This window comes from Podarcis vaucheri (genome assembly GCF_965113315.1).
Source record: "Podarcis vaucheri genome assembly, chromosome: 7".
NCBI classification, from domain to species: domain Eukaryota; kingdom Metazoa; phylum Chordata; class Lepidosauria; order Squamata; family Lacertidae; genus Podarcis; species Podarcis vaucheri.
The window spans coordinates 26,661,624-26,804,620 of NC_138765.1; the positions used below are offsets into that span (position 1 = coordinate 26,661,624).

General features: G+C 44.9%; 3 protein-coding genes and 1 long non-coding RNA gene across 13 annotated transcripts; 2 read left to right on the forward strand and 2 right to left on the reverse strand.

Moving 5' to 3' along the window:
- Positions 1 to 2,478: 2,478 nt before the first annotated feature.
- Positions 2,479 to 47,092, reverse strand: LOC309537108 (discoidin, CUB and LCCL domain-containing protein 1-like). Of its 2 annotated transcripts, none has more exons than XM_082231612.1 (15): positions 46,949 to 47,092; positions 39,260 to 39,481; positions 18,903 to 19,040; positions 16,079 to 16,130; positions 15,297 to 15,369; positions 13,768 to 13,901; positions 13,571 to 13,608; positions 13,095 to 13,289; positions 11,840 to 11,961; positions 11,550 to 11,730; positions 9,804 to 9,896; positions 9,116 to 9,206; positions 7,080 to 7,117; positions 5,853 to 5,975; positions 2,479 to 3,695 (listed from the first exon to the last, which is right to left on the reverse strand). In XM_082231612.1, the coding sequence occupies exons 1-15, from the start codon at positions 47,019 to 47,021 to the stop codon at positions 3,148 to 3,150; spliced, it is 2,121 nt and encodes a 706-aa protein (XP_082087738.1). In that variant the 5' UTR covers positions 47,022 to 47,092; the 3' UTR covers positions 2,479 to 3,147. The 2 variants fall into 2 exon arrangements, with proteins under 2 accessions (XP_082087738.1, XP_082087737.1); XM_082231611.1 differs by having other exon boundaries at positions 7,080 to 7,120.
- Positions 47,093 to 52,818: 5,726 nt separating this feature from the next.
- Positions 52,819 to 74,703, forward strand: GMEB1 (glucocorticoid modulatory element binding protein 1). 6 transcript variants are annotated; one of them, XM_082231668.1, is made up of 11 exons: positions 52,878 to 52,896; positions 53,579 to 53,652; positions 57,271 to 57,437; positions 57,942 to 58,027; positions 58,692 to 58,816; positions 61,289 to 61,392; positions 62,794 to 62,948; positions 65,616 to 65,744; positions 67,572 to 67,709; positions 70,053 to 70,211; positions 72,657 to 74,703. In XM_082231668.1, exons 3-11 carry the CDS (start codon positions 57,310 to 57,312, stop codon positions 73,361 to 73,363), a joined length of 1,731 nt encoding a protein of 576 aa, XP_082087794.1. In that variant the 5' UTR covers positions 52,878 to 52,896; positions 53,579 to 53,652; positions 57,271 to 57,309; the 3' UTR covers positions 73,364 to 74,703. The 6 variants fall into 6 exon arrangements, with proteins under 6 accessions (XP_082087793.1, XP_082087797.1, XP_082087796.1 ...); XM_082231667.1 differs by lacking the exon at positions 53,579 to 53,652 and having other exon boundaries at positions 52,819 to 52,896; XM_082231671.1 differs by lacking the exon at positions 53,579 to 53,652 and having other exon boundaries at positions 52,819 to 52,896; positions 70,089 to 70,211.
- Positions 74,704 to 79,730: 5,027 nt separating this feature from the next.
- Positions 79,731 to 102,930, forward strand: YTHDF2 (YTH N6-methyladenosine RNA binding protein F2). Of its 4 annotated transcripts, XM_082231643.1 has the most exons (7): positions 79,731 to 80,003; positions 80,397 to 80,421; positions 82,023 to 82,102; positions 83,435 to 83,563; positions 88,616 to 90,202; positions 98,168 to 98,200; positions 102,047 to 102,930. In XM_082231643.1, the coding sequence occupies exons 1-7, from the start codon at positions 79,977 to 79,979 to the stop codon at positions 102,068 to 102,070; spliced, it is 1,905 nt and encodes a 634-aa protein (XP_082087769.1). In that variant the 5' UTR covers positions 79,731 to 79,976; the 3' UTR covers positions 102,071 to 102,930. The 4 variants fall into 4 exon arrangements, with proteins under 4 accessions (XP_082087769.1, XP_082087770.1, XP_082087771.1 ...); XM_082231644.1 differs by lacking the exon at positions 98,168 to 98,200 and having other exon boundaries at positions 79,733 to 80,003; XM_082231645.1 differs by lacking the exon at positions 83,435 to 83,563 and having other exon boundaries at positions 79,733 to 80,003.
- Positions 98,226 to 100,698, reverse strand: LOC309537404. The gene is made up of 2 exons (XR_014221894.1): positions 100,334 to 100,698; positions 98,226 to 99,999 (listed from the first exon to the last, which is right to left on the reverse strand). It is a non-coding gene; the product is annotated as an uncharacterized lncRNA (long non-coding RNA).
- Positions 102,931 to 142,997: the final 40,067 nt, after the last annotated feature.

Genomic DNA, 142,997 nt, shown 5'->3' on the forward strand with positions numbered 1-142,997 from the left:
CCTCTTTCTGTGCGGAATCGCTATCAAGAGATTTCGGAAGCATAATTTTTGTGCTCGGGGCAGCTGGTAATCGCTTGTTCTGGCTCCCCAACTTAATGCGGTTGAAATGAAAGAAGAGTGAAGATTGGAGGTTACAGTGAGCTTAGGGTTTTTCCAACAGACATACAGTGTGCTGTTTGCTGATAATGAACTGCTTGTTTTAGGTAGAGAAGCAGCCAGTAAATTTTGACACAGGAGCCTGGTTAAGTGGAGGGTGGGTCCAGTTTGTAACAGTCCCCTCCCATAATAAATTGGTATCTGAAGAAGTGTGCATGCACACGAAAGCTCATACCAAGAACTAACTTAGTTGGTCTTTAAGGTGCTACTGGAAGGAATTTTTTTATAATAAATTATGTCACTCAATATGTCGCTTTCAGGCCAAGGGAGCTGGTGTTTGTCCGCAGGCAGCTTTCTGGGTCAGGTGGCCAGCATGACTAAACCGCTTCTGGCACAACAGAACACCATGACAGAAGCCAGAGCGCATGGAAATGCCATTTACCTTCCCACTGCAGCAGTACCTATTTGTCTACTTGCACTGTTATGCTTTTGAACTGCTAGGTTGTCAGGAGCTGGGACAGAGCAACGGGAGATCACCCCATCGCAGGGATTCGAACCGCCGACCTTTCCATCGGCAAGCCCAAGAAGCTCAGTAGTTTAGACCACAGCGCCACCTGCGTCCCTTGTCAAACACTTGCTATTCCACCACACTGGCTCATGTCTTGGCCCTTGACCAACAGTGATAGTGGAGGGCAGAGCTTCCCAGTCCCTGAAAGGCATGCTCTCCAGTTTGCATCTCAAACTAAGGTTTGTCTGCTGTTGCCTTGTGTGGTGAGTCACGAGAGTTACAGGCCCAGTAGTGAGAGTATCTTTTTTGTGGCTGCTCTCTATACTGTGGACTTGTTTTGTGGCCCCCTTGCCAAAAGCCTAGGCCCTTTGGTTCTTAACGAAGAGAATCCTTGTTTCGCCATCGTTTTTTGTCAGCGTTATATGCCTGTTTTGGCCCATGGGTACCATGATATCACAGCTCATGTCAATGGGCATTTTGATGTATGAACATCAGAAGAGCTGGCTGGATCAGGCCAGTGGTCAAGTTTCCTGTGCTGACAGTGGCTGACCAAATGCTTGTGGGAACCCTGTTCGCAGGACCCAAGCAGAAGAACATTCTCCCCCACCAGAGTTTCCAGCAACTACTATCCTGAATGTCCTGCTGTCTTGAACCCTGGCATACCTTGATGTAAGTCTTGCTGATGTACACAGTCACAAGGGCCATGTTAGAGAGTAAGGGTAAAGGGACCCCTGACCATTAGGTCCAGTCGTGACTGACTCTGGGGTTGCGGCGCTCATCTCGCTTTATTGGCTGACGGAGCCGGCGTACAGCTTCTGGGTCATGTGGCCAGCATGACTAAGCCGCTTCTGGAGAGCTAGAGCAGCACACGGAAATGCCGTTTACCTTCCCGCCGGAGCGGTACCTATTTATCTACTTGCACTTTGACGTGCTTTCGAACTGCTAGGTTGGCAGGAGCAGGGACCGAGCAACGGGAGCTCACCCCGTCGCGGGGATTCAAACTGCCAAACTTCTGATCGGCAAGTTCTAGTCAGTCCTAAAGGTAAAAAAACAACAACAGTCCAGTACCACAAGCAAACAGTAAGGCCAAGTTCCGTACCTCTGCAGCAGACCCAGAGTCAGAAAAAGTCCCTAAGTCACAGTCCAGTGGCGTTTGTGAAGCAGCCAAGCTGTGGTCCATCCACATCGAAAGCTGAGCAGAGTCTCTGCCTTGCTTCCCTTTCTCCTTACCATCTTGATGGACACATCTGGGTTTGCTCCACTTGATGAGGCAGATGAGATCCTCACCTGCTCTGAGCCTAATCCAACCGAGTGACCACAGACCTCCCAGAACTAACAAATCCTGTAATCTTCATCTGATCAGCTAATAAATTTGGCCTGTTCTGTTCCCTGTCTCAGTCTCCTGGAGCGCACTGTTCCCACTGTTCCCAAAGCCTCAGAGCCTGCTGTGTCTGTGGAGATGGGAGGGGGCACCTCTGATTTCTGGCAATGTGTCCCCCTCTCCTGACTCCCGTGACCTGTCAGCTGCCTCCTCGCTGTCCTCTGATGTCCCGCAAGTACCTCCTAAGCCCCCAACCACCCCTTCCCCATCTTCAGCTTGCCCTGGGGTGTTCCAGTCGTGGCTACACCCGTTCGCCCAGATTCCCCTCCCCTTCCTCGGTGTCCTACCATTTCATGACAACTGCCTCCCAGCTCATGGAATTAGTCGCCACTGATAGCTGGCAAACATTTTCTTTATGTATTAATGTTTTTGACCCTCCATGAAGTGGGGAAGGATATATCAGTGAGCAGCAAATGAATAGTTAAAGCAAGTAAAACAAAACATCTGGCGGATTTGTGGCGACTGCTGTTGGGAAGACGAAGAGAGCAAAGGATTTTGATTTGGTTTACGAAATGCCTTCAAGTTTTTAATAAGGGAATGTGATGGAGGATCAGGGAGCTACGGTGGCTCTGTTCTTCCTCCTAGGAACCTCATGTCACAACATGTATATATATTATATATCTGTTATTCACAAAAAAGTAATTGCAACCGCAGAGCAGTGATAATAAATGTTACCATATGAATGCAATTTTCCAACCCTCTGCCCAAATACATGTCTGGTTCCTTCAAGTCCTAATGAAGATAAGCCAGAGGCATTTGCTAAATTAAAGTAAGAGGGAACCCCAGTCAAGCCCCCTGGAACTGAAAGCTTGCCCAGGCTCCATAGGAGTTGAGCATGGAAAAAACCGAATTAATTTTCCTTTGCTGGTGGGAGGAAGAGTGCTATGTTTTTCCTACAAGAAGGACCACAGTTCAGGGGTGAAGCAAGCCCTTTGCACGTAGAAGGTCCCAGAACGTCAGTCAATTTTTTAAAGAAGGATCAGGTGTCAAGCATTAGGAAAGATCTCTGCTTCAGAGCTGCTGCCGGTCAGTGTAGACCATATTGGGCTAGATGGACAGAGAGCCTGATTAAGGCTTTCCTACGCCCTTGACCTGAAGATGCTCTGCAAAAATCCACCTCTTTCCTAGCAGCCTGGGCACCAGAAGATCCTTTCTGCGCTGCTCACAAGGGCTCGTGATAGACGTGTGTGAGCGGGGAGTCCGTGAGCTGGAAGCAGCGGCTCTGCGGAGAGGTAGCTGGCTGCGCCGGAGGGCGTTCGTCTCTCGGGCTCGGAGTCCGGTCGCCGTGAGGCTCTGTGTAGATGGTGCCGGTTTGGGCAGGTCCCTCCCGCAAGCCAGCCTCGCCCCCTTTGCCCTCTGGCTTCTCTGCCAGCCGTTGAGCAGGCGAGTCGTATTGCGCCAGGGCCTCTGGGCAGACGGGCGAGACCAGGGGTCCTGCCTGGCTTTGGGGAGAGGAGATGACTTTGATGACGCAGACGTTCTTCCTGAACGCGCCTCCTTCCGGCTCCGCAGGAGGAGACTGATCTAAGAAGGGGGTGGCATACTCTGGCTCGGGAGGCAAGGGTTCTGCGTACTCGTGGTGTTTTCCCGGCACATCGTAGTGATTCACCACCAGGGGGAGCGTGTAGCCTTCGCCAAGACCTGGCTTGAATGTGGACGGGATGGACTGGGTACTGGGGCTGACTTGGACCACATCTGGCTCGGCGTATTCTGTAAAGGGGGAAAACAGAAATCCTGGTGAAATTATGGATTCAGCCCTCTGAGACACATCACCTAAAATCAGCCTATGTATGTACATACGTACATACAAGTGATAGATTGGTTCTCGAACAGCTTGGCTCCCGAACAAATCGGCTCCCAAACGCCGCAAACCCAGAAGGAAGTGTTCCGGTTTGCGAACATTTCTTGGAAGCCAAACATCCGACGTGGCTTCCGTTTGAGTGCAGGAAGCTCCTGCAGCCAATCGGAAGCCGTGCCTTGGTTTTTGAACGGTTTTGGGAGTTGAATGGACTCCCGGAACAGGTTAAGTTTGAGAACCAAGGTACCACTGTATTCATTCATTCATTCATGCATTCATTTACAAATAATTGTATGCCACTAATTTATTCTATATATCAGAGTAGATCACCACAATTGCACATAAAATCCATGCAATCAAAGCCATATTAAAGAAGTTGATTTTTTGATTTTTAAAAAAATCATGTCACTGTTGTGGAAAGATGTATTTTGAATTGCCTGTATCACCCTGACGGAATAAAAAGAGTTTTTCAACAGGCATATTTAAAAGTTGAATCGGAAAATGCCTGCTGAACTTCCATTGGCAGAGTATTCCACAATACTCCCACACTAGAAACCTTATTTGTGTTTGACGTAATACCATCTCAGGATGTCTCTTGTCTGCATTCTTGTATTGGTGAACAAAGCCCTATGCGGCTCGGAACCTGAAGGACTGTCTCACCCTTTATAGTCCCAGTCGATCACTGTGCTCTGCAGCTGAGGGCCTTGTGAAGCTACCATCTTATCATGATGTCCCTTGCACCCAATGTAGGAATTGGGCCTTTAGTGTTGCGGCACCAGCCCATTGGAATGCTCTCCCCTCCCTTTGAATATTAGACAGGTCCCACCTCTGTTGTCTTTTCCCACCTACTGAAGACCTTCCTGTGTCGACAAACTGCCTAAATGGAGATCTTCATCCTAGTTTGCATCTGTATCACCCCCCCACCCCCAAACATGGATTCTGCCAGGACATATTTCCTTGGTCTTACTCCTGCAAGCACTGCTGACATCCTGCACTCACCCCTGAGAACTGTGCGGCAACAGGCCTTGTTCCAAGTGGCTTTGTATAGCAGGGACAAAGGGTTGGGCCATGGCAGGGCGCAAAGTGGAGATTCCCCCGAATTCCTCCCGCCTCCCTGCTTCCTTCCTTCCTGTGGGCCTGACCCCTTTGCACGAATGGCACTGCCACCAGCTGCTCCAGAATGCAGATGTTTGCTGATGGCCTCATGCCCAGTTCTCTTCTCCCCCCCCCCCTTATGCGTGCTAAGCATCATGGATGGAAATCGGGAGTCAATGGGCTGAGTGTTTGGTCCCATCTGTGTGGGGTGAATGGAGCGAATATGCTGAGCACGAGCTGGTAATAAGAGCTGTCCAAATTTGCCGGAGTTGTTTCTGCACAATGAGTTGCATTGGCTCGAAACTAATTTATGGGCACCCGAACCCGGTTCCTTAGAATTAACCCTGTGTTTTCTCCACCACAAAAGAACAAGACGGCCATTCAGAAAAGGCATTCTTTTCCCTCCCCGCATCCCCAGTGTTTGGGGGGGGGGAATGAAGGGCAGGGGAAGAAAAACAGGTGTCTGTAAGTTGTATTCGGGATGGTTTGCTTGTAAATATTGTTATGCTCTCCCTACTTCTCCTTCCAGGAAGTGATTCCTGGGTGGGTAGTACTTACCTGGGTCTGTGGAAGCTTACAGCATTTCATAATGATTCACAGATACAGTGGTGCCCCGCAAGACGAAATTAATTCGTTCCGCAATTTTTGCCGTCTAACGAATTTTTCTTCTTGCGAAGCACGGTTTAAACGGCTTAACAAAGTCGCAAGACGTTTTCGTCTTGCGAAGCAAGCGCATAGGGGAATTCGTCTTGCGAGGCAAATCGCGAATGAAAAAACCTTTCGTCTAGCGAGTTTTTTGTCTTGCGAGGCATTCGTCTTGCGGGGCACCACTGTATACAGATTGAATAGTGCTTGCACGTGGCCCCTGGAAGGCTATCCAGAAGGGAATGTGGCCCTTGGGCATAAAAAGGTTCCCCAGCCCTTGCTATGGGCAACAGTGGACCTTTCTCAAACCCAGAACAGACGCCACCTACCTGGAGACTGAGCTCTGCTGAGATCTGCTGGTGTTCCAGACCTAGGAAACGAGGCGATTTCCGAGGTGGACAACTGCAGGCTCCCTCTGGGACACACCTGGCTGGCTTCTGATGTCGGGAAACCTAAAAGGGAATCCTGAGGTCAGCAGGAGTAACAAATGAACAGCTTGAAGCCACTTTGCATGCCGCAATCAAACAGTCCATTTTTCATTTTGGATAAAACTACGGTAAATGGGCAGACAGCTCACCACCACCAGAAACACACAGATCCTGAATTGGGGCTTGGACTAGAGCAGGCATGGCCAAACTTGGCCCTCCAGATGTTTTGGGACTACAACTCCCATCATCCCTAGCTAACAGGACCAGTGGCCAGGGATGATGGGAATTATAGTCCCAAAAGAGCTGGAGGGCCAAGTTTGGCCATGCCTGGACTAGAAGATCTCTAAGGTCCCTCCCAGCTCTGTGATAAGAAATAAAGGAATGTTCCTTTCCAGATACAATTGAAGCAATTTTTTATAATAATGAGCAGGCCGCAAAAGGAAATGACATTCAGTTTTGGAAGTTAGCGAACATAAGCTGATGGGAGGCTGTTATTTGTCTGAATGGGGGTAGGCAACATACATGCCCCGTAGATGTTGCTGGACTCCAACTCCCACTGGCGCCAACCCACATGTCCTATGGTCAGGGATGATGGGAGTTGTAGTCCAGCAACAACTGCAGGGCACCACTTTGGCTAACTCTCTGGTTGAGGAAATGCACGTACAAGCCAGCCTTTAGAATTTCACTCCTTGAGTGAAAATACACAGTGAAAAAGTAACACCTCTCATTCTCCTCCAAAACCCAACAACAGAACAATTGGAAAATGTCCTCATCCATTCAGCAGACCAGGCGGGAGCATAATAGCTATGAAAACCAGCAATTCAAAGAGCTGGAATGCCTTGTATTACCTGGAGCAAAAATACAAATTAATGAGTGTTGGGCAGGTTTCTGTGGGGAGGGCATTCTAGATGCAAGGTGCTATGACTAAGATATTGGAATGATTTGTGGGTCGGCTCTAAAAAAAATTTTTTTTGGGGGGGAGAGCTATTTCAAAACAGGTGTGCAGAAGCACAAAATAATCTGTCTCCCTGCACCATAGACACTTGTACTGGAAAAGCAGGGCAATCTGCTCACCAGTTCCCAAACGTGACTACCTGTGCTAGTTCTGTATGCTGTTATGCTCCTTACCTTTTATGAGGTTGCAATCCTGATCTGCTGGTGTCTTTCTGCTGGGGAGAGAGAGGGAGAATACTTATCAAGCAGGTTCAGCCAGATTTTCCACCCCGACTCCAAGGTTCTGGATTTCCAGGAACACTCCCAATTCATGTACCTGCTCCTTCGGAGCAATTCAGGGCAGGCAACTGGAGCCAAGAACCACACATTCACAAAGCCTCTGTCTTCTCAGGATTCAGACTGAGCTTAACGGCCCTCTCAAGGCTGCTACAGACCTCTCAAACCTAGAGATCTCTCCCATCAGCATGGCCAGTACTTGGGGATGATGGGAATTGTAGTGCAGCAAGAGGTTTCTGGAGGGAGTCAATTTGTGTGAAGTGAGAGGGCGACAGCTGCCTATCCCTAGTGCAACATGATCTCAGAAGGCGCAATCTATTTGCAGACTCTTTGCGGTGGCTGGATGGGAGATTTCTTGTATGCATGTGTTCAACTTGTGTTTGTGGCTGTATGCGTATCGTACTGTTGAAGCAAACAGCTTTTCCCCAAGGAATCCTGAGAACCGTAGTTTATCTCTCACAGAGCCACAATCCACAGCACCCTTAATTAATGATGATGCTGATGATAATAATAATAATATTAATATTTTTTTATTTATACCCCGCCCATCTGGCTGGGCTTCCCCAGCCACTCTGGGCGGCTTCCAACAAAATATTAAAATAGTGGTCTGTTAAACATTAAAAGCTTCCCCTAAACAGGGTTGCCTTCAGATGTCTTCTAAAAGTCTGGTAGTTGTTTTCTCTCTGTGGGAGGGTGTTCCACAGGGCGGGTGCCACTACTGAGAAGGCCCTCTGCCTGGTTCCCTGTAACTTGGCTTCTCGCAGTAAGGGAACCGCCAGAAGGCCCTCGGCGCTGGACCTCAGTGTCCGGGCAGAAGGATGAGGGTGGAGACGCTCCTTCAGGTATACTGGACCGAGGCCATTTAGGGCTTTAAAGCAGTGTTTCCCAAACGTTTTTGGGCAACGGCACACCTGTTTACTGAAAAAAAATCTCGCGGCACACCACCATTAAAGCCCCGCCCCGTGACGTCAGCGCGCAGCATCACGCCGGGAGGGACGCACAAAAGTGAAAGTTTTTTCCCTCCCCCTTGCCGGGGAACCTCCAAGCTTTGGGCAGGCAGGCAGGCAGAGCTGGGAAGGGGGTTTCCAGGGGACATGGCAGCTCCTCGAAAGGCTTCTCTCAGCTGCACTCAATCCTCCTCGGAGAGGATTTCCCCTCCGGTCCCATGCCTTCGTTTGGGGCATCGCTCCGGCTGCTCCCTCTCCCGCCGCGCAGGAGCGATGCCTCTCTCTGGCTCTCCCTCCGCGCAGGCTGAGGGAGGGAGGGAGGTGCGCGTGTGACCCGTCTCTGCTGGGAGACCAAACCCAGCGATGCAGAGTCGTGCGGAGGCGCCCAGGCAGCGCTGCCGGCTGCGAGGAGGAGCGCCAGGCAGCAGCAGGAGGCGCGGCCTCTCCTCGCCGCCGCCGCCCCGCCTCTCGCCGCCCGACTCGCCCGCCTCCCTCCAGGCATCTCGCGGCACACGAGGCAACGTCTCACGGCACACTCGTGTGCCGCGGAACACCGGTTGGGAAACACTGCTTTAAAGGTCAGCACCAACACTTTGAATTGTGCTCGGAAATGTATTGGGAGCCAATGTAGATCTTTCAAGACCAGTGTTATGTGGTCTCGGCAGTCGCTCCCAGTCACTAGTCTAGCTGCCACATTCTGGATTAGTTGTAGTTTCCGGGTCACCTTCAAAGGTAGCCCCACATAGAGCGCATTGCAGTAATCCAGGTGATTACAGTTCCCAGGCTTCCTTGTGTATGTTTATTAAAGCCAAGTGTCTTGAAAGTATGGTGTGTATGCAGCCCATTGTCAAGGGGAGATTGCCGGAAAGCTAAAGCTCATGGACCTTGTGACTGTGACATCTCCCGGCCTTCCAGGATGGGTTTGAAAGTAGCCCCCACAAATTACAGGGCTGATTGGTGAGAAGTGGGGGGGGGGGCGCTACTCACCTCTTCTTACGACAGAGGAAAACCAGCAGCAAAAGGGCTGAGGAGATGAGCACAAAGCCTCCAATCAGCAGCATCACCAGCAATGGGGGCCCTGGAGAGAAAGGAAGGGAAATAGTTCAGTGCAGAAAAAAGGGGAGAAATTGGCAATGTGATGGAAGTGTACAAAATCAGGCAAGGTGTGAAGAAAGTGGAGACACAGAGAAGGCTTTCTCCCTCTATCATAATACCGGAATGTGGGGTCACCCAAATATGCTGAACGTTGAGAGATTCAGCACAGAAAAAAAAGCCCTTAGAAGCATGGAATCAGAAGGGATCCAAGGGTCATCTAGTCTAACCCCCCTGCAATGCAGGAATCTCAGGTAAAGCATCCCTGACAGATGGCCATCCAACTTCTGCTTAAAAACCTCCAATGAAAGAGTCCACCGCCTTCTGAGTGAGACTGTTCCACTGTTGAACAGCTCTTAACTTCAGAATAATTCTTTTGAATGTTTCGTTGGAATCTCCTTTCCTGCAATTTGAATTCACTGGTTTGGGTCCTAACCTCTGGAGCAGCAGAAAACAAGCTTGCTACACCATCAATGGAACAACCCTTCAGCCCATGGAACAACAGCCCATGGAACACCCCATCCTTTCTGCCTCTGCTCCAACAGCTAGGCCAAGCCACTCCTTGCCGCCAGCGAGCACTTACCTGTTTTTTCCGAATTGATCACTATTCCTGGGATTCGGGTGAAAACGGCTGGGCTGCTGGTCAGGAGAGGGGACTCCTTGGGGCCACTGCGAACTGCAAAGGGGTAGAGCTTCAGGGGACGTACTTAACACACCACACTTCAGGTGTTCCCTCCTAACTCTTACTCCAAAAGGGTCCAAACACAACCCACTGTCAACCTCCGGCTGCAACATGGGTTATAGGGGGCAGGTTGCTTTTCTCAAGTCAGGGCATTTCTCCATCTGGCCTAGTATTGTCAAGCTCTCCAAGGTCTTAGGCAGAGAAGAATTTTTCCCAGCAGCTGCTCAACGGATGCTTGACAATATGGGCAAACCTCAGCCTGTCCCTGCTGTCTACCTTTTAAAATAGGGTTACCAGACGTCCCCATTTCCCGGGGACAGTCCCCAGATTTGCAAATCTGTCCCTGGACAAATTCTGTCCCCAGACTGTCCCCAGATTTCCTAGGACCCTCGTACCTACGGGACCGCCTCTCCCAGTATGCCCCACGGAGGACCTTAAGGTCTATAAATAGCAACACCCTAGTAGTCCCAGGCCCTAAGGAAGTTAGATTAGCTTCAACTAGAGCCAGGGCTTTTTCAACACTGGCTCTGTCCTGGTGGAACGCTCTGTCTCATGAGACGAGGTCCCTGCAGGATCTGATTTCTTTTCGCAGGGCCTGTAAGACAGAGTTGTTCCGCCTGGCCTTTGGCTTGGAGCCAATTTGATTCCCTCCCCCTCTTACTTTTTCCTTTCTCCTCCTGTGATGAGGCTGCATTTTAATGTTTCAATATTTTAATGTTGTATTTAATCTTGGGACGCGGGTGGCACTGTGGGTTAAACCACAGAGCCTAGGACTTGCCAATCAGAAGGTCAGCAGTTCGAATCCCCGCGATGGGGTAAGCTCCTGTTGCTCAGCCCCTGCGCCTGCCAACCTAGCAGTTCGAAAACACGTCAAGTGCAAGTAGATAAATAGGTACCACTCTGGCGGGAAGGTAAACAACGTTTCCGTGTGCTGCTCTGGTTCGCCAGAAGCGGCTTAATCATGCTGGCCACATGACCCGGAAGCTGTCTGTGGACAAACTCCAGCTCCCTCAGCCTACAGAGCGAGATGAGCGCTGCAACCCCAGAGTCAGTCACGACTGGACCTAATGGTCAGGGGTCCCTTTACCTTTTATTTTAATCTTGTTTTTGTCGTATTCATTCAACTTGTTTTTATTATTGCTTGTTAGCCGCCCTGAGCCTGGCCTTGGCTGGGGAGGGCGGGGTATAAATAAAAAATATTATTATTATTATTATTATTATTATTATTATTATTATTATTATTATTAAATGTCCCCGGGAAATGTGGCAGCGGCAGTCTCAGCAGCCTGCAGCCAGGCTTCATGGGAAAAAAATCTGGTAACCATATCCTAGAACAAGTTCAGAGGGTGACACAGACTTGTCACATTCCACCTTCTCAGTCTCTGCGTTGCCTTTCTAGCCTCACCAGGGACAAAACTTGAACTAGCAGGCTCTGGCTGTCCTTGGCTCTGCCTCTTCCTGCCAGTAGCTCTGGCCTCACCTCCAAGCCGTGGCGGTGCCACCACCACCACCGGGGGCTGCCTGGTTGGCCTTGACTTGTGACGGCCTTATACAGTGTATAAAATGTTACAAACCCCATTAAAAGCCACAAATAAATAAATCGTCTTTCCAAGAACCAAACATACAGCCGGCCCCACCCCTCCTTACTTCCGCCGTCACTATAGGGGTGCTGGGACTTCAGGCGAGCCACTTGGCACCCCAGAAGCGCCACTTTCAGAGCCACCCTCTGGTTCCAGCTGTGGGGCACGATGCGCAGGTAGCGGGCCAGGATCGGGGGGATGAAGGCGTTGGAGACTTCTTCGTGGCTGTTTTTATTCCCTTCGAAGACCTGAGAGGGTGAAATGGAGGGTCAACTGCGGGGACCTTTCCAAAGCGAGCTTTTGCTACCCGTTTTCCATCCTGGCCTAAACCATTCACCGATGCTAATCCCTCCGCACCTTCTCCTCATGACCACCGTTGGATTTGTAGGCCTTCCAGTTCTTTCCATCCCTGCTGGAGAGGACTTGGTAGGACTTGACGTAGTAGTCGTGCTTGTGAGATGATCCCTTAGTTATGATTCCTGGAACAGAGATGGGTTAAACTGGTACCTCACATACGGCAACGGTGCTAATGTGTGAAATAGGCTCTTTTCATGGAAGAAGGAGCGGTTGTTAAAAACACTGAGAACTGCAGCTGTGCGAGGGGAAAAGAAACCTCCTAACATCTCCCAGCTCCCTTAAAAAAACTACACTTCTTGTGAATCGCCCTGACATCTTAGGATGAAATAAAATAAACACACTTCCCAGGATTCTACAGGGGAAGCCATACCTGTTTAAAGTGGTATGATCCTGCTTTAAAAGTGTGGTACAGATGGGGTCTATGTTTGCTCCATAATTTAAACTATGCCTTTCCTGAATCCTCTCACATTTAGCTTTATCGGATGGCCCCAAGTTCTGATATTGTGAGAGACTTGTTATATAGAACAGCAACAGCCACCGTCCCTCCTCTGTGGACCACTGGGACCTGATTCTTGAAGCTTTTTGAGACCAATCAGCTTGTATGTTTAACCCTATCCCCTTGCTCTGCCAAACACCAGCCGGAGAGGCAATCAGATAAGCCCCCTTTCCATTCATGCGTTCCCTTCCTGCATTCCACTCAGCCCCCAGCCACTGGCGTCACAATGCCTCTCTTCTTCCACACGCCAATTAACAGGCTAACGTTCTGGGTTTGCCACAGCAGAAAGGGCCCAGCTTGTCCTCAGGCCTTGCCAAACAATAAAGAATGACTCTGAAAGGACATAATATGAAATTTGTTCTGTGCAATGGTGGCCTGGGCCATATCCCTGAGGTAACGAGGGGCAGTGGAGGAAGGAATGGGGGAAAGGAAGCAGAGGAAGGCAAGAGGAAGGCCTCATCTGCACTGTGCATTTAAAGCAGGATCATACCACTTTAAACAGTCATGGCTTCCCACTGCTGACAGCCAGGGGCACCCCCCTGGACTGGATGCAATAAGTAAGAAGGTAGACTGAAGTTGGGAGGGCAACACCCCTTTATCCCTAATGGACCAGTCCCCACTGAAGTGATGGGAAGGATATCTGCTTAGGACTCTGGAAAGCTTCTCCCAGTCAGAGCATATTGGACAAGAGTCATTATCTATCTCCCTCCACTCCGCCTGTGGAAACAAACAAACAAAAAGATGCAGATACTTACTGACCTGTGATGTTCCTCTTTCCACCCAAGTCTATTTCCAACCACTCATCTGCAGAGCTCTGAAGTGCTGCCCAGGAGGTGCCGTCGGCAGCGAAAGAGGCGTGCTCTGCTATCCAGGCCTTGTTCTCCCCCATGACGTTCTGTTCGTGCCAGTAGGATGAAGCGTTGAAGCCAGATACTTCCAGGAAACTGGAGCAGGCTGCGGAAGGAAGGAAAGGGTGGCTTTTGGCTGAACGCTAGGAAAAAACATGTTTCCAGTAACAGAAGTTCAGCAACGGGACCAATTAACTACAGAGCTGGACGTATCTCTCAGTTTCGTTTCTCTTTAAGTGTCTTGGTTTTGCAATCTTAAATTGGATTCTCCACATTTTTGCGGCAATTTGTGGTTGTTGTTTTTAAGGCTGAAGATTCATCAGCATCGTAGCGGGAACAGAAATCCCTCTAAACAAATACACCAACAAATTAGTACGAGTGACATACCTTTGTGAAAGATGAGGCGTTTTTCAGATAAAGATCCCCTATTCAAAAGGAAACAGAAAGATGGATAAGATTAAGGATCTTGAGACTCAGGTTGCTTCCAGACGACCTCTTTATTGAGCATTCACCCTTATTTGTTTGCAGGGAGATTAGACAATGTTGGATATTTAATGAACATCCGCTCTGATTTGTCCCCTCACCTTTTTGAGTAAAGTCCATTGGCAAAGGTTGACTCGTAGAGAGTGATACCCTTCTCTCGAGACACAGTGACATGTCCCCCTTGCTCATCTAAGATTACGCCGGCATGGACAGCAGCTTTGCAAAGTACAGATGTCTGCAGGGAACATATATTATAAGACAGTGAAAGGAAGGAGATGGTGGTGACAAATCCTCAGGCAGCAGAAATCCAGCGGGAAGACACCACGGAATGGAGAACATTATTTTATGCATTTAAAGAAACCACACACACACACACACACACACCTCTAAGCGGTTTACAAAGTAGAATTGAAAATATTCCTTAAAAATACAAAAAAACAATTAAAAGTTGTAAATAAGCAATCTTAAAACCACTCTACATAATACTAAAATTACATTCTGAGCTTATCTGCTGATATTCCCATACACCAGATGTGTTGCAGGGATAACTTTACAGAAACAATGGTTGTATCAGCATTGAAGTTATATTTATTGTTCACTGCCTTGGTATCTTTGAAGAAAAGCAGCTTCTAAATATATTAATAAAGAGAAATAAATAGAGGCAAAAAAAAAAAAAAAGGAAATTGGGAAATAGATGTGTGTTTTGTCCATGGGAAGAACCATCTGTAAAGAATGTCACATTTCTTTTTAAATAACTATTTAAACCCTTCACTGATATCACAATTTGAAACATTTTAATCAGTGCGACTCCTGTCTTTATCACACAATATATCCTGTTTGAGGCTGGGGACTAGCAGGGTTTATTGGTTAGGACATGGGTAGGCAAACTAAGGCCCGGGGGCTGGATCCAGCCCAATCACCTTCTAAATCCGGCCTGTGGATGGTCCAGGAATCAGAGTGTTTTTACATGAGTAGAATGTGTGCTTTTATTCAAAATGCATCTCTGGGTTATTTGTGGGGCATAGGAATTCGTTCATCCCCCCCCCAAAAAATATAGTCTGCCCCCCCCAAGGTCTGAGGGACAGTGGACTGGCCCACGGCTGAAAAAGTTTGCTGACCCCTGGGTTAGGGGGCTCAGCAAGAGTTGAGGCACGGCTGCAGAAGGTCAAGACCACGGTCAGCTCACTGTGGGGCTGGTCAGCAGAGACCTTGGGGGTATTGCTCTGGCCACCATCAGTGGCCAACTGTGAGCTTAAAGGGGGACATTTCAAGCCTCACTCTTTCTGAGGGATACTTGAACCTTTCAAAAACAGTGCAGTGTTGTCTGCAGCCCCGCAGGAAAACATATTCAGTCAGGGACTTTCCACTGTAACAATTTCAAAGCAGGGTAGCTGTGTTTGCCTGTTGCAACTGAAAATAACCTCTGATGAGTCTTCTGGCTAATTAAAAGACAACAACAGCAAATTTGTTATGGCATAAGCTTTTGTGGATTATTTCATGCCCCTTCAGATGATATGGACTACAGCTCCCATCAGCCTCAGTCATCCTGGCCAAGGGTCAGGGATGATGGGTGTTGTGGTCCAAAACACCTATGCCTTTCTGAAAGCACGACTGATGCTGCAGGACTCACATCCCGGTAGCCTTGGTTCGTGTTGCCCCAGATGTCTCCCGTTACTCCTTTGCAGCCTGCAGGGCAGTAAACTCTGCAAGAAAATAAAAGACAACATAGTGTTGGGTCCTTCTCTCTATGTGGGAGCAGCTCTGTAAAGCGAGCCAGTTTTCATATATCCTCAGGTGGCATATGCAAGCTTTAGGGTTCCATTTCTACCATGCCATAACTACTCTGTGTCCTTGGGGCTCAAGGACACTAAGAAAGACTCCGTCCTAGTTGAACACAGATTCAAATCCCTACATTAGGGTAGCAGCAGAGAGAGCAGCAGCCCCACAAACCTGCTTAGAGGACAGGTTTATGCTGGCCTTGAGTTGTTGTAATTTTTTACCCTACGGTCCCAAGTTGGGTTACAACAATTAAAACACAGCATTCATATTAAAACACAATGTTACACTGTATGAAAAAAATTAAAAACTTAAAATCACAAGAATTGGTGGGTCCTAAATCTCAAGCGTCAGAGGTCAGGGTAAAGAGCTGTACCTTCAGCATTTTCCGAAAGCTGTATAATGAAGGTGCCAGAGGGATCTCTGTGGGAAGGGAGCTCCGCAACTTAGGAGCTGCTAGAGAGAAGGCTCTCTCCTGAGCCCTGGAGCTTCTGAGGGTAGAGGAACACCCCTGGGTGATCTTAGCACCCAAGAGAGTCTGTGGGGAAGGAGGTGGTCTTTCAGGTATTGGGGGCTCTTTAGGGCTGTAAGAAGAATCCCATCTATGCTTGGAGTCTCACGTAAGGGAACACTCACCTGATTTGTTCCTTCTCATAGTGGATTCCCTTCTGCAAACAGGAGATCAAATCTAAAAGAGAAGGGGAAGAGTTCAGAACTTAGGGCCTGGTTGATTACAACTCACAGTGACTCTGACCCCTTGATCTGGATACAGTGGGTTGTCTTCAAATAAGTCCTACTCAGAGTAGACCCATTGAAATTAATGAACCCAAGTCAGTCATGTCCATTAACTCCAATGGGCTATTCTGAGTAGGGATACAATCCAATGGCACCATCAAAGCAGGACATTTGGGCAGAAGTCTAGGACCAGCAGAATAGGCAGTAGGGTAGGCTTACCACATTTTAAAATAAATGTTGAAATTCACACTTCCAGCTAAAGTGTGTGTGGTCCAGAATGGGGTGGGGTGGGAGAGTAAGACCATTAAGTCTAAAGGGTCTAAAACAGGCTTCGTCAACCTGGTGCCCACCAAATGTTTTGGACTCCAGTTCCCATGAGCTTTACTCAGCATGGCCTATGGTCAGGGATGATGAGAACTGTAGTCTACCAACATCTGGATTGCACTAGGCTGGGTAAGACTAACCTAAAATTACCTAACTGCACCACTGTCTGGATCCAAATGTAGTCTGGGCTTATAGAAATCAATTCAGCTCTGCAGAACTCACTTTTTCCTCTGTATGTGAGGAAAACAGAGGCAAATCTGTCGTGCAGCACAAAGTTTCAGGCAATAGAGACAGAATCAGTTCTACTAGTTCAAAACTAACAAAATGAATTCCAGTAGGGACAAATGTAAGGTTCTGCACTTAGGCAGGAAGAGCGAGATGAACAAATATAAGATGGGGCACCTGGCTTGCAAGTAGTACACACAAGTAGTGGCTCTAGGGCGTCTTAGCGGACCACTAGCTTAACATGAATTGGATATGTTTAGCCTGGAGAAGAGGAGACTGAGAGGAGATACAATAGGCATCTTCAAATACAGTGGTGCCCCGCAAGACGAATGCCTCGCAAGACGAAAAACCCACTAGACGAAAGGGTTTTCCGTTTTTTGATGCGCTTCGCAAGACAAATTTCCCTATGGGCTTGCTTCGCAAGACGAAAACGTCTTGCGAGTCTTGCGATTTTTTTCGCTTCCCCCCTTTTTCTAAGCCGCTAAGCCGCTAATAGCCTTTTAGCCGCTAAGCCGCTAATAGCGCTAATCTGCTAAGCCGCTAATAGGGTTGCTTCGCAAGACAAAAAAACCGCTAGACGAAGAGACTCGCGGAACGGATTATTTTCGTCTTGCGAGGCACCACTGTATCTAAAGGGCTGTCACATAGAAGATGGAGCATGCTTGTTTTCCCCTACTCTAGAGGGTAGGACTCAAACCAATGGCTTCGTGTTACAAGAAAGGAGATTCCAACTAAACACCGGGAAGGACTTTCGGACAGTAAGAGCTGTTCAATAGTGGGATGGTCTCCCTTGGGAGGTTGTGGACTCTTCTTCCTTGGAGGTTTTTAAGCAGAGGGTGGATGGCCATCTGTCATGGATGCTTTGGCTGAGATTCCTGCATTGCAGGGGGTTGGACTGGATGACCCTTGGGGTCCCTTCCAACTCGACAGTTCTATGACTCTATGACTCTGTCTTCTGGAGAGTGCCATGGATTGGCTACCCCTGCATTAGGAGATTCAGCAGCACAAGCTCTATGGAAGTAGATGGGGAGCTGCACACCTATGAACCATGTTCTAGGAATCTGTTCCTGAGAGAAGAGAACGGCTTGGGCAAGAGTATCTGATTGACAGTGCTATGCTCATAGCAGGTCAGAAACAAATGTCAAGAATGCAGTCTGTTCCAAGATGGACACAACAGGAGTTGTTTTCCCTAATTCTTGTAAGAGAAAGAATACCAAGCAGTCTAATGTCCAAAGTTTCTCATCAACCCTGAGAAACTCATATCCTCTTACGATCCCTCTCAAAAAATCTCAAAGGGATAATGGGGTGGCGGTGGATGGTGACTCACAAATGTTTGTGGTGTGGAAGACCCAATGACTGGCTGCTTGTGTGGGGCCTTCAAAGGCAACGGCCAGCTGCAGATGTTTCCCATTGGCATTCTGCCTGCCAGTGTCAAAACACAAGGCACGATTCTCATGCATGTAATGGCTCATTTACACTGCTTTGGGGAAAGGCCATGGCTTTGCAGGGTCAACCCCTGCCTGGCATCTTCAGATAGGACTGGGAATGTCCAAGCTTGGAGCTCTGGAGAGCTATTGCCAGTCAGTGTGTAGACAATACTGAGCTACATGGACCAATGGTATGACTTGCCCTGAGACAACATCCTGTGTTTCTCATTCTTTGGGAAAGGGCCGCAGCTCAGTGGTAGAGCATCTGCTTTGCACGCAGAAGACCCCAGGTGGAATCCCAGACATCTCCAGGAAGGACTACAGGGTTTCCCTTGCTTGAAACCCTAGAGAGCCATTGCTAGTTAGTGTAGACAGTACTGACTGAGCAAGATGCACCTATGTTCTGACTTGCTGTAAGGCAACTTCCTAGGTTCCTACGTCCCATCAGCAGGTCCTTCAACTGGCAAAGGAGGAGAAACAGGTAACTAAAGTGATCAAGGGTCTGGAGCACTTTCCCTACGAGGAACAGTTTCACTGTATGAACAGCCACAAATACTTAAAAAAAATAAATATAATTATTTTTATTTTATTTTTAATTAGAAAGGCATTCATCAAAGGGCAAGAGTGACATATGGGTGAGCTCACTGAGATGCACTGATGGAAGTGGAACTGGCAGAAGGCTGAAGAGGCAAAACGTTTCCCAGTTACCTCAAACTTTGCACCAAATGCAAGGTGCGTATCTCTCTTACCTGATTGGTTGCCACTGGCATAAGAAAGGAGGAAGCCACGTCCCGAGCGATGTGCTGTTGTGTTGAACAAGATGGTCACTGGGGTGGAGTCCATCACCAGGACTGTGCGTGGAGGATTTGAATTGCTACAATATGGGCCTGGAGAGAGAAAGAGAGAGAACAAAAACAAGTGACACTCATGAATCATTACATCAAGAAACACACTGGGTATTCAGCCCAGCCTTAAGCAATCATCTTCAGCAATGGGTCAACAGAGAGCTCAGATTGCTTTTCTACCTTCAGTTTTTGAATGCAGAGAAGCAATCAAAAAGATGATTCCCATGCTTTTTATAAAAATATTTTTTATTGATTTTCCATATTTATGACAAAAACTATGAACCAGCATTTAAAAAAACAAACAAACCACAGTGTCATTGTCTTATTCCTGAAGTTCGCTTAGCAGGTCTCTCCACAGATTGCCATGAGTCAAAGGCAGATTCTGAACACTGTCCTCATGTTGTATGAAGTCAAGGAATGATTACCAAGTGTTGAAGATATTAAAGGGGTTTGAATTCTCATTGGCTGTTCATATCTGGCATGCCAGTTTTTCAGTCAATACTATTGACCAGATCCTCATGTACCACAATTAGACCATCAGCTGTGTACTGGTTCCAGGTTATCTCCATGTACACTGCAACTAAATGAATGGTCAAAAGTTCCTTGTGGTGGACCTGCAAAGCCTAGACGCTTCCCTTACTAACCTTCTTACAAAGGCAGCAAGACTTATTATTGCCAGAGTGAAAAACCTGACTCTTTTGAAGAACAGTACAGTGGTACATTGGTTCCCAAATGCCAAAAACCTGGAAGTTAAGTGTTCCGGTTATTAAACATTTTTCAGAAGCCGAATGTCCGATGTGGCTGTTGGTTATTGTTCCCGGGGCGCCTGCACCAATCAGAAGCTGCGCCTTGGTTTTTGAACATTTCTGAAGTCAAACGGACTTCCAGAATGGATTAAGTTTGGCGCTTTTGTTTTTGCTATTTATTTTGCGTTTTTGTTTTTGAGGCTTTTTCGGTTAATTTGTTTTTGTGACTGTGTGGAACCCAGTTTAGCTACTGACTGACTGTGTGACTGCAGAAATGGATAAAAGCCTCCCAAGTAAACAATGACTATCATCAGTGCATGTAAGAAAAAAATATTCCTTTTTATTTTTATCATCTACAATACTGTCTTATTTATTTTATAGTACAGTACATTGATTATTGCTTTCATTTTATGGATCAATGGTCTCGTTATATAGTAAAAGTCATGTTAAATTGTTGCTTTAGGGGTTGTTTTTAAAAGTCTGGAGTGGATTAATCTGTTTTGAATTACTTTCTATGGGAAAGCGTGCCTTGGTTTTAGAACGCTTTCGTTTTGGAACTGACTTCCAGCATGGATTAAGTTTGAGAACCAAGGTACCACTGCAATATCAAGAATGGACATTGGCTATAATGAAGGGGGAGGAAACCATATCAAGCAGTTGCACATCATAAGAAACAACAAGGTAGACAACTTTTGGGGGAAAATATACCACTTTGCAAAAATAGGTATTGCTTTATTGATTAAACCAGGTGAAGGGAACCTTTGGCCCTCCAGATGTTGCTGAACATTTCCACATCAGTTTGCAATTTTATTATTATTTTTAGGTTGTCATGAAAATTCACCAGCCAATTTCTCCAGATATTTCCGTAGGCTGTTTTGCCTAATATGTACATTTTGTAAGCACATTTCTCTAACACAACACACCTTTGCCTGTTATTTTCACTGATGTATGCATTTTAATGCACGCTTTACTCCAGTGTATGCATTACTGTGTACCTTACTTGGCCCTGCAACACCCTTCAGATTTAGAAGGATGCCTGTGTTTCGGTTCATGTGCTGCTTCAGGAAGTGTGAATCTGGGAAGCTCACCTTTAAAAGCAAACGAATCCCCATTTCCCCCCCAGCCATACATGTGACCCAAATGTCTGATGCCCAACAAATGAAGAGAGATTTAGCTACCAGCTATGGCCACCAAATTCCCCCCTTTTCTCTTTCGGCTCCAAACAACTTAGAAAACAAATCCCCTCGTGCTCTCAGCCATGTAATCCAAATTAATTTGCAATCTCCCTCTCCCCATTAAGACCCCGGATTAACAAACTACCAGCCTTTACCCAGCACTTTGTAGGAAGGGTCTGATCAATAAGTCCCTGTTTTATAACGGGCAGATTTGCACGACACAGCTTCCCCCTCCCGCAAGCCCCAGCTGTCATTTCAGCAGGCAGGCCAGGAACACCAAGACCTGTTGCAATGCATTCTGCTCTTATTCGTTTTATGGCTCCCACTTCACTTTAACAAGGAAAGCCTCAGGCCCATGTTCACACATTCTAATCTTCCATGGAATTGAATGGGCAACCTAGACGACAAGCCAGCTCTGCAACTTAAATGAGGGGCGGGGGGAGAGGGTGACTCAATCTGCCAGTGTGGAGGGCCTGATCCAGATTAGGACTGCAGCTTGGTGTGTGTTGTTGAAAACTTTAACTCTTTGTGCCTCGATTCAGATTCTTCCATGCTGGTTATTTGAATGGGGGGGGCGGATTCCATTCACCGCAATGTGAACTTATTCCCCTTAGGTCAATCGACTGGCTGGGTGGGGGCAGAGATCTATATTGGGATCATAGCTGGGGGCAAAGAGTTAAAGCTCTACTTCTTCCTATATTGGGAATTTGAGTTGTGTGTGCATATATGTGTGTGTGTGTTGTGTGATGTAGATTGCTGCTGGATTCAGGGCATCTGAAAATATATACAGTGGTACCCCGGGTTACAGACGCTTCAGGTTACAGACTCTGCTAACCCAGAAATAGTACCTCGGGTTAAGAACTTTGCTTCAGGATAAGAACAGAAATCATGTGGCGGCGGCACGACAGCAGCGGGAGGCCTCACTAGCTAAAGTGGTACCTCAGATTAAGAACAGTTTCAGGTTAAGAACGGACCTCCAGAATGAATTAAGTTCTTAACCCGAGGTACCACTGTACAGGAAACACCCCATTTGCGAGTGGGTTGCGTTCCAGGTCCTTGCGTGCTTGTGTGAAATCAGAAACCCATTGAAGAAACCTGCCAACACCTGCCCTGCCCTCCAGTCCGCCCTTTTAGTGACGTTTCAGTGATGACGTTTCCAGGTCCTTTTCAGGTTCGGCGCTGTACACGTGTACACGATTGCACCAATGTAGGCCATGCCTAAAATGGGAGTTACCTGTATATCTTTTCATATGCCCTCAGCAACACAGACACAAGAACTGGAGGCTGCAGAGGCACCAGTTAAGGAACTGGACCACATTCAGGGCTCCGAGATGACTGCTAGAGATCAGGAGATCACTGGGATGTATGAGAGGACCCTCCAGAAGAAGCTCCTGGAGGGCCTATGGGACCAGATCCAGAACCCTAACAGGATGCCTTCCCCTGAATCTGAGGAAATGACCTTCCAAAGCCCAGTCCATCCCTGAGAGTCTAGAATGAAAGAGAGCAGATGAGGCAAAGAGGAGCCTTCTAGGGAAAGCCTTCGCATTCACATGCTGGAATGGCCTTGCATGTCCTCTGTGAATCATCTTAGATGGACCATTAATGTCTGCATGGATGAGCTTCTTTCCAGTACAGACTTGAATATGGAAAGGAGGTGTAGATGACTAGAACGGGGGGATGGGGGTGGGATGCATTTGGGAACATTTCTTGCTGCGTCTCTCTCCTACTCTTTGTTCAGTCCTGCTTTATAGCTGGCTTGCGAGCATATGACACATTTTGCTGGCCCACCAGATGTTACACAAGCATTACTGACAGCTCTGGTATGTGCCATTGCAGGCCAGCGAGTGGGAGGGCGGATGGGAATCTGCGGTCTCAAAGCGCTATGCCAGGAACTCAGTAAAGGTGACCAGATAAGAAAAAGCACCCACTCCAAATCACACAACACTGTCACGTCTCAAAATCATTGGGAAGTGTGGGATATAAATTGCTTGATGCAAAATCATCTAACTTTCCAGCAAACAATTCAGAATGAATGCTCAATGGGGATGGAAGAGAAAATTCATTTTGTTTCCATTTTAATGAGAAAATATCTAACTCACACTTCTTGAACCAATCCCTGCACCAAAGCACAGCTATATTTTGAAATCTGCACATCTCTGAATTTTGCAATGCAATTCTTCAATCAAACAATATGTATAAAAATGTGTCTGTTTGGGGGAGACAGTGGAAATAGCATTAAAAATCAGCACTTTATTATAAGAAATTGCTTGCAAATAAAGGTCAGTTATATCTAAATCTAAAAATCATTTATTAGGAGCCTTTGCATGAAAATGCTGACAAATTTTCATGAGGATTTTTTCTTTCTTTAAAAAATTTCAAAGTGCTGCAGAAATACAGAGAAATGAATTTCAGATTGGAAAAATGAGAAACCTAGAGCACCAAAAGAGACAGATCTGTCCATTCTTAATGCTCAATGATTCGCTTATACTGTCTAATCTGCCTGCACATTTTCTGCAAACAAAGCAAGGAGAGTTATAATAAACAGATCAGCTGAAAACCAACCTAATTCTTGCTAGTAAGGGCATGCAGGGCAGGCGGGGAGGGGAGTTCCTTGAGGCGAGACCCTGAACCTCTGTGCGGCAAAGTCTTCTGTAGATGCTTCACTCTGATTAAGCAGCCGTAAAACTATGGCTGAGTCAGAGTGAGTGATTCCCACATCCTCATCTTACCCAAACACCATTCTGCAAAGAGCTCTGACTGGGACAATAGGGCAATCATGAATTATAGAGCCATCACTGGAGTCACTGTGTGCCAGAAGAAAAAAAAAGTGTTTTGCATCCTGCCTGCAGCTAGACACCCACACAACCTTTTAAAACAAATAGTCATGTGTGTCTCCATCCTCATCAGCCATTAAACACGCCTCGCCCCAGCTCCTAACTCCAAACTGATGCATCTAGGAAGACGAAATGGTGGGGAAAGGGAACAGATTCAGAGCCAAAACAGATGAGATGTGTGGGACAACCACAACAGGCCATTTAACAGCACTCTTCCTTTCCCCCCTTAGTCTGGCTCTCCTTCCCTTTGTTTGCTTCACTGCTGCTCTTTCAAATTGCGGATTCTTAGGGCATGGAGAAATATGTGTACATCACTCCTGCCCTGTGGGAATCCCTTGCAGACGAGAACAGTGACCAGAGGAGGAATGACCACTGGGAGGAGCCCAGGAAGAAGAAACACAGTGATACACCTGCAACAGCCTTCATCTTCCCCAGATGCAACAAAACATGTCTCTCTCATATGTCTGCAGTCACACCAGGCACTGTAACTCTCCAACAGTTTGACTTTACGCCAAGGCACAGTCTTCCATTGTCTCCCAAGATAGAGGGATGCCAACAACTCACAAGCACTGTGGGACACAGATGGTGCAATAAAAACTGGGGGTGGACAATTTGCAGCCTCCATTAGGCCTTGGCCTCAGTTGATCTGTGTGGGAAGGAAGGAAACTACCAAGTGGGGAAGGGGTAATTGGAAGAGGGAGGGAGGGAGGGGTTCTCAACCCTCTGTTTAGTCCACCCATCACTGGGCCATGCCTTACCTGCCGACAATGGAGGTTAGTCCATTAGTGCACTGACTCACCTGCCTACCTTCCAACATAATAATAATAATAATAATAATAATAATAATAATAATAATAATATATTTATACCCCGCCTATCTGGCTGGGCTTCCCCCATCACTCTGGGCAGCTTCCAAAAAAATATTAAAATGAAGTAATACATTAATCAAACATTAAAAGCTTCCCTAAACAGGGCTGCCTTCAGATGTCTTCTATAAGTCTGGTAGTTGTTGTTCTCTTTGACATCTGGTGGGAGGGCGCCACACAGGGAGGGCACTACTACCGAGAAGGCCCTCTGCCTGGTACCCTGTAACTTGGCTTCTCACAGTGAGGGAACCGCCAGAAGGCCCTCGGTGCTGGACCTCAGTGTCCAGGTAGAAAGATGGGGGTGGAGACGCTCCTTCAGATATACTGGACCGAGGCCGTTTAGGACTTTAAAGGTCAGCACCAACACTTTGAATTGTGCTCGTAAACGTACTGGGAGCCAATGTAGGTCTTTCAAGACCAGTGTTATGTGGTCTCAGTGGCCGCTCCCAGTCACCAGTCTAGCTGCCGCGTTCTGGATTAGTTGTAGTTTCCGGGTCACCTTCAAAGGTAGCCCCACGTAGAGCGCATTGCAGTAGTCCAAGCGGATAGGGTCTCAGCCTGCATACCAGATGGAGCTGGTAAACAGCTGCCCTGGACACAGAATGGACCTGTGCCTCCATGGACAGCTGTGAGTCCAAAATGACTCCCAGGCTGCGCACCTGGTCCTTCAGGGGCACAGTTACCCCATTCAGGACCAGGGAGTCCTCCACACCTGCCTGCCTCCTGTCCCCCCAAAACAGTACTTCTGTCTTGTCAGGATTCAACCTCAATCTGTTAGTCACCATCCATCCTCCAACCTCCTCCAGACACATAACCATTTCAGAGGGAGTGATTGCCGGCTCCATTTCATTCAGCGTTGCCCTTCTAGAACTCAGCAGGGAGCAGGATGGGAGCAAACCTAGAATTGGTTGGTTCTGCCTATCTTTGGCTCTGGCTCCAGCTACTGCCCCAACTGCCACCAGTCACCACTGTCCATCTGCTGGTGATCACTCTGGCCTCCACAGAAAAAGGATCATCAGATAACTTCAGTTATGCTGCCCTGTTGTATATAAAATAATAATGGGACTATTTTTTATTTTAAGAAAGAATGATTCTGGCAAAAAACCCAAAACACTAGTGGCTGGCCACGTTTGAAAGCATTCAGATGAGAAGCATGGGCTGCAAATATGGCCAAAGGAATCTGCTTCCAGGCCTTTGTAGTCCTCTTTGCCACAGGGCTGCGGCATGAAATCCTTCATTCCACCCCACTTGCCTCAACCACCGAGGAGCCTGCCAGTTGCATCATTTCCCACAGCACACTGGAACAAAGTGACGACCAAGAGACACAGCCAGAGACCCCTCTCCCTTCCTCGCTGCGCGCACACCGCATTGTTCCATGGTCATGCTGCCCCAGAACGTCTGTTCCAGAGAACCTCCCGAAAGTCAGGCAGGAGCCAGTTCTGCTGAAGGCTGAATTGGATCAGAGAAGCCTCTGCTTTGAAGTGAGGATTTGCTCTGGGTGCTGCTGCCAGGAGCAGGAACTGGCCGACTGACGGGGGGAGAATCCCAGCAAAGGCACCATGCTCCAGTTAACTCAAAAAAGGCACTTTCACTATAAACCCAAACTCGTGTGTGTATGTGTTCTTTATTGAAAGATAAAAAGTGCACAGAGCAAGATAAGACACCAAAAAGCTATTGTAGTTAACTAGACCTTAACCTCCCCTTCATGGATCACTGCCTTGCCGTGGCGAAGGGGCTTGAAGAACTCAGGGAAGCTATGAACTACACCGAGCAGGGCACACAAGATGAACAGGTCATAGTGGAGAGTTTTGACCAAACGTGATCCACCTGGAGTAGGAATCGGCAAGCCACTCCAGTATCCCTGCCAAGAAAACTCCATGGACAAAGACAACAGGCATATAAAAGTTATGACACTGGAAGATGAGCCCCTCAGGTCGGAAGGTGTCCAACATGCTACTGGGGAAGAGCGGAGGACAAGTACAAGTAGATCCAGAGCTGATGAAGCGGCTGGGCCAAAGCCGAAAGGACGCTCAGTTGTGGATATGCATGGAAGCGAAAGGAAAGTCCAATGCTGTAAAGAAAAATATTGCATAGGAACCTGGAATGTAAGAACCATGAACCTGGGTAAGTTGGATGTGGTCAAAAATGAGAAGGCAAGAATAAATATTGACATCCTGGGCATCAGTGAGCTAAAATGGACGGGAATGGGCGAATTCAGTTCGGATGACTACCATATCTACTACTGTGGGCAAGAAACCCGTAAGAGAAATGGAGTGGCCCTCATAGTCAACAAAAGAGTGGCGAAAGCTGTACTGGGATGCAGTCTCAAAAATGATAGAATGATCTCGATACGAATCCAAGGCAGACCTTTTAACATCACAGTAATCCAAGTTTATGCACCAACTACTGGTGCTGAAGAAACTGAAATTGACCAGTTCTATGAAGACTTACAAAACCTTATCGAAGTGACACCAAAGAAGGATGTTCTGCTCATTATAGGGGATTGGAATGCTAAAGTAGGGAATCAAGAGATAAAAGGAACAACTGGCAAGTTTGGCCTTGGAGATCAAAACGAAGCAGGGCAAAGGCTAATAGAGTTCTGTCAAGAGAAGAAGCTGGTCATCACAAACACGCTTTTCCAACAACACAAGAGACGACTCTACACATGGACATCCCCAGATGGGCAACATCGAAATCAGATTGATTATATTCTCTGCAGCCAAAGATGGAGAAGCTCTATACAGTCAGCAAAAACAAGACCTGGAGCTGACTGTGGCTCAGATCATCAGCTCCTTATAGCAAAATTCAAGCTTAAACTGAAGAAAGTAGGAAAAACCACTGGACAGGTAAGATACAATCTAAACCAAATCCCTTATGAATACACAGTGGAAGTGAGGAACAGGTTTAAGGATTTAGATTTGCTGGACAGAGTGCCTGAAGAACTATGGATGGAGGCTCGCAACATTATACAGGAGGCAGCAACTAAAACCATCCCAATGAAAAAGAAATGCAAGAAAGCAAAGTGGCTGTCCAACGAGGCCTTACAAATAGCGGAGGAGAGAAGGCAAGCAAAATGCGAGGGAGATAGTGAAAGATACAGGAAATTGAATGCAGATTTCCAAAGAACAGCAAGGAGAGACAAGAAGGCCTTCTTAAACGAGCAATGCAAAGAAATAGAGGAAAGCAACAGAATGGGAAGAACCAGAGATCTGTTCAAGAAAATTGGAAATATGAAAGGAACATTTCGTACAAAGATTACCATAATAAAGGACAAAAGTGGTAAAGATCTAACTGAAGCAGAAGACATCAAGAAGAGGTGGCAAGAATACACAGAGGAATTATACCAGAAAGATATGGATGTCTCATACACCCCAGGTAGTGTGGTTGCTGACCTTGAGCCAGACATCCTGGAGAGTGAAGTCAAATGGGCCTTAGAAAGCACTGCAAATAACAAGGCCAGTGGAAGTGATGGTATTCCAGCTGAACTGTTTAAAATTTTAAAAGATGATGCTGTTAAGGTGCTACACTCAATATGCCAGCAAGTTTGGAAAACTCAGCAGTGGCCAGAGGATTGGAGAAGATCAGTCTACATTCCAATCCCAAAGAAAGGCAGTGCCAAAGAATGCTCCAACTACCGCACAATTTCACTCATTTCACATGCTAGCAAGGTTATGCTTAAAATTCCACAAGGAAGGCTCAAGCAGTATGTGGACCGAGAACTCCCAGAAGTGCAAGCTGGATTTAGAAGAGGCAGAGGAACCAGAGACCAAATTGCAAACATGCGCTGGATTATGGAGAAAGCCAGAGAGTTCCAGAAAGACATCTACTTCTGCTTCATTGACTATGCAAAAGCCTTTGACTGTGTTGACCACAGCAAACTATGGCAAGTTCTTAAAGAAATGGGAGTGCCTGATCACCTCATCTGTCTCCTGCGAAATCTCTATGTGGGACAAGAAGCTACAGTTAGAACTGGATATGGAACAAGTGATTGGTTCCAAATTGGGAAAGGAGTACGGCAAGGCTGTATATTGTCTCCCTGCTTATTTAACTTATATGCAGAATTCATCATGCGAAAGGCTGGGCTGGATGAATCCCAAGCCGGAATTAAGATTGCCGGAAGAAATATCAACAACCTCAGATATGCAGATGACACAACCTTGATGGCAGAAAGTGAAGAGGAATTAAAGAACCTTTTAATGAGGGTGAAAGAGGAGAGCGCAAAATATGGTCTGAAGCTCAACATCAAAAAAACGAAGATCATGGCCACTGGGCCCATCACCTCCTGGCAAATAGATGGGGAAGAAATGGAGGCAGTGAGAGATTTTACTTTCTTGGGCTCCATGATCAGTGCAGATGGTGACAGCAGTCACGAAATTAAAAGACGCCTGCTCCTTGGGAGAAAGGCGATGGCAAACCTAGACAACATCTTAAAAAGCAGAGACATCACCTTGCCAACAAAGGTCCGTATAGTAAAAGCCATGGTTTTCCCAGTAGTGATGTATGGAAGTGAGAGCTGGACCATAAAGAAGGCTGATCGCCGAAGAATTGATGCTTTTGAATTATGGTGCTGGAGGAGACTCTTGAGAGTCCCATGGACTGCAAGAAGATCAAACCTCTCCATTCTGAAGGAAATCAGCCCTGAGTGCTCACTGGAAGGACAGATCGTGAAGCTGAGGCTCCAATACTTTGGCCACCTCATGAGAAGAGAGGACTCCCTGGAAAAGACCCTGATGTTGGGAAAGATGGAGGGCACAAGGAGAAGGGGACGACAGAGAATGAGATGGTTGGATGGTGTTCTTGAAGCTACTAGCATGAGTTTGATCAAACTGCGGGAGGCAGTGGAGGACAGAAGTGCCTGGCGTGCTCTGGTCCATGGGGTCACGAAGAGTCGGACACGACTAAACGACTAAACAACAGACCTTAACCTAATACAATATTTATAAAAATGAATTCCAAATATCATTGAATTTGTCCGCAGCAAGTCTACGTTTGCACCCAACTTGTTCATGTGTAGCGAGTTTGTAGATATCTTCAATCCAGTTCAATCCAGCTGCATTCCCCCCCCCCCAGTTCATCAATACCTGTGTTTTTGCCGTAGTAACAGCGCTGGCCCCTGGCCTCTTAAGTGAGATGGGCGCACAACCCTAGAGTCGGACACGACTGTCCCGTACGGGCAGGGGTACCTTTTAAGGGTGAGGAATCCATTCCTATTGTCCCTTTGTTAGATTCCATGTATTGGGTATATCATTCAAAAAGATATTTTCCTCTGCAAATTTGAGATTATTCAGTACAGTCGTGTTGATCATCTCTATTACCTTCACCCCAACTCACGTTGCAGGGAAGCAAAACCATGTAGGGAGCTGTTTTCCAACAATCCAGACCACCAGTCTGTATCAGGGATGCAGAGCTACAGTTTTGCATCCTCCTTCTTTTCCTGTTGCAGTTTTGCACAATTCTGCTCATGAATGTCTCGAATGCTGAGGCCTCTTATCTCCTACCACTTCCTGCATGCCTGGTGCTTCCTCCCCTTCAGTTGACATACTTCACACTATCAGACAGAAGCTGGCATTTCAGCAGTTTTCTGTGCACCTGTTCATTGGGGTCTTTCGGTCAACAAGACTCCTTCAGTGGTATTCATGCAGTCAGGCAGAAAGCACCTTCTTTTGGAACATGAAATTCTGTTCAGAGAAGAGGAAACTCAACCATTGTTGTGTTTGGAAGCAGGCAAAGAGGAATTCCAACCCTTTTTCATTCCAGGAAATGTAGGACCAAGATCAGGTCAAAATTATTTTGGTTTTTTCCCCTGCTAGAAAATGAGAACACTATAGCTGATGAGTGAATAATCATTGCAAGGTTGGTAGGGACGGAGAATTCTTTGCATTTAAAGAAAAGCCAACCCAATTCCCATTTCCCCAAATGTGGCGTGAATCATAACACAGCCATCCTTTGAAATTTGCGCAGTTCTGTGAATCTTGCATTGCAATTCTCCAGCCAATGCATGTGTGTAAAAATTCATCTGTTCATGGAAATAACATGCAAAAAATTTGCATTTTAGGCAAAATTGCAAAGAAACATGAACATGCAATGAGAAATATGCATGAAGACGCTGGTGAATTTTCATGAGAACCTTTTAAAGAAAAAAAATTATAAACTGAAGTTTTGAAAATCTAATTTAGGATTGAAGAAATGAGAAATAGAGAAAAACTGAAATGGAAAGATTCACCCATCCCTAGAGGTGGAGCTGTTCTGAGAATATGGAGTGTGGGCAGAATCTGTAAGAAACTCCTTGCAGAAATTAAATGATCAAGAAATATTAGAAAAAGGGGCAAAAATATATATCAAAGGATTATTTTGAAATTAATTTAAACCAAATGACAGATTTAAAGGTGGTTTGGGATGCGGGTAATGTGGGGCTTTTTTATATAGCAAAGTGTGTACCAAAGAAAGATAAAAGAGCAGACAAACAAGGAATTTTACAAGGAATAATAATAATAAAAAAAGAATTGATAAATTCCCCACGAAAAGAGATAGTGGAACAGGACATTAAGATATTGCAAACGCAATATGCAATGATAATAAATCAGGAAATAGAATGGAAAATTAAGTATTTAAAACAGAAACAATTTGAACAGGCTAACAAGTCAGGGAAACTACTAGCTTGGCAAATAAAGAAAAAACAAGAAAAAAACCTGTATTAATAAAATACGTATAGAAAGAAGAGTAGTGGAAAAACCTAAAGAAATAAGAGACCAGTTTGTGAGTTTTTATAAATAACTATATCGAGCCAAATAGGGTAACTGAGAAAAAATTAGTAAATATGTAGAAGATAGTGGAATAGGATATCAAAAGATAAAATGACATCTTTGAATGGACCAGTGACAATGATGGAATTGCAGCAAGTACTTTTACAGGCAAAATTAGGAAAGGCATATTATAACAAGTTACAAGATTACCTAATAAAACATTTAAAGGACATTATGAATATGACCTCAAATACAGAGAAGCTGCCAGAATCCTGGAAGAGTGCTTATATAACTTTGATCCCTAATCAAGATAGAGATCCAGAGCTGGTTAAAAACTATTGACCTATATATTTGTTGAATAATGATTATAAACTTTTTGCAGATATATTAGCCAACAGGTTGAAAGCTGTATTAAAGAGGTAATACATCAAGATCAGGCCGGAGTCATGCCAGGAAGACAAATGAAAGATAATATCAGAAATATAATTGATGTAATAGAATATTTAGAAGTGAGAAATGAAAAACGAGCAGCCTTGATGTTTTTAGAAGCAGAGAAAGCATTTGATAATGTCTCCTGGGACTTTATGTTTAAAATTTTGGAATATATGAACCGTGGAGACACTTTTATACAAGAAGTTTAGGCAATATCTACAAAACAATCAGCAAAATTAATAGTAAATAACGTATTAACTGAGAATTGTAAGTTAACTAAACTAGACAAGGTTGTCCACTGTCACTTTTATTGTTCACATGAGTTTTAGAAGTTTTGGTGCAAAGATTAAGATGTAATCAAGAAATTAAAGGAATAAGAGTGGGACAGAGACAATACAAATTAAAAGCTTTTGCAGATGACGTGGTGATATCTGTAGAAGAACCAATAGAGTCAATTCTGAAAGCATTGGAAGTGATAAATTTTCTTTGAGAAATACCAGGTCTTAAGATTATTAAAAATAAAACCAAGCTCTTGGTAAAAAACATGAATGATGAGAGTAAAAATGAATTACAAAACATATCAGGTCTAAAGATTGAAAAGAAGGTGTATGATTAACAGCAAAGAATATAAATCTGTATAAAGATAACTATCTGAGAACCTGGAAGGATATTAAAAGAAATTTGCAAATATGGGGTAGAATTAAACTCTCGTTGCTGGGCAGAGTGTTGACCATAAAGACGAATGTATTACCAAGAATGTTATTTTTGTTTCAATCAATACCAGTGATCGGCTAGACAGACTGCTTCAACAAATGGCAAAACCGAGAATGAAATATAAAATACTGATACACACAAAAGAGAGAAGAGGTTTCTCCTTGTTGGATATGAGATTATATTATGAAGCATCTTGTCTGTGCTGGTTAAAGGAATGGTTGCTATTGAAGAATCAGCATATTTTAGATTTGGAAGGTCATGATAATATTTTTGGTTGGCACGCTTATATGTGGTATGAAAAGGTGAAAGTACGTAAAAGTTTTGCAAACCATATAATTAGGAAAAAAATGTATAGAATATGGGATAAATATAAAAATTAATTGGAAATTAAAACACCACTTTGGCTTTTACCTTTGGAAGCCATAGCAGTGAAAAAGAAAAATATGACGGAAAGCTGGGCCACTTATAGAAATTTGCTAAGAGAGGAGGGTGGAGACTTTAAACTAAAAGAGTTTAAGGATTTACCAGGAATGTTAACATCATGGTTATATTATTATCATTTGAATGAAATGTTTTAAAAGGATATGACGTGGGGGTTTGGGGGAACAACTATCACAATTAGAAAGAGACCTGTTAAATTGTAATGTTAAAGTGATATCTAAAATGTATAAGGTGCTACTGGAATGGGAGACAAAGGATGAACAAGTGGAATCTTCAATGCTACACTGGACAATAGATATTGGTCATAATATTATAAATGGAAGCATGGGAACGATTACAGAATACGGATGTAAAATTTACAGCATGCTATGGTTTAAGAGAAAATTATATGGAAATGCTATATAGATGGTACCTAACACCTAGTAGATTGACAAAAATGCATAAATCAAAGTCAAATAAGTGTTGGAAATGTAAAGAGAAAGAAGACACCTTTTCCCATGTGGTGGTCTTGTATAATAAGGTTAAAGTTTACTGGGAAATGATATAAAATGAATTGAAAAAGATGTTTAAGATAACATCCGTAAAAACCCCCAGCTTTTCTGCTGGGAATTATAAGATTAGACCTATCCAAACAGCATAGAAATTTATATATATATGCAACTACAGCTGCAAGAATCTTATTCAACCAAAAGTGGAAGGATAAAGAGGTCCCGACAAAAGAAAAATGGATACAGAAACTAATGGAGTATGCAGAAATGGCGAAATGTATCGGAAAAATAAGAAATCAAGACAACAAACTTTTTAGAAAGAAATGGAAGTGGTTTATTGAGTATTTACAAACAAACTGTAAACAGATCAAGACATTGGCAAGATTCTGGGAAAAACCTGCAGATTTAAAAATATATATGAGATATGAGAATAGATGATTAAAAGAATAAGCTAAAGCAATTTGGAGTACAGAAAAGGACGAAAATAAATGTAAGGAACCACAGAAAGAGGGGGAAGGGAGTCAAAACCGAACATGTTAAGACTATGGTTGAATAATTGTTGTAATTTATATAAATGAAAATTTTAAAAAGAAAATAAATTCCTTGCAGGAATCCAAATTCCATGGGCACACAACAATTTATTGTAGGGTCAGTGCTGCTCATTTTTTGTTTATTTAACAAAATGTATATACCACTTGATTGTATAAAGAAGAAAAACCTTCTGCCAATTAGTTTTATTGATTAAATAATGAAAAAAACCTTAATTGATTAAATAATGAAAAAACACCTTACAACAATATGAAATAAGACGTTGACATTCTTGATTAAAAACAGGTTTGTTAGAAGCAGGTTTTAAAGATATTTAAAAAGATAACTGAAATCAGCACTAACTAACAAGGAATGAAACACATGGAACTTCCACTTGTCTGGATAGGCTTTGCCTAAACAAAAATGTTTTCTGCAGCCATTGAAAGGAATACAGTGAACATTTATTTATTAATCCAAGCAAGCTTTGCACAGCATCCACACAACATCAACCTCATCAAAATGACGCCCCATATTATTTTCCGTTTAATCTGGATTTAATGTTCCTGTGGAAAATCCAATAAGTAAAGAAACAGCACAGAAACAGTAAATCTGGATTAAATGGGGTAGGGTGGGGAAGTATGAGATGGTATCTTCATGCAGACACCATTGTATTCTTCCTTGGTCGGGCTCCCCTTGGAGTCGTGTGCCCAGTTCTGGGCATCACATTTTAGGAAGGATGTTGACAAGCTGGAAGGTGTGCAGAGGAGGGCAACCAAGATGATAAAAGGTTTGGAGATCAAGCCTTATGAAGAACAATTTAGGGAGTTGGAGAAGAGAATACTTGAGAGATGATAGGGCAGCTAACTTCAATAACTGAAAGGGCTGTCACATGGAGGATGGAGCAAGCTTGGTTTCTCCTGCTCTGGAGGACAGAACCCAAACCAATGGATTCAAGTTACAAGAAAGAAGAGTCTGACTAAATATTAGGAATAACTTTCTGACATTAAGAGCTGTTTGACAGTGGAAGGTGATGGTCTCTCCTCCATTTCGGTTTTTTTGTGGGAATGTTCAGGGAGGCAGGAGAGGATATATTGTTTATTAATATCCTTCCTAACTTGCGCTAGCAAGTTCTATAACTTAGCAGAGTTTTATATTCCCCTTTTAAAAGCACAGCAGATAGCTGGTTGCAGGCTTGTTTAAGGCTCTCAATATTAGATTCCTGGTAAGTTTCCTTATATCCCTCTTAAAAGAATAAACACGCCACAATCTTGTGTAAAGTATATAAAAGAAGTTTACTCACATCATCATTTCACAGTTGGATCCCTGAAGGCAGACTTAGTTACAAATTATATACATGTGGATCTATCCCATATGGAGATAGTCCCAGTGTCCTCTGTTGGCTGAGAGCCAACAGAGCAATTCTAGCTAAAAGCTGCTGCTCTAACGACGGAGGAAGTCAAAGAGAGGGACTGTGCTGCGTGCCTTGTCCTTTTGTTACCTGGGCAGGTAAGGTCATGCCCACCTCTAGTCACATGCAAAGGAAGTATGTCCCAGCCAGGAGGAAACAGGAAGTTTTTGACTGGCTGGACCAAACATTCCCCTGCATGTCCACTCTAGGAAAACAAGGAATGTTGTACTTGACTGCTACTTATGTATCACATCCCACAGTTTTTAAATTATAAAAAAGTGCAGGGACGAGCAGCAGTAAGTCCACATTAAACGTCTGTATGGAGGCACCTCCATGCCCACTTTAAAGCTTCTTCACACATGTGCACAGCTATAGCCTGAAAAGGAGTGTCTGTGTGTTCATTCAGTGTAATGTCCTAGACCAGAACAGGATCAAGTGATAGGATGGGGGGCCCTAAAGGCCTTTGGGATGTCCCTGCCAACAATGCTTTTTAGGGAGGTATTCTTATATGCAACGGCCACAGCTCGGACTTGGTTGGCAAAGGGGTGGAAGGAACAAGAAGCCCCGACAATAACGGACTGGCATTACAAGCTACAAGAATTTGCTGAAATGGCGCAGTTAACAAATACCCTGAGAGACAATTCAAAACAAAAAATTATGGAAAAGTGGGATAGATATAAAACATATGTTCAAAAATACAGTAAAGGTTCACTATCTATGCTAGAATTTGATTGACATTGTAGTGAGGCTGAGCTGAGAAATAAGACACATATTGATATAGGAATGTATTAGATAATATGTAAAGAAATATACAATAATAAGAATACATTCATTTGTAAAAAAAGGAATATACAACGGGAAAGACAGGAAGTCTAGTGTGTTGGTATGTATATAATTTGGGGGGGGACTTATTTTTGTTTTTTCTCTTTGTTCTTTCTTTTTTTTGTTTCATTTTCTTTCTAGGTATATAAAATTTGTACAGTGGTACCTCGCAAGACGAATGCCTCGCAAGACGAAAAACGCGCAAGACGAAAGAGTTTTCCGTTTTTTGAGTCATTCTGCAAGACGAATTTCCCTATGGGCTTGCTTCGCAAGACGAAACGTCTTGCGAGTTCTTGCGAGTTTGTTTCCTTTTTCTTAAAGCCGCTAAGCCGTTAATAGCCGCTAAGCCATTAATAGCCGCTAAGCCGCTAATAGCCGTGCTTCGCAAGACGAAAAAACCGCAAGACGAAGAGACTCGCGGAACAGATTAATTTCGTCTTGCGAGGCACCACTGTATATAATTTTTGTATAAATGTTGGGAATTATATTATAGTAAGTCCTGTAAAGTAATATGACAATGTTTACTGATGTAATATAAGAATGTTAACAAATAAATAAAATGGGGAAAAAAGGATGGGGGTGGTGGCAAATATAAATCTGCCTTTTTATATACAGTGGTACCTCGGGTTAAGTACTTAATTCGTTCCGGAGGTCCGTTCTTAACCTGGAACTGTTCTTAGCCTGAAGCACCACTTTAGCTAATGGGGCCTCCCAATGCCGCTGCGCCGCCAGAGCACGATTTCTGTTCTTATCCTGAAGCAAAGTTCTTAACCTGAAGCACTATTTCTGGGTTAGCGGAGTCTGTAACCTGAAGCGTATGTAACTGAAGGTACCACTGTATCCGCATGGGAAATGGGCCACATGGAAGGAACCTATGCAAGGAGCAGGTGTGCGCGTGTGTGCGGCAGTTCATTAAATTTGCCCCCCCCCCCCCCGGAGCAGTGCTTGAAATGTTTTCAGGATTTCCTAGGAGAGATTTTATGGATTTAAAGGGAGATTGGGTGGGCCTTGAAGCAGCCTGTAGGGAGGGAAACTGAAAGAAGGAAGGAGGCACACAAAGTTAGCCAGGAAGGATGACCTTTGGAAATGTCTTCCAGGAACCGTCTCTCCCAAAGAATCAAGTGAAATCAGCCTCTGCCAGGAATCGGAGGTGATGGGAGTCGGAGAGGCAAGGGGTGAAGGAAAGGGTGGGCGAGTCACCATGCCAAGAGGAAGCAAAGTTAATTATAGGATGCAGCAGGAAAAGAACTGTCAGCCAAGGAAGCAAAAAGGGACAAGGGCCCAGGAGCTCCAAGTGTATATTTGCAAAGAGAAGGCCCCTTTGTGCTCTGCCAGAGCGACACATGAGAGGGTCAGCCAGGAGATCATTCAACGTTTCCCCTTCTTCTGTCTGAATGGCCATAGAAATCAGAGATGGAAAAGACCGGTTCGTTTCACTGAGCTCCTCTCGCTTTTCCAAGCAGATAAGGGAGTGGGGGAGAGCCACTCTATTCCTGGGACAATAATGCGCTTTACCTGTATTTAAGATTGAATTTTAAATTGTCGTAACGAAATGGCACGAGAAAGGCAAGAGCCTTTTTCAAAAAGAAACTTATTTCTGGCTAGCAGTATTCTCCCCTATAGCCGTGCCAGTCTATATGTATCTATGGAGCAGGGACACTCTCTGCTCATGTTTTAGTCCGTTTCTGTGGCTTTTAGATTTCTCCCAGAATAGAAGTATGCTGGGGACAAGACTGAATAAGGGTCCACTGTGGTGGGTAGATCGGATGCCCAGCAGTTGCCATCATAGCAATAGCCAGGGGCCCAGAAAGTGATGGCAGGAGCTTGGCTGTAGCAGCTGAGACTTAGATGGACCAGCCATGCCACATCACACTCACCCCTCTCCCTGCAACCAGACACAGGCAGGGCCAGATTTAGCTTTGATGAGGCCCTAAGTTACTGAAGGTAATGGAGCCCTTTATATGTCCAGCTGTCCTTTGTCAACAACAACTAGTTGCTGTTTTTTGTGTTGAATATATGCTATATGGTAATTTATGGTCCTCATAGGTATCTAAAGCCATTTGCACATGCAGAATGTAGGTACCCTATATACAGAAATGAGCAAATGAGTGATATTTTAGGGAGCTGGCTAGCAGGTGGGGCCCATTACTTACCTCATAGGAGCCTACACAACACAAAACACTGTTGCTGTATGTAGGTTTTATTTTATTTGGTTTTTTTATCTTATATTTTGGAAATGTACATCCAGTTTTTCCCCCTTTAATTTTTTTGGGGAGCCCCCAAGAGAGTGAGGCCCTAAGCTATAGCTTGTTTAGCTTATATGTAAATCTGGCACTGGACACAGGGTTAGGTCAGAGGGGAAGTTCCTTGCTGCTTTTCATTCAGTGGCAATGCTAAGGCAGCACACTGTACATAGCCCTGTGAATTGCTATTTTGAGACTAATAATGTGCCATGCTAGTGCTATTAAGCATAAATTGAAAGGGGATACGTGAATGTGGGAGTCTCAGGTCTGGACTGGTTGAAGACCATTGGTCTGCACTGATTGGTAGTGGCTTTCTAGGGCATGGGTAGGCAAACTAAGGCCCCGGGGCCGGATCCAGCCCAATCGCCTTCTAAATCTGGCTCGTGGACAGTCCAGGAATCAGCGTGTTTTTACGTGAGTAGAATGTGCCCTTTTATTTAAAATGCATCTCTGGGTTATTTGTGGGGCATAGGAATTCATTCATTCCCTCCCCCCCAAAAAATAGCCCGGCCCCCCACAAGGTCTGAGGGACAGTGGACCGGCCCCTGCTGGAAAAGTTTGCTGACCCCTGTTCTAGGGTTTCACGGAAGGGACATTCCTAGTCCTACCTGGAGTTGCCAGGAACTGAACCTGGAGCTCCTTTGCAGGCAGAGCGGATGCTCTCCCACGGAGCCACCATCTTTCCCTCTTACCTCCATTTAAAAGGACATGTGCGTTTCTCTTTCCTGACCCCACTGCAGAGTGTGCTCCACTCCCATGACCCCAAGCTGTCCATGACTCCTGAGATCCTTACGACCGAGAAGTCAAACAGTTGTCCTTACCGAAGCGAGCTCCATCTGATGGGGAAGAAAGCAATAGGAAGCCGGATTTGCATTGCTCTGAGGCTTCAATGTCCATGTCTCCAAAGATCAGGCTTAGGGAGCTCCCTGCAGCTCCGTGGATCTTCCACTCGCAAGACGTGAAGTTGGGATAAGTGCCAGGGTAGTTCTTGGAAGTCAGAGTCCCGCTGTAAGGCGTCAACGTCGAGTGACCGCAACCATCCCCTGGAAGGCAAGGAGATAAGACTGATCTTACATCAGGAAGCTGCTTTGCATCATGTCAAATGATCTGGCCGGCTACTCAAGAATTGCCCACTCTAACCAGCAGCTTCTCCATCACTTGTTACCTGATCCTTTGCAGGCTGCATGACTAGTAGACTACTAATCATGATGGGGGAAATTAAGAGAAAGGGCCATAGCTTGGTGGCGGATAGCATCTGTTCTGCATGCAGAAGACCCCAGGTTTGAACCCCAGAATCTCTCATTAGGCCTGGGAGAGAATGCTGCCTAAAATTTTGGAGAGCTGCTGCCAGTCAGTGTAGACAGTACTGAGCTAAATGGACCAATAGCACACGATGCTCCTACTGCCTCCAATCTCATTTTCCCAGTCTTGAACCTGGGACCTTCTGCAAGCAAAGCGGATGTTCTACCACTCAGTAAGGCTTAGCTGGGATCAACTACCTTCATCTTTCTGCTCTCCCATAACTATCTACTGCAGTGACCATTCAGCGCTAAACTGCAAATTTTCCCAAGGTAAAGCGGCAACACAAACTGGATAAGCCCTCAGCTTGCTTAATTTTCTCCTCCAATTCCTTTTCGCCTCTTAGAACATAAACCCCATCATTTTATTTAAAAATGCGACTGGCTAGGAATATATCAAAGCCCACTCTACTCCCCCACCATCACATGGTTGGTCCAGGTCTTGATCAACTTGATCAGAGATCTAGATAAGATCCTGTGTATTCGTACATCGGGGCTTAGTCCCAAAGGAAGTGTGTACCTGGTTGCAGCTTTGAAAGCCACATAATCCTTCTCCCAAACAGGATGGTTAAGGGGAAATGGCATATTGTGTTTCTCTCCTACCTTTTTGACAGGGGTTCTCTGATTTGGGGGGTGGGGAAGCAAAGGCCCTCCAGATGCTCTGCCACTGACCTGTGGCCATTCAGAAGGGGAAGGGCGGGAGCTCAGTGAGAGGGCGTCTGTTCTGCATGTTCAACCCTCCAGCATCTCCAGATAGAGGTGGGAAATTCCCCGTGGCCTGAAAACCTGGAGAGCAACTGTCACTTAATGTAGACAAAGCTGAGCTAGATAGATTAGTGCTCTGACTCAGTAGAAGGTAGCCTTCCTATGTCCATGGACTACAACTCCCATCATCCCTGACAATTGGCCACCCTGGCTGGGGCTGATGGGAGGTGGAGTTGAATAATATCTAGAGTGCACCAGGCTGGGGAAGGCTGCATCAGATGATTCAATGATTAAAACACAGGGCATGACCTGTTAAAGTACACCTTTGTCATTCCATCAGTTGCAACTTTCTTACAGACAATCTTTTAGCATGCAATACTGACACTGTTTTAATGCAGAGCTCTGGTGCTTTAGCAAGTTTAGAGATATAAAATCTTGGATTACACAGGTAAGAGCATTCAGTGTGCTCTCAGTTCTGTCTACTATCTGATCATCGGTCCATCTACTTATTTATTTTTTTAGCAAAAGGCAGTGTGTGTGTGTGTGTGTATCAACATAATTGTCTTTGGTCGGGGAGTAAGGTATTTATGGGAATTGGTTTTAGACTATGGCCCACTATCCTGATTGAAGATGCAGATGAATGAGATTATGAGTCGGGTTAGAGTTTAATCAAGGGCCTGGGAGAGGGAGAGGGTAATCTGCTTGGACAAAGATTTCCTACAATTCCACAAGTTTCTGGCTTTGCTGGTTATCGGCTTCCTTCTTAGCTGTACAACATTGCGGGTGGACGCACTCTCTCTGGCAAATGCATGAAGATGAAAGGTCCAATAAAGTATTGACTCTGCCTGGGGAGAAAAACAGTGGAAGAACACCAGCAGGAAAACTAGACCAGATAACAAGTGCTTGACAATGAGCACAATGGAAGAAATTGTTTTTAAAATACAAAGCAATATAGAAACAAGAGGTGGCTCATTTGGTTATGCTCTGAGAACTGTTTGCAGGGGGGGGGGCATGGAGAGATGAGGGGTCTGAGCTTGGGGAGGGAGGCAGCAGGTTGTCACCCAGTCCATGCCAGCCCAACCCACAGTCCCGTTAACCATCTCCCAATGTTCTTCAGCTGTCCCCAGATGTTGGACTATAATCATCCCTGACCACTGGCTATGCTGTCTGAGGCTGCTGAGAGTAGCTTCCAGACGACCTGGGAGGTTGCAGACTCTGTTTCCTTGGAGGCTTTTAAGCAGAGGTGGGATGGCCATCTGCCATGGATGCTTGAGGCTCTGGCTCCACATACTGTTTCCTCCTTATCAGTACCAATGGGCATCAGGCAGGTGTGAACAGTGGATTCCTCCCACCTTTCTCTTTTGTTCAAAACCTTATAGAAAGCTGTAAGCAATTCTGCAGAAAGGAAGCCCTGCAGTGGGATGGAGGGTTTCTCCCATGCTTGAACAATCATCAGGTTATGGGGGCAGAGCTTTGTAGTGGCAGTGGAGTATGCATGCCTAAAAACATAGGCGCCTGCTTGTGGCTCACTGCCTTGGCACCTTTTACTCAGCCTTTGCCCCTGATGTTTTTTTGTGGGTTTTTTTTTTGCAGTGGCCCAAAGTCAGAGAAAGTTGGTATCTGTGGATCTGAATTTATGTTATATATATGTTGTTGTGGTTAAACTGTTTACAATTGGTTTTAATTGGTTTATATATATAAGCAAATGTTTAAACTGTTTTCACACATGCAGGTTTTTCTATATACGTTTTTACTGTAGTGCAAATCGCTTTGGAGTGCCTCGTGGGAAGCCATTCATAAATGAAATATACCGCAGTACGTATTTTGGAAAGTTGTTTGTTGCTATGCAACAAAGCCATTATAAAAGATAAACTAAATAAAACAGAAAAAAATACATTCCAAAGTTAAAACAGTTATTAAAACCAGACATTCCGTCAGATAAGAGTTTGCTCCCATGAAGAATTTAACTTATCATCCCCCAAACTTTACTCCTTAAAATCATTGCTCCGAAGGTGAAACAAGCCAATTTTTCAGAGACTATGAATTTGGACACTTCTTAAGACAAATGATGCTTTCTGATATCAAGGAGCAGGCTTCTCTCTATGTTTGGATACATTTGCACACCACTGTGAATCAAGATGAAGGACTGAACCTTTCAAGACTACTCTGATTTTAACCACTGATTTCAAAACTGGAGTGGGTTTTTTTAGTGTCGTAGAATTTCTGAGCAATGCTGAGTACAAGCTTGCTAGATGATAACAGCAGTAGTGATACAGCCCATCCTTTCGTTTTCTGGATCTGCTCTTATGGGTGGATGGCTGCTACATCCCTGACCTGGCATTAACAGCACCCCCCCCAAAAAGCAAAAAAAACCCATTTTTCATAACTATGTTGGAGAGAAGCAGCGGGAAATTCCAAGTTAGAAGAGGGAGTCACAATTCCCAGGAAATTTCACTGGCAAAAAACGTAAGCAAAAAACCAAACAAAAACCACTTATAAAGAAATTAGACACAACTCAGATACTGAAGGTTCCCAGTGCACAAGTCATTGCATTTTTCTGGAGCTCATTCAGCAGGAAGACATTACCATGTTGGTCAGCAAATTCCAGGAGGTATATTTTTCAACAGGATGTGGAGAAGACAAAATACAACAGATGCTACCGGGGGGATGGGGGTGGGGAGTCCTTACTTTTGGATTAAGACCTAAAACCTCAGAACTAATATTTTACACACAGAGAGACACACAGAGGAATAAAATTTCATCAAGGCCGCTGTGCTTGTTTCATTTTTTTGAGATGAGTATATAGAAGGGTTATTTTGCAATTTGTTTGTTGTGGTTCCCAGAAGTGATGTGAAGCAGCACTTGAAGATCATCTCTATACTGGCTTAATGGTGTGTGTGTGTGTGTGTGTGTGTGTGTGTGTGTGTGTGTGGACTAGACATCTATATCTATCAGGAGTAGCTATTGTCTTCTTATGGTTGCTAGTGATGTTGAAATCCTCCTCCTCATCTATTAAAGTTGTAAGTTCTTTGTAAAGCCATTGGATGAGCACAAGCATCAATTTAAAGCAGTCCTATTTGCACGGGCATCAACTCTAGAATACTAAGCACATAGTACAATACCTAATTTATTAGGATCAGCTGGCTGTAGTCCTATGCCGTTTCCTCTGCTTCCCTTAAACTCAGTGGTGCTTACTTCTGACTGTAGACTGCAAAGCTTCAACTTGTGAAGCACAAACATGTCAGACTTTATTGAATAGAAGATTTCCAGACAGCTGAAATTCAGCCTGAAAACTTTCAACAGGAACCATTCTTGCGGAGATTGCTTCGTTCAAAGTTTATTGCTGCTTTAAAGTCTTTCAGAATTATTCAACTCGTTGTTTTGAACTGTTTTTTCTTCCACCTATGATTTTATTCGCCCACCAGCACACACCTCTTTGTAAACCACTTTGAGGTTTCTTTTACAGTCAAATAGTGGTGTATACACCTAAATAAATAAATAAACATTGTTCCTCTGCATCCAACCAATCTATGACAGCAATGGATGCGAATTTTATCTTTGTATGGTAAGCTGGTTTCTACAACACACGCTCACCCCCTTCTCTCTCTCTCTCTCTCTCCTCCCTCCAGGCAACCAAGAGACATTATCAGAGTTCTAAGACATGCTCCTGCGGTGGGTGGCCTGGAATGGGTCCAAAAGACCAGCTAGAGAAGGGGCCAGGCTTCCCCATCTATGCCATTCTGCTGCCCAAGACTCAGGAGTCAACATTTTCCAGGTATAGGTATCTGCGCTGCTTGCCAGGTAAGTGTGCATAGCAGGGGCAGGAGAATCCATGGCTCCGTGTAACTTGTTGCAATTTCCATCAGCTACAAACAGTTATCAGGGATGATGGGAGACATAGGTTGTCTATACAACATGATACACATGAAGCACACTTCACCCCACCACCCTGAAAAAAAGGATCCTGGGAAATGTAGCTTTATTAAGGCTGTTGGGAATTGTAGCTCTCTGAAGGCTAAACTATAGTGAGGCGGCGGGCACTGTAGGTTAAACCACAGAGCCTAGGACTTGCAAATCAGAAGGTCGGCGGTTCGAATCCCCACGACGGGGTGAGCTCCCATTGCTTGGTCCCTGCTCCTGCCAACCTAGCAGTTTGAGAGTATGTCAAAGTGCAAGTAGATAAATAGGTACGGCTCTGGCGGGAAGGTAAATGGTGTTTCCGTGTGCAGCTCTGGTTCGCCAGAAGCGGCTTAGTCATGCTAGCCACATGACCTGGAAGCAGTACGCTGGCTCCCTCGGCCAATAAAGCGAGATGAGCGCTGCAACCCCAGAGTTGGCCACGACTGGACCTAATGGTCAGGGGTCCCTTTAGCTTTACCTGAAGGCTAAACTACAGCTCCCAGGCTTCTTGGGAGAGGGAATGTGCTGTAAATGAATGGTGTGCATGCAGCCATAGTCCAGCAGGATTTGAGGGCCATAGGTTCCTCACCCCTAGTTTGTTGTGTGGGATTGCAGTCTGAGTATCATTCACTGAGCTGTGCAGCTCTGCAAATGAGCTTACAAGCTCTGAAGGGAACAGGAATAAGAAAACAGGGACTGCAGGCAGAAGCCTCTAAGATTTGCCCAGCTGTTTAACCCTAAGCTCCACAGATCCTCTTAGTGCTGCCATCTGGAATGAGAACCTAGGCCAGCAAGTTCGCCAAGGCGAGTCTCCGCAGATGTTTTGGACTACAACCGCCATCAGCTGATGGGAGTGAGTGCTGGCTAGGGCTGATGGGAGTTGTAGTCCAAAGCATCTGGGGGCTAATGCTACATGTGCATGATGTCACATATGTGATGCCCCCCCCAATCCAACTCTGTCCGCCATCCCACACCCACCCATCGCCAGCCAACCTATCTTTGTGAAAGGGACATGCGGGGCGAAGTTGCTTTGCCCCGTGTTTCCCTGGCAAAGCTTGCCAACGCAGCTTCCAGGAAGGCGCTCTGGCAATCATTAAAAAGGGACACAAGGGGTGAAGATGCCATGCTAAATCCTATCCCATTCTTATTCATTTATCTATGGAAGAATAGAAAAGAGTCTTTTTAAATGCACACTTTGACCAGCAGAACCTAGAGAGTGGCTTACACACTACTAGTGACATTGTCATTAGGACTCCCACCTGCAAAAATGATTGGTCTACCATTTCTGGCTCACCCCACCCATGGGTGAAACGTACTGCCACCGAACCATGTCTGCCAAACAAACATAAGGCAGTACACAACTCAGTGTTACTCAGAGGGGATCTGTTGAAACGAATGGACCTAACTTAGTCCTGTTCGTTCATTTCAGTGGGTCTACTCTGGGTGAAACTCAGCTGACAAGTACTGCTAGAGTTGGGAGAGTTTTCTGAGTTCGTCTGGTTCAGTTCCTTGCTCTGGGCAAGAACTGCAATGCAGGATACAACAAGGGCACCCTTGAAAAACAGCCATCCAGATTCTGCTTAAAAAGCCCCTCCAGTGAAGGAGTGTCCACCATTTTGCAAAGCACTAAGCCCTACCATGAGGAAGTTTATTCTAACAATTAGCCCACGGAGACTCATTTGGACAAAGGGGGGGGGGCAGTGCTCCACCAGCCTCAGTCTGCCCCTACCTCTTCCCTTGCACCCAGTCCTAGCGGGGCGGGGGCACTGGCTCTCAACTTCTTCCACCTTAATTTCAGCGTTGCCCTTGGAGAACTCGGCAGTGGGGAGGAGGAAGATAGGGACAAACTGTGGCCCTTGATGTTCAGCCCCAGACAGAGTAGCCAGTGATCAGGGATGATGAGAGCTGTCATCCTGGCCAAGGGATCTCCATCTCAGGTTGCTTCCAGACAGCCCTGATTCCATTGCAGGGAGATTGGACGATGTTGGTTATGTATTGAAATCACTCCTCCCTTGGAGGTTTTCAAGCAGAGGCTGGATGACCATCTGTCATGGATGCTTCAGTCGACATTTCTGCATTCCAGGGGGTTGGACTAGAGGACCCTCGGGATCCCTTCCAACTCTACACAGTTCTATGATTCTGCGAAATGAGCATCCATCAACTACAGGGAGGTTAGACGACGTTGCATCACCGCAAGTGCGTCCCAGGCTTCCCAACAGCCACATTCCTTATCCCCGCTCAGGCATAAAAATAAAACAAAATCGGATGTTTTCGAGAAGCGGGATTGTTGCGCAAGGTTTTCCCATCAGGATGCAATTGTGCAACCGGAATTTGCCATGTAAGATTGCAGCCCGCCCGAAAGCAGCAAAGCAGCCTGGAAGTGCCCCCCGATTTCTAGACTGTGCGCTTATCGGTCTTATGGATCGCCCTTTCTTGTGTCGGCAACAGGCATTTAGCATTCACTTAGCATTTACAATGTTGGCTTGGCTTCCCACCGCCGCCTCTCCCAACTCCTTGCCCCTTCTGCCAAGTCCTGCTCGGACGTCGTCCCACCGGCAGGAGTTCCCCAGCCCGGCTCCCAGTCCCTCTGCCGCCTCGGCCACTTACCCGTCTGGCCGCTGGCGAGATCCAGGTGCTGGAGCAGCTGGAGGAGCCCGAGCGCGCGCAGCGCCGGGCGCATCGTCGAAACGGAGCGGCGCCCACGATGCGCGCGAGCTCAGCCCGCCGCCCGCTCCACACCCGGCGCCTCCACCAGCGCCGCGGCATTCCCGAGCCCCACAGTCCCCGCCTCCCGATTGGCTGCCGGCGCCGAGCCCGGCCAGGGCTACTGGCCCCGAGGAAGAGCCAATCACCGGGCAGGGACTCCCCCAGCCCAGCCCACCCCCCGGCAAGCTGTGCCCACCAGCAGGCAGGGAAATCGCGTGTGGGCGGCTGGGGAGGGAGATTACCGCCCCTCCTCTCACTGACATACATAGCACGGAGGGGGGGGAGTGCAAAAAGAGGGAGGCTGGGCGCTTCGCACATCTGTTGTGTCTGCGTCCAAAAGTCTCAGCACCTCCCCTTCTATAGGTATTCAGAATCTATCTGCTCACCATGAACTCAGTGGCAGCAGGATTCAAATTTGCTTCCACACTACGAGTGGTAGCACCAGTATTACTGCCAGTGTTACCAGTACTGCCAGGTACCGGTGTTATTTTTTTACCTATACTTTGCTTACCTGCCAGGTACCAGTACTATTGCCTGTGGTGCTACCATTGGTGCCGCTAGCATACAGTGGTACCTCAGGTTACATGCGTTTCAGGTTACATACGCTTCAGGTTACAGACTTTGTTAGCCCAGAAATATTACCTTGGGTTAAGAACTTTGCTTCAGGATGAGAACAGAAATCGTGCTCCTGCGGTGCAGCAACAGCAGGAGGCCCCATTAGCTAAAGTGGTGCTTCAGGTTAAGAATGGACCTCCGGAATGAATTAAGTACTTAACCCGAGGTACCACTGTACTTAGGTAATTTTTGAGTCCCGCTTTTGATTGTATGGGGATGGCCGGTTCCTTAAAACAGGGGTAGCCAGTGCAGAAACCTCCAGATGCTGTGCTGGGCTAGAGAAAAATAATGAAGGGGGGGGCAGGACAGGTGCATATCAGCTGGTGCATAGTTTTCTGCCCCTGAATAGGGCTTCTTGAGAAACTGGTTTCACTCTGAAAATAAAAACTCGTTGCAGATTGATCTAGTCCAACCCCTGCAGTGCAGGAATCTTTTTGCCCAACATGGGCTTGAACTCTTGATCCTGAGACTAAGAATCACGTGCTCCACCAATTGAGCTATCTTGGAGCTGGCATGTTGAGGACAAGCACAAACTATTTTGGATTAAGAAAAACTGCATTTCAATGCTATAACTGGGTTAGCGTATGTACAGCCATTGTCTGATTTTAGCATCCTTCTGCCTCTCCTGGAACCAAAGCAACAGAAAGGGTTGCAAACAGAATGGAAAATAAAATATCTGGACTTCTCCGTCTCTCACTGTAAAACTGGGAGCTGCTTCCTGAAATTGCTTTTATTTAATGTCTAATACTTGGCAGTGCCTACTTTCAAAACTTGGCATTCACTCTTTTTCAGTAAACAGATGTCCGTCCCAACACCCAACACGCCAGGTGGCATTTGGCGCCATCAAGTGGTCATGACATTTGTCCCGCTAAAAGTCCCTTAGAACGAAATAACTTGCTTTGCCTGTGCTGAGTAGCAACAATTTGTGGGCCACCTTGAAGAAATAATGGGTTACAGGGCAAAGGCTAGCTTGCATAATGAACATTTACTTGAGCAGCATTTAATTGCATATTGAGGAGTAGGTGTGCAGAGCTCCTTTATATGAGGTGGGATTGTGAGTGGCCCAGGATCCCGCCCCCCCCCGTGTAGATTCCCCTTCATATGATCCCCAAACATACAACCAGGGGAGGTATAGCTGATGTGTTGGGGCTACACAGTGTGATCCCTCACATGCACTTTCAGTGTCTGAGAGGGAGGGCCAAATTGACCTCTCACCATTAGCCAGTAGTGGCTAGTACTCATGGGAATGGTAGGGTGGAAGGTGTGGAGACCAACAATAGGTGGTGCCACCACTAACCAGACCCAGAACCAATGGCAGGCAGAGCCAACTAATTCTGGTTCTGTTCTCCTCCCTCCTTGCTGAAATCTACAAGGGCAACACTGAGATTGAGAGGGAGGAAGCTGACAGCTAATACAAACCCCTGGACTTGCTACAAGTAGGAAGGGAGACAGGTGTGGGCTGGCTAAGGGCAGACTGAGGTTGGTGGGTCAGGGCGCATTCACACTAATGGACCAGCCTCCCCTGGTGTTAATTCCCAAACTATGGTCTGTGGACAAGCTTCATTAAGCTGGTTTACGGTGCGTCTGCAAAAATGCAATTGAAAATCATACAGCAACTACCACAGTGCACTGCAATTGCTGCAACAGGCAGAAAAATCATTGTGTGGTCTGCCAAGACCCTCAGCAACTTTTGAGTGGTCAGTGGGGAGAAGAGTTTCACAACCACCAGTTTAGCCTTGCGAATGGGTGTTTTTAAAAATACGATTTCTTACCTGCCCTTTACCATAAACACCCAGGGCAGGTTACCATGTAATATATAGTTATGAAAACAAATGAACAGTTATAACTCTACAAGTTAAGCTCTTCCGGCTAGAACAGAACAGTATAGATTCAGCAAAAGAGGTGGGTCCCACAAAGCAAAACAAAAGCTGTCAAATTGCATGTTGATTAAGCCATTAATTTCTCCTTTACATTTGATTATGGATAAAAAGCAAGATTGATACAGGATCGTTCTGATGTCTTTGCTATCCTGAGCAACATCTTAAAGGCACCGTTCCCTTTGATTCAAAAGAAAAGAGGCTATGTGAATTATTATTTTTGCCCCACTTTTAAAAAACATGAATAGCAGCAGTAATCATAAAACAAATTATCAAAGGCAGGATAAAACAAAAAAACCCAAAAAAACTGCTTAAACAGCCCAGCATAACAAATAGTAGAAGCTAAAAGAAACCCAAGGCTTGGTGAAACAGAAGTATTGAGTTCATGTCTAAGGCAGACATGAGAAACCTGTGGTCTCTCCAGATGTTGTTGGACTATGACTCCCACCATCCCTTCCCATTAGCCATACTGGCTGGGGCTGATGGAACGAGGAGTCCAACATTAGGAGGGCCACAGTTTCCCCACCCCTGGTCTAAATATTAGAACTGGCCCTAAAGATCTCAAAGGGGAGGAAGTTGCTTTGGAACACTGCATTGGCTGAAACTATCGTATTTAACTGAATGGTGCTTTGAGATATACTGGGTCGTATGTAATTAAATGAAAAGATTTACAGACTTTATAAAGAATACATCTATGGCTTATGGAAGATACAATAATTATCAATCTGCTGTGCCTTCACAACACTGAAATGCAGACGCTGTATATAGTATCACATCCATGTCTGCACCTCAGAGTCACGAAGTCTCATACAATTGTTCCGTTATTATTGCATTGTTGTGCACAATCCCAGTCTCTGAGCCAGAGACTCCAGTGGTTCATGTGCTTATTTGTTTATTTACTATATTTGTATACAGCCTGAAGATCATAGGTCAGCTCACAACAGAAAAATGCAAAACAAGAACACAAAACACATATAACAAAAACAACACCCCCCAAACACATTTAAAAGGCCATAGAATGTTAATTAGCCAAAGACCTGATTATAAACGTTTTCGCCTGGCACCTAAAGATATGTAATGAAGGCGCTGCGGAGAGCACTCCACAAATGGGGAGCCACTGCAGAAAAGGTCCATTCTCACATTGCCACCTTCTGGATGTCTCATGGAGGAAGGACATGAAGGGCCTCAGATGATTATCACAGGGTTTGTTTGGGAAAAGGTGGTCCTTGAGGTATTGCTGTCCTGAGCAAAGGAACTGGTTTGGCTGGTTTCCTCTTATAAATCCTACCCAACATATACAGGACCACAGGTTTCAAAGGGACCCATGGGTATCATCAAGACCCCCCCCAAGCCCCTCGTATATTCCTAGACTTATCCTTTGTAAAGGTTTTATAATTTTCTCAAACCTATGTTACAGAAATACGAGTATTTATTTAGTTACCTTGACTTCACTCGCTCTTTTGCATCTTTTGATTTGCCTGGAGTTCTATTATCCAGTTGCTTTTTTGCAACTCACTTCTACTCAAGAGTAGACCCCACTGAAATTAATGAACCCAAATTAGTCATGCCATGCCCATCCATTTCAATGGGCCAACTCTTGACTAATGTTGGGTACCATTCTATGCCTTTTTAAATGTCTTCCTGGAAGAGGGGTTTATTGGTTTGTTCTTGTTCTTATTTATGTATTTTGTATTGTTTTGCATTTTTATGCTGTGAATCACCCTGTGATCTTCAGATGAAGGGCAGTAAAGGTAAAGGTACCCTGCCCGTACGGGCCAGTCTTGCCAGACTCTAGGGTTGTGCGCTCATCTCTCTCTATAGGCCGGGAGCCAGCGCTGTCCGCAGACACTTCCGGGCCACGTGGCCAGCGTGACAAGCTGCATCTGGCGAGCCAGCGCAACACACGGAACGCCGTTAACCTTCCCGCTGGTAAGCGGTACCTATTTATCTACTTGCACCTGGAGGTGCTTTCGAACTGCTAGGTTGGCAGGCGCTGGGACCGAACGACAGGAGCGCACCCCGCCGCGGGGATTCGAACCGCCAACTATGAGATCGGCAAGTCCTAGGCGCTGAGGTTTTACCCACAGCGCCACCCGCGTCCCCATGAAGGGCAGTATACAAGTATAATTAAAAAAATGAAAATGAAAATAATCATCCTTCCCATTGCTGAAAAGCGGCTGCAACCCTAAACCCTCTGCAAGGTCTACTTCCTAAAAGTTCTAGTTACAGGTAGGTAGCTGTGTTGGTCTGCCATAGTCAAAACAAAATAAAAAAATCCTTCCAGTAGCACCTTAGAGACCAACTAAGTTTGTTATTTCCTGCCAACCTAGCAGTTCGAAAGCACGTCAAAGTGCAAGTAGATAAATAGGTACCGCTCCAGTGGGAAGGTAAACAGCGTTTCCGTGCGCTGCTCTGGTTTGCCAGAAGCGGATTAGTCATGACCCGGAAGCTGTACACCAGCTCCCTCGGCCAATAAAGCGAGATGAGCGACGCAACCACAGTCGGTCACGACTGGACCTAATGGTCAGGGGTCCCTTTACCTTTAGTTTGTTATTAGTATGAGCTTTTGTGTGCATGCACACTTCTTCAGATTCCTGAAGTTGTTGAGCTTTCTTGGAGAGATCACAGCCCATTTAAAAGGATGGGCATGACTAATTTGGGTTCATTAATTTCAGTTCATTAATTTCTACTCTTGAGTAGAAGTGAGTTGCAAAAAAAGGGAACATCACAGGGGGGCAGGCTTCTGCTGAGGAGGGCAGAACCTCAGTTAATTTAGTACTGTACTTTCAATGCTTTTCAATAATTTTTGTGGATGGGAGGGGGGGCAGCTACGCCCTATGCATGTTTATCAGGGAGTAAGAGCCCGTTGGGTTCAAGGGGCTCTTACTCCCAAGATACTCCCTGCATCTGACTGCGGCCTTAGTGAGATAAGAAACACAAGCATGCAGTGAGGTGTCAGGAGTTTTGCGTGTTACTTTTTACCCGCTGCTTTGGACGAAGAATAATGAATAATTGCAAAAGCAACGATACTATTCTGGTGGTCCCGTTGCGGCTGTTGCAGCTGAGAAGCGACTACCTGCACCCGACCACCCGCCGCCTCGCACCGACCAATTTCCCCAAGGGTTGCAATCGGAGCCCCACCCGCCTCCGCCCACCTCCCCAACAAAGTTAAATCCGAGCTCCCCCACATTACGGCCGTGGGGAGCAAAAACAGTAATTGCTCGCGGCCCCTTTAAGGCAGGAGGCAGCCGGAAGTGCTGGCGGCCGAGTCGTGGAGACTCCTGCGCATGCTCGCTCCTTCCTTCTACTCCCCTCCCCCCCCTGCTTAACAGCCCCGGACTCGGCCGCTCGGAGACGGTAAGGGGGGGAGGGAGCAGAGGGCGACGTTGCTGCCGCCACCGCCGCGCTACGGGAGCCGGGAGGGACCAGGACGGGACGCAGAGTGCGTAGGGACGAGGGAGGGGGGCTGCGCCTAGAGTTGCGCACGGCCACCGCCGCCGTACGTGCCGCCGCCGGGAGAGCGGACGTCGCCGCGCCACTGCGGGAGGAGGGGAGGGGGGAAGGAGGGAGGGAGGGGGAAGGAGGAGGAGGCTGCTGGCGCGTCGTCCGCTGGCCTGGAGCGAGAGGGAGGTGGTGGTAGTGGGCGTGGCCGCGGAGAAGCCACACCTCTCCTCCGGGGATCCCCGCCCACTTTCTTTCCCCATCTTGAGGGCCTGTGAGGGGGCTTCGAGGGGAGGGAAAATGGGCGCGGAGCGGAAGCTGCGCTTTAGGGTTTCCCTCAGGCACTTTTGGGGCAGGGGTTTTTAAAATAGTAGTAATAATAATGACGACGACGACGATAATACTGAGCTGAGATGCTCTGGTCAGAGGCGAATTGACCAATGGTGGGAAAAGGATTACTTCAGCTGCTGAAATTGCCACCTTTTTCTTAAAAAATAAAATTTTAAAAATTGCTTTCCTGAACTGGACAGCATTGCCTTTTAGCAGAGTCAAGATATTATTGATATAGCTGCACGTTTGTTTGTTTATTTATTTTGAGAGAGAAGCTTCATGTCCTGAGGCTCTTAATAAAGAAATAATGTGTCCCTCAAGAAACTGAAACCCTCTAAAAAGGTGAGGAATGCCAGACATGGATGGAATTAAACATTTAAATAAAAACATTATAAAGCCCCTCAAAGTTAATAGAATAAAGTTCTGGAAAAGCCTTCTAGCACTGGGTTTATTGTTTATTTATTTATTTCAGTTATAGCAAGGAGCAGCATAAAACAACTGTCCTTCCAAGTACATAATGGAAATACCTCTGCAAATGCATAAACAATATATGAAACTTGCTCCCACAGAATGTGGTGGCGGCCCCTAACTTAACTTCAAAACATGGTGCTTGGGTAGTTTGTGTTCAAGAGGAAATTATGGGTTCAAACAGCATCGTTGGACAAGTATGCCCTTGCTTTAGGTCCTATTCCTTAAATAGTTTTGATGTAATAAGATCTGTGGGGTGGGTATGTAGGCAAGAAATGGCTTTCATTTGTAAAAGATAAATAATGATTAAAGTGTAGTTGCGATTCCTGGATTAGATATCAATTAAAACCATAAAATGTGCAATATTTTTTTTTGGTGTCAATGACGCAGCGATGCCAATGGGTACAAAATTATGCCTCCGATGACCCCGATGTAGACTGCAGTTCTGGTGAATGTGCAGTTTATCTCAAAAATATATGCCAGCTGGAATCCCAATCCTTTAAAAGCCTGTTTCCCGGTACCCAGAGTGTTTGTCTCATCATTTCATTATGGCTTCAATTTCTGGGCTATGTGATTATGGGAAATTGGTGGTGGAAGAAAGCAGGGTTTTTTTTCACCTGAAGAAGAGAGGATTGTGAAAGAGCAAACATTACCTGTTAACTGCTTGAAGGAGATGGGAAGGATAAAGGCAGAAATATGATTTCATGGACTATCTCAACATTGAAAGCACACTCTTTACCCATAATAATAAGCAGCTAGGGATTCTGAATTGTCAAACATAGTATAGTCAATGCCTATGACCCTACTTGTCATTATTAATTCTAATCAACCTGAAACTGTAGCTGTGGTCTGTTGTATACTTACCTGGATGTAAACACTATTCAGTAGGACTTCTGAGTCTAGTAGGCTGCAAGTATTGTGATCACTTCAAATCAGTGAGCTTTTCTTTTCAGTAAATATGCATAGTGCCTTTAATAATTTGTTTACTGAACTTGGTTGTCAACAATTAACTTCCAGATCTACTCCTTCATCCCTGTATCTAGCAGACAAAAGGGCCTAATTTGTGGACTTCATTTCTACAAGATAGGATGACCATCACTAGCTCAGATCACTTTAAAATTCATTGAGGATGGGTTTATCAACAGCTATGAGGCATGATGGCTATATGCAACTTTCGGCTCAATGGTACTATGTCTCCAAGTTAAAATAGGGAAGCCCAACAGTAGATGCCTGCTGGCTCATATCCTGTTTGTGGACTTCCCAGAGGTATCTGACGTAGAAATAATATAACCGACCAAATGGACAGTTTGTCAGACCCCTGTTGGCTATTCCTATGATCATAACGCAAAAAAAGCAAAAAAAGAAATTTTGCTTTCTGTGTCTTACCAAGCCAAATGAATAATGGAACAGATACTCTTCTTTCAATAAGAGCCACATAGTAAATTTTCTTAATAGGGAGGAACCATAGCTCAGTGTTAGAACTTTGAAAGTAGAAGGTCCCAGGTTTGGGGCCCTGTCACTTGGTTGAAAATAGCTGGTAGCTGGTGAGGTGGGATGGGGAAGGACCCTCTAGCTGGGACCCTGAATAACCACTGCCAGTCAGAGTAAACACTGTTGAGTTAGATGGACAGCTTTTTAAGAATATATATACACTGTACTTTTAAAGCACATTCAAAACCCATTTTCTGCCTTAAAGAATTTTGGGCACTGTAGTTTGTTAAGGGTTGCAGGGAATTTGTTCCTTTGAGGATTAAACTACAGTGGCCATAATTATTTGATGGGGGAAATGTGCTTTGAATGTGATATCAGTGTATATGGTATGTACTCTGCCTGTGATAATAAACCAAGCTACACAACTCTTTATAGTTATCAGGGACAGTCCCTATTTTTTGTTACCGGTCTCTGTAAAAAATACTGTGTTTGCGTTTTGTTGATGCCTTCTTAAAATAATGCTCCTAGTGTTGTCTTCTTCAGGGTCTTTAGAACTGTGTGGGGCAATCCTATAAGTTTCTACTCAGAAATAAGTCCCACCCATTTCTGTGAAACTTCCTCTAAAGTGCATGAAAACTAAGGCAACATGTTGAACAAAGCCTGCCATTTCACACATGACAGGCGCTGAAGTAGATTTTGCATTGTAATGTTAATATTGTCAGACAACTGCAGTTTTGTAATATGAACCATTGGGGGGGGGAGCCATGTTGGTTTTTAAATGGATGGAGGGTATTGATTGAAAATGAAGTTAATGGGCGTATAGTTTTTAGCAACATGGAATGGTGGTGGTGGGCTCCTCCTGCCCAGACAGCCTGTATCTCCTGTCTTCCCTAGCCTGACTCATGATCACTATAGCAGTAGCCTTCTAACATTTCAGACCTGGTACCTACCTACCTACCTTTCAGCCAAACATGCATTTTAGGGAGCAAGCATTTTTTTATTTTGACTATTTAGCTGTACTGTAGCAGAGTTGCTGTGTAGCCTGTGACCTGGTAGTGGTCCTGACCTACTAGTTGAAGACCAATGCAGCAGTATTATTAACATTATTGTTTTAATATTTATTGCTCATTTTTCAGTTTCAGGTTCCAGGGCAGGTTACAGCACAACACAAGTAATGCAACTTAAAACCAAATAAAAATCACAGATGTACACAAAAATCAAACATTTTTGGGCTTCAATTTTGGACACTGATGTTCGCTTCAGCTGAACCCTTTCATGTGATTCAGAGAGGGGACAGAGAGAAAGCACAGGCATATATAATCTCTTGAATCTTGAACTGCTAAATGGAGTGTCTGTGTGTTCCCTATGCTCCAGTTGCCCCATAATATAATTTTGAATTGTGAGAGGAATCGTAGGAGTGTTACTTTCTGTCTTTACGGCACGTGGTATGGCTCACAGCTTGCTAGGACTGTTGCTTAATTAAATAAATCTGATAGAGAAATCCTATGCATGTGTAGTGAGTCTTAGACTCACTTAGAAGTGAGTCATGTTGAGTTTAAAGGACTTTACTCCAAAAAATTGTATGTAGGATTGCAACCCTTAATCAATGAACTGTTTGAATATATACCTGCTGAAATTCATTCTACACAGCAGGCAAAAGTGCAGGCGCCCTGTCTTCGTTTGCATCTGGCCATATTGCACCAGTTTGAGAGAAAGGGACATGTCTCTGAATAAGGTGATGGATGTTCTCTGCAGTTTTTAGATGTGCTAGTATTAGAAAATATAAATAAAAGAAAAAGAAAACAACTTTGGGCAAGCCAATGCAGCCAGTAAAGCCTTGGCACTTTTCCCTTCCTAGGACTTCAGTGACCTAAAGACTGAGCAACTCAAATGTGATTTTTATGAGCTGTTGCTACAAGTGGTAGTGCATGTGGTCACTTATGACATGTTAAGGTTGTGCTAGAAAAAAATCTCTTTCATTATTTGGCCAGAGATTATAACTTGTTTGTTCTTGCAAAAACAAAACAAAACCCAAAGCCACCTTCTTATTTCTTGCTGCAGCACACTTGTCTTCCATTCTCTTGGACTTCATGTGGGCAAATGGCAAATGCTGAAGTAAGCATCCCTGTAGGGGATGTTGTCGTTGTGCCAACTGAAGGAAATGAAGGGGGAAACCCAGAAGATACCAAAACTCAGGTGATATTACAACTGCAGCCAGTGCCACAAGGGTAAGTTGGCAAGTCATCAGCTAGGTGTGTTTCTGTGATTCTGTGTAAAATTCAGTCTTGGGTGCAGCATTTAGAATTGTTGAGATGTAAGTCCACAGGGTAGACCTAAAGGAAGGCAGTTGTGTGCAAGAGAGAATTTCAACTAAAGTTTCTAGATCTCATGCCTCCGAAATAGTTCTGAAAATGCGAGGGCAATACCAGTATGTTGTAGGGATGCAATTTTGAGCTTTCATTTCACAGCTGGAAAGGGGACATGTATTTGCAGCAGCCCCCCCCCCCCCAGTCTATGATTTAGGGTCTGAGGTTGGGAAGAGGAAGTTAGTTTATAAACTAATTCCATTTTACTTGACTCGCCGAGAAAGGCCTTGGGTGGTGATCTCAGCATTTGAGCAGGCTGATTATGGAGGCAAGTTTTCCTTCACATTCTCTGGTTTAAAGCTATGCAAAGCTCTAAAATCATTTCTGTGCTTTACATAATGCGCTTACCAGTGGGTACTTTCACAGCAGGGTTTATCAAGAGAGCTCTGAGACCAGTACGGCTGTAGTGGCCGTGGAAACGCACACCATACACAAGCTTGAAGAAGGCATTGGTAAGTTTCCTCTGTGGCGATATGACCCATTGACACCATTTCAACAGAGTTGTCATGGAGCATAATTTGCGGCTTTTGTGTACCAAGGTTCTCCTACTCCCATGGTTGGGTGGATATGAAGGTAGGGCCCCAAGAGTAGTAATAAGAGTGCTATGTTGTCCAAAACCAGATCAAGCAAGGTCTTATAGAAGCCATGATGGTTAATGTAGGCAGAGACTCCATTCAGATGTAATGATAAGTCATGGTTATCCATGATCATGCCATCCCTTTCCCCTTTGCATGTAAGGTGAGAAGAGTAGCCTTTACTTCTAGTTAGCATCAAACCATAGCTCAATGTTTTCTTTGAGTGCATCACACTCCGGTTTGTGTGACCATAGCTTGGTGCATTTGGTTAAGTGAGCCAAACACTTGCCTCTCCCTTTAAGGAAGGGGCTGTAGCTCAGTGGTAGGGCACGTACTTTGTGTGCAGAAGGTCTCGGGTTCAATCTGTACATCTCCAGGTAAAAGGATATCTGGCAAGCAAGCTGGGGGAAATGTCTGCTTGAGATCTGCTCACTGATGAAGCAGTAGTCTGACTTGATACAAGGCAGCAGCATATATTTATATAAATGGCATGTGCTTTGCAGAGGAATGGTCTCTTATTTTCCCTTGCTTCTACCAACAGACCCCAGCACCATCGAAACAAATGAAGAAATTGAGATTGCCTACCCCATCACCTGTGGAGAGAGCAAAGCCATTCTGCTCTGGAAGAAATTTGTTTGCCCAGGAATCAATGTCAAATGTGTCAAGGTAACAGCACAGTAAAGCTGTCCTTGCCAGCTCCCCACCCCCACCCCGTTCTCTGTTGCTTGTTTTTTGACATAACTGTTCTCATTTATTATTTTCTAGTTTCACTGGAATTTCCATAGGAGGATTATTTGAAGTACATGCAGGCCCCACTTTCCAAATGCTCATTATACAGAATTATCTGAATATAAGGAATTAGTACCCAAACTGCACTATACACACTGCAGATTCAGATATCCAAATAGCTGGACCTATGTGTAGTACTGTAAGCAAATAAGCAGCCTTAAGCAAGCTTTAATTTTTTTGTGTGTTTTGCTGGTCTGCGACAGCTGTTTCAACAGAAACCATGAGGAAGGGAAGGGGGAGAGATTGGATAAATAAGAAAGCATTTTGTTTCCTTCCTTGTTTGCCTTTTGGAAGGTTTTACAGTTTCCCCCCCCCCCCATAGTTTGGGGGTCAAAATTCTGTGATTGGGAACATGTTAGAAATTTCCCCATTGGAACAAATGAAGACCGCCAACTCGTTATGTGGACACCCACCTAACGTACTGTGTTTGGATAGTGGGATTTGTGTGTGTGCACATCTGCTAGTGTTGGCACTATCAGTTCAGGAGGCAGAATCTTGCTTGTAGGCTTTCTGGAGGCCACTATAGAGAAAGGATGCTGGACTAGGTGGACTTCTAATCTGACTCAGCAGGATTCTTCTTATGGAAATCCCACCTGGGGCACATGTAAGGGGTTTGGGAGGTTTGAACCATCTTATTAATTAGCCTCTATTTTGCCTCCAACCCGTTTACGCTGGGCAGTTGGTTTCAGCCAGTAATTGTATGCCCCAACTTATAGGGAACTGGCAGGGGCCATCTTGTAGCAGTGTTGGGAAAAGAGAATATGGAATCCTGAAGGTGCTCCATTGGTCACCGCTATCCATACATTTTGTGATAAAGCCTTGAAAGACAAATGTGAAAAGTCTGGCATGTAAGTCTGATGGAGGTAATGGTAAAAGGGGCCCAGTTTCTAACCCAACATTAGAGGAAGCACATCACACCAACTAGTCAGTGGTGGGAAGTAGATTAAGGTGTGTGAATAGCTGAGCTGGCCCACTTAGCACGCCTGCCATGTCTGCTGATTCTCTGGTACGCCACAGGACTGACCAATGGGAACCAGAACACTCCGTCCAATTAATCCAGCGATGGACCCAGTTGTGATTCCAGTGAGACTTGAAATTGCTTCAATTTGCTGATTCTTTCCCCCCGTTTCCTGTAAGCCAGCCCTGCAGTTTATCAGGGCAGTAGCATAATTGGATCCTGAAGCAAGATTGGATCCTGAAGCAATGGCAGGAGGTGCCTCTGGAAATGAGACCTCACAACTTCTCTATAACCGCACACTTGAGGCAGAATAGGAATGCAGGGTATCTTGTCCTCAGTCTTGAATTAGGAGATGCCGTATTTTGACGCGAGTGTTGGGGCTCACAAGTGAGTTGTGCCCTGGCCTAAGGCAATTCATAGTAGTGTCATTGCCACTGTCTTTGTTTCTTGTTGCCTGGGATGTTTTGCTTTGTTTCTGAAGGCAAATAAAAACAGGTGATCAGGTGCAAAGAATGACAGAGCACAAGAGCCCTGTAGGACTAGACCTAAGCCCTGTCTAGCTCAGCATCCTGCTTTCTGCAATGGGCAGCCAGATGCTTCTGGGAAGGCCACAAGCGAAATGCGAGGGCATGATCCCTCCCCACTCTCCTACTCTTGTTTCCCAGCAATTGGCATTCAAAGCATTTTCCTCTGATCCTGATTAAGCCTGGTGAACCTGTAATAGCAGTGTTGGAGTTGAGATTTTTGCAGATGCTGTTTGTCATGTAGGATGAAGAAAGCAGTGTTAAAGTTACAGTATCCCTCCTGTTCTCCCTTGTATCTGATCATTGCAGAGAGAAGAGCAGAAAGATGGCCTTGCATCATTTAATATTACATTAGTGTAAGAGAGGGTACCGAGAGAGAAGAATAAAGTACTTTTTTTCATGCAATGCAAGTTAAACTGTGGAACTCGCAGGAGGTAGTGATGGCCACCAGCTTGGATGGCTTTGAAAAATGATTGTACAAATTCATGGAGGACCAGGCTATGAATGGCTACTCGCCATGATGGCTATGCTCTGCCTCCACAATCAGAGGCAGTATGCTTCTGAATACCAGTTGTTGGGGAGAGTGCTAGTGTGCTCAGGTCCTGCTTGTGGGTTCCCCACAGGCATCAGATTGGCCACCGTGAGAATAGGATGCTGGACTAGATGGGCCACTGGCCTGAGATAGGACACTGGGATAAAGGAAGCCCTGTTGGCCCTTTCTCTCTCTCGATGCGAAACCTAAGTTTACTAGTTCCTGGTGTGATTTGATAAATGTCCACCTGTGATTGATGGCAGCTGATGTGCTGACTTGGAGATGGCTTATGAGACAGAGTGCCTCCCATTTACCCTCTTCTTTCTCTTCGTTAGTTTAATGATCAGCTTATCAGCCCAAAGCATTTTGTTCATCTGGCTGGCAAATCTACCCTGAAGGACTGGAAGAGAGCCATTCGCCTGGGAGGAATCATGCTGAGGTAATGGCCTTCTGCCACTGTAGCAGCCTTCCACCAAAAGCATAATTTTCTGTGCAGTATTCCTCCCGCCCCCATTTAAGTTCCCATCTTTCATTTGTTGGTTAAAAGTGGTGCTGTGGGTTTGGCATGGTGCACTTTGAGATAACAAATGTATAAGATAGGATTGAATCCTTTTGGCAATTGCATGTTCCGCCAAAGAACGTCAGAAGAGTGTCCTAGGGCAGAAATATGAACAATAAAAACGGAGGGAGTGGCCAATAAATAGCACTTCTTTTCACAGCCTGGACATGCAGTCCCTATCAATGTCAAATGAGCATTTCCTCTGACCATGATACCCTGGACTTGATGTCTACTGAGATTCCAAATACCTTGGCCTCAGTAATGGAGCAAAGAGCAATCGCTCCATGGCAGCTCCCGCACACTAGACTAAATCTGGGGTTGATAACAATGTCTGGATCAGGATATCAAGGGTACTGTTGCTGCCAAGTCCTTCCTACCGACAGCTGACTTGACGGCAGTGTCCCCTGCCACAAAAGGGGGGTGTTCATGGAGTTGCCATTCTTTCTCACCAATGCCAGTGGTAATTCTGGGCTCGCTTTGGTGATGAGTCAGAAAGTAGCTGAGTCCCAGAAACAGTCCTTCCTGGACTAAATGTGTATGTGGAGCAGATAACCATATTAGAGCTTTACCCTTACCTTTTTATTAGAGCTTTTGCTATGGGGTTGTCCCCACAAAATCTGAATTCTTCAACTTTTATAGATCACAGTCATATACCCTGAAAGGTGGGATAAATATCTATTTGAGAAATAAATACATAAATCTTGCAAATTTGTGATTTGTTTAGTCTGTTTCTTGCAGTTATAAAAGAGGGCAAAGAGCTATGATGGGCACAGAAAGGCCTGCTCAGCTTCCTGATTGGCTTTTGAGATTTTGCCCAATGTTGTCCATAAACTTTCTTTGCTAATTAATTAATTGCATGTATATACCACCTTTCCTTCAAGGACCGCAAGGTACTGTACTTGTTTCTCCACCTCTTCTTATCTGTACAACAAGCCTGTGAAGTAGGTTAAGCTGAGACAGTGACTCGCCCAAGGTCACCCATGACTGAGTGGGGATTTGAACCCTGGTCTCTCAGGTCCTAGTCCGACACTCTAACCAATGCACCACATTGGCAAAAATTACACCGGGTAAAATTGACAAGAAAGAAGCATGCTGAGCAATACCAGGTTCTGGCATTGTTCTGTGTGATTGCAAAAGTGCCCACTGCCACACGGCCCCGAGTGCCTCAAAAAATGCATCATGCCAAAATTCTTCATCTTTTTGGCTTGAGGACTTCAGGCAAGAATCCAAACAGAAGGTTCATTTCCCACGATCCCTTCTTTTTTTCCATTCTCTTCGCAGAAAGATGATGGATTCTGGGCAAATTGACTTCTACCAGCATGACAAAGTTTGCACAAACACCTGTCGCAGCACCAAGTTTGACCTCCTGATCAGCAGTGCCAGGGCACCGGTGCCAGGGCAGCAAAGCCTGGTACAGACTCCCACCTCTGCTGACGGTAGGGAACAGGTGAACAGGAGTAGAATTCATTCCTGCCATGGGGCACTGCTGTCTACCATTTCCCATCATCCTGTTTTCTCTTAAAGAGCTAACGTTAAAACAGTTTTCTTCCTATTCCCTTTCCCCATGAGATTTACTTTGCCTGGAAGGGAACCCAGTGACAGAACAGTAACGTGGGAATGGGGCGAAAGCAGTAGACCTTCTGAATTTCCTATTCTTGGGGAAATCATAATGATTTATCTGTTGAGGACCCCCCTGCCTCCTCTACCCACTGCTGGATCTCTCTGTTTTTAATGAATTCTGAACTCTTTTTCTCTTTCTTTGAGAAACACTTGACAAATGAATGGGGATTTCCATGGTTCCAGGAAACATTTTTTAAGTGTATAGACAACTGGGAACCTTCTTCTCAGTGTGCTGAATCCTCCCCCTTAATTTTGGTTCTTAAAAATGTGCAGAATGGTGTATATTACAGCTAAACCATTCAGGCTTTCTTCTGGCAGATTAATACTCTCTGGAGCCTTACCACTGTTGATGCTACAGGTGGCAACAATTGTAGCTTCAAAAAGAAAGGAAGAGTGCCACATACAGTACATGGCATGAGTTCCTTTGTAATACATATTCTAAGAAAGGTTTTTTTTTTTCATTTAATTTGCATTCCTTATTTCATACGAACAAGATTATGATATTTCACCAACCTTTTACTCAACTTTTAGTCATGCTAGTGAGAGAAACTTTTCCATTTCCTATTTTCTTCTTCTTCTGCAGTTAGAAGATTAGCTTCAAAGTCTTTATCTGTGGGTGGAACTGAAGCTTTTAAAAATGCATTAAATCAATCTGATCCTGATTCAGTCCACAGCTGGTACATTTTATGCACAGTACCTGGGTTTATTCATTTTGCATCAAAATTAAAAAAAAAATGTTTTCACCAACATAGCCCAAATGCTGTGTCAGTACAAGCTAATTTTTTAAAATAAATCATGCAAATTTGCTTGTAATTCCATATATTTGCTTAATTTACTTTGCTTCTCCTAGTTGTAAAAAGGAGCAAAATGCCAAGCAGAGCAGTGAAGCCCTACCCCTGACCACTGGACATCCTGTTTGGATTACCTGCTGGCTTCTGAAATGTCACCGAATGTTGCCCACACACTTACAAGTGCATCGATATGGACTAGAATCTTGCAAGAAAGAAAGAAAGAAAGAAAGATTAGATTCTCAGCATGCAGAACAATTTGCCCGATACTAAATCATGCCATTGTGTTGTGCAGTTGCAAAATGGCACATTACTCATGCCCCTGAGTGTATACCAAAAATGTGAATTGTCTTTCACTTCCACCAAATGTGTAAAATAAAATAAGAATAAGATTAATCAGCTGTCCTGTGATTACATTTCAAACATTTAGCTTGTTTTGCCTATGTGGAGTCAAATACCTTGGTTCCTTTTGAAATGTATTTAGTTCATTTTGACTTATAGCTCATCTCCTCTCAAAAGCTTGGGATGGATAAGAAACAGTATGTTAATCATAAAGCCCCAATTGCCAACCTTTAAACCCATGTCTCTCAAATTCAAACATTACCATAAAACTGTGCCCAAGCCTGTAGGCATCACACACACACAAAACACACAAATATTTGACAATTTTTCTTATCGTAATCCTCCATTGCTTGATGAGCACATAAAAGTTATTTATGCATTTACTGAATTTGTGTACCATCCTTTATCTGTGGACGGTTCACAACGTAAAAATACAAGATAAAAACAAAATACGTAATAAAAACAATAACAAAACCAAAACAAACCCATAACATCCCACTCCAGCTGTACCTGAGAATCTACTATTTGTTGAAATTCCCTCTGTTCCCATAGATTTACTTTTTCCTTTACGCTTTTTGTTAATTCAGTGCCTTGCTCGTTGATGGCGGTGCAACTGAGATCTTGATCCTATTGCATTTTGGGACGTTAGAGCACATCACGGTCCCTTTCTTCCATGAATGGTTGACCATGGCCTGGGCCAAGTGAGCCTTGCCTTCTGTCATCTTTGTCTCATCTCAAGGCCAGAGAAAGATGGTGCCTTCTTCCAGTTGGAAAAGGGAAACACATGTAAAATCACACATGCATAGGTCACCTCCCGGACTGTATGTGAAATATTGGCTTGTGCAGCTCAGGCCTGTACATGACGGACTCTACGCATGTAGGTCATGTGAAAAAATTATGCCCATGCGTAAGAACATCCAGAGAGCCCTCAGGCGGGGAGGTGTGCTCACTGAGCATGGGAATATGATCTGGCTTCCCTCATTACACTGTTGCTTCTGGATAAATTTGTTCCCTCCCCCTTAACCAGCCCATTATGGCTTCCACATGGCATCTCCCCCCCCCCCAATTGTTTACCCAGAGTGGACATAGTTTAAAAGACAATTACACCCGCTCAGTATCTGCATGGCTGATGCTTGGAATATACAACATGGGTTTTGTGGTTTTGTCAGCTGCTGTTGTTATTGATCTTTAAACTGGCCCTTGGTTTTTTTACTTTGCTTAGTTCAATCCATGTATTACGAATCAGGGTGGCCGTGTGTGTGTGTGTGTGTGTGTGTGTGTGTGTGTGTAGGGGGAAGTTACAGTGGCAGCCTGGGCAGTGAAGCATCTTCAATTGTATCCTCCCTTCTGCAGGAAGCATCACTCAAATTACAGTGTCTGAGGAGAGTGTGGAGGAAGGGATTGAATGGAACCGTGCTCTGACAGCAGCAGTCACCATGGCAACTGAGGAGGGAATCAAGAAGGACCCAGAGGAGATTTCAGGTATGTCTCTGCTGTTTGCCTGAATGGCTTAGCAGCCCACCTACCTGGCTCCCCCTCCCCATCTTCAGGCAGCAAAATGCTGCAAAGAGCTATGTTTGTAATTTTATTTATTTAAAACATATCTCACCTTTTCTCCAGAGAAATCAAGGTGACTAACAACAAATTTTATAAAACCGTAAATTATCAAATTCAAAACCTCTTTTTTACAACTGAACACTAAAACACAAAGTTGATATTAGTGATTATTTTTTTTGCAAGGGGGCAGGACATTTCACCCATGTTTTAAAAATCGAATTTGCGTGTAAAACTCCACACTTCACTTCAAAACCCATTGGGCTCCCCCCCCATATTCAACATTTGAATTTCCAAAATTCTGATTTGAATATTGAGTTGTTAAGTGAGTTTTTCACAGGTGGGGTTTGATGGATAGGATGGTGAGCCGTGTAAGATCATTTAATGGTTAACATGGAGAGGGGTTTTTTTTGGAAGGGAGGAAGTGGGGTTAGCAGAGAGCTGACCTGAAGATCATTCTCATGGCCGTAGATCAGGGATGGAGAACCCACAGCCCTCCAGCTGGTCCTGGATTCCAGCCCCAGCCAATGTGGCCAGTGGCCAAGCATGATGGGAATTGTAGTCCAGGAACATCTGGAAGGCCAAAGATTCCCCAACCCTGTTGTAGATGGTGACGTATCAATTGGACACTATTTCAATTATTGGCTGGTTCATACAGGCATGCACATTGCTCAGCAGTGCCTCCTTGCTTGATGGCTTGTACCTAAATGTGTGAACTGCCTGAAGTACTGAGTTTGAAAAATCTGCCCCCCTCCCCTTTCGGAAACTGAGGCGCCATATGCTAATTGGTGCTAAAATTTGGAAAGCTCTGCTTTCGATCTTGGTGACTGTTTAATTGTGCAAATCATCAAATGTTTTTTCAGTCCTCACTGGCTGCTCCTCCTAACAGCTAGTATTCAGTGGCATACTGGCTCTGCAACTAGAGGCGCCATTGACAGTCTTATCCTCCATGAATTGCTTTAATCCAGGCTGGAGGTCCAAAACAACAGGCTGGCGAAGGCTGGTCTAATCCTTCCAAGTCCAGCACAGTCCATGTGTAATGCCCTGTGATTTGGTATTTTTAAAAATATCCAACGCCTCCGCCACAAGGGTGGCTTCAGTTGTCTTATTTAGAACATACTGTTCAAGCAACAAAAAGAACCCAGATTTGCATATATTGCTTTACTTGAAATATATGCTGCTTTTCAACCTGACAGTGTGTCCAAGATGGGTGAGAATGAAAGAAAACGGACACACAGCAAGATGAACAGATTTTGGGAGGCTGGTGAAGACACGTGGGAGGAATGCAGATGTAAAATGCCCACTTCCAAGTGCTCAGATATTAATGCTGCTGCTTTAGCTGCTACAATTGCTGTTCTTTAAAGGCTCTGCAATGATTTGGGGGCAGGGTGTGATGGGATGTAAAACAAACTTCTAGAAGTCATGAAATGTAGCTTTTATAGCAATATGGAATTCCCTAGTACTGCTCTCTATATTCAGAGTTGAATTTGATTATTATTTTTTGCAAGGTGAGTGCCCTGATGGCTAGTTTTACAGCACAGCTCTATGCAAGCCTATTCATGACTAAGCCCCATTAAATTTAGCAGCACGTGCTTCCATGGAAATGTGTGCAGCTTTGCAGCCTTAGAAGCCAGTTTCCAGAGATGCCTCCTGCTATACAGTGTTTTGCTGGTCTTGGCATGATTGCCAGTATAGCTTTGCAGTCTAATTGCCAACTGATCCTTCCTTCCAAATCTTTCTCTTCCCTTGTGCCAGAGGACACACTGATGTTCTGGAAAGGAATCGCTGATGTGGGGTTAATGGAAGAAGTTGTCTGCAACATTCAGAAGGAGATAGAAGAGGTGCTGAGAGGTGTTCAGCAGAGGCTTGGCCAGTCACCCTTCCAGGTTACCGGTGGGTAGGAGGTCAGCAGTCTCCATGTCAATATGAAATGACTACCAGTGGGATAGACTTTCATGCTCTTTTTATCTTTGTGACGTGTAGCTGTGCACTGTATTTAATAAGTCCGTTTAGAATCCTTCCTTCAGTAACAGGACTCCCAGGGTGGTGTATAGTTTGAAACTTAATAATTTTTTAAAATAAATAAAAGTATTCCCCCCCAAATGAGTTTTATTCAGCTGAGTTCCACTCACAGTACATTCATTTGAGTTAGTCATACCCATTCATTTCAGTGGGTCTGAGTATGATTAACATTCCATACAACCCTTGAAAATTGCAGAAGCCACAGCAAAACTCACTAAAATCTAGAATGGCTGTAAAACAATACTAATGTTGCGATCCCATAAACCCCCCTAGTGGGGAACTGAATGGGGCTTAGTTCTCGGCAGACATGCATAGTACTGTGTTGTTACCAGCCATAAAACATATTGGAATGGCCAAGCAAATAAAAGTAAATATAGTCTTCACCTTATGCCCAAAACACATCAACATCAATGCCAAGCGAGCTTGTCTGGGGAGTGCCATGACCAGGTATTGACTACTTGGGGTGGGGAAAATAATTACTTTAGAATATTTATATTCTTTTTTTCAACAAAAAAAGTTATCTCAAGTGGTTTCCATAGTAAAACAGGGCAACAAGCAAACACATTCTGTTTCCTAAATCATTTCCCCCCTAAAGCTACTAGAATACTCTATGTAGTTCATAAGAGTCTTGTAGGCGGAATCGGGAAGGTGGGCATAAGCAGCTCTTGGCTTTCAGACCTCTTGGTGAAGGCCATTGGAGGTTTGGGGGTCAGTGATGTAAAAGTCCTCTCTCTGTCCTTCTAGTTGCTGTGGTTGCCTTTTCAGGGCTACATTAGCCATAAGGGGAAAGTCTCCAGTACAATACAGTAATCAGTTGGCTTGATGGATTATTGTGTTTTATCCTACTCTTCCATAAGGGAGCTCAGGGTGGCATACATGTTTCTCCTGCTTCTGTTTTATCCTTGCAAAGAGCTAGGTTAGACACACACAGAAAGAGAACGCGCATGCTATATGTAACTGATTTCTTTGTCGCTAACACACAGCATGCGAACCAGCATGCATAAAAATGTAACATGGGGATTTGCTTTGAGATGCCTGGGTTTTGCTTTGTTTATTATTATTTTAATTAAAACGATTTCTTTCCCCAGTGAAACTCCCACAGCAGTTTACATAATACCAATAAAGTCAATTCAACCAGTCCCTGCCCATGGGTATACATAACACAAAAGGAAAAAGAGATAAGGAGGGAAGAAAAAACAAGCTCTAATTCAGTAATAGTTCTTACATTGACCAAATGAAATAGAACAGGAGCTTTTCCGTGCCAACTGATCGTTATAAGGGTACTGTGCAGGATTTTCTTTTATAGGTTGCAGTTCTAAACTAGGGAACACAGTGGGAGTTACTTCTGAGTAAACCTATACAGTGGTACCTTGGTTCTCAAACTCAATCCGCTCTGGAAGTCTGTTTGACTTCGAAAATGTTTGGCTGATTGATTGGCCCCAGAAACAATGCCGAGAGCCAAAACAGATGTTCAGCTTCCGAAAAATGTTCGCAAACTAGAACACTTACTTCCGGGTTTGCGGCGTTTGAGAGCCGAATTGTTTGTCAACTAAGCCATTCGGGAACCAAGGTTCCACTGTATCAGATTGTGCTGTAAATGGGCCAGATGTGGATGGGATGCATGGATGGCTGAAATAGCTCTCGCTTGCATTTGCACAAGCATGCCACTGGCTTGCAGTCACTGGGAAACAACAGTGGGATATATGATTGCCCTTGTATCCCTTCTGTGGGCTTCCCATAGTCATCTGGTTGGCTACTGTGGAAAACAAATTGCTAGAGTAGATAGGCCTTTAGTTGATTCAGCAGGACTCTTCTGATGCTCTTAAGGAGACTTCTGGCCTAATTCTCAAAGGCCTAGTTTCTGCTTTTAATCAAACATCCAAGGATCTCACTGCCAATGTTAAATGCCAGCAGAGATGCTGTGACGTCCCAAAACAACAGTTTTCCATGTGTGGTTCTTGAGAGAGGAACTGTCAAGAGGAACTTTTCATGGCTTTTGATTTTGATTTCCTTCTGATGTAAATCTTGACCCATTGTACTGTATTAATTTATTAATATTCAAAATGAAGATGATGTAAACTACCTCTGTACTTCATTCAAGATCACTTGTGTTAGCTACAGAAGCATTAGGTAATGCAATACTGGCGAAGAGGTTCAAGCTGTTTGTGATGAGGTGCTCTCTCTCTTTCTTTCTGGATGTTGGATTCCGTTTAGAAAACCAGACAATAACCCATGGAAGTTTTTCTGTAGATGCTGCTGTCCTAAATAATGTTGCTCACACTTTTGGCCTGATGGACACTGTCAAGAGAGTGCTGGACAACAGGAAGAGTCAAACGGATCAGGGAGAAGAACAGATTCTTTATACTCTGGCAGGTATGTTAATGACTGGGAGCACGTTTCTTGGAATGCTCTAAATCTATCATCTCACTGTGCAATAAATGTGCTTTTGTTGTTCATTTTGCCTCACAGCCTAGTCAACTTTTCTCAAGACTGCCCTTCTTCTGCTAAAGTATTTGGATTCCCGGATTCTGTTGCTGCCACCAATGTTCTCCAATGTCTGTATCATTTTGTAAACTTGGTTTTTTTCCTTTTCAAATACAGTGGTGCCTCGCAAGACAAAAAGAATCCGTTCTGTGATTCTCTTCATCTAGCGGTTTTTTCGTCTTGCGAAGCAAGCCCATTGACGGATTAGCGCTATTAGCGGCTTTTAGCGGCTTATCAGCTTATCGGATCAGCTGATAAGCGGCTTAGTGGCTTAGAAAAGGGGGGGGAGGAAAAAAAACCCACAGGAACTCGCAAGACATTTTCTTCTTGCGAAACAAGCCCATAGGAGATTCATTTTGCGAAGCACCTCCAAAACGGAAAACTCTTTCATCTAGCGAGTTTTCCGTCTTGCGAGGCATTCGTCTTGCGGGGCACCACTGTATTCTGTGAGGACAGTGTGCTTCCCTGCTATACAATTTTGGCCCAGGAGTGCTATTTTTAGCCTTGTCATTTTTTTAAAAAAACAACAACTTGCATTTGCAAGACAGCCCTCTCCTTTCTTCTTGAAGCAATGCCCCAGTAGTCGTTGTAGTGGTAGAAGTAGCCCCCGCTACAGTAAGGTATGGAGCAAGGCTGTAGCCTTTTACAGGAAGAGCCGTATCTTAGTGGTAGAACACATGCTCTGCATGCAAAAAGAAAATTCCAAGTTCAATCTTTGGCAGCTTCGGTAAATGCTCAGGTAGCAGGTGTTGGGAAAGTCACAATGGACAATACTGAGTCAAATGAACCAATGATCCGACTTTGTATAGGGCAGTTCCGTAGGTCCAGAAGGACCCAGGCTTTAGGCTTCCTACAGTAGGAGGTCCTGGCAGTGAATTGGCTCAAAATAGTCAACATCTATTGCCATTCTGAGTCACTGCCTTTCTTACTATATTTCCAACTATCATTTTTTAAAAAATGCAAATAGCAGTCATGGGAGATGCGGAGCAGGGTCTGGATTGTGGAGAGTTTTTAAACATTTTCCCTTTTATGGTTTCTATCTATCTATCTATCTATCTATCTATCTATCTATCTATCTATCTTACCTGCTCTTTGCATTTGGAAGAAAGTTCCCTTTGATGCCAATGGTGGCTTCCCTTGCTATTTAAATAGAAGTTAGAGGACTTTTGTTGTTACTGTGACTCCCTTTCCTTGGTCCCTAAAGTCCTGACACAGTAACACCCACACACAGAGAGGATAATATGGGTAGGGTGTTTCCAGCTATCCTACCCCTTGCCTTCAGAAGTTTGTTCAAGCCTGTTCTAGGAGAGAGATTGTGAGCAACATCATAGGAGGAGCTTTTCTCAGACCAAGCTCACTTATTATTTTGGCTTTTGGATGCTGTTAATATACTTTTGCTATATTTACAATGCTAAAATGTTGGTGGGGGGTTGTATGTTGTTATATTTGATTGTCTTGTTGTTGTATCATGTTATTAAAATATTGTTCCTGTATGGTTTGATTTTGAAATGCATTCCTGTTTTCTTTGTCATGAGCTAATTTGGGCATGGTTTCTTTCCTTCTTTTTGTTTGTTTGTAGAAAAGCAACATACACAATTGCAAACAAAAGAGTACTGGCATTCTTAAAATGTGCATTTTAATTGCATTCATACCTAGATTTTCCATAAGTTAAAGCACCGTTTCTCTACCTAATACCAATGATTATGTTTTGGCATGTGTGCATATGTGTGTTCCACTTCCTTTGGTAACTATTGTGTACAGTGACTTTTTAAATTTAAGGTTATTGGTAGGGTTAGTATTAGCTGTGTATGGATTTCAATTTCTTGCCAGAAGGTATGAATTGCATACCAATGCTCTGGATTTCTGTACACAAGTATGATAGCCTCTTCCCACAGTTTTCTAATGTTTGAGGACACTTTTGATGGTTTAAATACATGTTGTAGGCTTGAATATTTAACACATGATGCATCTTTCATTCTAATAGCTTGTTGCCTGCCTTACATAGCGTTGCTCTGGGGAGGTTAGTATTTAGGGAGATAGATTCTTGGCTGTCATTTCCCCCCTCCCACCCCCTTCCCATTTTTGTTCCCTGAAAGAATTGGATTTGTCTGCAGAGACAATCTGTTCCGCCCACCTTTCCATCCTTTTGATGGGGGGAGCAGCAGAAGTGGCTGAAAACTCTTTCCCTGCCAAGAAGCTGCTTTGCTACTCTTGCGAAAATAATTTGTTTTTTCTCACTCCCCCCCCTTTTGGCGCTTTGAGGAGCCCCTGTATTCTTTGCAGCTTCTCAAAGGTTTCTCCCGCTTGACTGTGTAACTTAATTTTTCCTTGCAGACCTGGACCGCCAGCTGGAGGAGCAGAAGAAGTTTGCCAGGGATCAGAAGCTCAAGTCCCAGACTGTTCAGAACGTGGTCCTCATGCCCGTCAGCACTCCCAAGCCGCCTAAGAGGCCCCGGCTGCAGCGTCCAGCCTCGGCCACAGTCCTGAGCCCTTCCGCCCCCATCCAGCAGCCTCAGTTCACAGTGATTTCGCCCATCACCATTGCACCCATGGGGCAACAGTTCTCTGTGAGCAACATTCCAATGGCAACCATCAGCCAGGGCTCCAGCCCAGTGACTGTCCATACTTTGCCGTCAGGCCCACAGTTGTTCCGCTACGCCACCATGGTCTCTTCCTCCAAGACCAGCTCCTCCGACACGGTGACCCTTCACCCGTCTTCCAGCTTGGCCCTGCTGAGTTCAGCGGCCATGCAGGACAGCAGCACCCTTGCCAATGTGGCCACTGTGGTGAATCCTGTGGAACTGGTGGCCATGGAGTCTGGCCTGACCTCCACCCTCCAGGCTGTCGAGGGCACTTCAGACGAGGGACAGACCATCATAGAAATAGACCCAGCACCTGATCCGGAAGCCGAGTCGGAGGAATCCGGGGCTAAAGCTGTGATTCTGGGAACAGAACTGAGGACTGAGGAGAAGGTGGTGGCTGAGGTCGATGAGCACCAACATCAGGTCCACAACGTAGAGATTGTGGTCTTGGAGGACTAGCCAAGAAGCCAGATTGTAATGTTGCTTTGGGGTTCATCGATTGTTTATTTGTTTTGCCTCCCTTTTTTCTTTTTCTTTTTTACAGCCTTTCAGGTAAGTTCCCATAGGATATTAAAGGAAAACAAAGATTTTCACATGGGAGAGAGCAGCGTCCATTTTTACTGAAGGGGGAAGGGAAAGGAAACTTATTATCCTGCCTAATCCTAAGCACTCCCACAGAAGGGAAACAAGCCCCTGCTGTTACCGAGATCGCACAGCGTGTGATTACAGCCCATAGACCCAGTTTTGAACAAGACACTTTGTCTACACCTTGTTTACACTTCAGTTGTTTTGTCTTAGAAATTAATGAACCCGGGTACCCGAAATGTATCTGACTAATGGATGAGAGTGATTTTGGGGAAATGGGATCCTTACTTATTCCTCAGCTTTCAACCACTGTAAGAAATTACATTCTGTGTTACCTTATCAACTGTGCTAGACTTTTGATTTTTGCAGAGAGGGGGAGAAAAAGAAATTGCAACCCCCGCACCTTATCCCGATTTGAGAGACCACAGTCCCCCTCACTCAGATGCTGATGTTTTTGTTTTTTGTTTAATTGTCTTCATATTTCTGCAGCACCTCACACCCTTTAACTGTTTTTGCCCTTTTGTGGCTCCTGGAATTGGATTCTCAGCTCTCCCTTTTCAAACCTTCGCCGGTGGTTTTTATTTTCAATAGGTGCACTTACGAGACTTTCAAGAATTGCTTAAAACTTACACGCACACGCACACATACACACAAATCAGACATAGCACCCAAGCACCACCTGCCCTTTTGAGTATTGGATTGTCGTCCTGGATGTGTCAAATGTGGGTTGTACTGTTGCTGTGGGCTCAGCAGGCCAAGTATACCTGCTGCTTACTCTGCATGCTGGGAACCATACCAAGCTTACTAGATAAATATAAATATATATACGTGTGTGTGTGTGTGTGTGTGTGTGTATGCATGTTTGGTGTTCCTAACACTTTGAGAAATAGGTCAACAGAATTCTAGCCTGGCACATCACTTCAGCAATGTGACTGCCTGGTCTCTCCCTCCCTCTCTCTCTCTCCCTCTCTCTCTCTCCCTCCCTCTCTCTTGTTTCCTTAAGGAAAGGGGAAGGAGTGAAAAGGGATTTTTTTTCTCCTTCCCACTTGGTTCATTTCTCAAAAATTGGAAAAATGAGAAGACTTTGGGGGAATCTGTTCGACAGAAATTTCTAAAGCCGGCAGTAAGAATACAGTACTTTGGGGCATGGGTGGAGTGCCATTTGTTTTTTTGTTTGTTCATTTTTTGCATTAAAAATTAAAACAGAAAACAAAGGCTAACTGGATTATTATGGTTATATCAGGTTCTTCCTCTCTCACCCATTTATCATAGAGCAACCCCATGGAGTAGATTAGGCTGTGGGTGTAACTCGCCTAAGATCACTCAGTGCCTTCCATGGAGTGTAGGGCTATCGTATTCTAACCATGACACCATACTGATACTCAGTTAATGGATATGTAGACTGGGTTGTATCCAGTGCTGTTTTTCTAGAAAAAGAGGTGCCGGAACGCACCATGAACACCTCCCTCATTCTCCTGGAATGGCAGTGGCTCCTACCTGAGAGGTGCCGGAACTGAGTTATGGATGGGAAAAAAAGCCTCCAACTAAGCTCAGCTCAGAGTAGACCCGTTGTGCCTGTTGATTTCTGTAGCTCTATTCTGAGTGGGACTTAAAATTGGAGACACCACACTGTTTATGAAACACTTCCAATTGGACTGGCAATGCCATGTCCTTCCCTTCACCTCTGCAGTCAGAGGGCAACTATTACTTCTCCATGTTAAAGATTGGCTTGCCTAAGGCCACTATATAAGCTCACAGCAGGCAGGGATGATATTAATGCTGATTTGCAGCTCCACCTCTTAGACATGCACCATGGCAACTTTCTGTGGTTCCTGCTGCACAAGCGCAACTTGGGTCAGCTATCCACTGCTAATCTCAGTAATCTATGGATATTTGCTTTTACACTCAAGTGTGAATGGCTGTCCAGTGCTAAATAGACACATATGACATATAACCCCTTTTCTGGAGGTGCCTGACTTTTTTCCCATCAGTGCATGGAATTGCTGATTCACAGTTCCACGGGGCATGTGGGCGTCTCCAAGGGTGTATGAGGGCACAGTTGGATCTACTGGATTTCTGAACCCCAATTAACAATGACAACAAGAGCATTACTCCCCTAAAGTGTACTGCTGAAATGAACTGGGAGTGGATTTTGTGTGTGTCAAGAGTACTGTGATCTCACTTCAGGGATTCAGAAGAGAGTTCTGGGTTCTGAATTCTTTAATTCATAGTGTGTGTCGTTGTGTGTGTGTGTCTTGGCTCCAGTTGTTAATTTTAGAGTTCTGATAACAAAGTAGATTCTGCATGTCTCAGGTCTTGCCAACCCTGTCATAGGGGTCACTTCAAACAAGAGGTTTAAAGTATGCACCTTAAAAAATGTTGAAATGCAAACGTATTATCGTATGGGTGTGCTTGCTTGCCAGGGCACTGTGCATACTTGCACCTCCCTGTGGAGCATGCACTTGCAAGCACGCTCAGGATTGCCTCTTCATCATGTGTGAAGTTACCTTAGATATGGACCTATGGGTTTCATGCCTGCCAAATGAAGAGCGATAGGGTCTTGATCAACTGTTACATCTGTTTCCTTGCAATTTCTCAGAACTCTTCTGAGAAAGAGAAAACACAGTTTTTATCTCATTCATCCTCACAACGATCTGGTGTGGGAGGCTGTGTTGAGTGATGGCATTTTGTACAAGGCAAGCTTGTGTTTATTGCTGAGCAAGGATTGGGAGGTTGGGAGGAGACTGCTGTGAAGGGCAATGCTGTGGCCCCCAAAGTTGCCACCATTAGATTGTAGATAACCACAGTCAGATTATTATCTCTAGCGATTCTGGTTTGAGAACCTTCAAATCTTTAAATGCATTTATTACCATCGTTTGTTTGTTTGTTTGTTTGTTTATTTATTTATTTATTTATTTATTTATTTATTTCCTTCCTGGGGTAATGTACACCAACAGTCAATATTCTGTGGCTGCAGAGCATGATGGTGAGGGTGACTATAATTAATAATTTGATTTCTTATCCTGACCTTCACCACAAGGTCTCAGGGAGGGATGCCACAGTTTAAAACTGAGTAGGAAAATCAGTTTCGGACAAATTACAGTCACAGGAATAGGGTGGGCCATGAAAACAATATCTTGGGTATGAAGACCAGGGTAAAAAGAGGTGTGTCTTCAGCATACAATGGGGAACTATATAATGAAGGTACCAGGCACACCTCTGTGGGGAGGGAATTTCACAACCTAGGAGTTGCTACAGAAAATGTCCACTTCCCAGCATCTTCCTGAACCTCTGAGGATGGTGGAACTTGTGTCAGTTTTAACACCTGAGAAGGTCTGCAGGGATGGGGACGGTCTTTCAGATATTTGGGGCCTAAGTCCTTGAGTACAGGGGCTCCCAGTCTGTGGTCCACGGAGCAGTAGTGGTCCTCAGGGCTCATTCAGGTGGTCTGTGGCACGTCCCCATTAAATATTCATATTGATTTTTAATTGCATTTTTATTGCTTCTTTTATTTCTCATACTGTATTGTATTTTATTGTGGCTGCAATATGAATTTTGTGGAATTCAAACTGTAAACTCAGTAAGATACATACAATATAAGAAATAAAAAAGCAATAAAAGTACAATTAAAAACCATACATCATCTAGCCCAGCTCATTACAACTGCTACAACATGCAGAAAAATCATTAAGTGGTCTGCCAAGACCCTTAGCAATTTCCAAGTGATCCATGGTGGGGGGTGTTTGGGAGCCACTGGTTCTGGGCTTTAAACACTAATGGGAGCACCTTGAATTGGGCTGGAAATGAACTGGCAACCAATGCAGCTGTTTTGAAACAGGGCCTATAAAACATGAATTATTCCTCACTGGACTTCTTTTGTTTGTTTGTATGGAGTGGTTTGTCTGTGTTATGAGAAAAAAACTGCTCCTTTTCCCTTATGGGGTACTCAAGAGCCCATATACAGTCCTTTTGTAGGTTCTCTTATTGGTAGGAGAAAACATATACCAACCAGAGAATATTGAGAAACAAAGCAGCTAGTAAGCCTGATCTTTATTAAAGCTGTTGCAACAGGGTGCCCCCCCCCCCCCGCAGGAGGGGGGAGGGACCCCACATGCGCGCAAACCCTTATATAGACATTTTAAATTGCCCGCCCTGGAGTACAAGAGCACCCCCCAGAAACATCATACATACATCACAGAAGGGGTGTAGCCCAAGACCACCCCCTTAATACATCAGAGAAGGGGCGGAAATCTGGGTGTGTTGTTTCTTCCTGTCTGCCAGGTTACCTGATTCGATTACCTGGGCATCCTGGCCACTCTTGTTATGATTAACTTGTTGTTGTTTAGTCGTGTCCGACTCTTCGTGACCCCATGGACCAGAGCACGCCAGGCACTTCTGTCTTCCACTGCCTCCTGCAGTTATGATAACTACTCAGTTCCTAAATCCAGGTCACAGGTCACAGGCTCACACCCTATTCATATCTTAAATGTGCCCTTAAGACAGGATTTGTGAAAGAGACAATGGGGAAATTTCCCATTTCCTTCGACCTTGCAGAGAAATATTTGAGGTCATTTTGGCGGAGAGAAAATGGTTTCAGGACTTTTCCGTGGGTTTCAGACATGTGGCTTACATATTTGTATGTGTTTGCTTGGTACATTTATGAACATCTATTTTGTATATAAAGGTAAAGGTAAAGGTACCCCTGCCCGAACGGGCCAGTCTTGACAGACTGTGGGGTTTGTGCGCCCATCTCACATTTATTGGCCGGGGGCCAGCGCTGTCCGGGGACACTTCCGGGTCACGTGGCCAGCGTGACATCGCTGCTCTGGCGAGCCAGAGCCGCACACGGAACGCCGTTTACCTTCCCGCTGGTAAGCGGTACCTATTTATCTACTTGCACCCGGGGGTGCTTTCGAACTGCTAGGTGGGCAGGCGCTGGGACCGAGCAGCGGGAGCGCACCCCGCCGCGGGGATTCGAACCGCCGACCTTTCGATCGGCAAGCCCTAGGCGTTGAGGCTTTAGCCCACAGCGCCACCCGCGTCCCTATTTTGTATATACAAGCCCTTAAAATTCTTATGACATCCATTTAGGGCTGCATTCAGACAGCACTTTATTCTGTTTCCCCAAAGTTTCCTTACCTGATAATTTCCAAGGTTGATGTGGTATTTCACAAATTGTAAAAGTAACTTCTGGAAAACTAACAGAAGCTTAGAGTTCATATCCATGTTGCTTGCTTCAGGAAAAGAAAAATCTGTTTGCAACACCCATTGACCTGTAAAATCACAGGAGTTTGCATTGTAATTTCCCGTGAGGGAATTTGGAGCGGCATCCCAATTCCCTGCATACAGCTATTTCCTGCAATTTAAGATTTAGCGTGACACGGCCGGTATATCCATCAGAAGGCCATTCCATAAGGCAGCAGGTAAGGCAGTGTAAAAGGAAACATTGGAATCCTAGATGGAAGCAGGAGCCTTATCACCAGGAAGATCAACCTGCTAACACCCCCATGACTTAAAGTTGTGTGCGTGTGTTTTTATTTGCCAGGCTTTTTTCATTTATTATTTCTGCTGCAGTCTTCACTATTCGCCTGAGCGGGGAATGGACTAGATGAGCCTTGGGGCATCCTTTCCAATTCCATGACTCCGGAGAAAAGCCTAGGCTCCAGTTGCAAACTGCTGTGCACGATGCCACCTGCATCTGCTAGGGCCTTAAGCGATATACATGGGCAAAGCCAGGATTTTTGTTTGGGGGGGGGCAGAACTGACCTGATTGGTCAGTTAGTTAAGTATTTCTATTTTTTTTACTGCCCCCCCGGCTACGCCCATGGCTGTGCGTGTGTGTGCGCGTTTCATTAAAAATATAATAAAAAAGCAGCCAAGGTTGTTAAAGGCATAGGCCCCCTTTTAATAAATTAACAGCCTCCCCCGTCTTCTTTGGCTGCATTTTTATACATATTATAAAACTTACAGGACCTTTCCAGAAGGGGGCGCTAGTGACAACTCTCCCTCCTCCTCCTCCTCCATCGCCCCACCCCTTTCCCAGAGCGGTTCAACACATTTACCCATCATGCTTTTCTCTGCCCCCGCATCTTCCCCTCTCCCACCCCCCCAGCGCGGTCTCTCACCGCGCGCTCCCTTCACCGCGTGACAGCTAACTCTCGCCGAGTGCGCGCATGCGTGAGCGCGCGGGGGCGGACCATAGAGAGTGGGGGTTGTTGTGGTAGAGGGACGGGGGCTAGAGCGTCGAGGCGAGAAGCGGGCGGAGCCGCGGGCGGGGCGAGCCAGTCAGAGTCCGCCAGGAAGCCGAGAGCGAGCCGCGCGGTGTGTCTCCTCCTCCTCCTCCTCCTCGCTCCCCGGACAAAGCCGCCGCGGTCTCCGCCACCACTACCGCCCCCCCCGCCCCTTCGCTTCCCCCGGGCCCCCCCTCGCCTCACCGGCGCAGCTCACCTCGGAACGAGGCCGACGCCAGACGCCGCCGCACGGAGCCATGTCGGCCAGCAGCCTCTTGGAGCAGGTAACCGGGGTGGGGGGTGAAACTGGCTGGCGGCGGCGGCAGCGGGGAGCTGGAGGTGCAGCGCTGGGAAAGGCCCCGGCTTCGGGCCTACCGGGCGGCTGTGGTGGGGGGGAGCATAAACGGGCAGCGAGGAGGCCCCGCGCGCCCTCCCTCCTCTCCTCGCGTCGCTCCCGTTTCAAACGAACCCCCGCCGTCAAGCAGGGCCCGGCCTTCCTCCCGCCGAAGCCTCCCCGAGGCAGGCGGAGAGGCCTAGGTTTTGCTCTCCGGCTCTTCCCTTCCTTCGCGTCTCCGTCGGATTCGGGGTTCGGGTTCCTCCTCTTTTTGCCTCATCGCCTTATGTTTCCCTTTCTCTCTCTTTTTCTCCTCGCCGCTGCGCCGCCGCCGCCGCTGCAGAGACCTAAGGGCCAAGGCACCAAAGGTGAGTTGAGAGACCAGCCGCCGAGGCGGGACCGGGAGAGATCCATGAGGAGTGGCCGGGGAGGTGGTGGTTTCCTTTTTTTGGGTGGGGGTGGAAAGGTAGCGCGTTTTCCGTTCATGGAGGATAAGGGAGGGACGCCTCCCGTCCCATTTTTCGATCGGACCTCTTGTTTCCTGAAAGGCGTGCAGGTGAGTTCCTGCCGTGCCGCCGTCTCTCCAGGAAACCGTAGCGTGGGTTGCCGCATGGGCAACACACATACGTATCCGTGTGACTTTAGAGAAATAAAATGAAACAGAACGTGGCAGGGAGGAATGCAGCGTGTTTTCCCTTAAGCAGTGATGCCCCCTTGGGGGAAAAAAAACTGGAGGAAGTCATCATTGCCTTATGGTTTAAAACTTCGTTCTAGTTATATATGTGTGTGTGTGGTGTAAGGGAATCCCAAATTAGTTGATTGAGATGAGAGTGATGAGTTATCCCTGGTTAAGAGGGAAAGTGTGACGTATTTAATGGGCTCTTTAATTCGGCCGAGCAAGGAGCTGGGTGCTTGGAAATTAACGTTTTGAGCTAATTGCAGAAGTGAGTCATAGTTAAGAGGGTGCAGTGCACATTAAAAGGTGGCAGTAGCCAGTTTATGTTAGTGGACTGAGGGGGTATTGCATGTTCCCATTTTCTCTAGGCTTCACCCATCCTCAAAGCAAAACCAAAAAACAACAACACACAAACACAGCAAGTTGTAATAAAAAGATAATGTATGGCTTACTGCTGGGGTAGTAATTGTGGTGCCGTCCAGATGTTGTTGGACCCTAATTCTCATCAATCCCCAGCATGCATGGGCAGTGGTCAGGTATGATGGGAGTTGTAGTCTAGCAACATCTGGAAACTGCCCCATTGGCTATCCTTGGATTGCAATATGAAGATAACAGCACAGAAAAGCGCCCTTTGATAGCTTTTTCAGGAGGAGGTCCTGTAAGCAAAACTGGTGGCAGTGAATAACTGGAGATTGGTGTTTTGCCTGAATATTCAGGCTAAAGGAGAAGGAATGGACTCATTAAGTTTCTACAGCTCTTTTAAGGTGAACATAAAGGGGAGAAGCTTTAAAAGGCCATATAAATGAGAATAGTTTGTAATGTTAAAAAAGTTAAGGGGGGTCATATCATGGGTTCCAGTTGCAGAACAGAATTCTGCCAAAGCCTGTACCTGTGTTTCTCCCTGCCTCACTTTGAAATGCTTGTCCATATGAGATGGGCTGCTCAAAGGGGAAAGTTCCTATTAATGAAGTTGCTCCTTCACTAAGTTTAAATGTAAAGCTAAAAGATGCTTTTTGTGGCTCATGTAGCTGTAAACAGTGTAAAGAGAGTTCAGTTGTGTGTTTGAGAATGGCAGCATATACAGGGAGTAATTTGCCCTTTAGTTGTTCCCCAACCTTTACAGTGGAAGGGGGCAAAATTGAAACAGAATGAAAATTGACATATTTCATTTTCTATGTGCAGGAATAGGAATCAGGTGGCAAGACTTTCTAGGTCACAGGGTGTTGCTTTTAGACAAGATGGAATAAACTATATTGGTATTGAATAATGCTTGTTATACATTTTTGTTTTTAGTGCAAAATGGATCGGTGCATCAGAAAGATGGATTAAATGATGATGATATTGAACCTTATTTGAGTCCTCAGGCCAGACCGGTGAGTGATAGAAAACGTACCTATTTGTTTAATGGGTGGGGTGCATTATTAGTAATTGTTTCCTTTTCTGCTATCTAGCTTACAGGATGCCTTTTGGGCTTGACATTGTACAGTTAACTAACGGCTGACTGAACTGGCAATGCTATATAGATACTCATTTGTAACTTATATGGAAATATGCAGTGCACTGTGCTGGAAGCATGTGGTAACAACTGAGTGTTAGCTGAACAATGCTTATAAATGTTGCAAACCTAGCATTAAATAAATAATCTCCCCCAACCCCTCACCCAGTTCTCCTTAACATGGGTCCCGGTGCAAACTTATTTCAGCTTCCTAAAGGAAGTGTAGACTACATATAAACTTCTGTCTCTGTTTTTATCTGTATAAATCATTTAAGCCTCTTTCGTGGACCAAGGCCACAATCCTCAGCACACTTACTTCCTAAATTCTATGCTTGAAATTCTGCAATTAGCTAAACTATAAAAGTGCCATTGATTTCACTAGGACTTGCTTTGAAGTAAATGTGCTTAGAATTGTAGAATAAATCAGAGTACAGGATGACTTAGTTCTAGGAGATTTCATTTAGAACACTTACCTTTTTAATCTTCACCAGCAGTTTATTTGTGTGTGAAAGGAGGGGTGCTTGTTCTTTAGTTAGATTCAGGCTTCTGATTTAGTTGAGATCTAAACCTTAATATCAGTTTCATTTTGACTACTTAAAGACAGCCGTTATTCTCCCTACTTCTGGAAGGTGTTTGGGTTCACACTGTGGCTGGGATCTGCTGGGAGAGAATTCCATTGCTGTCCAATAATACATTGCCGCATGCCATAGTGTATTCTAGTGGACATTTAGCATGATCACGTAGGCACATCTAGTCATTCTTTGAGTTTGTGACAGGATTAAAGTAGCCTCAAGCTGTTCAGTGCATCCTGGATACATGAGTATCTTGAATTGTTCCCAGAAGACCACTGCCTCTTGAATCATGTTTTAATGTGTTCCCAATCACTGATGTGTCAAGACCAGCTGTAGGCAGGTAAAAACATTGCAGTAGCATTCAAAAAAAATTGCAAAAGCATTCAAAGTTGCAAAGGCACAACAGGTGGCTTACAATTCTGAATTGATAAGAAGGGGCAGTTGCTTTTTCTGCTTATAACTTTGTGAAAAGTGTTCATGCCACTGAAGCTACAGCTGTATGAACAAATATAAGAACATTCCATGCATGTAAACCTGAGGAATCCAGGGCAGACCATCCCCCATACATGCTGGATGTTCCTATTTTCCTGCAATCAAAGGTCTGCTACTCATCATTACCTCACTTTTATTGGCTTCAGCTCCAGTTGGCTTGTCTGCATCCCGTTCCCCACTTACCCTGGATATCAAGTAAACTGACTACAGGACCTTGGTCGGATGAAAAGAAAAGAGCTGGGTGTTACCAGCGTACTTATGACACCTCATGCCAGGTCTTCACTTGATCTTGCTTAGTGGCCTTATGTTATATATACATGTTAAATAGTAGAGGGTGGAATCCTGTGATGCCTGGAAGTTTACAGGGAGCTGGGTGGTTCATAGTGCTTCAGGAGTTCCCTGCCAGGAATGAATGGAAATTTTTGAGTAATTGTGTAAATATCTTACAGGCCTTGTAGTAGTGATAGCAAAACCATGTGATCTGTTCTTCCAGAGCACAGTATGTTGCAATTACTTATTTGTGCCATGGTGAAAAATAATTAGATTTGGGGGCTCAAAAACAGTTTTCCTACTGCACATGATTGAACATTAGAGTGGCAGTCCCAGAAAACAGTCATCTGGATGCATCTAAAGAGATAGGAAAATGGATCTATTTGGCAGTCTGTGACAACTGGCTGGAGTTATCCAGGGACCTCTCAAGCAGAGCAGAGTCCTGGACAGTCTTAAATCTCATTTGATTTTGCTTAATGCTGATCCCCTCTACCCTGATCATTGCCCAGTGTTTTGTTAATAAAAAAAATGTGCACATGGGTGCTACTTGCGCCTGGGTTCCCATCATCGCACCCCTCACCACTGGTAGACAATGCCAACAAAAAGTCAGTCAAGATGAGAGGAAGCCCCTAGATGCTAACTTTTAAACTCCGAATTAAAGCATTGCTTTATTTGTGAAGTAGATGTCAACCTAATATTGGTAGGCTTGAGATAGCAATGCCTTTGGATGTAGGGAACCTTGGTTTTACCACTTCATTAACTGGGCCTTGGTTGTTACATTATAATCCTTAGTCTTCACCTTGGAAAGTTTGCATTGCTAGATATGGAATGTCATCTTTGTACTCTTCAGCTCTTCAATTTCTTAAGTAGTAGGACTTCTGTAAACAAGAGAGATTTTGTTAAGTAGTGGGTGATTATTGTGGTCAGTTTTGCATTTGGGGCAGTTCAATGACAGTTCACTATCAAGATCAGGGGTAGGCAACCTAAGGTCCGTGGGCCGGATGCGGCTCAATTGCCTTCTCAATCTCGCCCACGGACGGTGCAGGAATCAGCATGTTTTTACATGAGTAGAATGTGTCCTTTTATTTAAAATGCATCTCTGGGTTATTTGGTGGGCCTGCCTGGTGTTTCTACATGAGTAGAATGTGTGCTTTTATTTAAAATGCATCTGGGGGCATAGGAATTCGGCTGAAAAAGGTTGCTGACCCCTGATCAAGATCTATGAGGGGTTTTTATGTGCCTACCCCCCTGCCCCCGGTTCTGCAATAAATTTGGGTGTGGGTGAACTGGACCATTGTCAGTGTTTTGTGAAGTGGAGCGCATCCAGCATACAGTGAGCCCAGTGCTATCAGTTTACATCTTTAATCTTTAGGTGGTGGTGGAACATATTCTTGATTAACTTCAATTAAGATTTAAAAATTCGTGGTTTTTGTGTGCAGCAGTATGCTCAGTTATGCCATTAATGCCTGTTTATTTGCTGGCATTAAAAGGAAGAGTTCTGGCAGGCTTGAGAGAGATGTTTACACTGTTAAAGCAGTTGGTCCTTAGGGGAGCTGTTTGGTTCCTGGAGTACATCTCAAATGCATAGCCTCAAAAGAGCTTACAGAAGTAACATTTTGCAATGATTATTTAATGTGATGCCATGCTGGCAACTGATATTTCAATTTAATGACAGAGACTTGCAGGTCACAAGTTCATCCTTTGAAAGGCTTAGGGCTGCCCCCAAAGTTAGTGCTAATCAAAATTGACCCATTGAAGTTAATGTGCATAACTAACTTATGTCCACAAATTTCAATGGGTCTTCTCTGAGTTGAACTTAGTTGGATACAACCCTTAGTTTCAAATTTTCACTCTCTTAGCATGTCAGATTCTTCCTTTTCTCACTCTTTGATCAGTTCAGTTATCTGAAAGAAACCACAGTTGGTTTTCCTGCTTCTACGGTGACTGTGTTATTTCCTATTTGAAACTGGCGGGTAGGGAAGCCCAAACTGGACATGGGAATCACCATGAGTGCTCTCAAAAGAAGCAGACATGCTTGTTGTCTGCCGCCCCTCCCCGCCTCACTTCTTGATGATATTTTTAAAAAACTTTAACAACGTGGAGTGATATGACATAATCAGTTGCTACTCCTGATACAAAGTTTTGTAGTGGGTAAACTGAACATTATCATGCCATATGTATTGAGTTGTGTCCAGCTGAACTTTACTAAGAGCAGGCCCACCAAATTTAACAAACTGAACTTCATCATGGTTATTATTTTCAATGGGTCCAGTCTGAGTAGTACTATCATTGGATACAAGCCATTATCCTTAAGCATTAGGGAGTTGTGGGTTTGTGACAGCCATGATTCGCCTTTAATGTTATGTTTGGGTCTAAGTCAACACTTAAATGCAGTGTAGGTTGCTGAAGCAGAGAGAGAGGTTGAATTTTCAACTTTTCATTCTTTTAGTAGCAGCAGTTATGGTACAGATACTATGGCATTGGCCATTGATGAGCATACATCACAGAATAATTGAGAATGAATGAGAACTTTCTTGCTTACAGTACAGGTATGGGCGACCTGTGGCTCTCCAGATTCTATTGGACTCCTGTCAGCCCCAGCCAGCATGATTGGGAAGCTGTTGTAGCTGAACAAAATCTGGAGGGTCATAGGTTTCCTACCTGTGCTATAGTACCTTTGCAACCTAATCTATGCCAGTCTAAAGGTTAGTGCTGTGAGCGCAAGATTGCACTTCAGTGATATACAATGCAGCTGCACAAGGCGGAGGTGCCACTTACTTTTTGAACTGCTCATAACTTAAGACTATTTCTAGAAACCATAAGGTTGAATGTGCAGAGATGTATGTTCAGAACTGCATATGTTCTTCCGCTGTGCACATGGTGCAAAAGAGGCAGTCGGGTATTAATAATTGTAGCAGGTGTGGTCTTCTTGCTTGGCATAAATCAGGCAGTTCTTTCCACCACCTGCAAAGTTTCTGCTCACACATTCAGAAGTGTATGATCCCCTCGCCCTCCATCACAGCTTGTATTCTATTTGAAGCCAATAAATATAAGTTGCAGCATTCGTGGCACATCCTCTGTAAGGTGTCTGTGTCTTTCGTGGATAGGGGGATGAATTACAGGTACTACCTTACTGTTGACAAGGGAGGCATCCTTGCTGCAGCCTCTGGAAAGTGTTCGTTGGCTTATGAAGCATAGCCATGGCCCTTTCCCCAATGTATCTGAACGTTTTTACTTACATTAGTTGAATCTGCCCTATGCTTCCTGCAGGGAGCTTCTCCCTCCTCTCCAAAAGCCCTTTGGGCAACTCACCAGTTCCTGCAGAGTGTTGGGCTGGCTCTCAGGTGTAGAGTGACACTGTAAGGGGTTCCCTTGAGCTGGGTGTCCTGTACCCAGTCTTATAATCTACTCAGACTACACAGCAAAATACATGAAGAGGGTCTTGGCTTAAATGGCTTTGAAATCTGAGACTTGTCAAATACAAAGCTATTCATTCTTGGTAGGTCCAGAGACAAAGATTTTATCCTTTCATAGCTTGTTGCTGTTCTCACCTTATGTGGGTCTGCTGAACAAGTAACATGGGCTGAGAGATGTTTAAATGAGAACACTTTATCAAGAAGGAATGTTTCTGCTGCTGTGGGGTCGACAACTTATATTGTAGCTGAATGATCAAATAACTTTCACCTATGATCTTGCATTCTAGAACAAGATGAAGCTTTAGGCAAATTAATTAGTATCTCAACCTAGTCTGCCTCACTACTTTGGGCTTCTTGATGGAAGATCAAGAGACATGCAAAAATTCATGGGTGCTGTCCAACAGCTGTGTACATCTTATTATGGCTTGTACAGGGGGAACTCTAAATGTGCCCACTAACTGGAGCGTGGGTTTTGTCTACATTTCTTTAAATCTTATACTTGCTGGTAGATAATAGAAAATGCATTATCCCTTCTTATTGGTAGAGTGGGGTGCAAAGTAAGGTTAACTCTTAGTTATTGGAAGAGGCTCTGGGTATAAACCCCAGAAACAACTTAACAACTTCAAATAATATACACATAATTAAAAACTATTCTGAACTTTATTTGGATTTTTAAATTTGAAATTGTAGTGAATTTTCAACCCACAATCAAGTGGAAAGAACACATTTAAAATACAACCTGGTCAGAACTCTTTATCAGTGGTAAAATATACTGATCTTGATAATGTCTTGGGCTAAAGTCATTAATGCTTTGTGAAGCACCAACCAGATACTTTCAAATGTTTGAGCCACTTTGGATCCTAATGTTTTCTGAGCCCAAATGCAATTAAGTTTAAACTGCACCAAATTATTTAGAAAGAAAAAAAGAGTTTCAAGAACTGAGCACTCCTTTCACTTTTTCATTTTTGTTTGAAGTATTTACTTGTATAAATTTTGTTAAATATATAAATTTTGATTGTAATAAAACCTCCAAGTGCCTTTGTAAGGAAGTATTAAGTTTTATCAGCCTGGTAACCACGTAATAGTCATCATTTGAAACCTGTTAATTGCTTTCTGTTCTTCACTGGTATCAATATGCCAACAATCTTTGATTGTATCAATGGTGCCTGCTGCACTCATCAATTTACTTAGCCTTAATTGTGATTACTTTTAGTACAGTGGTCTGAGAAGAGTAGCAATTGAATGCTTTAAATGGGTAGTATGACCAGCTGATCTTAGTGTATATCCTGCTAACTCACAATATAGGTAAGAAGTGCAAACACCACATGTGCTAGACAAGTGGGCACATTTTGGAATATCTTTGTGGTTTAGGGTAAAATGCAGAATGGTCCAATTTTCACTGATACGTTAAAACCAATACAGTAGCTTATTTTTAATTTTATTATTTCATTTGTCAGTTGCTCTGTACAATAAAAAGTCTCAAAGCAACTTGACGAAAGTGTTCAGTGTTAGCCACAGGTTTCAGTAAATAGGCTTGCCTTGAAAGTACAATGTGGGGGAAAGGTCTGTGGAAAGCATATACTGTTTCATGCTGCAATGTGCTATTCATTTAACTGTTCAGTTCTTGCTTTTCTCTTCCAGAACAACGCGTACACTGCAATGTCTGATTCCTATATGCCGAATTACTACAGTCCATCCATTGGATTCTCCTACTCTTTGGGTGAAGCTGCTTGGTCTACAGGGGGTGATCCACCAATGCCCTACTTAACATCTTATGGACAGATAAGCAATGGAGAACCTCACTTTCTCCCAGATGCCATGTTTGGACAGCCAGGGGCCCTTGGCAGCACACCATTTCTTGGACAGCATGGCTTTAACTTTTTTCCAAGTGGAATTGACTTCTCAGCTTGGGGCAATAACAGTTCTCAGGGGCAATCAACTCAAAGTTCTGGATATAGTAGCAACTATGCTTATGCACCAAGCTCATTGGGTGGAGCCATGATTGATGGACAGTCTGCTTTTGCTAGTGAGACCCTGAATAAGGCACCTGGCATGAATACCATTGACCAAGGGATGGCAGCTTTGAAGCTAGGCAGCACTGATGTAGCAAGCAACGTCCCAAAAGTTGTTGGCTCTGCTGTTGGCAGTGGGTCTATTGCCAGCAATATTGTAGCTTCTAATAGCTTGCCTCCAGCTACCATTGCTCCTCCAAAGCCAGCATCCTGGGCTGATATTGCCAGCAAACCTGCAAAACAGCAACCCAAGTTGAAGACCAAGAATGGCATCGCAGGGACAAGTCTTCCACCACCTCCCATAAAACATAACATGGATATTGGAACTTGGGATAACAAAGGGCCAGTGACAAAAAATGCTTCCCAGGCTTTAGTTCAGAATATTGGTCAACCACCAACCCAAATATCTCCCCAACCAATGGGTCAGCAAATGAGTAACAGCCCTCCAGCTGTGCAGCCTTCCGCTGGACAACAGCCACAACCCCTGCCACCTCCACCACCCCAACCAACTCAGCTGCCAGTGCAGCAACAGGCAGCTCAGCCTGCCCGCTGGGTTGCACCTCGTAACCGTGGCAATGGTTTTGGCCAGAATGGAGTAGATGGTAGTGCAGTTGGACAGTCTCAGACCACTTCTGGTTCTGCCCCTTCGGAGCCACACCCAGTCTTGGAGAAGTTGAGGTCCATCAACAACTATAACCCTAAGGATTTTGACTGGAACCCGAAACATGGTCGGGTTTTCATTATCAAGAGTTACTCTGAGGATGATATCCACCGTTCCATTAAATATAACATCTGGTGCAGTACAGAGCATGGTAATAAGAGACTGGATGCTGCTTACCGCTCCATGAATGGAAAAGGTCCTGTTTACTTACTTTTCAGTGTCAATGGCAGTGGTCATTTCTGCGGAGTTGCAGAAATGAAATCTGCTGTGGACTACAACACATGCGCAGGCGTGTGGTCCCAGGACAAATGGAAGGGACGCTTTGATGTCCGGTGGATTTTTGTGAAGGACGTTCCCAACAGCCAACTGCGGCACATTCGCCTAGAGAACAATGAGAATAAACCAGTGACCAACTCCAGGGACACTCAGGAGGTTCCTCTGGAAAAGGCTAAGCAGGTGCTGAAAATCATTGCTACTTACAAGCACACCACTTCCATCTTTGATGACTTCTCACACTATGAGAAACGCCAGGAGGAGGAGGAAAATGTGAAAAAGGTAACTTGCCAAACTGCCAGGATTTGGTAGAGAGTAGAAACAAAGGGGAGGAATTGGGTGTGATTATATGAGATAAAGTTGACCATGGCCTCCTCCTTATAAGTGAGTTTGAAGGGGGTGTCATTACTGTGTAAACATATATTGAGAAGCTTGTGTAGCATACAAATACATTATGTTGAAATACTGTTAGCAAACTTCAAATAGGCCTCTTTCCACTGACACACAGTGAAAGGGCTATATGAGGGTTCTTGCAGTCTTATTCATGTGTGACTTTAACGAAGATCAAATTGTTGATCTTCAGTGAAAAGTGTGACTGCATTTTTTGTTTTTGGCCAAAACGTTTAATATGATTTCCCCATTTTGTACTTGCAATTTGTTTGTATTCCTATAGCTATGGTCTTTTGACTCGAGCAATAAAATTAACTCAACATCTCTAAAAGATATGCTGAGGAAAGTGTTGCTTCTTGGTGAGAAGATGCTAATAAGTGGGAAGTAGAAACATAGGGCAGGATCCAAACACCTACTTTCGGCATGTTCAAGGCATTGATGACATCTGGTGGAATACTTGACTTCTGAATAGGAGGCCCTTATTTCATATCAAACTGCTTATGAAACTTCACTGTTTCAAAAAAGCCATGTCATATGACATGAGGATTGTCTTTTGAGGAACACAAGTCCATACCTCCGTTGGGCATCGGAAGCCAGTTGCATTAGTTTTCTTATGTAGGTCTTTGAAAGATACTTTATATACATCAGGAATGGGGAATCCCTGGCCTTCCAGATGTTGTTGGACTCCAGCTCTCATAATCTTTGTCTATTGGCTGAGCCAGCTGGGGCTGATGGGAAGTCCAACAACATTTGGAGGGCTGCAGGTGCCCAATTCCTGGTACAGAGTAAGGATGAAATCCAGTGCTGCTGTTCTGCTTGCAACCCTGGGTTGGAGGACTGAAGGGGAAATAAAAGATTTTCCTCCCTATCTCCTTTGCTGGATCAGAAACACATGGGATGACAGCATTAACACTAAAACAAATCCTGTAACATCTCAAAGACTAACACATTTATTATGGCCTAAACTCTTCACAAGATAGACTCCCCTTCAACAGATGCATGTATGGACTAGCATAATTCCAAATGTATGCCACTGTAAACCAGCATAAGTGTTTGCTTCCCCTTTTGGTATACATAAGTGCAGGTTTTCTGGCACTGATGATGAAGAAATGGTTGTAACCTACCCTAGGACCTCATGGTGAAAGGCAGGTAATAAATTGAAAGAGTAATAATAGGGCACACTCTCTTTAAAAAATGTTGCATGGGAAAGGTTAATGTGCACAACCACCTATGGGTCCCAGGTTACTTTGCGAAGCTTGAAGGGTGTTGTTTTTTTAAAGACTGAAATGCGACCTCCATCATTTTTACAACAGTGGCTTATGAGGCACCTATGTTGTAAAAATGCAATGAGCAAAGAAGCAAAACTAAGTGGGCAAAATAGACCTTGGAGGTGCTTATGTTTATGGTTTGTAGAGCTTCAAAGAAGGTGCAGGAAGGAAGAATGGCAGAGTAGTACAAGTATATTAATTCTTTCAAGTCCAGTGGGTACTTGATGGTTTCAGGCACTTCTTTTTAAAATTGTAGTGCTTTTGTCAAAATTCAGCTTATGTATTAACAGCAATGCAGACAATGTTAAAAGCTGATACGCTGCTGGAAAAGCATGCTTTTAAGTTAAAAGCTCCACGAGTTGCCTTTTGTTCCTCCTTGGAGTTAGATCAGTGGGCCCTCAAATGGACAAGTAAAAACAGTATTATTGTGTCCCTAGTATTGTCTAAGTAAAGTGATTTTTTTTAAAAAAAAGTCTGTACATTTGTTTTATATAAGACTGCCACCGTCTGAGAAGTACATTAAAAGTGGTTTGGTTTGTAATAGTTCAGTGTTTAGCATATCAGTTTTGGATGTGACCTCCATGTTTTGAGAATCTGACCCTAGCCATAAATAGGCAGAAACTCTTTAAGTGGGAGCTGACATTTACTTTTAATGGAATGTAGTAATGGTTTTAAGCAGAAGTGGTGCATGTCATTCTCTGTAGCCTGTTCTGTTGGCTTCTGGAGAAGAACTTCCCCATCTAAGTTGTCCAGGCACCTGTAAAGTGGCATAAGGCTTATTGTTCCACTGTCATTGTAACAGAGGTCGTTTTTCAAAGAGCTTGTTGTCCTGACAGTTGGCAGGAAGATGGTAAGAGATTCTCCATCCCTGCTCTTTGAAAGATCAACACTTCAATTTGCCTGATGTGTAACTTTTTAAAGCTACAGTTAATTTCATTGGTTGGGGATCCACCTAATACTGTAACTCCTCCAGTGCCACTTTGACACGGTAGTATTGGGAAAACTTGTATTTTCAAGGGGCTTTAGATTTATAACAGTATTCTGTGAAACTGTAGCACCCTAGCAGCTGTCAGAATGTAGGGATACAGTCAAACCTCTGTTCCCAAACTCCTCCGTCGTTGAATGTTTTGGTTCCCAAACGCTGAAAGCCCATAAGTAAGTGTTCCGGTTTTCGAAGTTTTTCAGAAGTCGAACATCCAACACTGCTTCCGCCTGAGTGCAAGAAGCTCTTGCAGCCAATCAGAAGCCGTGCCTCAGTTGTCGAATGTTTCAGAAGCTGAATGGGCTTACTGAACGGATTATGTTCAACAACCGAGTTTTGACTGTACAGTCTTAAACCCAGGCAAGAGCAGCTGTTTTTTGTATTCTCATGAACCACTTGATGTTCCAAGCAGTGTTTGGGATGGCAGAGGTATATTTTGCTACACAACCAACTTATTTATGAGTGATCAGGTTCTATAATAAAGCACCACCTGGCAGCAAGGGCTAAACATTTTTATGAGTTCCTTGCAGTCTTGCATATCTGAGACATCATATGTAAAACCAATAGAAAGCTGTAATGAGTGGAGCATCTATTAAAAAATAGTTTCAGAAGTCATGGTGAGAGAAGCTCTTAATGTTTTACCACATCCTTATGAAAATGTTCTCAGGATGGATAAAACTGGATCATAAGAACCTGGGAAGCTGCAAGATAGGACATTTGTCTACTCCGCCTGCAGCTCTCCAGGGTCTCAGGCAGATGGTCTTCCCATAACCTAACCTGCAACATGATCCTTTAACTGGAGATGCCAGACATTGAGCGTAGGACCTGCTGCATGCAAAGCATGTTCTGTATTACTGAACTGTGGTCACATGCAATATCAGGATCATCGGCTGCCAGTTGGCCATCTCTGCCTTAAGTGACCTACTTGGAAGTAAATCTCAGTGAAATTGGTTTTTAATGTGCCACAGTACTCCATTGTTGATAGAAAACATTTGTTCATCTTGTTTAGAGCTCTGGACTATGTAAGCAAAGTACACACTGTACATATTGTTTAGAGCTTTAAGAATTTGCCTAAAGATTTGCATTCTGCAATGGGATTTTTTGTTTTTGGCTGTCCAGAGGGGCACCTGAATAATGTAAATCAGACCAGCCAGAGTCAACAGTAAAGAGCCAAATTGAGTTAGGTGTTACAATACTAGGGTTTCAAAATGTGAGTATGTGATCTTTGGTGAAATCTATTCAAATGAATGTTTCTTTAAATTGAATGAGTCATTCTAGGTGGCAATTCTTGGGTCCAATTTTGGACAATTTGCAGCAACTCTTTTTGATTCAGAACAATTTGATAGCCCATTTCAGCATTGCATATAATCATAATTTGTCCAAAGATGGTGATGTCAGTACACTAATTGGTATGTGCTATGTTGGCCTCTCATCTGGTACCCTTTAGTACTTCACAGAACCGCAAAATGATTCTGAGCTCTCAAAAAGCCTGAGATTCATTAAGCATGGATTTGCTAATTTGAGGGATTAGTCTAAGCCTCGCAGCAAGTATTGAGTTCTCTCTGCATATCTTAGAGCAATGTTTCTCAAACTTAGGTCTTCAGCTGTTTTTGGACTACAACTCCCATCAAGAAGTTGTGGTCAGGGATGATGGGCGCTGTAGTCCAGCAACACCTGAAGACCCAAGTTAGAGAAACACTGTGAGGGTGAGAAGCCCAGAGGAGTGGGGATAATCACTTGGAGAATCGCACACCTCTGATAGCCTTCCTTAAAGAGTTATTTGAAGAATACTCCTTTCAAGAGGCCTATCTCCCATTCATACTTAAGGAAGAAAGCCTTCACTGTTCTATGCTTATTGATAGTTATAATCAATAAAATAGCAGGATAAGTAAAAAAAAGGCCCAACCCCACAAAAATGTGTGCTCAGAACTTGATGCTGGATGTCAAACCATGAAGAATTCTGAAATTATTATTCAAGCAAGTATAGAAAAACTGTAAATTCCCTGGTCTGGTGACCGCGAAGTGAGGAACTATGGACTGTGGAGACCATGTTTCACATAAGGGAGCTCCATTCCTCCAAAAATATCAGATATGTAAATCACTGAATAGTCACATTCTATAAATATTATACCTGAGCACTTGGAACTTGGTTGTTGAGCGTTCAGTGACTTACAATTTGCTTTGCTCTGATTCAGAGTGTTCAGATTTGCTCCCTTTTCCTTTTGTACTTCTCCCAAAGCTAGTGTGTTTAGAAGAGGTTTGATTGTAACAAAAGTGGAGTCAGAGGGGAGCTTGTGGCTTAAAGACACTCCTATACCTCTGTCATTTGAACACTGTTCTTAGTCCTTAAGCCAGTTGCTTGGGCCTTTATTTGGGACTAGATTTAAGGGGCTTGAACTTTGCCCTTGAGTCAGAGCCATAGCCGAGCTAGACTTGCTGTTCCTTCTTGCAGCAGGATGGTTTGAACAGTAAGCATGCAAACTATATTTCAGAATCCTGTGATGAAGGCTGGTTTACAGCATTAGGGTTCAGAAAGTTCTTCACTACTTTTTCCGATTTTGGCACTACTTAAATTTCACTTGGGGTAATATAAAGTGCCTCAATCTCCTTACTGGATCCCTTAGAATATTCTCTGTTTTTTGTGTGTACCTTGGGTTTGAAAGTAAATTTTGGCAAGTTGCTAACCGAGGACTAGTTCCAAACTGAGACATGATGCAAGATATGAATGGACCATTTTTCAACTTTTTTAAAAAAGTAAAAAGCAGCTTTGGATCATGTAATTGGGAGAGCAAGGGCAGTGAGAAGGAATGCCTTCATATGGGGGAAAGGCTCAGTGATAGAGCATCAACAGGTTCAGCATTTTCAGTTAGGTCTGGAAATGTCTTCTGTCTGAGACCCTGGAGAGCTACTGCATGTCAGGGTAGACAATGCTGAAATAGATGGACCAGTGGTTTGACTCGGTATCAGGCAATTTCCTATGTTCCTGTGGAAATCGTTTTTAAGACATTTCTTTAAAAATGAGTGAAGATAACCGTATTTTTCAGTCTATGAGACGTCCCCATGTATAAGACCTCCCCTATTTTTAGCAACTCAATTTAAAGAAAATGAGGGGAGATGGCCCAAAGTTGTTGAGCTTCTTTCCCCACCCCATGCAGCTGCAAGCTTCTCCCCCCCCCCATGTTTCCCATGCACAGCAGCATCAGGGGAAGTTGCGTTCCTGCCAGCCGGCGGGCAGGTGTGCTGTTTCTCTCTCCCCCCCCCCCACGCAGCTAAGGAAACACTACCTGAATCATTTCCTGCTCACTGTGGCATCGGAAGTTGCGCTCCCGCCAACTGGTTGGCTAGCAGGTGCACCGATTCTCCCCCCCCCCCATGCCACTATCTGTGTATTGTATGACCCCAGTTTTTTGACATGATTTTTGAGTCAAAAAACCTTGTCTAATACACAGAAAAACACAGTAAGTGAAATACGAGCAGGATGGCCACAGTGCAGAATTTCACAGATGAAAATAACTTCACAGATGAAAATAACCAGCATGAGGCAGTGGTTAGAGTAGGCTGCTGGGGAGACCCGCCTTGAAACTCCCTGGTTGGCCTTGGGGCAGTTGCTTTCTCTTAGCCCAGCTTTTCCTTCCACTGTCTGGTGTGCTCCAGATGTTGCACTCCATTTCCCAGTGCCTCTGAACATTTGCCCATGCTGGCTGGGGCTGATAGGAGCTGGGTAATTTTGGCTTACCCTAATCCAACACAGAAGGTTATTTGTGAGGATAAAATAGAGTAACCTATATCCATGTTCATTGAGTAGAATACAAATGCAGAAAATGTCATTTACCTATTTTGTAAAAGTCCTGCAGCTCTATTGGCACAATGGAACCTCTTCTTCCTCTCCTGTTCCTTCCAGTCCTCTGTTCACCCTCAAAATCAGTGCTGGAGATTTGGGGGACCTTCTAGAGCAGGCTTTTGGGGCACATGTGTGAAGGAGAGAAAAGGAAAATGCTATTGCACCAGTGGAACTCCATTGGCGCAACATTGATGCAACCTTCAGTTCCTTAAAGGTCTTTCTCCTTACTCCCCCCCCCCCTTAACTCAGTGCCCATACCATAGCCAGCATTTGTACAATACGTTATTAAAATAGTTTGTGAGACACTATTCATTCTAACTTCTGATAGGACTTCAAAGTGTATTAATGCTACCAATTCTTAAAAGTATCTCTAAATAGCACCTAATATCTGTCACGTTTTTGCTTCCTGAAATAAAGTTGCAAAAAGTTTCCTTACTCTGTTGTTTCTGAAAGGTCGTTTTGAAGGTATATTACTAGGATTTGTTAAGAAGCACCACTCCCATTTTAGTTAGGAGTTTGGTGTAATGTACTCCGTCGGGGTTGGAAGCCTCATGCCCGGGGACTGAATGTGGCCCTCCAGGCTTCTCTGGTTGGCCCTTGATGCTTTCTCTTTGGCTACTCCCCTCTGCAGCCTGCACCCCACCCCGCCTCCCCAACTTGTGCTGCTTCATGCCTTCCTTGAGTGTCTTTGGCTGGCATGTGTGGTTGAACTTTGATAATGTCTCTTTCTTGCCTGGACAGTGGATGTAAAGATGAGCATGTGGGATAAACACATGGCCATATAAAAACCTCTGGCTTTTCCTTGGCAAGAATGTAGCCTACTACACAAGCAGAAAAGTCACATCCACTGTGCTGCCTCCTTTTGCCTCTAGTTCCTTCCTTGTGCCATGCATGCAGCCCCTGAAAAGATCTATGAAAGAATGTGGCTATCAGATTTTTCCCATCCCCATTCTACATTATGATAACTGCCATATCATTGGCTCACAATGCATTCCCTTGTTTACAAAGCTGTATTTGCAAAAGTGGAAAGCACTTCTTTTGAAGGCAAATCAAAGCTGCTTGTGAGGGTTTGTCCCATCTAACACTTTAGCATATGTCATGGGTTGGTGAAGTTGACGAAATATTGAGGACTGTCTTGAAAAGCACTTTTGCTTAGATGCTTGAGCAAATGTGTTTTGGACACAAGCCATTGGCTATTAAGCAATGTGCAAACCATGGATTGGCTGATGGGGCTGTGTCTCATGTTCCCGTGTTCCCTATTCCTCCTGCACACTCAGATTTCCTGATTCAAAGTGAAGGAGGGCACCTCTGCTTTGTGTAACCATAGTATAGTTCTAGTTCTTGTTTGGCAAGACAGAGGTTGCACAAATCAGTTTGTTCAGTTTTGGATATGCTGACACACTGTGGTTTGCCAGAAGTGGGGAGTGAATTGCAACATAGGAGAGGAGAAACATGCAACGTGAAAGCATGATTCCAGTGACCTAAGCATAGTTGAATTTTTACATAGAACAAGCTGAAGAGTGTAACTATTGGGACAAGATGGCTGACGAGAATTTTACATACATTTACATACAACATCTTAGTTGGGCCCCTATTCCATTGCTTTGTTTGCATTGATAGTGTACATACGTTCTTCTTCCAGAAGAGAGAACTTTCATATGCATAAGGCATCAGGTTTGGGAATATGACAGATGATTTGCCCCTAGCATTTGTTTTCAAGGCTATTATCAGTGCAATGAAAGCTAATAGCATTAATTGCTTTCTAGGTGCTGTACAACGATGACTTCATTCAAATTATGGTAAATCTATATAATTTGTATGGTGATAAATATATCAGAAGCTAAATTCTTATATAGTATTTGAAATGCTGTGTTAGATAGGTAATGCATTATAGACGTTTCAGATTGGCTGTGGTGTTTATAGTAACTACGGGCAATTTGTAGAAAACACATGGTTGTGGGAATCAAGCGGTAGAGGGCATCACCTCCAGGACTTAAACTAGCTAAGCAGAGCTTGGCCACAAATCTTGAATTCTGGATTACATCTAGGTTGCAATAATCCAGTGGCTTGTGTTCAGTGCTTGTCCTACTCAAAGTATACCCACTGAAGTTAATGGACATTACTTGCTTAGTTTTATTAATTTAAATGGGTCTCCTCTGAGTGGGACTTACTTGGATACAACCTAAAGTGTTGTTTCCCTTGAAGACTCTGGATACCTTTTTATATAGGACCACTTTTCTGTACCATGTTTTAACACAGTCCCAAACTAGGTTACCACGAATTAAACAATTTAAAAATGTAATGCATAAAACTGCAGAACAATTTTAATAAAGCGGTTAAAACAAAAACACACTTTCAGTAAAATCCCTAACACCTGGTAGAATAAAACATTTTCACTTGTCTCTGAAACAAGATTAAGGAAGAATGTTGTTGGGCTCTTACTGTTATTATTGTTTTTAACCTCCTTCCACAAATTTTCCAGTATATTAAATGTGAAAAAAGCTAACATCATTTAAACCAAGCTTCCTGTTGATTCTCCTTCATACATTTCCTAAACTATGGCACAAATCTCTCAAACTAAATTATGTTAACTTGCAACTAGCTAGAGTATTACACTATTTTAGTCTTAAAACCAGGCGTTGCATCTTCGCCACACTGTATACCCTCTAAAGCAGTCTTTTTCTGGTGTCCTGGTGTTCTTCAGATATTTTGGACCACAACTCCCATAATCCCTGACCTGCTGGCTGGAGCTGATAAAAGTTGGAGTTCAAAACTTCTGGAAGGCACCAGGTTGGGGAAGGATGCAGCAGGGTGTTGTGGGATGGAATTAGATCAGGAATGTCTACATGCAGGATGTTCTAAAGGAAACATTCTGGAATAGTCTACCTGATATGATTGCCAAAACAAAAGACAACACTGGATAAATTATGGAAGGATATCTTACTCAGTTGCAGCTGTGATCCATTGGGGTCGGAAAGGATGTGCGTTACCTTACATTTGCTTTTTGCTCTGGAGAAATAATTTTCTTGCCAATAAGTAAAATTCCAACTTTATCCCAAGTCAGGTGGTCTTCTCAAGTAACCTGTGTCTGCTCTTCTACTTACTCTGTGATAGATAACATCTTGTAGCATTACCTCTTTGGTCATCCTCTTCTGACAGTGTTGAGGGCGGAGTCCTAGATTGTTTTTTCCTGCATCGGGTTGTTCCTGTGTTTCATCAATAGCCTTAAGGGAAAGTGGAATTAATTGCCTTTCCCCATAGATTATAGTCCTGTCTTTCACATTCCTGTTTGACAGAGGAGTAAAAGAGACAATTGGGGTTTCCCTATGGTAATCTGGTTGGCCACAAAGGGAATGACATGGTGGATAAGATAGGCTTATAGTTTGACCCAGCAGAGCTTTTCTTTTCTTACAACTCTGCCAAGACCATCTTGAAAGTTAATGAAAAAAAATGGGGATTTGAACTGTTGATAGGTAATGGTCTATTGAATAGGCTGGCCTATCAAAAGTCTAGCATAGTTCAGCAAAGTGCCCAGGCAAACTTCTATGATGGAGTACAAACTTAAAGCATCCGTACAATTTCCATTCAGGAGCTTTGCCTCGCAAGACGAATGCCTCGCAAGACGAAAAACTCGCTAGACGAAAGGGTTTTGCGGTTTTTGAGCTGCTTCGCAAGACGAATTTCCCTATGGGCTTGCTTCACAAGACGAAAACGTCTTGCAAGTTTGTTTCCTTTTTCTTAACACCGTTAATACAGTTGTGACTTGACTTCGAGGAGCAACTCATAGAACGCGGTGTGGTAGCCTTTTTTGAGGTTTTGGGTGATTTTTGAAGCTTTTCCAAAACTTTTCCGACACCGTGCTTCGCAAGACGAAAAATTCGCTAGACGAGAAAACTCGCGGAACGAATTAATTTCGTCTTGCGAGGCACCACTGTAGTGTGTAACTTAAAGCTTGTCTCTGCATTCCTTTAGATTTACATGGGAGCAGAGTCTGCTCTGTTGGCACCCCTGCCTTGGTATCAAACATGTGATAACCAGCTGACATGATGTTCTCAGTAGCCTGAAGGGATCAGTCATGCCTGAATAGTAAAGGGATTTCTTTTCACTCTTCCTGAAGTGCTGCTAGTTAGCAGCCTAGCCTTCATCTTTTAGATGGGATGCATGCTGAGTGTCCTGCAATATATAGGTTCAGACCACATTAACTTTCTGCTTTTAGCGGTTAAATTATAAAATGATCAGGTAAATGGAAGGTGCAGTATGATTACATAAAGTTTGTTCACATAAATGGAATGGAATGCAGTTACAGTGGTGCCTCGCAAGACGAAATTAATTCGTTCCGCGAGTTTTTTCTTCTTGCGAGTTTTTCGTTTTGCGAAGCACGGTTTCCCATAGGAATGCATTGAAAATCAATTAATGCGTTCCTAGGGAAACCGCCTTCAGACCAGGTCCGGGGACAGTCTGTCCCCCGACCTCTTCTGAAGGCTGGCGGGGGAAGAAGGAGTTCCCCGCAGGGCTCTCCAAGCTGCGGATAGTAGCCTGCTGCCCCGCACGAGGGGCGCTCTTTAGCAGAGCGCCCCTCGCGCGGGGCAGACATTCACAGCTTGGGGAGCCCTGCAGGACTTCCCCGCAGGGCTCTGCAAGCTGCGCGGGGAAGTCCCGCAGGGCTCCCCAAGCTGCAGATGTCTGCCCCGCGCGAAGGGCGCTCTGTTCTGAATGTTGGCGGTGGGGAGGAAAAACCCTCCTCCCACCGCAAGCCCCGGGAAGGCTGCGCGCCTTCTCCTCTGTTCCCGGACCTCCCACCACAAGCCTTCAGGACAGGTCTGGGAACAGAGGAGAAGGTGCGCTGCGTTTCCCCGCTGTCCCAGGAGATTTCCCTATGGGCTTTCGTCTTGCGAAGCAAGCCCATAGGGAAATTCGTCTTGCGAAGCCTCTAAAAATCGGAAAACCCTTTCGTCTTGCGGGTTTTTCGTTTAGCGAGGCATTCGTCTTGCGGGGTACCACTGTAAATTCTATCCTGACACCTTTTGAGTGGGAGTGTTGTGTTTTCAGTTGCCATCACCTCTGGAGAGCTTTATGCCTCCGTAGCTTAGTTTTCAGCTGGTGTGCCGATAGCACACTTTATACCAACTATTGCATTGCCACTTGTTTACTAATTTTTTCACAATGTAAAAGAGGAAGAAGAAACAGAAATTACCACTATCTGGTTCTGGGGTAGCCAAGATTGTTCTCTCCAGGTGTTGTGAATGACAACTCCCATCAGTACCAGCCAGCATGATCAATGGTCAGGGATGACTGGAGTTGTGGTCCACAACATCTAGAGGGAGCCACGTGCCTACCCTAATCTAGTTAAGGTCCAAAAATTTGCTGATTGTTAGAAATACTGGGATCTCTAGGAGGATGCAGACCCAAGTGAATGTTTTTCATGATACAGACTGGCTTGCTTCAAAAGATGTTTTAGGGATTAAAATGTACACAAAGCAGGTGCTGTCTGGTATATTTGGAATATGAGGAGGTAGCTCAGCTCAGCTGAATATCCACAGAATGACTCTCATTAGCCTATTCAGCAGTGAAAATAATACTATTAAAAGTTTTACAAAACTGCCGTGCCACTAACCGCTGCCTTTCTGTCTCTCTCTCTCCTGTAGGAACGTCAAGGCCGTGTCAAGTAAAATGCTGAGCCCTTCCACAGAGACTGCAGCAGACATGCTGCAACATGGATATCTTTCAGAAAGGACGAAAAACTACACCAGAGAAAATTAGAACTTGTTTCATTGACTTCATACAAACTCTTATAAACTTACAGTTTTAAAAAAAGTATTGGAATTTCACAAGAGACATAGGACTTAAAAACAAAAACAAAAAAACCCCTTCTAGGTAGAGTAGAGGTGAAAACTGTCCCCTTTCTTTTGGCTTTGGTTGTGATTTCAGAGCATACGCTTTGTTTTTTTTGTCTTTTTACTATGTTGATCGGATTTTAAAGTCCGCAAGTGGCATATGCCTTTTTCTCTAATTTTTAAACCTGCCGCTTCCCTGGTTTCCTGGCCTTCTAAACCTCTCTTCCCTCTGGTTTTTTTGACATTTGCACTTGGAACACCGAGTTGTGACTTTCTTTTGGACATCTACCATGGAAAGTGGAATAAATAACATTTTTTCCATGGACTGGAAGAGGAATTTTATGAAGAATTTGATTTTTTATGCCTAGAAGATTTGAATGGAATCTGTCGGCAAGGTCGTGTCTGAGGGGTGGTTCATTTTCTCTCAAAGTCAAATACGAAGAGTCCTAAGAAATGTTCTGTTCTTGTGCATTATATGGATTACAGATTAAGTCTGGCTTGATTTGATTTGAAGGCTGAGAACAGTGGTAAAAACTTGTTTGTTTACAGGAACATTAATTTTGGAAGAAAAATATTGTAAACTGTGTAGTGAATGTTTCTTCAGTTTTCTTGTTAAGCCAATGAGGAATGGGCGCTGCCTTTCTTTCACCATTAATCACTTCTCAATAATAAACGTGAGATCCTGTTGAGCATCACTTTTTGGCCCCTTAGTTTTTAGTCCGTAGGCCACTGCTTTAGCGCTTGTGCACAGCAATGAGAGGCTTCAATATGAGGAATAAAAGCAGGTGTGATGAACTTCAGTGAGGCTTTCGAGCCTCTAGTTCATTGGCTAGTTCTGGTCTTTCTCATTTTAAGAATTCACTTCTCAGGGAGTTGCTGCCTGACTATTATCTTAACACCAAAGGTGATCCCTACTCTAAAGCAAGTAGCATTTATGAGGTCTCCTTTTACAGGCCAGGTGTTTGTAATTGCAGACCTGCTTTACATCACAGTGGTGGTCTCTTTAATATTGGGGGGTGATTTGTTTGGTGGTATGGGGCATTCCTACCTACGTAAGCAAACTCTTGTTTTCCGGGGGGGGGGGAGCTATCCCAAGTTTGAGGTGTTATCTGAATTGCTGAGGTTCATTGTCAGCATATTGCAGCTGGACCAAATTGACAAGTAGAACAATGCTAGGATTAAGTAATACCTGATTAAGTAAGTTTCAGTAGGGGATGAAGGACAAAGGGACTTGATTAGGATTCAGATGATACGACAGAAATAATGACAAAAGTTCAGGCCAAATACGACCAAGGCTGTAAAATTATGTTGAGAGCTTGTGCTTAGTACTAATGTGACCTCTGTAAGCTTTTTTGTCTAGACAAACAACATTTCCTCTTTTCCCATTAGCCCAAACTTCTGTTCCATGCAGTCGTTTGGCTCAGGTGACATGTTTAAAAGACCCTCCAAACAATATATGCATGACTTCATGTAAAAATTTGCAGAAATTTGACAAAGTCAATAGCAATTGAACAGAAATGAACCCACAGGTTATAGACTATTCTGCTCAAAGTGCTATATAAACAGGTCTTAACAATGGGTAATTGAACTAGAATAAAAGGGGACACTTGCCACATAAGACCTTGCAATTGAAGGGCTGTGAGTGGTGGGAGAGAATGTGGCCACCTAGATGTTCAGTTTTCAAAATTAAAGGAACGGAAAAAATGCCCTGTCCATTTTCCTTTGATCTTGCACTGCATGTTTTTGGGTGTGCTTCACAAGGATACAGAGGCAAACAAAGGTCTATACTTCTGACTTACCTCATTCATTTTTAACACGCTGCCCTTTGCTTTGCCTCTGTGTACAGTGGTGCCTCGCAAGACGAAAAGAATCCATTCTGTGATTCTCTTCGTCTAGCGGTTTTTTCGTCTTGCGAAGCAAGCCCATTGGCGGATTAGCGCTATTAGCGGCTTTTAGCAGCTTAGCAGATCAGCTGATAAGCGGCTTAGCGGCTTAGAAAAAGGGGGGGGAAGGGAAAAAAATGCAGGAACTCGCAAGACATTTTCGTCTGGCGAAGCAAGCCCATAGGAGATTCGTTTTGCGAAGCACCTCCAAAACGGAAAACTCTTTCGTCTAGCAAGTTTTCCGTCTTGCGAGGCATTCGTCTTGCGGGGCACCACTGTATTTGTCAATCTCAAAATTAAGCTCATGGTTTCTTTGAAGTGAGACATACCATGAGCCTCTGTTTGGACAAACCAAATCTTGACTTGTTTCCCGGCAGTGTTTGCAGGAGCAGAGGAAGAACAAAGTTATTTCACCACCAAGCGCTAACTTAGACCTTCTTGCCACCCTGGGCTCCTTTGCGAGGAAGGGCAGGATATAAATTTAATAAATGAATAAATGCAGCAACTTTGCTGCAGGTAGATATCATGGCCTTGCCAGACCATAGAGCTATATAACACTTCTTATTGTTTGTCCTTTTAAGGCCTAATAAAAGATGCAAAGAGGAGATTCATACTAGCTTTGAATCTCCAACTCTTAACAGCTAAAGCAATTCACAACACTCAAAATGTCTCTGCCACTTGTGGCTAAAAGACATTGAATTTCTTGTTGCGTTAGTGGTTTTGCAAAGGGCATTCCCTTTAGGCAAGCCTTTGCCAACTGATGCTTTCTAGATATTTTGGACGACAACTCCCATCAGCCCCAGCCAACATGGCCATGATAGCTGGGGCTAATGGCAGTTGCCCTCCAGATGCTTTGGAATACCCCAGGTATAGTTGCTTAATGTTCTAGAAAGGATACCTTTTTGGTATGTGTTCCATTTAATTGCATATACTTTGTTGTCCTCCCAACGTCTGCAAAATCCTGACCATGACATCACTTAGTTGTGTATGGCACTAAATACCCACATCTTTGCAAACATGGGCCTTGATTTGAATGTGTGTGGAGTGCTGCTCTTTAGGCAGGCACGGTATATACAAACAAAAAGTTGTGCATGACAATCCTGCAGATTTTGAATATTGTTTTGTCCATTATGATGGAGAACTGGACTCTGATTTTTATTTTTAAAAAGGCTTCCAAAACTCAGGATAGATCCCTGCATATGAACAGGGTGGTATGCATATTCTGCTGTTGCAGTACACAAGTGCAGAAATTAACATTGGGCAATTTGAGTTTCCTGGACTGCAAAGGTTTAATGGGCATGTTCGTAAATTGAGAGATGGGGTGGAAGGCAGAGAAAAATTTCTAGTTGTTTGTTGGTGTTGCTGCAACAGCAAAATATACTTAGAGCTGTTGCATGATTAAATTTTTTTTTTACTGGAGTTCTAGTAGATTCAGTTTGCATATAAAGGAAGAAAAAAGCGATAGAAAAAAATCACACTTCGTTTTTAGAGAGTGCATTGAAGAACCATTCATTACCTTCTGTGCTGGAGCGGAAGGAGGATCCTTTTTTCTTAAGACGATCCTTGCTATTTGCAGTTTTTAGAAATGCTGCTCTTTTTTTAAAAAAAAAAATACCCGTTTATCAAATACACTTTTTGGTCACTCGGAAGGTTTTTAAATCTATGAATCATAACTGAGCAAAGAGTGCAACCTTATAAATTATAGAATAAGCCCCCACAAATAAAATTCGTACGTGTTAACACAGAGATAGTCCTGCATATTCCGCATGCTGGCTCTTTTTCAATGAAATTGCTGCAGAGATCTTTTTTAATTATTCGTAGCCAGACTTGCGGGTGAAACCTCCACTGCAGGGTAGTTGCCAAGGTTGCTGGAACGGAAATGGCAGGTAGGACATGTGAAATAGGTCCCGTGAAGTGAGACTGGGGGATATATCGGTGGCCATGGCTCACAAGTACATGGAAGTTTTTTGGGATCTAAGGCAAAAGAGACTTTAATCTTCTGCTCCTTGTAGCCTCTTCTAGACTTGCTTTGTATTGCTGCTGGTAGCAGATGTTCTCGCTTATTTGTGGTTTTTCAGAATTCAATTTGAACATCAAATGGAGCACTTAGCCGTAGAGTGGGTTGTGTGTTTAAAGCAAAACAGGCTGACTTTCCCTCCCCATCCACCTATGCTGGCCTCAGCCAGGGATGGGGATCAGGGTGACCTCATAAGATAAAGTTGTTTTTTCTTAAGTAGTGTGTTCCCTTTAACAGAGAAGTGCATTTTCCGTTAGGCCGTTTGTTCAAAAGCATTATCTGACTGTACATTATAAAGACAAGTATTTCCATCTAGCTCAGTCATCCTTTGGAATTGTAGCTTGGTCATACTTGTTCATACTTTTAGTGTGTGAGAGCAAAGAGCTGTAACTTGGTAGTGGAGCAAAGGTTTTGCATGCAAAAGGGTGCCGGGTTCAACACTTGGCATCTTCAGATAGGGCTTCTCTCTGAAACCATGAAGAACCACTTTCTGGGGAGACCTCAGATTTGCTGTGCATCCGCTTTATTTTTTACTAGAGCCCTAACATCTACCAGCTAGGGTACCAACCAGTTCTAATGGCATTCACATAGAACTAAATAATGCTGAGGCTTCCACAGATAGCCCCATTCCTGATGACCCCCACCCCAGCTTTTTATGTAAGTTGTGTATGCGTGCTTATATTTGTGGAGTGGAGTCATTTTGTTAACTTTTTAAAGCAGTCGTCCTTAGGATCAGTGTCTGTGCCTGAGGACTGGTTAGGCCAGAGTAACACCAATTTTAAAAAAGGTATTAGAGGGAAATATGGGAAATTTCAAGCCAGTTAGCTTGATGTTTTTCTGGGGGAAGTGGTGGAAAGCATGGCTAAAGATGGAATTGCCAAGCATACAAAAGAAGAAGTCTTGCTGAAGCATGGCTTCTGCAGTGCTGCCTCACTAACCTTTTTGTTCTTTGAGAGTGTCCAAAAGCATATAAATAGAAGGGATCCAGTCAATACTTAGAGTTTCAAAAAGCATTTGATAAAGTACCTCAAAGACTACTAAGTTTAGCAGCCAAGGTGTATGAGGAAGAAGTCCTCTTATGATCAATAACTGTTTAAGAAACAGGAAGCAGAGGGTAGGAATAAATGGACAGTTCTCCCAATGGAGGTATGTAGAAATGGAGAGCCTTATCCAAGGATTTATATTGGGACACTTGTTCCTAAATGATCTTGAATTAGGGGTGGGCAGTGAGGTAAGACAGGTTAGCTGCCAGTACCAATTGTTCAAAGTGGGTAAAACAAAAATGGAATTGTGAAAAGTTCCAAAAGGATATCTTTGGAGCTGGGTGAACGGGCAGTAAAATGGCAAATGCAATTTATTGTAAACAAGCATAAAGTGATAAACATCAAGGTTCAAAAAAAAAATCGTAGTTTTACTTGAACCACATAGGCTCTGGTGGTGATTGACCAGGGACAAAACCTTGGGGTTATAGTAGATGATTCAAAAACGATGTTGACAGAGTAGCTGTGGAAACCTTAAATTCCATGTTAAGTTTAATTAGGAAAGGAATTGAAAATAACACTACCAATAACCTAATACTATTGTAAAAAAACTATGTTGTGGCCACACTTTGAATACTGCATACAGTTCTTGTTGCCTCACCTGAAAAAGGTATTGTGGAGCTGGAAAAGATTCAGAAAAGGGCAACCGAAATGATCATATTTACATATTTACTGCATTTATATTTCCAAGGTGACATACATATTTCCATTGTACCCTCACAACAACCCTCAGGTTAGGCTGAGAGTGAATGACTGGCCCAAGGTGACCCAGTGAGCCACATGGCTGAGGATTCGAACCCTGGTCTCCCAGGTCCTAGTCCAAAATCCTAACCACTATGCCACACTGGCTCTCAAAGCTAGTGCCCAACATTCTACCGTGTTCTGTGACAGGCAATAGACACTTGCCTTATGCCAAGTCAGACAATTGGTCCAGGTAGCCCAGTGTGGTTCACACTGACTCACTATGCGGGCTTAGGATTCCAGTGGCACTTTAGGGTTTCCAGCAGGATGCATTCCCAGTCCCACCTGGAGAAACTGGGGGTTGAACCTTGGACTTTTTGCATGCAGAGCACGTTCTCTGCCAACTGAGCTACATCAGTGAAGATTCATATAAAAACCTTTTGAATGGCCATTTTTTTTATATTGCAAACACGGCAAAGCAAAATGATTTGGTAGTTCTTGCAACTTCAGCGTATTCATCGTGAACTAACTTCTTTAAAGAGCCAGATTCATTTTTCAGCTTTTGCCTATCATCAGATCTAGATCCTTGCTTAGCAAAGTCATGGTTTGGACTTGCATATATTGATTGAAACAAGTTTTATGCTCTCTCTTTTTGGTTGAGTCCCACAACTGTTTTCTGTATCTCTGCAGACCTTTCTGTGGTCGAGATGGAGAGCCTGTGACTTTCTAGGTGGACTGCAGCCCCCCGCATTCCTGGCACAGGCCACACTGGTTGGGTGATGGGCTCCAGCAGCATGGAAGTGCAAGCTCTTACTCCCCCTTCTACAGCTTTTAGTCAGGGAGAAGACAATCTTGCCCTTCTCCTCAGGTAAAGAAAGCAGGATACTCTGAGTGTGTTCTGACAATCTCGGTAAACTCCATTCTGCTGGGGATTCCTCTGACCACCGCCACAGATTAACTGAGAATGTCATCTCGAGTCGCTGCTTGGTTATGAAAATCATGGCTGGGAATGGTGCAGATGCTGATAAAATCTTCCCCTGTGCAGAGCTAACTCTGGATGCTTCTACAGCTTTAAATCAGGGTGAGATTGACGCTCACGTCTTGTCTCTCTAGGGTGGGAAGTAACTAAGTTCACATGTTCTAGGATGGGAAACCTTTGGTCTTTCAGGACTCTCTAACTCCCATCAGCCCCAGCCAGCTTGTTCAAAGGTCAAGGATGTAGCTGTAGCCCAACAGCAGCCCAACAGCTGCAGTTTCCTCATCCTTGCTCGAAGAGGTGAAGTGAGTGGTTGCCTTTTCAGTTCTCCTCCACTAGTTGTGCTTGCAGCAGCTACAATGAACTCAACTTGCTTTAGTCTGTCTTGGGGCCCCTCCAGACTGGTCCTTGCTTTTTTGAAGGCGTATTCTGCAACAACTCACTGATACAAGAATAGTGTGTTAGTAGCTGATTTGGATGGGACATGGGTGGCGCTGTGGTCTAAACCACTGAGCCTTTTGGGCTTGCTGATCAGAAGGTCGGCTGTTTGAATCCCCGTGACAGGGTGAGCTCCTGTTGCTCGGTCCCTGCTCCTGCCAACCTAGCAGTTCGAAAGCACGCCCCAAAAAGTGCCAGGAGATAAATAGGTTGCGCTCCAGCGGGAAGGTAAATGGCATTTCTGTGTGCTGCTCTGGTTTCGATGTTCCATTGCACCAGAAGCGGCTTAATCATGCTGGCCACATGACTCGGAAAAAACTGTCTGTGGACAAACGTTGGCTCCTTTGGCCAGTAAAGTGAGATGAGCGTCGCAACCCCAGAGTCATCTGTGACTGGACTTAACTGTGAGGGGTCCTTTATCTTTTTAGCGGATTTGGACTGGACAAACCATCCATACTTTTTTAGTTCTATGATGCTTCCATGGGCAGCTCCCCCTCCCAATCAAAGAAATAAAAAAAAATACTTAGCTAACTGACCAATTGTATCTTGGTTCTGCCCCCGCCCCCAACATAAAGCCTGCCCCGCTAAAATTAATCCTGGCTATGCCTATGGATGCTTCCCCGGTATTATTCCACTGATATCTGCAGGGGGTGCTCTTGTGTAAGAAAAACAATGAAGGTAGGGCAATAGACGCTCCAGTGGAACATTTGTGGCATGAAAAGTTACGGGGTTTCAATAGAAAGCTGTGGACCTGCACTGATTGGAAAGGAAAAGGTATGGCTGTCTTAAAATTCTGCAGGTGCAACAGTATTGCTGCTTCATGCCACTGCTCTCCTTTGCCCCAGCTTGTATACGCTAGTGGAGCGGAAGCACTTTGCAGGCATTTTGCTAGAAGCGCCGTGTGGCTTGGCAAGGCCACCGTGTTGTCAGGTGGTTCTGCCGCCTCCCAGCTCAGCCACCTGCTTTGCAACCTGCCCATCGCACTGAATTTCCTGACAAACAGGCTAACCTTCAAGCTTCTCCCACCCGCCATCCTTTTGCAAAGTTGTTGGCTGGTTCCCTTTGGTTTAAAGCCCTGATGAACCTAAATAATAATGCATGGTGGGATGGACTTCTATCAGGAATGGGAAACATTTTTCAGCCCAAGAGCTGCAAACCATCTGGTAGCTGCATTACAGTGGAGGGCAGAGTCAGAGGCAAACGTGGGCAGAGTAATGGATCTGACCCTTGGGCAATGGACCTTTGTCCAGTATTCCAGCCACGGAATAAAACAATTGTGGTGGTGGTTGTCAGCAACTGCCTGTCTGGAGAGACAATGGAGTGTGCCTCCGGGGGTGAAGTCAAAGCGCTGCATTAGCAGCACCAAAGTGAGCTTCCTGGAGTGCAAGCCTGAGCAGTGTGTGTGGAGATCCTGGGCTGCCCAGAGGACAATACCTCCTTCTCGGCCTCGCTGATGTGACCCAAAGGGAAGCAGAGCAATATGTTTGGCACCAGCTTGGCTTCAGGAGTTGCTGGAAGGAACTCCTAAGGTGCCATCCAGCTGTTTTAGGGTGTTCACTCTGGATTTGTGTAGGGTAAATTCCCTAGCCTTTTCTCTCCCCCCCCCAAGATATTCTGCAAGGCAGCAGAGGTTTAGGATCAGAGTTCTCCTAGGTGGGCTACCTTCCCAGGTTGATGAGCCCCACCTGCCCCTCTCCACCTCCATCTTTCTGCCTGGACACTGAGGTCCAGCGCTGAGGGCCTTCAGGTGGTTCCCTCACTGCGAGAAGCCAAGTTACAAGGAACCAGGCAGAGGGCCTTCTCAGTAGTGGCACCCGCCCTGTGGAACACCCTCCTACCAGATGTCAAAGAGAAGAAGAACTACCAGACTTTTAGAAGACATCTGAAGGCAGCCCTGTTTAGGGAAGCTTTTAACGTTTAACAGACCACTGTATTTTAATACTTTGTTGGAAGCTGCCCAGGGTGGTTGGGGAGACCCAGCCAGATGGACGGGGTATAAATCATCATCATCATCATCATCATCATCATCATCATCATCATCACTTCCCTCTACAGCATGTGCAATAACCACTTCCTCGACTGTTGGACCCACTGTTGGTCTTGTCTGCTCAATCCGCCAGTGTCTGTCTCTGCATGCAGGGAAAGTCCCAAACTCACCGAGGGTTTAAGACGCACCGCCTCCCCTCACCTGGTTTAGCCAGCCAGTCGAAGCTGTTTCTTGGGATGTGGCCATTGTCACATGCTGACAGCTTCTCGGAGCCACAGGTGAAAGCTGAGCGCAGGGTGGGGAGCAAAGGCAGACAAACTACCCCAGAGGTAGTTTAACCCCTAACACCCCATACACAACAAGAGGTTTATATTGGAACTTTCCAAAGTGTGTGTCACATGAATGCTCCCCACACTGGAAAGGGGTTAGTTTAACCTCTGGTTTGCTAGGAAAACTGAATTACTGCATTGTGAAATGATGCGTGTCTAAAAAGTGTGTCACCAACAAGAAAAGTTTGGAAAGCTCTGGTTGATATGTGCACGTCTTTCCTCCAAAGAAACAAGAGGCATTATTGCAGTTGCAAGGACACATTCCAACCAGGAATGGGGACTGAGGAGGAGGTGTTGCCTAGAGCAAGTCCCAAGGGCCACACAGAGAGGCCTGGAGGGCCACATTTGGCCCTGGGCCCTGAGGTTCCCCAGTCTCTTTCCTGCAACATTCCCAAACATTTGCAGGTTGGATGACAGCTGCAAGAGTTCTGACATTGGCGGTTCCGTTGCTAAATTGGGACCTGGCCACTGTTATTTCTTGTCCACAGTACAGTGGTACCTCGGGTTACAGACGCTCCAGGTTACAGACTCCGCCAACCCAGAAATAGTACCTCGGGTTAAGAACTTTGCTTCAGGATGAGAACAGAAATTGCATGGCAGCGGCATGGCGGCAGCAGGAGGCTCCATTAGCTAAAGTGGTGCTTCAGGTTAAGAACAGTTTCAGGTTAAGAACGGACCTCCAGAATGAATTCAGTTCTTAATCTGAGGTACCACTAGCTGCTACAAGGCAGAAGAAAGCTGTACAGCTTTGGAAGGCTTGTGGCCTCCGCTTATGATAAGTGTGGGTTCAGTATCTTCAGGCAAGAGGTTACAAGGGTTTATTAAGCAGAAGTTAAAACAAGTGGTTTTCGCTGGAGCCCTCTCAGCCAGTCAGGCTCTATAGCCTGCTTGCACCATTCTCCAGGGATCATCTCTAAACTCTCATTCCAATGTTTCCTGCAAGGAAATGTCTCTAAATTACTACAAGGGTGACACACATTTACAACTCACTTCTTCAAGATAGTATCCATGATGTTCACTTGAGGCCTCCTATCCAGGCATAGACAAATCTCAGGCTCTGCACATGCTTCCAATGCACTCCAGCTGCTGTCTTGTGAAACCATGTATATATGATGTATTTATATTCCACATAAATACTGCATTTTGATGGATCTGCTCTCCCCAAGCCAGCATCAATCCATTTTGAAAATGTAAGCCCCCTCTCTCTGTGCATTCCACGTTCTCTGTGCACTCGGAATTTTCAAGAAAAAGAAGGAAATACAGCCATTTTGTAAATTTAGGAAGTGCTTTAAAAGAGTAAAGGATAACTTAGGATGGATATTTTTACAGAACACTTGACATTTTCACGTTACTTCTTACTTCTTGCTGCAAGCAAGCAAACATGCTACTTTATTCTGAAACTGAAAAGCAAAGAAAAGTCCAGAGGATAGAATCTAACTCTAGTCCACAATGCAAAGTTCTAATATTTAATTCGTCAAGTGTTATGTTGCTGCACAGATTGACTTTTCCCACGGTCACCGAAGTAATTATACGGGCTGCTTGCGATAATGCAAAATCCATCCTCTGCCAGCGAAAGTCTTCAGTGAGCAAACACTTGGGGTTTCTTCTAGATGAGACTTTTGCTGTGCACTCACGCTGCCTTATTTGCCAAATTTTTCAGAGGATCCTGCTCTTAATTTGCTCCTACTCTTAAAGCAATTGGCCGTTCCTTAAATGGAGGCTGTCTTAAAGGTAAAGGGACCCCTGACCATTAGGTCCAGTCGTGGCCGACTCTGGAGTTGTGGCACTCATTTTGCTTTACTGGCCGTGGGAGCCGGCGTACAGCTTCCAGGTCACGTGGCCAGCATGACTAAGCCGCTTCTGGTGAACCAGAGCAGCACACGGAAATGCCATTTACCTTCCCGCCAGAGCGGTACCTATTTATCAACTTGCACTTTGACGTGCTTTCGAACTGCTAGGTGGGCAAGAGCAGGGACCGAGAAACGGGAGCTCACCCCGTTGCGGGGATTCGAACCGCCGACCTTCTGAGTGGCAAGTCCTAGGCTCTGTGGTTTAACCCACAGTGCCACCCATGTCCCTGGAGGCTGTCTTATCATGTCACAAATGAAAAAGACAATTTCCCCAGAAAAATCCTGTGTCACTACAGATCTGCTTATCAGCTACCCATCTGTTTATCAGATCTGCTTATCAGCTACCCATCTGTTTATCAGTATATTTACTCTAACTTGGGGTACAGCCCAAAGGAAGGCTCCTTATGCAAATAGTTGCACTGAAAGGATATGGCATCATTGGAACTGTACTTTACCCATTACAGAAGTATAATTCCCAGTTCCTTTAACAAACTACAGTCCCCATAATTCTTTGGGGGAAGCCACACGCTTTGACTCTATGGGGTGTGTGTACTCAGCCATGTCTTATGCAGAGTTCTCATCTTGATTGTAACCACAACTTGTGCTTCCAAAGCCAACCAGCAGAGGGACCCCTTACCTTACTACAATTTTTTGTATTGTATTGGTGTATCTGAAGAAGTGTGCATGCACACGAAAGCTTATACCAAGAACTAACTTAGTTGGTCTTTAAGGTGCTACAGGAAGGATTTTTTTTACAATTTTTTAAATTTTATTTTACAGAGAACCTTTAAAGAAATATAAAAATGTACCCCTGTTGGCCAAGAAGAAAGCAGTAGTTCCCCGCTTTAAACAGCCACGGCTTCTCTGAAAGCTTCCTGGGAACTGTAGTTTGTGAAGAGTGGTGAGAGTTGTCAAGAGACCCCGATTTCCCTTACATAGGGCTGCCATGCGTCCGGAAATTCCCAGACAAGAGCCTAGGGAAATGGCATTCGGGCAGAATTTTTGCAAATCGACCAACAGCTTTTGTGTCTGGGTTTTCACATTTGGAAATATGGCATCCCTACCTCACAGAGCAACAATACCAGAGTCCCCCTGGGAAGAGGATTGTTGAACCACTCTTGAGAATTGTAGCTCTGTGAGAGAAATAGGCATTTCCTGACAACTGTCAACACCCTTAAGAACCTGCAGTTCCCATTATGCTTTTGAGGAAGCCATGATTGTTTAAAGTGAGTCAATACTGCTTTAAAGGTATAGTAATAATGATAATGATAATAGATTAAACTTGTATACTGCCCTATACTCAGGTCTCAGGGCGGTTCACAAGATAAAATCACAATATAAAAAGGCAGAATACATAATCAAAATAAAACCAAAAAACCCCAATACCCCCCCCCCAAATATTTTAAAAGGGCATTGGATGTCAATCAGCCAAAGGCCTGGTTAAAAAAAGATCATTTTGCTTTATAGATATATACTTTTTAATTAAATTTTCTGTTTTACAATTTAGAATATTCATTTAAACAACCTCAAAATATCAAAACCTTCCCTTTTTCTCTTTCCATGGTTCACTTTGCATATCATAGATTCCTGCATATTTTATATAAACTAAACCATTCAGTATTCCATTATTACATCCATAAAAAATTGTTTGCACTGTTGAATTTATCTGAATGCTGCCAACATTTTCAAGTGCACACAATTTCCCCCCATATGTTCGATAAACATTTTCCAGTCTTCTTTAAACGTATGTTCTTCTCGTTCTCTTATTCTGGGTGTTAGGTCCGCAAGCTGTGTGTGCTACTAATGGCAACTTAAAGAGGAACGTTTTTGCCTGGTGCCTAAAGGTGCCTAATGAAGTGCAAATGGGTTTGAAGACTTCCAGAATCTGCACCAGAACAGTACTTTCACATGCTGTCCAAACCTGGATGCCCTGATTTAATCGGGACAGTGGAGGGGTATGCTTTCATCATCCAAACATCACAAAACGGGGTGTGAGCCTCTGAGTTTTTCAGAACTCTTCATCAGGCCTAGATGGCAAACAAAGAGGGGAGAAGAGAAGGGAGCAAGTAGGCTGATACGGAAGCCATGGAGTCTGCATCTGGTCACCATCTTAAGATGCAATATGAGAGGAAGTGGCAGGCATTCAAGTGAGGGAAAAGCGACTAACGTCTGATAAATCAAATGACTGCCTCAAAAGGAATAACTTGCGCTAGTAAGTTCTATACCTTAGCAGAGTTTTACATTCCCCTTTTAAACATGCAGTGGATAGCTGGTTGCAAGCTTGTTTGGTTCCTGGAAAGTTCCCTTATATCCCTCTTAAAAGAATAAACACACCACAATCTTGTGTAAAGTATATAAAAGAAGTTTACTCACATCGCCAGTTCAGAGTTGGATCCCTGAAGGCAGACTTACTTGCAAATACAGTGGTACCTCTGGTTACAGACACTTCAGGTTACAGATGCTTCAGGTTACAGACTCCACTAACCCAGAAATAGTACCTCGGGTTAAGAACTTTGCTTCAGAATGAGAACAGAAATTGTGGCGGCAGTGGCGGCAGCGGGAAGCCCCATTAGCTAAAATGGTACCTCAGGTTAAGAACAGTTTCAGGTTAAGAATGGACCTCCAGAATGAATTAAGTTCTTAACCTGAGGTACCACTGTATGTACATGTGGATCTACCCCATATGGGGTTAATCCCAGTGACTGCAGACTGGCAGTCACTGCAGTTCACACGATGAAAGGAAGATGGAAAAAGAGGAAGTCAAAGAGAGGGTGTGTGCTGAATGTCTTGCCCTTTTAATGGAAGCTTTTAATGTTTAATAGGTTATTGTATTTTAATATTCTGTTGGAAGCTGCCCAGAGTGGCTGGGGAAACCCAGCCAGATGGGCGAGGTATAAATTATAAATTATTATTATTATACCTGGGTAGGAAAGGTCATGCCCACCTCTAGTTACATGCAAAGGAAGTATGTCCCAGCTAGGAGGAAACAGGAAGTTTTTGACTGGCTGGACCAAACATTCCCCTGCATGTCCACTCTAGGAAAACAAGGAATGTTGTACTTGACTGCTACTTATGTATCACATCCCACACATAGAAGTGCAGCGTTGGAAGGGACCCCAAGGATCATCTAATCCAGCCCCCTGCAATGCAGGAATCACAGCAATCCCTGACAGCCATCTAACCTCAGTGTAAAACTCTCCAATGAATGAAGAGTTCACCACCTCTCATGGGAGTCTGTTCCACTGCTCAACACACTTACCATAAGAAAGTTCTTCCTAATGTTTCATTGAAATCTCCTTTCTTGTAACGTGAATCTATTGTTTTGGGTCCTACCCTATGGAGCAGCAGAAAACAAGCTCACTCCATCTTCCATGCGACAGCTCTTCAGATATTTGAAGGTGACTATCTGATGCCACAATAAATGAAGGTGTTCATCTTTAAGGTGGAACAATACTCCTTTGTAGTTTTTTTTTGCTGCAACGTGAAGCTTGTAAGCAAGTCAGCTTGGGAGGCTGTCTACACAGGTTAAATGGCAGGGAATAGATATGCATCAAGGGTGAAGAATCTGTGGTCTTCCAGGTTCTCTCTGACTTCATCTCTCCAAAACCTTGCCTATTGGGCATGTTAGCTGGGGCGGATTGGGAGCTGAGCAACAACATCTGGAACGCCACAGATTTCTGATCCTTGATACGTGTATAAAAATAACAATAGCAAGCCCAGGACTTTTTCCTGATGCGCCCAAGACCCCTTGATTGCCTCTGCTGCTTAAATAGCTCATTCTTCTTGCTTGCCTGTCAGGTAGAGATGGGAGTTCCAGGTGGCAGATACAAAAGAAGTATTCTCTAGAGAGAGATGTGAGCCTTGTAAATCTTTTTTTTTAAAAGGGGGGATGGGGAAAGAACAGAAAGGGTTAATGAAAACAGCTAATGCTATGCATGAACCCGGTTGGGGGCGGGAAGTGGTGCAGTTGGTGCGCTCTTGCAGTCTGTTCCCTTGGGAGGTTGGTCTGTGTGTTCCTCTCTCTGAGCCTGTGGCTGCTCCGAGTGATGCATTTATGTATGAGATGCATTTATTTATGAACTGCTGGCCTCTCTACAGTGGGGAGCAGCCCTTCCCTTCCCTGTTATCATCCACGCTCTGCCAGATTAATATAACCAAGGCCTGGAACTGCGCTGAAATATATCAGCAGGTTTGATCCTATTCATTCAGGACTCAACCGAGACCAAAGCTCTCCCTCCCACAACCAGGGTTAAATCAGCCATGGCCAAGGTAGGGAGACTGCTGTATTGCCCATTGCTGACTTTGTGAACTATCCCTGTGCTTGTGCGGCACACATTTGAGCTTTGCATGAAATGTTTCAGACTCAGCGACTCCTGCATTTCATGGCCTTCTTGCCCCACAATGTAGAACTTTTTCTGCATGTGTGTGTGTGTGCGCGCACATCCTTGCATATGTTACACACAGACTAAAGACAACGCATCACATGATGTGGCCTCTCATCGACAAAATGTATAATCGGCTAGTCTTTTAAGATGCCACAAGACTCTTGGTTGTATTTTGAAAATAACCATGCAGTTCCTCATCACCAGTAGTTCCAGGGTGGAACTAAATACGGGTGGTGTGGGACCCTATAAATAAGTCAGAAATTAGATTGTTAAAGCAAGAGAGGGGAAAAAATCCCTATGGAAAATCACATTTTAAAATTTCCTTCTCTCTGGTGCCATCAGGTGTTGCATGTTTATAGCACATTCAAATTGCTGTTTCTTTACTATTGTGCAGGAGTCCCCAAGTCTCTCCTCTCCTATATGCTGCAGTGGCTGCACCATAGTTTAGTGGGGACACTGCCCAACCATAGTTTAGTGTTGCATACACACCATCCATTTAAAGCACAAGGGTTTCCTTAAAGAATCCTGGGAACTGTGGTTTACCCCCACAGCGCTATAATTCCCAGCACCCTTAATAAACTAAAGCCCCTAGTATTCTTTGGTGGAAGTCATGCTTTAAACATGCTTTAAATGGAGCACTGTCCCCAGTAAACTATGGCTGGGAAAACTCAAGAACTCAGAAGAAGTCAAACCAATGTCTATTGTTTCCCCTTCATTTGCTGAAGAACATTATGGTAGTTACCAGATTATTTTCAACAACAAGGGCTGCCTGGCTCCCCGTTTGAAACCCTGGGAAGCCTCTGCCAGCCAGTCAATACTGAGTTAGATGGACCAGTGGCTTGTCTCAGTATAAAGCATGTTTCCTATCTTTCTCAAAGACACGCCAAACAGTGATTTATATTTGGAAAAACCTCTCTTGCAGTTGCAGTGACATATCAGCAGGAATCACTGGGGAGGGTAGCTGACATATTTTAAGCTATAGGGAGGCAATAAAGTTATTGCAAATGTCAGTAGTTCAGTTCAGGTAGATAGTCACTTAATCACAAAGGGGATTAGGTAATATTGTGCACCTGTAAGGTGCAACAATTTCCTGCATTTTGTTTTGAGTTTCTAAGCAAAGCCCCATTTTCTGGATCAGGGGTAGGCAACCTAAGGCCTGTGGGCCGGATGCGGCCCAATCAGCGTGCTTTTACATGAGTAGAATGTGTCCTTTTATTTAAAATGCATCTCTGGGTTATTTGTGGGGCATAGGAATTCGTTCACCCCCCCCCAATATAGTCCGGCCCACCACATGGTCTGAGGGACTGTGGACTGGCCCACAGCTGAAAACGGTTGCTGAGCCCTGTCCTAGATGGAGATGGATTTCCTCCATACACCTCCTGCTCCTCACAGAGCTATTTTGTCACTTAAATAATAGTTGGGTTGCTTCTTTATTTGGTTCAGGGATTTCTAGCCTGCCCTTCAACAAATCCCCAGGGTGGTAAATTTACCACAAAGAGAAACCCTTAGTTTCTATTGAGCCTTGAATGAATAGAATCAAACTTACTGTCAAACCCAAATGGGTTAGACTGGGCCAAAATGTCCCCCCTCCCCAAAGCCCTTGCCCCAAAGGCCATGCTCATCCCTTTCCTCCTCCACTGCAAACTCATCCCTTCTCTCTGTTTGGAGGGCATTGTCCAGAAGACCAGACTGGACACCATGTCAGAAGCATTCCTTTGATCCTTCTTGTTGATGCAGCAGCTGCTGTCTGGATCAGGCTGCTGGTCCATCTGTCAACCTACCCACCCAAAGTCCATGTCTTCTGAGGACGTGCATAAGCCCCTTCCTTGTTTGTGTGTGCACGCATATACCCCCTTCTTGGTCAGCCTTGTGCATCCAGGAAAGTAGGCTGTTTCTAGCCAGAGACCATTTCAGCCTAACACTTTTGGCAGAATCCCATTCGTCTTTTTATAGGGCTGGTTTGTACTCCATATACAAGAAGAGAAGAAGATGCTGCCCTGTGGGTAAGAAAATTTATCAACAAAACCAGCATATTTGCATTTTGTCTTATAGATAGAGAGGTAGTCGTAAGAGGATCAAACAGCACTTCATGCAAGCTTGGTTTAGATCCCTTTTAGGATCCAGTTAATCAGTAACATAATATACCTGTTACTGTGATTAACAAACAGAGGTTTTTTCAAATTTACATGGCAACACATTCCGGCTTTTGCATTCCTCAGCTGCTCTGTATACCTGAAGGAGCATCTCCACCCCAATTGTTCACTCTGAGGTCCAGCTCTGAGGGCCTTCTGGTGGTTCCCTCACTGCGACAAGTGAAGTAACGGAACCAGGCAGAGGGCCTTCTCGGTAGTGGCACCCACCCTGTGGAATGGCCTCCCATCAGATGCCAAGGAAATAAACAACTATCTGATTTTTAGAAGACATCTGAAGGCAGCCCTGTTTAGGGAGGTTTTTAATGTTTGATGTTTTATTGTATTTTTAATATTTTGTTGGAAGCTGCCCAGAGTGGCTGGGGAAACCCAGCCAGATGGACGGGGTATAGATGACGACAACAACAACAACAACAATAAAATGATAAAAATGAAATGATGTTATTTCCAAAGTGGCAGCTATAGAGCTTTGAGGATGCAGTGCTCAGAGGGGCTTCATTCACTGAAGCTAAGTGATGGCTGAGACCATAGAATCATAGAGTTGGAAGGGACTACAAGGGTCATCTAGCCCAACCCTCTGCAATGCAGGAATCCTTTGCCCAATATGGGGCTCGAACTGAGATTAAGGGTCTCATGTTCTACCGACTGAGCTTTCCCCCATGTGCTGTTAATGTGTCCAGTGTGTACACCCATAAGTTATTCCTCTTTGCTAACATTGTTAGATCTGTTGGTATCTTTATAGCCATTATTGGTAAGTCTGACAAGCTGCAGTTCTCAGAACTGAAATGTTTAGCAACTGGCTGCTTCCCCTTTCCTTTTTTTGGAAAAGATTGTAGATTTGTGGTTTCTAAAACATGTGCATAGGCTGGCTGTAGTTTTACCTACGTACTAGATGTGGCATTCAAAAAAATTTGCACTCTGTGATATGGCTTATATTGTAGGGTCAGCGTTTGTTTGGTTTTTGAAATAAGCACCTAGTCCTTACTGAGGCTGAGAAATTCTTGGAAGTGTATAAGGTGAAACCTCCAAAATGTTACTTAGTGTGTGCTTGTGTGTATATTGTATGGCAAGTGACATTCCTCAATAGCTTTTTGCATGCACGCCCCTTTCCGTGGCTATGACAAGCAGGCTATCTTATGGCAAACATACACATAAAACACATTTGCATGCCCATTTTTTCGGAGTATAGACTTTTGAGAGTTAAAACATTCGGACACGGAGCACTGGCTGTTCTGCTTGTAGTAGAGCTGTATGCAAAATGTCACCGTATAGCATAAATCTTGTGCGGCTGGAATGAGTGCAGCACAGAAAGCTTGAGTTGCCCTCACAGGTGAGGGGAGTTAATGCATTACAATGATCCACTGAATCGACACAGTGACCCACTTTGTGTATCTGCATGTGTAGTGGACAGGGAGAAGGAGTGCCCTGAACCAAGTCCTTTATATATAGCAGGACCTGGGTGTGTGCGTGGTGGTCCAGAGAGAGCGAGAGCGAGAGAGCGCACAGCCATGCTTCGTCAGCCTGCAAAACTGCTCCGCGGCCGCTGCCAACACGGTCTCGATGACTGCGACTTTCCCCTCTGCAGTACGTCAGTTGCACAGAATGTTCTTTGTGCTGGAGCAGATGCCTCTTGTATGCAATCTGGCCATGTTTGCAAAGCCGGGACCAGGGTGGGGGCAGGGGAGGGAGGGAGGGAAGCGAATGGGCTCAGTTACGTAAGTGACAGCGCAGCATTTGGGCAGAGAGGCCCTGATGATGCGTAATAGTTTGGAGGATCTTTAAAAATAGCGTGTGGGGTGTGTGTGTGTGTGTGGCTGCGTGGAAAGTCCAGAGGAAGCCAAATGGTGCATTGCTTGTTGCAAAAGTAAGCAAAGGGAGCGATGCTTCTTCTGAATTTCTGTGCAACCTTCTTCAGTGCCCTGCGGATCCTGTCCATGGGCAGGCTCTCCTTTCTGATTGCTAAACCTTGCAGCTTTCTTTCCATCCTTGGGCTCGTCTTCTGGTCCTCTCCTACTCATTATTCCGGACCACTCCCCATTCCCATTTGCTTTCCTTGCTTCCTCATCCAACGACTCTTTTCCTAGGCCCCTTTTTCATATCCCAGGTTGGGGTAATAATAATAATAATAATAATAATAATAATAATAATAATAATAATAATAATAATGTTATTTATATCCCACCCTCCCCAGCCGAAGCCGGGCTCAGAGCGGCTAACAACAGTAAAATGATAAAACATTCTAAAATCATTTCATTATAAAATTAATTCCAATCAGATAAATGGCAACCATTGGGCTAGAGTTCTGTGAGGATTGCCAAAGGAGGGAGTCAGGCTGTGCCCTCGCCAAAGGCCTGGTGGAACAGCTCTGTCTTGCAGGCCCTGCGGAAAGATGTCAAGTCCCGCAGGGCCCTAGTCTCTTGGACAGAGCGTTCCACCAGATCGGAGCCACAGCCGTAAAAGCCCTGGCTCTAGTTGAGGCCAGCCTAACCTCTCTGTGGCCTGGGACCTTCAAGATGTTTTTGTTTGAAGACCGTAAGTTCCTCTGTGGGACATACCAGGAGAGGCGGTCCCATAGGTACGAGGGTCCTAGGCTGTATCCCTGAGGTTGTTACTCTCACCCTGTTCCATGGCTGTGGTTGCTATGGAGATGGAATGACCAATGAGAGGCGAGGTGGGTGGAGGAGTCCAGAAGGTTCCTGGTTCAATCCTTGGCATCTCTGCTTAAACCAGGGTTAGGGAACCTTCTGTCTGAGGGCCAAATCCAGGCCCTTGGCTGGCTGGCCTAATTGCATGCTGGATAGAAGAAGTAGAGATGGGCAGGTAATTATTATTATTATTAATATAATGGGTGTAGTGCTGCCTACTGAGATCGGTGTCATGGAAGGGCTGGAGCAAAAGATTCTTTCCTTCTGCTGCAAAAGATACCCACCCTATTGCTCAATGCATGTATCTTGCAACCACAAAGGAGTAGAAGAGAAGTGGATCCTTCTTCCTCTTTTTCCTCCCACAGGCACCCCCAAAAGGCAAAATACAGACATGGATTTGTCCCAGAAAACAGAATCTGCCACTGGCAGGTGAGGAAGTTGGAGGCCATGTGGGATTTGCCCCACATATTGCTCCGTTTGGGAGAGACTCTGCTCAGCATAATGGTGGATCCGAATCTCAAATCTGCTGCATCTTGCAAGGAGAATAAACTTTCCCTTGTGGCTCATTGCAATGACCATCACAAAGCTGGACTCTGGTTCTAGCTTTACACTTTTTTAGAAAAAGCAGACAAATTGACTTCAGTTATGTCCCTGAGGTTGTTCCCCTCACCCTGCTCCATGGCTGTGGTTGCTATGGAGATGGAATGACCAATGAGAGGCGAGGTGGGTGGAGGAGTCCAGTCGCTTAGTGCAGAAGTGTCTGCTGACCACAGGAAGAAATGCAACGTAAGCCCTTTTCCTACTTTCTTGTACAACCAGCTTTAAGGACGCCTAAAACTCAAGGGTGGGGATTTTTTTAATGGTCCGAGGGCTGCTTTCCCTTCTGGGAAGCTTTCTGAGGGCCACATGCCCAGAGCCAGATGTGAAAGTGGGCGACGCAATGCATATAATTTTTACCTTTGTGCAGGAGGTTAGTTTCTGCACACAGCCACTCACCTTTCTCTCTATCCCAGCTTCAGGCAAGCAAGAGGCATTCTCAGAGTGCCAGGATCCATTGCAGTCCGCTCTGGATGTGAAGCAGTGCCCAGAAAGGGGTGTGACCAGTGGAGAGAGTGAGCTTTGAGAGAGTGCCATGGGCCAGGAAGAGAAGCCACATACCGTACCCCTGGCCTGATGTTCCCCACCCCTGCTATAATAATAACAGTTTTTATTGTTATCATCAGTATTAATGATCTGCTGTTCACCCTAAGTCCCCAGGAAGCCTTCTAATTCGCCAGGCATAAGCAGGCCATTAAGAATGCATCCTTCCACAAAGGTTTATTGATGTCTGTTTTTGGCTCTTTTAAATGGTTTTTGTTGTATGTTTTTGTTTATATTGCTGTAAATGGATTTGATATATCGTATTTTTCCATGTATAAGACTATGTTTTTTGCTAATTCTTTTAAGTCAAAAATTGGGGGTTGTGTTATATACGGATGGTGAATGCACAGTGGTTTGGGGTCAAGCTGTGGTGCAGTTGGCCTGGACTTGGGTTTGGGCTCTGGCGGGGGTGACACGGGCTTGGGTTCAGGCTCTAGCTCTGGCCCAATTTCTTAATTTAGGGTTCAAAAAGATAGGGGTCATCTTATACATGGGGGCATCTTATACACGGAAAAATACGGTATATTTTCTGACTGCCATAATAATAAATCACAACAACAATTTACCTGCCCTTGACCCTAAGGTCAGCATTAAAACACAATGCAGTGGTACCTCTGGTTGCAAACGGGATCAGTTCTGGAGGCCCGCTCACAACCTGAAAAGAACGCAACCTGTGTCTGTGCGTGCACGGGTCGCGATTCGCCACTTCTGCGCATGCACATGACGTCATTTTGTGCGCCTGCACATGCGCAAGCGGCAAAACCCAGAAGTAACCCTTTCCGGTACTTCTGGGTCGCTGTGGGGTGCAACCTGAAAACGCGCAACCTGAAGCAAACGTAACATGAGGTATGACTGTATGGGGAAAAAACCTGTTTAAAACCCACGTAAGGCTCTGATGAACCCTTTGTGATAAGCGTGAGGACGAGAACCAGTCCACTGACTCTGCATTGCACCAGCTCCTTCTGTACCTTCTCTCTTCCCTCTCCTTCCTGTTGCCGACTCTTCAACAGTCTGTCCCTTTCCAGGCTGCAAGCAGAGGGAGTCGGGGGTTGGGGAGCCTTCCTGCAAGTGCCGAGCCCAAGAGATCGGCATTGTGCTAGCTCCTGCCACATGGAAATATGGCGTTGCAGCTGCTGCGTAGGCAAGAGCAGGAGGCGCAGGCATGCGGTCCGGGCAGTTTTTTTTAAAAAAACAAAAAAACCCCAAACCCATCCCTCCATCACTTTCAGTAGCTCAGCCAGGGCTTCCCCTGGATGCAAGTCAGCGCATCAATCTGCGAGAAAAAAGAAGCTTGTTTCCTTATCATCCAAAGCATGGTCTAGGCCAGGGGTAGGGAGCCACAAGTCAAAGGGTCCTCCAAGCTTCTCTATCTGATCCTCATTACTCACCCCACATAACATACACCTCCCCATCTTCTCCCCCTCCCCAAATGTTTCCCCCTGGCTGGAACATATCCTTCAACCCGGAGAATGCCTTTGCTTGCCAGCATGGAGATTTGAGAGGAGTGTGTGTGTATGTGTGTGTGTTTGTAAAAACTAGCTCAATGTACACAGGGAGAGCATGCATTTCTTGCTCCACCTAGTTTTGCCTCTGGCTCCACCCACCACTGTCATGTGACCCCAGCATGCGGCCCTCAAGGTTGTGAGAAGGTCCCCTACTCCTGTTCTACACTGTTCAAGACCTGCCAGGGGATGTGGCTGGGAGCCAGGGGGTGGGATTGTTGGCGGGAAGGAGGCACTTAGAGAACAAACCAAATTTTTGACAAAATCAAATGCTAGCCTTAGCACCTTCCAATGTGCTATGATTCGTTTAGAGATGCCGATGAAAGGCAGTTTCTCACCAGCTCAAACAGGCTGAGCTCCTTGCCACAAAAAGGGATATTGGCTGGTCATCTTCCAATGTGCCTGGTTCCAGGGAGGTCCTTGAAGGTCAATGACACCTTTTTCCTGCCCTCCCAAACAAGGCAGTCACTACTCCTTGGACCCACCCTGCCACATCTGTTTGTCTAGCTCTTATCAGCCATGATGGGCTTGGGTGGAGAGGACATGGTGCTGGCTGAAATCCTTCAAGCAGCTTGCCCACATCCTCAGATTGCAACCGTGGAAACTAATCCAAGACAGCCTGCAGCCAGACGGTGCTCTGGACACTTCCTCATTTGAACGCTGGTATCACTTTTTGTGTGTTTATGAGCGACTTTAACCTTGGAGTGTCTCGCAAATTTGTCACTGTAGGCCTCTGAAAGTACAATCATCTCCGTCTTCCGGCCAGATGTTACTAGCCCTTTCATCACTTGGAAAAGCTCTGCTGGACAGCTACTTGAGGATGCAGTGGCAGCAGCAAAGCATGTTTTTGCCACCTCCTCCTTCACCACCACTTTATGGCAGATATGACAGTGATGGACCTGTGGGTCAGAATCAGTCTTGCCGCCGATTTGCAATAAAATGGGTGGAGGCAAGTTCACCTAAAGTGTGTTGGGAGAGAGACAGGAGTGCTGAACTGTGCGTTTTCATTTGAGGTTGCTTCTTTAAGCTGTTCTCCTAGCCAATAATAATGGTATGTCATCTAGCAAATTTGTTTTATGAAATAAAAAAAGTTAATTAAAAAATACTACTCCTCTTAGTGTCTTTCTGGGCAATCCGTGGTTCCGTACACATGTTCCTTATTTGTTTATTTAAATGCTTCCAGACCACATGCTCATAGATAATATAACAAGACAGTACTGTGTAAAAGATAACAATAAAAAAAATCAATAACATACCAATAAAAACTAGTTAGTAAAATATTTTTCATTCCAAAGGCCTGTCTGAACTGCACAGAGCAATAAAAAGACACATGAAAGCAAGCAAGGTGTGGCTCTTCTCAAAGTGTCCCATCAGAAGATGTCAGTGACTAAAGTGGAGCATAAGAAATCAGGTGATCCTGCAAGTTTTTTGGCCCAAGTTGTTTAGAGCTTTGTGAATTAATGCAAGAAGCCTGAACCTGGCTTGGCAATGAATTGCTCCTCTTGTTGCAGGGACATCACATTTTGCTCCTGGCGAAAGGGGGTGCACACAATGCTTCCCCCACACAGTGATGGCCCTGTGATGGCTGCATGGTTGTCACAACACCTCCTCCTGACATTGTTAGTGGTGGGATGAGCAGCATGGCTTGTTGCCTGCACCCTCATTCTGAACTAACCTCGCTGCGCAACTCCAGCGTCAAAGTGTTCTTCTATCCGTATCACACTCACCACCCCACTAACAGATGGGGCACCACATGATTGCTACTGAAAATCATTACGCAAAGGCCCAAATGAACATTGTGACAGGCTTGGATGGCATACAAGGCCTTCAGATTGAAGAACTATTTGGAATTCAAAATGAAACAATGCTATAATACAGGGGTGGGGAAGATTTGGGCCTCCAGACCTTCCTGGGGTACAGTTCCCATCACCCTTGACCACTGGCCGTGCAGATGACAGCTGAGGGCTACACATTTGCCACCTCTGTAGATTCAACTTGCCTACAATGTGACTACAGATTTAGGTAGGTAGCTGTGTTGGTCTGACACAGTCGAAATAAATTTAAAAATTTAAAAAATTGTCCAGTAGCACCTTAGAGACCAACTAAGTTTGTTTTGGGTATAAGCTTTCATGTGCATGGTATCTGAAGAAGTGTGCATGCACACAAAAGCTTATACCCAGAACAAACTTAGTTGGTATCTAAGGAGCTACTGGACAATTTTTAATTTTTAATTTATTTAATGTGACTACAGTGTCAGATTCAGTGACATTTTGCTTCCCCTATATTTACCCTACCTTATTTATATAGCTGCCCTACAGCAGAAGTATGGGACGCGGGTGGCGCTGTGGGCTAAAGCCTCAACGCCTAGGGCTTGCCGATCGAAAGGTCGGCGGTTCGAATCCCCGCGGCGGGGTGCGCTCCCGCTGTTCGGTCCCAGCGCCTGCCCACCTAGCAGTTCGAAAGCACCTCCGGGTGCAAGTAGATAAATAGGTACCGCTTACCAGCGGGAAGGTAAACGGCGTTCCGTGTGCGGCTCTGGCTCGCCAGAGCAGCGATGTCACGCTGGCCACGTGACCCGGAAGTGTCCCCGGACAGCGCTGGCCCCCGGCCAATAAATGTGAGATGGGCGCACAAACCCCACAGTCTGTCAAGACTGGCCCGTTCGGGCAGGGGTACCTTTACCTTTACCTTTTACAGCAGAAGTATGCTAGGAAGCCAGGGTGGTGTAGTTGTTATAGTGTCAGACTAGGACCTGGGAGATCAGGGTTCAAATCCCCACTCAGTCCTAAAGTTCCCTGGATAACTGTGGGCCAGTCACAGCCTCTTCACCCACTTCATAGGGTCATTGTAAGGATTAACTTAGGGGTGGGGTGAACCATATACTCTCTGGAGGAAAAGGTGGGATATAAATGCAATAAATAAGCTCTTCTGCTTACCTGCTTGAGAAAGCTGGAGGGGACAGCCAGATGGAGATATCAGCCATCAACCTGGCACCCAGAGATTTCCACGTGGTCACTATGGGACCCGTGCAAGTCGCAAAACGCACCTGGCGCTTGGCTAATTTCTAACACTGCTCTGATTTTCAGCCTAACCTACTTCACGGTGTTGTTGCGAGGATAAAATGGGGGGAACCATGTGTGCCACCTAGAGAAAAAGGTGGGATATAAATGCAAACAGACAAGCAAATGCCAAGGCATAAAAGGCTTCAGTCTGGCTCCAAGCTATCTCACTAGGAGCTCTCCGTGGGCCTGGCTTGCTCTACCAGGTGCTACTCCAGGGCTCCAGGACAGAATGTATATGACCTTACAGTGGTACCTCGGGTTAAGAACTTAATTCGTTCTGGAGGTCTGTTCTTAACCTGAAACTGTTCTTAACCTGAGGTACCACTTTAGCTAATGGGGCCTCCCGCTGCTGCCATGCTGCTGCCGCGCGATTTCTGTTCTCATCCTGAAGCAAAGTTCTTAACCTGAGGTACTATTTCTGGGTTAGTGGAGTCTGTAACCTGAAGCGTCTGCAACCTGAAGCGTCTGTAACCCGAGGTACCACTGTATTCAGCTGTGTATGTAGATCAAGCTCCGCTTTGAAATTCATCCCAGCTTTATTGTGTTCTGTGTGGGTTGTGAATTGCCTTGCAGGCTCAGTAATAATAGTAATGGAAATAATAATTTCCATTGGACTTTATGTAGAAGCTGAGATTGACAAAATGACCACCATCCAGCTTTTCAGTTCATGCTAAGATGATAAATGTTGTAGTTGATCTTTAATTTCTGTCCTGGAAATGCATTTTCATGAGGGCAGGATTTCAGAGAAAGATACAAAGAACACAACACTCTTCTCCCCCCCTTTTTTAAAAAAAAGAATAAATTATTTTCATTGTTCAGTGCTTCAGCTAATGCAGCATCCTCTCCCCCTTCCCGCAAATGCCCTCCATTTATATTCATTGTTTCCACTCCATTAAGTTTTTGCAACAACATATAGGGGCCTACACACACGCTCTCCGTGCTGAGACACACATCGAGAGAGGGAGAGAGAGAGCAGGGTGGGGGGAACATATTAAGAAATAATTTAAGCAAACAGTTTACAGACTTCTTAATATTTTCCACCGCCGAATAAGTAAACAGCACCAACCAACAAGAACATTAGATCGGAGAAATTCTGAAAGGAGCCAACTAGCTATTTCAGCCCTTGAAGTTATAGAAGCTATTAGGAGAAAGCTTTCACCCAATAGCCATAATGTTGGGGAAGGAAATTGTACAGAATAATGGGATTGGCCCCATCTTCTCAAGTGGCACTAATAAAGCGGGCACAAGATCCACCAGGATGTCCTTCTGTGCCAGCCCCATTGAAATGGATAGGAGGCCTCCTTTGTTCCAAAGGTTTGTTTTATATGCTTAGGGAAGAATCCTTAGGTCCTGGGAATGGCAGATGGGACAGTGCTGGACATGGTGGCCTCCAGGTGCGCCAACTCAGGTAGGAGATTGGGAGTGGTTGACGTCATGCTGGTGGCCTGGAGTCTCACCCTGGCGGCTTGGAGGTAGTGGCGTCGCAGGGTGGGGGCAGGGGCGGTGGTGCGCCCCGGGTTCCAGGTCTGGGAGGGTGACAAGAAGGCACCTCGCGGGGTGCTTGCCCTGTCACCCCAGCCTGGGTGCAGCGGCATGAGCCATAGCTGTCAACTTTTCCCTTTTCTTGTGAGGAATCCTATTCGGAATAAGGGAATTTCCTGTAAAAAAAGGAAAACGTTGACAGCTATGGTGTGAGCAGCCATCACACCGCCACAGCCACATGTGGAGAATCCTCCATTCGTGGCTGCAGCTGCAAGCAGAGGATCCCGCCACTGTCCGTACGGCTCTTGGGTGGTGCTGGCGGCAAATTGCTATGTACAACGCATGTGCGGTGTTGCATGCATGCGCTGTGTGTAGCGCCGCCGCACATGTGCTGTATATAGTGGTTTCCCACTGGTGCCACTGGAGCGCTGTACGGACGGCGGTGGGATCCCTCTGCCGCTGGCAGGAGACGCTTACGGTGAGCCGTGGGCCCCCCTCCCAGCCCCCCTCCCCTCCCTGGCTCGCCGTAAGTGGCTCCCACTTTGCCGCTTTGCAGTGAGCCAGAGAGGGGGACGGATGGGAGCCGTGGCTCCTGAGAGGACGCAGCTTTTCCAGTGCCCCGGCAAAGCAGCATAGCTCTTCCCCTTCCCCTGATGGCTTGGGGTACTTGGGAGTTGCGGGGGTGGGGGCACAGAGGTGTAGGAAGGGGGGCAGACATTCAGCACCCACCTATGACTCCCAAGCCTACCCCGAGCTATTGATGGGTGTGTGACAGGTACCACCTGGTCTTGCTATGCCTCTTCCTGGAGGCATCACACCAGTGGCCAGTGAAGCCTAGTGCTGGTGGCCTGTTGGGCTTGGGAGAAAAATATTTTCCCTCTACTCTCTGGAAACAAATTAGTAGATTTTTGCTATCAAAACCAGTGGGGCTTACTTCTGAGCAGAGCTATGCAAGCTTGGGAATTTCAGTCTGACAAAGTCATGGTGAAAGTTGAAGCAGAGCTAGAGGTGCTAGCTTCTGAAAAAGAATAGAAGGTGGGAGGGACTGGCAGAATGTGGCCCACAACGTTGCACATGCAATATCCCAATGTTGTGACATCGGGATGTTGGAGGAGCCAGAGGTAGGTCCGAATGTGGCAGAAGCGTGGTGCAGCATAGCATCAATTGCCTTGTCTTCTCCTCTTCATCATCCTGCCACCATGGCCACCACCACCTTCCTGCCTCCTTCCCCTCCATGGCTGGAGGAGAAGCTAACCTGAGGCCATGCTTGGCTCCGTGCTCAGCCCCCTCCACCACTTTTGGACATGGAGGACGGCCCCCTCCCAGAAAATATTCAGGAGACTCAGAAGGGCTTAACCCCTAGCAGATGGCGCCCCTCAGCACGGCAGTCTTTAATCCAGACTAGTTAATCCAGAACACTTTTGTTGCTGACTCCATCCATCATGGCCTCAAGCTTTTCCACCCGCTGCCACCATGCCATCTCCCCTGCATATTACAACCCCCTGGAATGTGTCCCTTGACTAGAAAAAAGTGGCCCTCCCACCCCTCATGTAGAGGGTGGATTGTAGCCTCATATGTGCCAAGAGCTCCTGATTCAGGTCTGGGAACCCATAATCCTCAAGATGTTGTGGGACTGCAGCTCCCATCATCCCTGATTATTGGCCATGCTGGCTGGGGCTTCTGGGAGTTGAAGTTCAACAACGTCTGGAGAGGCACAGGTTCCCCACCCCTGTTCTGCTGCTTATTTAGGGCTGCTGCAGAATATGGGGAGTTGTTTGCAGTGTGCTGAGGGGGAGAACCATATATACCTATCCTCTTCAGCTCCTTGGAGGAAAGGTGGGATATGAACGTGACAAATCAAGGAATGTGGCTTGCCTGTGTTATTAGAAAGAGGGACCCCATTCAAATGTCCAAATTACTATGAAGTCACTTCTTCTTTTTGATCATTCTGACAGGCAGTAGGGATGGCTTCCATCACCACACGTCAGGTGTGAACATGTAAAATATGTAGGAAGGTTTGTGGTGAAGAGGTTGCCTACGTTTAGTCTCTACCATTAGGAAGGTGTGAATTTATCTTTGGGTCCCATTTTGCTGATTTCAATGGGGAATAGGAAATGCTGTTGCACTTGTGGTCTTCCAGGGTCATAGAGGTAAAGCAAGAAGGTCTGTCTTTGTTTTTAGTCTGCCTTAGCAGATGTTCAGAAAGCAGGAGAAAGGTTTAGCTGCTTAGGCCAATTACTGTTTACATTACAGGAAATCTTACCTTTAAAGCCCTGGGATACTTGAGCAGATGCCTTCTTCCAGATGTGTCTTCGTGCTTTTTTATAGGATATTCTGATGGTCCTGCTGTCTCCAAGGCCAATGATCACTGAGCACACCTTTGCATTGGTGGCCCCTACATTATGGAACCAGGAGTGCAAATGATTCGAGCTGCTTGCCCCTCTTAAGCAGGCCATTGCTTTATCTGAACAGGTCAATTGTTCTGTTTATGGTTTCCGAGCACAATTCAAAGTGTTGGTGCTGACCTTTAAAGCCCTAAACGGCCTCGGTCCTGTATTCCCAAAGGAGCGTCTCCGCCTCCATCGTTCTGCCCGGACACTGAGGTCCAGCGCCGAAGGCCTTCTGACGGTTCCCTCACTGCTAGAAGTGAAGTTACAGGAAACCAGGCAGAGGGCCTTCTCAGTAGTGGCACCTGCCCTGTGGAATGCAATAAGCAACTATCTTACTTTTAAAAGACATCTGAAGGCAGTGTAGGGAAGTTTTTAGTGTTTAATGCTGTATTGTGTTTTTAATATTCGGTTGGGAGCCACTCAGAGTGGCTGGGGAAACCCAGCCAGATGGGCAGGGTATAAATTTATGATGATGATGATGATGATGATGATGATGATGATGATGATGAAACTGCTTCCACAGCTCTGACCTGTTCTTCTGCCTGTTTGATTGATTTTTTTAAAAAAATGTATTTGTTCAAACTTGTACCTCATTTTCACACTTGCAAACTGAAAAGTGGGTTACAAATTTTCCAAGGGCCCCTCCTGGGATCCTATCTATTGTACATTCTGATTATTTATGCTCATGATGGTATCTGGGGGAGGGTGGTATGTTTTATGCAATTCCACTTTCAACCCTGTTGGCATCTGCCAATGTCTTGGGAAGGGCACATTGATTTGTTTCTAATCAGTGTCTTTCCTGTTAACTTCCTGCTGAAGTCTCATGAGGTTTCATGCCACAAATGTTCCAGTTTATTCATTTTATTTTATTTATTTATTGTCCCACTTTTGTTACTCTACAGAGCAAGGGTGCCCCTGCAGATGGTAAACAGGAAGCTGATATTGGGGAAGAATCACAGAACAATTAATAAGGCAGAATGATGTGTAGTCAGTCTACCACTTATGCATGATTATTGGGTCTATGCTACATTGCTGGATATGCCTGCCTCTGCCCCCTGCCCCCCCCCAAAAAAAAACAGCCCAGAGAGGCACTGTGTAAAGGGCTTAGTACAATTATTTAACCCTCAAAATCTTTCAGCCACAAAACCTAGGCATCTAAATGTGGATTGGTTATAGCAGTATTAAACTATAAGGGCCAACAACCCAGGAACTTCTCCTATTGGTCTATCTAGCTCATTATTATCTACACTGAACGACATTGGCTTTCTATGATTTCAGGCAAGGAGTCTTTCCCAGCCATAAAATGCCATGGATTGTACCCGGGACATTCTGGGTGCAATGTGGATTCTCTACCATGGAGCTCCAGTCCTTCCCTTCAGCAAGTGTCCCATGGAATGGTCCTGTCCATCTTTCAGGGTTGTGTGTATGCAGATGTGCATAGGTGTCCTCCACCTCACCTGTTGTTGATTCATTTGGAGGAAAATGAACCAGGTTGGTACCTTCATGGAAGGTTTTGAGCCTCCTAGCATAGGATGGACATCTGGCCCATAGCGGAATGCTAGCACACAGTTTGGATTGTGTGATGAGTTGATTTAAAGGAGAGCATTGAGGAGGCCTTGTGTTCCTAGGTGCATTTTTTGAGGCTGTAGAAAAGTTCGCAAGGCAGCAGAGAGCAACGTGGTGTGTGTAGACATCCTTCGCCTGGGTTTGAAGTATTCCATGTCACAATTGTATTGGACAGATGGGGGTCCACTTCTTAGATATGGGTTATAATATATAAGGATCTGCAACACAACCTATTGGTAGTTATCCAAGACAGCTGAGTCCCCTCCCAGGTTTCTTTCTTTGGCAGGGCCAATGCAGGTAAAAAGAGGGTATAGATTAAAGTACCTTGCCTGTAAAAGGAGATTCTTTAAACCAGGTGTGGGGAACCTTTGGCCCTCCAGATATTGCTGCGGTAAAACTTCCATCAGGCCCAGGAATGTTAGGCTCTGTAGTGCAATGACATCTAGAGAGCCAAAGATTCCCCATACCCACTCTAAACCAACATCTCAGGACTATTGGGCTTGGGGGACAAGGGCTAGAACCCTTTGGGAGCTGCCCAACTCACCAACTCAGGTATTAAGAGTTCAGGGAAGTGATGCTGGGGACAGAGCACCCTCAAGACCTCTTGACAGAGGAAGCTAGGAGGTGCTGTGCATGTACATAATGTGATGGTGGCCACCAGCGTGGATGGCTTTAGTGGGGGGTTAGACAAATTCATAGTGGGAATGTTCTAACCTCTAACTTCAGATGTAGTATATGCATCAGGATACTAGTTGCTGGAGAACAACAGCGAGAGAGCGCCATTGCTGTCGTGCCCTGGCTGTAGGCTTCCTAGAGGCATCTGATGGGCCACTGCAGGAAATGGGATGCTGAGCTAGATTGGCTGTATCGATCCAAACCAGAAAGACACTTCTTACATTCATACTGATCAGTGGAACTGAACCAGGTTGACTTGTCCTGTTGAGCTGCAACTGGTGAGAAAATGACACACACTGTCATGGGCTGAACACATACTGGAGGGTTATAGTATTAATCAGAGGAAATCTGTTGCAGACAATGTCTATAGGTTAATAAAGTTGTGGTCCTTCTTTACCCCAGTGCTAGCATTTTGCCTCATTATTACATGGCTCAGAGGCAAAACTTTGTGTAGCATGCTGGAACCAAACAGGATGAAAATCTCTCAAATGAGTTTCTAGCTCTTTCAGAGCACAGGCATGAGACTGTTGACTTTTATATACTCAGGAAGCCTGGCTTCATTGATGACTTGTTGGAACCTTTTCTTTCACTATCAGTTCGACTTCAGTAAAATGGGAATAAGAAAATCCATCTCTCACACCATATGGCTATTGTGAATATGAATGCAGTGAAGACAGTGAACGCCACTGATCCTTAGAGTGTTAAGATTGATAATGACATTTTCCTCTTATTGCCAGTGGTGGCTCCAAATTTAGGATGTCCCTTGGGGAAGACACCCTCTATGGACCCACCATCCCCTCCATCAGTGAGTCTACTTCCTCACTGCCACGATCCCCAGCTGATGCTCCTGCTCCTCTTCCCCATCATTGCTCCCATCTGCTTGCTTGCCTGCCAGGCAGAGAACCAATGAGCAAGCAGGCAATGGCATCTGTGACTCCTCCTTCTCACCATCAGCTGTGGTCCAGGCCAGAGCAAGGAGTGGGAGAACAACCTGAATCCATGGATGCTCAGCAGATGTCTCCTCAGGCCGACTCTTAACGCCAGCTGCACTTGTTGCTCTGAAGTTGTGCTGAGGAGACCAGGAGATAGAACTCTTTGATGTCAGTGGTCCTACTGTCACTCGAACTGGAACAGTTTGGACACACGGTCAAAATCAGTTTTAGCCAGGGAAAGACAATAACATTTTATTTCTAGACACACCCTTGCTGCATTTCAAGCAGATTAAATAACACCAGTGGAAAAAGAAATTGAGGCCGAACTGTGTTTTTATTTCCTTCATCTGTCGTGTGAGTACAGTTCAAGAAGAATATAATCAGAAAAATATATAACAATAATAAGATCATCACTGGAATGTACAGGTCATACGTGACATAGGTGATCTGTGATCAGATTTCCCAATGTCTGTCTGTCTGTCTGTCTGTCTGTTTATATTTCAAAGCAGCCATGCTGGGTCTCAGGGTTGATCAGAGAAGTAGCCCATGTTATTGCTTTCAATCTAAGTCATCCCTTGAAGCTACTATAAACACTGGAGTAGGAAAAAGTATATATGCTGAGACTTAATCCCAATTTCACAAAGCATCTTGGGGCAGGGGAGATTGGGGTGCTTAAGCTTCCCTCCCTCCAGTTTTCCACTCTCTCAGTATAGTTGCTCTGATCAAAATCAGAACTCTGAAATTGCTTTAAACTTATTTCAAAAAATACGGTGAACCTGATCACAGATCTCCCATAGCACGCGAAGTTTGCCCTTAAACTGCCAGTGGTTGTCAGAAGCTCAGACTGCAGGCATGTGGCATTCTATGAGTCAATACCAATAAAAGACGTAGGATTTTGGTTGAGACGCCAGGTATGCAAAGTGGAGAAAATGGGATATTTACCCATCCTGGCTGGTAGTACCTCTCTCCTGATGCTCCAATGCGGCTGTTTCACAGTCCCAAAACACCATGCCTTTGAATGGTTGAGGAAGGAAAGCCAAGCCAATGTCCCAGGAGATGGAAGTGGAGCAGCAAGGTGATATTAAACATGATTCTAATTATATACAGTAAAGTATAACTCCAGTCATAGGAGGCCACCCTACAGTTGTGATGGCCAAGTTACTCTAGTCTCCTCCAAGCTGGTGCCCTCCAGATGTTTTAGACTATGCCTACCATCAGCCCAGCCATGATCTCTGTATCTGATGGGAGTCGTCACCCAAAAGAATTGGGAGAGCACCAGGTTGAAGAAGGCTGATTTGCTTTACATCAACGGCGCAGTGCTGAAATGCCACTGGAGACGTGAGTTTGGGTGGTATGGAGTTTTGCCCCAATAACTTTCCTCTTGAAAAGATTCAAGTGTGTTGCTTTTGCCCACAGCCAAGGTATAGGGAAGGGAATAAATTTCCTGGAAGGTCGGGGGTGAGGGAAGCTGTAGGCCTCCAGCTCTTGTTGGACTACAGCTGCCATCATTCCTGACTATTGGGCAGCTGGAGCTCATGGGAGCTGGTGCTCAACACCATCTGGGCAGCTGCAGGTTCCCGTACTCCTGCAATGGGTCACTTTGGCTGGTGATAGGAGATAGAGGAGATGCCTTGCTGTGTGGAGCTTGGGCTTCCAACATCTGGAAGGCTTGGGCTTTCAACATCTGGAAGGCCACGGGTTCCCCATTCAGGGATGGGGAACCTGTTGCCTTCCAGATGTTGGTGGATTCCGCCTCCCACCTGGAATGTCTAATAGTCTGGGATGATAGCAGCTGTTGTCCAACAACACCATGGGGGGACACAGGTCCATCCTGCCATTTGAATGCTTTGGCCTATTTGCTCTTTGTATGTGTACTTTCCTGGCTCTCTGCTAGAGGGACACTGAGGTCTAGTTTATATGGATCAGCTTGCTGGAGTAGTGGTAGTCTGTGGAAGGTCCTGACTTACAGCAAGCAGGTGGATAAATAGTCATCTGATCTGATTTAGCAACTGAGAGGTGAATGGCATGTTCAGGCAATATCATATGATAGGTGAGCTGCAGGCAGCATGTTTGTGCTGCACTGCTGAATAGGTAAAAACAGGCAAACCTCCCTGTTTATGAAAAAAAAGCCCAAATGTATCAGGGAGAAGACTAGGCTACAATTCTTCTCCTTGCCACGCTAGCTTTCAAAGGGCAGGGAGTTAATGAATGACAGAGAATTAAAACATACATGATGCAATATTTCTCAACGGACTATACAACAGCTACAACAGAGTTTGGGCTACAGCTCTCCAGAGCTCTGGCAAAAGGGTTTCTTCAATCCTGGCCTCAAATATCTCTTCATTAAAGACAAAAAAATTGTGTCCTTGTGTTCATGAATATCACGTGCTTTGTCACTGAGCTAGAGCCCCTGTCCTTTGTGAAAGACACTCAAGGGAGCAAAATTATACGTCACCATCTTTCCCAAGCTCATTTATTGAATATAAAAACCAAGCAAACACTCAGCTGCCCTTGGAAACCAAGGCTGCATCTTAGTGACTTCACTTTGCGGTGAAAATATCAGTGGTTTGGTGCACCACACCGAACACCAAGGTTTTACTTTCATGGCTGAAGGGAAAAGACCTTAACACAAGAATGTCTCTCAAAAGATTGCCAGTTACGTAGCCCTATATTGGGGTGAAGTGAAGTGAAGGGGGGGGGGAATGCCATTTAGGAGGGTTATAATTAGCTGTCACTCCATCTCCAAGGATGCAGATGGCTTGACACATGCTTGAATGGTTTGTTAGACAGATTTCCTCAGTAGTGGGATGAAATATATTCCTGTGGAGTTCTTTAGCAATTTATAAAGACTGCAGAATATGTATATGAGTGTGTGTGTGTGTGTGTGTGTGTGTACATGTACATGTACACACACACACACACACACACACGTGTACAATAACTGGTCCCCTGATTCTTTTCTCATCACTGCCTTTTTCATTCTGAGTAAAGTTGTTTGAAGGGGCAAATCCTGTGAAAGAATAGAAAATATCACACAGACTCCAAGAAAGATGGACTGTCCTATTTGTCCCATGGAGCTGTTTAACCTGGAAGTTCTAAAACAGAAACAATTTTTAAATAGTTTAAAAAGCCAACAAAACAAGCAAGGAGCATTGGTTGTATTGTAAGCGGCTGTGACGATGTTGTATCAGGGGCCGCCAATCTTTTTGCAGTGCACATTTCAAACTGTGAGTGGGTGCCAGGGGTGCCAGTTGCAAAACAGCTGCTGTGGAGGGGTGTGGTATAAAAAAATTAGGAAGACATCTCCCTCCCCCAACAACCTAATGCTTACCGTGGATAGTCAGCTATGTGCTGCAGGTCCTGATTGTGGACATCACACAATATTGATTTCACACAGATACGCAGAGATGCTATTGCTGTCTAATAAGACCAGGAAACATTCCTCAGTACCAGGGAAAAGATACAAGATCGCCACACCACACTCACCCTTATTTCACAAAATTCACTTAAAAGGTACCTGCACATTTTGTCCCATAACTTTCTTTCTAGGAGGGCTAGAGACTTACTTTAAATTTTAAAAAGGCTCAGATTCTGTGGCATCTGCACAGGGGTACCAGTGAAAGCCTTCATGGGCACCATAGCCACCAAGTTGGAGACCCGTGTACATGAGAAAAGATTATGCTTATAAAGGGATCCCTAGAAGTCCAGATCTGCAAGGGAAATAGTAAAAAATAGGTGATTCTTGGAAATAAGCAGTTAGAAAACACTCTGGTTTTCATCGAGAAGAAAGACTCCCCACCCACTGCCTTTTTATCTGTGCCAGATTAATGCTTTATGATAACCAACACACAAATTAGGCTCCTCAACAGAAGGACTTCTAACAGCATGTTTATGCAAAAATAACTCTTCTGGTGTTAAATGGGGTTTCCTTCCACATAAGGGTGCATAGGTTTCAAACAATCCTGTGGACAATATTTGGGAGTAAATCCCACTGAACACAATAGGATTTACTTCTGAGAAAACATGCATAGGATTGAGCTGGATGTCTTTTTCTTCTTCCATAGTTTAATTTTAAAATATCTCTATCTATCTATCTATCTATCTATCTATCTATCTATCTATCATCTATCATCTATCTATCTATCTATCTATCTATCTATCTATCATCTATCTATCTCTCTATCTATCATCTATCCTATCTATCTATCTATCTATCATCTATCTATCTATCTATCTATCTATCATCTATCTATCTATCTATCTATCTATCTATCTATCTATCTATCTATCTATCTATCATCTATCTATCTATCTATCTATCTATCTATCTATCTATCTATCTATCATCTATCTATATCTATCTATCTATCTATCTATCTATCTATCTATCTATCTATCTATCTATCATCTATATCTCTCTATCTATCTATCTATCATCTATCTACCTACCTACAGTATCTATCTATGACGGATCATTGATATGGTCAGCACATTGCCCTGGTTTATTGAGAGAAAAAGAGACCTCATCTCACAAATTAACACGGCAACAAAGTTCAAATGCAGATTTGCTATATGCATCCCCTTCTATCAAATCTACTACTAGCAGCAATGGTAATGACGATTGTCATTATTATTAAGTTTAATAACTTTGCAGTATGAGTGCTTATGACTATATTATTTGTCACCTTGGTTATTTTGACAGAAAGACGGGATGGAAATGTTAATGCAATAAATAGGAACAACAATAGTTTTCACTCCCCACCACATATTTTCATTTCTTCCCATCCACATAGATGCCCTGTTTTTAAGCAGTCAGTGGGAAAATGCCTTTCCCCCTCTGCCCAGTATGGGACAAGCACCGAGCAATGAGTGATTAAATAAAGAGCCATTAAAGAAGTAAAGATGGCGATATGCCGAGTCTTCAGCTATTAGCATGTGCTGGGGAGGTGGAAAGGGGGGGGGGGCGCGCTGCATATGCCTTCTATGATGAATGTACTCTAGGCTGATTTCTTATCTGATTGTGTAGTTTAACCCGAACGGGCAATCCAGATGGTTTGATTATGATGATGATTTTTTTAAAAAAATTAAATAATTTCCCCCTTGAAGGGAAACGCAGGTTGTTGGTTTTTTTCATCCTCTGGGCAGACTAATCCCCTTGCTCTGCACCAAGCAGGAGCTGGGACTGCTCCTTCGGCTTCCGCTGGATTAACGGTGTAATCCTGTGCATGTCAACTCAGATGTCAGTCTCACTGAGTTCAACGGCGCTTACTCCCAAGCAAGCAACAGCGCAATCCTATGCAGATCTAAGCAGAAGTCAGTTTCCCTGAGCTTCCCAGGTAAATGACAGCAACACATGGCTCTTGTATCTCAGCCCTGCGGATCGGGGCCCTATCCTTCTGGACGAGGGTGTGGGGCTGCAGCTCAAATCAACAAAAGGAAAGGAAAGGAGCTAAAACCCTTTTTTGCATAATCTGGGCGGAATCCCCTGAACAGCTGGCCGGGGGTAGGAGGGAAGCGGGGGAGGAGGGAGCGAGGAAGAGCGAGCGAAAGAAGGAACAGAGCAAAATGTTCCGCGTTGGAACTGAAGCCCAGGCTCCATGGCTGAAATCCTACAACTGCTGTCCAAAATCTGCTCCTGTTTTTTGTTTTTTTTAAAGCCAGTCCATCAGGCGCTGCTCGCTCATCTCCGCACCCCGCCCTCTCCGCGCGCCTTCCCCCGCGATTCTGTCCTTAAGAAAGCTAAAGGTCACACAGGCAGATGGTGCGGACCGCGGGGGGAACGGCTGCTCCTCCCCTTCCTGCAGAAATGAGCACAAGAGATGCGCGCAGCGGGGGCATTACGGTAATGGGCAAAAGCGCCCGGCACCGAGAGGTAAAGCAACGCTGGTAAACATTAACATCATAATGCTCAAAAAATAAAATAAAATAACGGAATTGAGAAAGAAAACGCTATCTTTTCCTTACTGCAATCTTTGATGCTGCAAGACACAGACAGAGAGAAAGGGACCTCAATCAACTGTAGTGTCTATATCTGTATATATCTGTATATATCTGCCCTACAGACGCCAAGCAACCGCTTAAATGATTTTACGCAGAGAGGCTCTTCGGAATCATTTAAAGCCCGGTCCTGTGTCACGTGTTTACTCAGACACAAGTCCCACTGAGTTAAAAGGGGCTCACTCCCAGGTAAATAGGAGGTCGGGTTGCAACCTTAACCACCCGGGATTATGATGCCCGGTTTTCTTATTCTTTCTTTTGCTTAGGAATGGGGGGGGGGGGGGAGAGAGAGAAACCAACAAAGACCTGTTATCTCAGCCCTGCTAAGGACCGCGCGAGGAGCTCTCCGTGGTGCTGAAACTAGAATCTCTCCTCTTTGGGTCCCTTGCTAAAAACCGAGATCGCACAATATTTGAGCCTGGGGTTAGGGTCGCTGTCTCTCATGAAATAAATCGTGGTTGTGTGTGAAGTTTGGGGGCAGGTTAGACTTTTAAAACACACAAGAGACCCACGTTTCTTCTAAATCCAAGCTATCATGTACACGGGTCTTCCACGGCCCCTTTCACCCATCTCCAGATCGTGTGACAAAATGGAGCTGGGGGGGGGAGGAGAGAAATGTCTCACCCTCTCTCTTCCTGTTTAGCCAATCTTTGTGTTTCCAGCCGTGGATTCCGCCCCCCCCCCCAGGTTTTGATTGTTTGCTTGTTAAGTCCATTTTAAAAAGGGAGAGAAAACCCGTTGCCCTTCCTTCCATCCATCCATCCATCCATCCATCCATCCATCCATCCATCCATCCATCCATCCCATCTTCCCTCCAACCTGGCCCGGTCCTGACTCTGTGAGGGCTACAGAAACCCGATCAGATAGAAGAAACAGACAGATGCCTTCTCACTGCAGCATTTGCTATTCCACCCTCAACACACGCGCCACCGACGCCCCGTTTCAAGCTGCTCCTTGCTCTTTCAAGAGATCCACAAAGCCAGCTCTTTTTCTCTCCCCCTCTCAACACCCCCTCGACTTTTTTTTTTGTATGCGCAGGACAATACGTAGCCTGCGGGCAGGCGCTGCTGCTCCGCGTATCTATCTATATACAAAAAACCTGCCTGGAATTGACATCCTCTTTCAACTGTATTTACGCGTTCGCCTCCCCTCCGCACCTGCCGCCCACAGGAAGAGGAGTGGGGACCAGCCACCTCCAGGCACAGCCGGTTCTCTAACCCCCTCCAAATAATCTCTCCTTTCTTTTACCTACATTTAGTCATCTGTGCCTGAGAGGGGGAGGCAAGGACGGGGGAGTCACGAGAGCCTCTTAGCGCGACCACCTCAATGCAAGCGGTCGCTGCCAGCACCGCAACGCCTTACAGACTCGAAGGTCCCTCCCGCCCGGAGTCTTCGCGCAAGAAGCAAAACCTGCACTCTCCGAAATCGTTCACAGAGACAATATTTATTGCTCGCTCTCTGCGGCATGCGCGCGCGGGCACACACACACACACACATGCAGCAAAATAAAAAGGAAAAAGTGCTTTATTTTCTCATTTTCTTACCAGCCAGGGAGGATCTGATCTCTTTAATGTATACTTATATATATATATTGGAGTTCGATCTCCGGGAAAATAGGTAGCGAAAGCCTCTCGG

Bases quoted from the DNA above. Each gene is read 5' to 3' on its own strand.
- LOC309537108 (XM_082231611.1), bottom strand. From the start codon at position 47,021: ATGCGCCCGGCGCTGCGCGCGCTCGGGCTCCTCCAGCTGCTCCAGCAC. The intron at 9,207-9,803 runs GTAAGTGCTCGC...CTTTCTCTCCAG, and splicing joins GATCAATTCGGAAAAAACAG to GGCCCCCATTGCTGGTGATG. The intron at 3,696-5,852 runs GTAGGTGGCGTC...CCCCCTTTACAG, and splicing joins CAGCAGAGCTCAGTCTCCAG to AATACGCCGAGCCAGATGTG.
- GMEB1 (XM_082231667.1), top strand. From the start codon at position 57,310: ATGGCAAATGCTGAAGTAAGCATCCCTGTAGGGGATGTTGTCGTTGTG. The intron at 61,393-62,793 runs GTAATGGCCTTC...TTCTCTTCGCAG, and splicing joins CTGGGAGGAATCATGCTGAG to AAAGATGATGGATTCTGGGC. The intron at 65,745-67,571 runs GTATGTCTCTGC...CCCTTGTGCCAG, and splicing joins GGACCCAGAGGAGATTTCAG to AGGACACACTGATGTTCTGG.
- YTHDF2 (XM_082231643.1), top strand. From the start codon at position 79,977: ATGTCGGCCAGCAGCCTCTTGGAGCAG. The intron at 80,004-80,396 runs GTAACCGGGGTG...CCGCCGCTGCAG, and splicing joins CCAGCAGCCTCTTGGAGCAG to AGACCTAAGGGCCAAGGCAC. The intron at 80,422-82,022 runs GTGAGTTGAGAG...TTTTGTTTTTAG, and splicing joins TAAGGGCCAAGGCACCAAAG to TGCAAAATGGATCGGTGCAT.